The 144179-nt window shown below is 37.4% G+C and overlaps 1 protein-coding gene across 1 annotated transcript; it reads right to left on the bottom strand.

Moving 5' to 3' along the window:
- Positions 1-39906: 39906 nt before the first annotated feature.
- Positions 39907-132459, bottom strand: LOC138327221 (gamma-aminobutyric acid receptor subunit alpha-6-like). The gene is made up of 7 exons (XM_069273201.1): positions 131957-132459; positions 112455-112549; positions 82580-82647; positions 78537-78760; positions 59022-59104; positions 55977-56120; positions 39907-40100 (listed from the first exon to the last, which is right to left on the bottom strand). The coding sequence occupies exons 1-7, from the start codon at positions 132010-132012 to the stop codon at positions 39907-39909; spliced, it is 864 nt and encodes a 287-aa protein (XP_069129302.1). The 5' UTR covers positions 132013-132459.
- Positions 132460-144179: the final 11720 nt, after the last annotated feature.

Here is a 144179-nt window from a genome sequence, read left to right as displayed (position 1 = left end):
GTACGGAACCTACCGAAGCAAATAATGAGTTAGGTCCTAGGTCCCAATTTACCAGGCGGGAAGCTGCCATGTAAGCACATAAACCCGTGTTTCTTAGTATATGTGTACATACATGTATATATGTATTAGATTCCCAAAAAGCTAAGTGGGCTATGCGGAAGCTTATACTATTTGTTTGGAAATAATATGGAAAATAAACTATGATATGATAGTATTGCTAACAATTTCAAATGGTGGAAATGAAACCACGATCCGCGGAGGATTTCCCCCATAATGGTACAAAACACCGTTCTTTGTAGTAAAACGTAGTAAAACAAGTCACGTGAGTATACCTCATTCATGCCATTGGCTGAAATAAATATGGAATTGTATTAGTGGGTAACTAGTGATCACATGATTGTGTGTTTACTTCCAAATAGAGTGATTTCTCTGACCTGGTATTTATACATAATTAGGCCTTTTGAAGAAGATCTTATTTTCTCTGTGTTATATGTATATGTTCTGAACCCTAAAGCAGGTAATAATATATATAAATATAAATTTAGAATTCTACGAATTTAGCCGGGAGTAGCCGATCTTCGCTGATTTTAGATAAGACGGTTAGACCTATTGAATTGGTCAATTCGTATTGTATCATTTATTTCCAAAACGGGAAAATGGCAGTTTTACAACTCATTTCAGTTCATTATTTATAGTAAAACAGTCCATATGTGCAAGTCAAAATGATATGCATGCAATATTAATAGCATTTTGGAGTCTAAATATTTTCAAATAAATCAATTTCCCCGAAGAAATGGCAAGCAAACTATCACCATATTTGGAAGTAAACACAAAATCACGTGATCACTAGTTACCCATAATACAATTGTATATTCCGGCCAATGGCATGAATGTGGTACAAGCACGTGACTTTTTTTTACTACGTTTGACTACAAAGAATGCATGTTTTTACTACGAAAAATAGATGCAGATGTATCGCAAGTTTAAAACCGCGTCCCTGGAGGATTTTTAGCCCAAAGGTTGTATCTGACCATTGAGACCGTAACAAATATTCGTTGTGCCTCTATATAAGTGTATCGAGGGATGTAAATATTTATGTATATTATATATATATGGACAGGCCAGGCTAACAAGTAAAGCTGGTTTCCCAATGTGTATTGTGTACCTGTACTGTGACCTTTATGGCTTTTAAATTACGTAACTTGGTATTTTTCGGGATTCACAAGAAAATACAACATAAAAGAATCTTTTTTTATTATTTTTTTCATTCAATCTTTTAATATAGTATAGTACGGTATGTACTACATGGACTTGGTACGAATGGCAATCAACAAAACACACACACAGCTTTGAAACGAATTTTCAACACACGGTTATATATATTAATAATTCGTTGTACACTTCCTTAGCTCGGGCTAACAGCTACGTACACGCAGGCTACAGTTTCATGGCCGGGATGTGCAGGATCACAATTTTTTTTTTTAATCAAATAAATAAAAACTTTAATTAACAATCAACGTCGATCTCTGCTGTATTGCTTTTGCTGCATATACACAATGCCCTATGAAAGGATGGCCTTTGATTTCCACTTTCAAGACCAGATGTCGACATCTTTTAGTTTAGATGTCGACATCAATAACTGACAAGTCGGTGTCACACCCGAGCATAAACACATTAATCGCCGAGTTACCGACTGTCTACATAAATATCTTGGATTCATTATGTGGGCATGTACATGTGGTAAGTCGACATATTCTTCTGTTTATGTCGACATCTATCGATATGATGTCGACTTAATGCCTTAACGATGTCGACATTATTAAGTCGTAAGTCGGCAAATCGATGGCAGACATATGCCACCATAATTAGGCCTTAGCGGTTCAAGTGACCTTAAAATTAACAGATGACGATTACTGCGTACTAATCAGACGGCGTGACCAGACCATTATTACACGATTATCATATAATAAACAAATTATTGAAATTCATAGTTCAGAGAAAAATACTTTGACAACTCTCGGTAAAGAAATTGCTATCAAATTTCTTCATCTAGGTACAAACACATGCACACAATTATTTTCATTAGCAATCCAATATGGCGAGTGTTATCCATTGTTTGCGCATGTGTAACAGGAAGGCGACAAGTCGACAACTCGACAACACGACAAGTCGACAACACGACAAGGCGACAACACGACAAGTCGACAACTCGACAACACGACAAGTCGACATTTTACCGCGACAACACGAGATTCTGTACGCGCTAATTAGCGTGTTTGAAATGTCGACTTGTCGTACGCGTGTTGTCGACTTGTCGTCTTGTCGTGTTGTCGACTTGTCGCGGTTCGAAAACGCGACTAGTCGACATTTTAACTGTTAAATCTCGGGTTGTCGCAGTTTGAGACCGCGACAACTCGACAAGGCGACAACACGACAAGGCGACAACACAACAACACGAGATGGCCGTAATCAGCCACCATAATTTTAATTTACAATGTAATCCGGTTTAACATCACCCCCCAAAATATCATTATGCGGACCATTTCTGTCATTAAGGGTAGAATAAACAAGTCAAAGAAAGGGGAAGGAAACGCAAAATACAAGTACATATTGTAAAATATAACGTATATAAAGTATAATAAGGGTCATTTTTCGGTAAATTTTGATTATATACATCATTTATTCATGGAGCAACGTTAACCCTAATGCAATCAAATTACAGTGTACATAAGGCTTACAATCGAACAACTTTAAAGCTTGTATGCTTGTGAGATATCTTATAAAATATAACATATAAACCTGTTTTAGTATTATTTTTTTATTTTGATGTAATTTTGAACTCGCAATGCTTCATGAAGAAATGACAACTTGCCGTCCAATCGTCCATATAAATTGTCAGATCAGCACTGCAGAAAAATGTATTCGTGAAAATACAACTGTACGTTAATTATAACAACTATATAACTTAATATTTACTAATTTTCGGACTAACGGGCCTTCGGACTATTGGACCTTCGGACTATTGGACCTTCGGACTAACGGGCCTTCGGACTATTAGGCCGTAGGGATATAAGGGTACATAACACACACCTTATTAGGAAATTATGACTTAAATATCATGTGTATATGGTCAAAACGGCAAAATTCCCATAAAACCAATATTTTGTCAACTACATTCTAGGTGTCTTTGAGTGACAAAAGCTCCAAAACAAGCACACGGATATCTATTTTTTTTCTTGCATTTTCTTTTATGGTATAAACTCCTATTTTTAAAAATCTATATGAGAAAAAAAGTTTGAAACAAGAAAATTTTAACTTCTCAGAGGAGTACATCCTTAAACCGTTGTGATTTTCTCTTCTTTTCATGAACCTGCATCATCTTTTTACATCATTAAACAGTTTTTTTATTGTGGTTTTATGGGAAATATAGGCAAAAAAGCGAATGCCAAAACATTTGAATCGTATTCAGATTCTCACAAAATTAGGATAATAGCGTGTAAAAATGCAACAGAAAATGCATATTTCAGTTCAGTAAGTCCACAAGGTTTAGTCATCAAATGACCATGCCATTATATATGTTTACTAGTGTCTATAGCATGTATTTGTGAGGAACGTTTGTTATCTAATTACGACTCCAATTATTGCCTTTGACAATATGTAACGCTTAACGCAGCGAAAACGATATTCAATTTCACAGTAATATTGAGAGAAATTTTTCAAGTTTTTGAAATGATGTGCGAAATGTGTTTTTGTTGAAATAATCTCCATAAATATAATATAGCTCAGATATTAAGACGCTTTCACTTAAACAAAGCCAAATACAAAATTCGTAATTTGTCCGAAAAGGGATTTTCAATAACGTTTTGTAAATACATGTATAGCGCAGTGTATTATTGAGAACATCCGTGGAACAATGGTAGTGTATTATTGAGTACATCCGTGGTACAAATGGTAGTGTATTATTGAGTACATCCGTGGTACAAATGGTAGTGTAATATTGAGTACATCCGTGGTACAAATGGTAGTGTCCTATTGAGTACATCCGTGGTACAAATGGCAGTGTATTATTGAGTACATTCGTGGTACAAATGGTAGTGTTTTATTGAGTACATTCGTGGTACAAATGGTAGTGTATTATTGAGTACATTCGTGGTACAAATGCTAGTGTATTATTGAGTACATCCGTGGTACAAATGGTAGTGTATTATTGAGTACATTCGTGGTACAAATGCTAGTGTATTATTGAGTACATCCGTGGTACAAATGGTAGTGTATTATTGAGTACATCCTTGGTACAAATGGTAGTGTATTATTGAGTACATCCGTGTTATAAATGCTAGTGGATTAGTGAGTACATCCGTGGTACAAATGGTAGTGTATTATTGAGTACATCCGTGGTACAAATGGTAGTGTATTATTGAGTACATCCGTGGTACAAATGGTAGTGTATTATTGAGTACATCCGTGGTACAAATGGTAGTGTATTATTGAGTACATCCGTGGTACAAATGGTAGTGTATTATTGAGTACATCCGTGGTACAAATGGTAGTGTATTATTGAGTACATCCGTGGTACAAATGGTAGTGTATTATTGAGTACATCCGTGGTACAAATGGTAGTGTATTATTGAGTACATCCGTGGTACAAATGGTAGTGTATTATTGAGTACATCCGTGGTACAAATGGTAGTGTATTATTGAGTACATCCGTGGTACAAATGGTAGTGTATTATTGAGTACATCCGTGGTACAAATGATATTGTATTATTGAGTACATCCGTGGTACAAATGGTAGTGTATTATTGAGTACATCCGTGGTACAAATGGTAGTGTATTATTGAGTACATCCGTGGTACAAATGGTAGTGTATTATTGAGTACATCCGTGGTACAAATGGTAGTGTATTATTGAGTACATCCGTGGTACAAATGGTAGTGTATTATTGAGTACATCCGTGGTATAAATGATATTGTATTATTGAGTACATCCGTGGTACAAATGGTAGTGTATAATTGAGTACATCCGTGGTACAAGTACATCCGTGGTACAAATGGTAGTGTATTATTGAGTACATCCGTGGTACAAATGGTAGTGTATTATTGGGTACATTCGTGGTACAAATGGTAGTGTATTATTGGGTACATCCGTGGTACAAATTGTAGTTTATTATTGAGTACATCCGTGGTACAAATGGCAGTGTATTATTGAGTACATTCGTGGTACAAATGGTACTGTATTAATGAGTACATCCGTGGTACAAAATGTAGTGTATTATTGAGTACATCCGTGGTACAAATTGTAGTGGATTACTGAGTACGTCCGTGGTACAATTGATATTGTATTATTGAGTACATCCGTGGTATAAATGTTAGTGTTTTATTTAAGTACATCCGTGGTATTAATGCTAGTGTATTGTTGAGTACATCCGTGGTACAAATGGTAGTGTATTATTGAGTACATCCGTGGTACAAATGGAATTGTATTATTGAGCATATCTGAGGTATAAATGCTAGTGGATTATTGAGTACATCCGTGGTACAAGTGATATTGTATTATTGAGTACATCCGTGGTACAAATGGTAGTGTATTATTGAGTACATCCGTGATATAAATGATATTGTTTTATTTAGTACATCCGTGGTACAAATGGTAGTGTATAATTGAGTACATCCGTGGTAAAGTACATCCGTGGTACAAATGGTAGTGTATTATTGAGTACATCCGTGGTACAAGTGATATTGTATTATTGAGTACATCCGTGGTACAAATGGTAGTGTATTATTGAGTACATCCGTGGTATAAATGATATTGTATTATTGAGTACATCCGTGGTACAAATGGTAGTGTATAATTGAGTACATCCGTGGTACAAGTACATCCGTGGTACAAATGGTAGTGTATTATTGAGTACATCCGTGGTACAAATGGCAGTGTATTATTGAGTACATTCGTGGTACAAATGGTACTGTATTAATGAGTACATCCGTGGTACAAATTGTAGTGTATTATTGAGTACATCCGTGGTACAAATTGTAGTGGATTACTGAGTACGTCCGTGGTACAATTGATATTGTATTATTGAGTACATCCGTGGTATAAATGTTAGTGTTTTATTAAGGACATCCGTGGTATTAATGCTAGTGTATTGTTGAGTACATCCGTGGTACAAATGGTAGTGTACTATTGAGTACATCCGTGGTACAAATGGTAGTGTATTATTGAGTACATCCGTGGTATAAATGGTAGTGTATTATTGAGTACATCCGTGGTATAAATGATATTGTATTGTTGAGTACATCCGTGGTACAAATGATATTGTATTGTTGAGTACATCCGTGGTACAAATGGTAGTGTATTATTGAGTACATCCGTGGTATAAATGTAATAATTGATATTGTATTATTGAGTACATCCCTGGTACAATTGATATTGTATTATTGAGTACATCCGTGGTATAAATGATATTGTATTATTGAGTACATCCGTGGTACAAATGGTAGTGTATTATTGAGTACATCCGTGGTATAAATGATATTGTATTATTGAGTACATCCGTGGTACAAATGGTAGTGTATAATTGAGTACATCCGTGGTACAAGTACATCCGTGGTACAAATGGTAGTGTATTATTGAGTACATCCGTGGTACAAATGGTAGTGTATTATTGAGTACATCCGCGGTACAAATGGTAGCGTATTATATAGAGTACATCCGTGGTACAAATGGTAGTGGATTATTGAGTACATCTGTTGTACAAATGGTATTGTATTATTGAGTACATTCGTGGTATAAATGTTAGTGTTTTATTGAGTACATCCGTGGTATAAATGCTAGTGTATTGTTGAGTACATCCGTGGTACAAATGGTAGCGTATTATTGAGTACATCCGTGGTACAAATGGTAGCGTATTATATAGAGTACATTCGTGGTACAAATGGTAGTGTATTATTGAGTACATCCGTGGTACAAATGATATTGTATTATTGAGTACATCCGTGGTATAAATGATATTGTACTATTGAGTACATCCGTGGTACAAATGATATTTTATTATTGATTAGATCCGTGTTATAAATGCTAGTGTATTATTGAGTTCATCCGTGGTACAAATGGTAATGTATTATTGAGTACATCCGTGGTACAAATGGTAATGTATTATTGAGTACATCCGTGGTACAAATGGTAGTGTATTATTGAGTACATCCGTGGTACAAATTGTAGTGTATTATTGAGTACATCCGTGGTACAAATGGTAGTGTATTATTTAGTACATCCGTGGTACAAATGATATTGTATTATTGAGTACATCCGTGGTATAAATGATATTGTATTATTGAGTACATCCGTGGTACAAATGATATTGTATTATTGATTAGATCCGTGTTATAAATGCTAGTGTATTATTGAGTTTATCCGTGGTACAAATGGTAGTGTATTATTGAGTACATCCGTGGTACAAATGGTAGTGTATTATTGAGTACATCCGTGGTACAAATGATATTGTATTATTGAGTACATCCGTGGTACAAATGGTAGTGTATTATTGAGTACATCCGTGGTACAAATGGTAGTGTATTATTGAGTACATCCGTGGTACAAATGGTAGTGTATTATTGAGTACATCCGTGGTACAAATGATAGCGTATTATTGAGTACATCCGTGGTACAAATAGTTTTATGATTCCCCATCGATATAACTGTAACGGTGATTGGTTAACAGGGTCACTTGTCCGGGAATCAAATATCCAGTATCTCTCTTGAAACCCCACTTCCACGTATTTTCCCCGTCGTTTATTCCTCTCGGGTGCTATGTTCCATAAAGCCTTGTACGAATAATAATCTGTATAGTTCTAATAATCGCGGGGGTTTAAATTTCGTTAAATTCGCGGAGACATTTCAATTAGTCAAAAATCAATATATCGTCAAATTGCTTTTACATATCAGAGTATGTCAATGGCGATTACAAAGACAATAGACATAATTGACGAAAATAAAACCCCGCGAAAAAGTTCTAAAAAGTAAGTCGCTTAAATGTACCCCTGCCAACAACTATACTTTTCAGTGTGTAAATAAATGATGAAATGCTCAATAATATGATCATGCGTCATACTATTCCATCACTGTCAAACAGAGATATTGCGCCAATTTGTGAGTATACACAACTGGGCCAATCTACTCTAGTACAGCCTTGATAAGTGGGGTGTTATCTGTGTGGTCACTTCTACATCGACCACACATCACTGGTCATTTCTCCACTGACCACACGAAAGTAATAAATATGTTTTTATGGCAAGGCATCCTCGACCGAAAGGTTGGTCAATCAACGAATTGTTTATATATATCATGTTGGGGAATGTCGATAATCTTACAGCGAGGTAATGTACAGAGCCACACAATGACACCACGAGGTAATGTACAGAGACATACAATGACACCACGAGGTAATGTACAGAGACACACAATGACACCGCGAGGTAATGTACAGAGACATACAATGACACCGCGAGGTAATTTTACAGAGACACACAATGACACCGCGAGGTAATGTACAGAGACATACAATGACACCACGAGGTAATGTACAGAGACATACAATGACACCGCGAGGTAATGTACAGAGACATACAATGACACCGCGAGGTAATGTACAGAGACATACAATGACACCGCGAGGTAATGTACAGAGCCACACAATGACACCGCGAGGTAATGTACAGAGACATACAATGACACCACGAGGTAATGTACAGAGACATACAATGACACCGCGAGGTAATGTACAGAGACATACAATGACACCGCGAGGTAATGTACAGAGACATACAATGACACGGCGAGGTATTGTACAGAGACATACAATAACACAAATAGGTAATGTACAGAGATATACAATGACAACGCGAGGTAATGTACAGAGACATACAATGACACCGCGAGGTAATGTACAGAAACATACAATAACACCGCGAGGTAATGTACAGAGACATACAATGACACCGCGAGGTAATGTACAGAGACATACAATGACACCACGAGGTAATGTACAGAGACATACAATGACACCACGAGGTAATGTACAGAGACATACAATGACACCGCGAGGTAATGTACAGAGACATACAATGACACCACGAGGTAATGTACAGAGACATATAATGACACCGCGAGGTAATGTACAGAGCCACACAATGACACCGCGAGGTAATGTACAGAGCCACACAATGACACCACGAGGTAATGTACAGAGACATACAATGACACCGCGAGGTAATGTACAGAGCCACACAATGACACCGCGAGGTAATGTACAGAGACATACAATGACACCACGAGGTAATGTACAGAGACATACAATGACACCGCGAGGTAATGTACAGAGACATACAATGACACCGCGAGGTAATGTACAGAGACATACAATGACACCGCGAGGTAATGTACAGAGACATACAATGACACCGCGAGGTAATGTACAGAGACATACAATGACACCACGAGGTAATGTACAGAGACATACAATGACACCGCGAGGTAATGTAAAGAGACATACAATGACACCGCGAGGTAATATACAGAGACATATAATGACACTGCGAGGTAATGTACAGAGACATACAATGACACCGCGAGGTAATGTACAAAGCCACACAATGACACCGCGAGGTAATGTACAGAGACATACAATGACACCACGAGGTAATGTACAGAGAACATACAATGACACAAATAGGTAATGTACAGAGACATACAATGACACCACGAGGTAATGTACAGAGACATACAATGACACCGCGAGGTAATGTACAGAGACATACAATGACACCGCGAGGTAATGTACAGAGACATACAATGACACCACGAGGTAATGTACAGAGACATACAATGACACCGCGAGGTAATGTACAGAGACATACAATGACACCGCGAGGTAATGTACAGAGACATACAATGACAGCACGAGGTAATGTATAAAGACATTCAATGACACCGCGAGGTAATGTACAGAGACATAAGATGACACCGCGAGGTAATGTACAGAGACATACAATGACACCCCGAGGTAATGTACAGAAACATACAATGACACCGCGAGGTAATGTACAGAGACATACAATGACACCGCGAGGTAATGTACAGAGCCATACAATGACACCGCGAGGTAATGTACAGAGACATACAATGACACTGCGAGGTAATGTACAGAGACATAAAATGACACCGCGAGGTAATGTACAGAGCAATACAATGACACCACGAGGTAATGTACAGAGACATACAATGACATCGCGAGGTAATGTACAGAGACATACAATGACACCACGAGGTAATGTACAGAGACATACAATGACACAAATAGGTAATGTACAGAGAACATACAATGACACTGCGAGTTAATGTACAGAGACATACAATGACACCGCGAGGTAATGTACAGAGACATACAATGACACCGCGAGGTAATGTACAGAGACATACAATGACACCACGAGGTAATGTACAGAGACATACAATGACACCGCGAGGTAATGTACAGAGACATACAATGACACCGCGAGGTAATGTACAGAGACATACAATGACACAAATAGGTAATGTACAGAGACATACAATGACACCGCAAGGTAATGTACAGAGACATACAATGACACCACGAGGTAATGTACAGATACACACAATGACACCGCGAGGTAATGTACAGAGACATACAATGACACAAATAGGTAATGTACAGAGAACATACAATGACACAAATAGGTAATGTACTTAAGGATTGATTGTCAATTTTGTTGCTTGCATTGACTGATGAAGAAAGTTAATCTCGTGCAAATGAAGTGAACTGCGAAGCAGTTCATGTAACATTTGCACGAGATTAACTTTCTTCATCAGTCAATGCAAGCAACAAAATTGATAATCAATCCTTATATTTACGTTAACCAATTTAAATATCCCGCTTTTGAAAAAAGTCAAATTATATGTATTCGGTATAAGATTATTATACAATTTGCAACATTGTACCAGTTATCGTACATGTATGTACAGCTACGGAACAGCCGCCAGTCAGTTCTTTTCGTCACCAAGGCAACATAAAATGTAGTTCCGAAAATAACTTCATTCTTTGCGCGTTGTTACAATTAAAAACGGCGATTTTGAAATATTGTTTTTATGTACAAGAATTAATGGCTTAAATTTTATCATAAAAACATGATCATGTAGCTTCAAATAAAAAAATACTGCGCAGTACTAGCAGTGCAGTCAACGTGTAATCCGGTTGCTCGATTTAGCAGGGGTCCGGTTTTGAAGAAAATGACGATTGTGGTGAAAATGCTGAATAGTTGGTATCTAAACATAATCAAATCTTTTAAAAATCAATTGCGATTGTTGTGGAATGTACCTGAATGTTGTATTTCCGTCTGGCAATTGTTTGTAGCTGGCAGTTAAATGTTTATTAACTAAAAATGTTGTGAAATCCGACCCCTGTGTCTATGGTATGCGATGCAGTCCAAGAACCATGCTTCAGGGGTTCAATAAAACGTGTTAAAATGTGGGATTTAGTCGCAGATCACTGGAAGACTTGTGTGTTATTCTTGAAATGTGATAACTTCTCTGTCAACTGGAGTTTTAGGATTAAAATTCTATATAAAGTAAGTAGAGAAACATTGATTTGAAATGTTGGTGGTTTCCAACGACCCTCGAATGCCGTGGGTTTTGACACTCGAAGAATCGTTTCGTTAGGCTTATGTCACTGAAATCAGCCTGTTTGGTATTTGAGCGTATTTTTATGGAATTTATCGTTTCTAAGCTTACATGTATGTCACCGTTTCACATATAGATCTATATATTGTACACATTATCCTAACTATTTGCGTTCGATTATGCCTACTTCGATGAGTGATGAATATCGCTGCGCTCAGTAGCCTATGTTCAGCATTTTCCGGGGATTGAGCCTAAGTCATCGTTTCTTCAAAATACGTGTAAAATATCTGTAATATCATATTACTAACAATTTCTAATATCACTTTATCAAACATTTCCTTCTGTGTTTCTAAATGTACAGCGATAGGCCACATCCCAGAAAGTTCATTCAAAACTGAAGCGGCGTAAAACTAGGTTAAAATGTAAACAATGTCAAAATGTATTCTCACGCCGGTCAGAGGTCAGCGCGTGACCAAGCATCTTCATTGGGAAATGAAGTGATCGGAGTTTACTAGTTTCATTGAGGCGGAGCGAAGTGAAAATGTAAATATAGAGACATACAATGACACCACGAGGAAATGTACAGAGACATACAATGACACCGCGAGGTAATGTACAGAGACATACAATGACACCGCAAGGTAATGTACAGAGAACATACAATGACACAAATAGGTAATGTACAGAGACATACAATGACACCACGAGGTAATGCACAGAGACATACAATGACACCACGAGGTAATGTACAGATACATACAATGACACCACGAGGTAATGTATAAAGACATTCAATGACACCGCGAGGTAATGTACAGATATATTGACTGTCATTGACAAAAATTGGCAACACACATGTTGCCATGAAAATGAACACTATTTTGTTCACTGGAACTTTATGAAAGTGGAATAAGTTTCACATATTATCACTTATTAAAACCCGACACACTTTGTTAATATCAACGTTTGTATCTAAGACTGTTTACACCTTCAACAGGGTCATATCGACAGGCATCCCCAAACATATCCTCGATACTCCAGAGGCTCCGATCACTTACGATCTCTACATATCCTCGATACTCCAGAGGCTCCGATCACTTACGATCTCTACATATCCTCGATACTCCAGAGGCTCCGATCACTTACGATCTCTACATATCCTCGATACTCCAGAGGCTCCGATCACTTAAGATCTCTACATATCCTCGATACTCCAGAGGTTCCGATCACTTACGATCTCTACATATCCTCGATACTCCAGAGGCTCCGATCACTTAAGATCTCTACATATCCTCGATACTCCAGAGGCTCCGATCACTTACGATCTCGACACATCCTCGATACTCCAGGGGTCCGATCTTTCTCATACATGTAGTAAAACTGGGAGACAACAGAACGGAACAGGTAATTAAGCCTTTTGATGTACATAAAAAAGCCTTATAACGGTACACTGTGGTTGACTGTTTGGCTTTGAAGTTGAGCGTCGCTCTCTCTCTGTAGTCTTCAAAGGAAATTTGTTGGCATGGAATTGGTCAAATGTTTTCCGTTGAGCTGCCTCAAATTTTACTATGTAATGATCGGAACCTCTGAAGTATCGAGGATGTGTAGAGATCGTAAGTGATCGGAACCCCTTAAGCATCGAGGATGTGTAGATATCGTAAGTGATCGGAACCCCTTGAGCATCGAGGATGTGTAGATATCGTAAGTGATCGGAACCCCTGGAATGTCGGGGATGTGTAGAGATCGTAAGTGATCGGAAACCCTTGTGCATCAAGGATGCCTCTACTCCAGCAATGTTAGAGGTATAGCACGACGAGACACTTTTGGAACATTACGTCGTGTCTAACCTCTAACTTCCGATAGGCCATTTACCCGATGCTGAGGGTAACATTTTCAAAGTTTGGATTGTGACAATATAAAACGTTTAAATCATATATAAATCGTCATCAATGTCAAATACCTACCTCTTTTTCATAAATCAACAAGTATTTTGACAAAATCAGCAGTAAAATCCATCTAAAACAAATATTTACATCTCCTAACGTAAACTTTCATGACCCAGACAAAACTTCATGATGAAAGCGATCCGGCCGGTAAATAGAAAAAACGAATTGCAAAGTCCCCAAAACGCTTGATCTGCCTTTACTTTTACTTGCATGCTGCCCGCTTGAATTCACGTTTCGTTTTTTTTAGTAACCAGCCGCCATATTTAAAACTAGGTCAAAATGTTACGGAAGGGATTCATCATATCTAATCTGCTAAAATACTATTTTATGAGGCCCCAAGTTATGGTTTTCCTAGATAAATGGGATAATTAATACATAAACTGTAAGTACACGTCAATGTTATCACTGTTAGAGCAAGAAATAATGATATTATTGCACTTTTCATTCCGCCTTCATCTGACGTCGGAAGCTGCATCAAAGAAATAGGCCTTCGGAAATGAGAGTCGACAGTCAGCAAAGTAACGTCCGATAAAAAAAATGGCTGACCAGTCGACTCTCATGTTATGGGAGTAGGATGCCTCAGACAGTACCGCTGATACAACGCTGATGCGTCGTAGCTTACGTCATTGTTACAGGTATAAACAGTGTGTGGTGAACAAGATAAACATGATCAATAATTACAGTCACGCGTTAGAGACCTTGTGTTTTCCCATAACTCAATTTCTCGTTTACATTCTTGTGAACGTACAGCCATACACTGCGTTATAATGTCTTTCCTTCATAAAATACAATGCCTATATAGAGAGCCAATATTCTCTTGTTTTATATTTTGAATAAGCAACTACCTTACTAGCAGTAAATGCAATAACATCTAAGAGAAAATGCGCTAAGACAAGTAGTCCGAAGTTGAAAGCCAATCAGAATCAAGAGAGGTAGGAGACGAGGAGTTGACCAATCAGAGGCGCCGTTTTACACATTTAGGTGTGTATACATAAATGATAACAAACTGCTATTTGTTAGTGTAGTCTGATGTTTTATTCCCAACAAGAAAATAGAGACACTTATGTCTCACGTAAAGACGTGAGAGACGATGTCAATAATGTACACAATGAACGTTGAAGGAATGGAAAACAATCTGAGATGGTTAATATACAATTACAAAAGGCCCCATTGGCCTTAACGGTCACCTTAGTTCGGATACAGTATGAACTTAAAAAAAAAGATATATAAACACTATATATTGAATTCAGAAGAAGAGTTTTGAAATGTTAGCCATTTTGGCCCCCTTTTGCCCCGCCCCTCTGGCCCCTAGGGTTGGCCAGGACCAATAGGAATATGGTGTTAGAATGCTATTTCAGACTAATAATTTTAAACCAGTTTGACTCATTTCCTATTAAAACTAAGCAAATAATCTTCATAAATATGTTTTTCCTATATAAACTGTAATAAACTTAACCCCCTCCCCAGGAAGAAACTTGAGACCCCAAGGTAATATAATTCACACTTTTCGTAAAGGACCCTAAGACCTTTCCATCTATGTAGAGTATTTGATTTTACCATTTACGGAATTTCAGAAGAATATTTTTGAAGTTTCAGCCATTTTGACCCATTTGGGTCCCGCCCTAAGGCCCCTGGTGCTCAGTCATGGAAAATTTGCTAATAGGAGTCGATGGCCATCTCATATAGATAATTCTGACAACATTTGACCAAATTCCTATATATTACAAATGACTAAATAATGCACAAAAATGTGTTTTCCCTATATAAAAATTAGTAAACTTAAACCCCTCCCCAGGGGAAAACCTGAGACCCCAGGGTCATATAATTCACAAATTTTGTAGAAGGCAGACTTGTCTATCTATTAAGAGTATTTGATTCTACCACATCTGTGAATGGAGAAGACTATTTTTGAAATTTTAGACAATTTTACTCCCTTTGCCCCTTCCACAGCCCCCTGGGGATGGGGACCATATAACCCACAATTTCGATTGGCCTTATGCCTTAGAAGGTTTGTGCAAAATTTTAACTGAAATTGCTTCAGCGGTTTTGGAGAAGAATGAAAATATAAATTGTTTATGACACACGGGACGACGCACGACGACAGACAAAATGCGATTAAAGTAGGTCACTTGAGACTTCGTCTCAGGTGACCTGAAAAGGTATAAAAACGAGGTGTAGTCAAATTAAAAGGGAAAGATATTATCAAATTTTATCAATTATCATCATATCAAATAATGCATGTTGAACACGAAAGCAAATCGTGCAAACATAAAAATGTCGTTCTATTCTTACAATAATCCGATGCTTATTTACGACGTCCTTATATTATGACTGCTGAATTAACGATACAAAACACAGCTGACGAGAAGCAAAACTATGACGGCTTTGAAATATATACGAACAATGACAACGAGTTGAATTGGAAGATTTACGTGCGATTTATATGAGAAACAAGACTACTATCGATTGAAGTAATTAATACTTCTACCAGACAGTGCACACACGCACCACACACAATATATTTATTGCTTCTAAGAGCGGTAATTCTGTGCATATTACAGAGTAATCTGCCCTTGCGGGTAGGTATCTATTGTGACGTCACGTGTTTGCGAGCGTAACGTCATACATTTCGGAGAAAACGACGTGAATTGCGCTCACAAAATAATGACGTAACAATCGATACCTATCCGCAAGGGAGCTAACTCCGTAATATGCAAAGACGGAATAGTAATTAACAATGCATTGCTAAATACGAAAATGCATAATAGTGCATATATCTAATATATTACTAGGGTAGAAAATATATCAAAGTCGGCTGAAGACATAACGTACATTGCGGCTAATATCACAAAAAGCTTGTTATTGCACATATATCTAATATGCTACATAGCATACTTAATGAACATCAGATGATATGGAACTCAAAGTCTCGTTCCTAAATACCAAGACCAGTAGAATATATGAAAAAGTCCGAAAGATCCCGGAAAAACAAGACGTGACGTCAGGTCTATTTTACTGACACTATTCAGGTCACGACCAGACTTTTGGGCACGGTACGATCCCACAATGCACCGCCAGAAATTCACCAGGCAGTGGGTGTGAGTTTTGCTTTTGTAGCTGAAGATATTTGTTGTCACTCGGCCGTTGCCTTGGTGATCAGGTAGGATCAGTCGATGTGGTGTCGTCATCATATCCTGTAATATAAACAATATCAATTGTATTAGACTTAAGGTAGCTATTTAGGCTTGTTTGGTTTTTTTTTGTATCTTTTGTGATTTGTACAGATGGCAAACTGTGCTGGTAAATAAGCGGTCCGGTGACAGCTCACAAACTACACAAGTTATCATCCGAAATTCCACATTGAAGATAATGTCGAAGAATTTACACACTTTAAGAAACACGAGCTACATGCATCTTCTAAACAACAGAGAGTTTGAAAAAAACACCCTTTTATTGCATTCATTACCCCCATTGAACGAGTCACTATAGCCGACACGTTTTGGGAGAGTTAAATACGTTTTTTAAACTCTTTAATAAACCTCGTTTGTATATTGTCTCCTTTATCTCTACGTATACTCTAACATAAGGAAGCTACAGTCACAAACAATCTGTATTTCAAAGTTTCGGATGTGGTCTCCAGGTCTCACCGTAATGTATCATAAAATAAGAGTCAATCTTCATTTCAATTTGCACAATTCGATGTACCGCTGTCTTCAAAGCGACGAAAAAAAAATGAAATTTTGAATGTTTTATTGATTGTGTTTCCAACAGTACATAGCAGTGTAATTAAATAGCATTATCATAGCCAGGTATTGCATACTAACATGAGGCCCATGGGCCTTAACGGTCATCTGACTATAGGTGCAAAACAATAAAGTCACAGTATACAGTAGTGGCTGACAACTAAGGCATTGCAAGGAACCCCTTAGTTGAAGCTGCAAGTTTCCGAAATATTCGATCTTAAAAGTAGGTAAAGGTCATTCACTTGAACAAACTTGGTAGCTCTTCATTAAAAGTAAACTGCAGGCACCATATCAGATCTCTATGACTCTTAATTATTCAGAGAAAATTGCTTAAATAGTTTAGCCTATTTGATCCCTGTGACCTTGAATGAAGGTCACTGTCATTTCCATTTTCCAAAGACTTGAAGATTCATTTCAAATGTCACAGGCTTTATAAGCCCTCTAGGCCCTATAATAATTCACAAGAAATTCGCTTAAAGGTAATTCTAGCTATTTTTGCACGTAGACCTTGAATCAAGGTCATTCGTTTATTCAACGACACTGTGACCTCTAGAATATTTATAAATTTTTAGTCATAATTTTATTTTAATTTCAAGGCCCCGTGGGGGGACTATTGAAAATTTTCGTACATGGCATTATGCCATTAGAAGATTTATACCAAAATTTCGTTGCTTAAGCGGATTTGGAGAGAGATGTCGAAAATGTTTTAAATTGTTTTATGACTGCTTGAGGAGCATTTACGATTCTAATGACGATTAGAGTATAATCTTGAGAACATCGTTATTAAATGAGAAAGATTAATTCAATCTAACGAAAGCAAATTTTCGGGAAGAGAAGATATCAAATTTTATCATGATCATCATAACGAAATTGCATGTTATTCTAGCTCTTTCATCAAAGTGGATACTGCAAATTTCATCTTATCTCTTTGACTCTCTAAGGGGATTCAAAAATAAAAATAGTTTACTGTAGTTTAAATCCATGTGAACCTTGAATGAACCGTAGAAATGTCCATTTGCCAAAACTGTGCCCCTTTATTATCAGGAACAGGCCTCAAAAAATACATTCAGGCCTTTTTAGTTTCATTTACTAATGTATTGTTTAAAGTTACTTCAATAGATGTGATTGATTAACAGATTGCACCCAAATTGGTAATTAGTTCAAGCATGCAAATAATGAAATTCAAGTTTAGGCCTCTTAGTTATGCACAGTGAAGCATCATAAACATATTGTAAAAATTTGTGGATCTCTATATTGTTGAATACTTATCAGGGCATTTCAATACAAAACTCTTGTATGCTTTATATTTAAGTATTAATGGACCACAATAAATAAATTAACATTGTAATTTCTAAAAAAGATTTTTACGACATATGGAATTTCTATCAAGACAGAATTTATGTCTTGTAGTATTCATGTAATGTCTAACCAATAAGCAAGCATTGCAAAACTGAAATTTTTAGCTACCACGGGCAAACACACGTTTAATCAACAGATTCAACAAAAGTTTTTAAGCGCCTATTGCCCAATCAGCCAATTGTAAAATTTGAAATACTACAAAGTAAAAAAGAACAAATACGAAATCTGAAATTAGCTCGAAAATGCAAATTGTCATTGAAATACAGATCCTTATGACCCCACTCCGTTCTAAATAGAGGATCTGTAGTGGAAGCCCCGATTTAGGGTCATTGTTCGGATGACATTTTGTACACGTGGAAGTTTAGAACAAATGCATTTTCTGCACGTTGCTATATCAATTTACAACTCCATTTCGCTCCAACATATATATACGATTATTTTGTTGTGCTCTTTGGGCGAGATGAATTACAAGGAAAACACATTCTAAAGAATTTTCCTAGCAATTTTGACGTGTGACCTGAAATTTCACGGTCACTTTTTTTTTTCCCAGCCAGCGATTATTTGATTGGTCAAAGGTCACACTGGACGATGACCCCTAATGGGATTTTCTCAGATCCTCTTATCCCAACGTAGTGATGAATAAGAATATGTTTTTTTTTAATTTTGGTGCAATGCAGAATACCTGGGCCGTCCTTACTACAAATGCCCCCTGGGGGCGAGGACATAGCTAACAACCCAGACAGTCCGATGGCGAATACGGCTACATTTACATGTGACCGTTATCACAATACCCCCCCCCCCGAATTAAGATTTATGCGTTTCTCTTAAAAACTATCATCTTGTCCGAGACCATTGACTCATTGAAATCTGATATCCCGGTCTCGTGTCTAGCATACACACCTTCCATGAAAACAACTAAACAATGGTAAGTATGTCTATATTTTTATTTTTATTTATTTATTTATTTATTTTGTTTATTTGACATTGTTTTGTCCACAATATTTGAGTTACTTGTTTGCCCAATATTCAATCTAAAAAAAAACCTATGCCTTATTCGGTTAAGGAAGAAAGTCTGAGAACCTGGAGATTACGGAGGCCTCATATAGGATTAGACTGGTTCCCGCCTCAGTTACCTCCCTTGTGTACACTCTGAGCGGAGCGCAGCCTGGCGGAGAGTAGAGAACTAAAGGGAAGAGAACCAGTCTACTATAGGATCACGTTGTGGACATCTGGTGGCCAGTAGCTGAATTTTAGAGACATCATATTGGTATCTTTTGTCTTCGAGTCCGCCTGCTTTTGCTTTTTAACCGGCCCATTTTCTACTTAAGGGTGAAGGTCAAATATTTGCTGGGCATAAATGGAGTTGCAATGTTAAAAATCTTACTATTCAAAAGTGCTTTCTCGGCTCAAATTAATCTATGTTTTTACCGCCTTTTAAACTCTCTCGATCAATACAGTTCTGTACAACTCTCAGTTATTCGTACCGTAAAGTGCTCTCGACTTATTTCTCTATAATTCGAAAGATTTTAGTTTTCCAAATGACAACTCACGCAAATAAACGTTACGACGCCACACAACTAGCGCCATAAGACCCCTGCAGCATAGCTAGAATATGCATTATTTCATGTATAAAAATGAAGTTTTATCTTGGGGAATCTTTAAAATAACAAAACATTACAATTTTGAACGGCTATGTCATGCTCGTAGATAATTTCCTACCTAAAACAGCGCCCCGATCGTCGTCTGCACTGTTGTCTCTAAATTGGCGTGCCCACGATCTTTAATTCAATCAACGTTTTCCGAACGATTTGCAAAGTGGATCGCGGGTTCAGAATCTAATCCAATTTTAAACATAGGAAGGAATAGCAGACTAGCTGAAATCCTGGATTTCGTGCGGATAAGGGCAGTTTTTAAAAGCAGAAAATTAAATTGGTGAACTTTCAAAATGAAGCCAATGTTCAAGACGTAAAAGGAAATGTAACCTTTATTTTATATAATAAGAGCCGAAGAGTGCCGGATGCTTCATATAAGTCACACACTAAGCTATATATATATATTACGCATGATGAACGCCATACAAGAGTGAGAGAAAAACGTTCCCCTTGGGATGCATTACACAAAATTTTGATACAAGTCAACAGTGTCAACTGAGAAAAACCATGAACGGTATGGAACAAATTATTACCTTGTTATGTGGCTAATCAAAAAGATTAGAATGATGAAAACAGATGATCCGAAAATGTGAGATATTTTAAGCTTCACCTGATGATCAACACAGATATTACGTTGGACAACTGATAAGTATAATTGTCATAAATTAGTGATCACCATGAACGGTATTTGGTGGTACACAAATTAAAATTTAAGTCACCTGATGTTTTGATGGCGGAAGATACAGATTTAAGATTAAGTCACCTTTTTGATTGGTTTGGTGGTACACAGATTTAAGATTAAGTCACCTGATGTTTGGTTGTATACAGATTTAAGATTAAGTCTCCTGATGTTTGGTGGTACACAGATTTAAGATTAAGTCACCTGATGTTTGGTTGGTTTAAGAGATGTTTGGAGATACAGAGCTTTAAGATTAAAGTCACCTGATGTTTGGTGGTACACAGATTTAAGATTAAGTCACCTGATGTTTGGTGGTACACAGATTTAAGATTAAGTCACCTGATGTGTTTGGTGGTACACAGATTTTGTAAGATTAAGTCACCTGATGTTTGGTGGTACACAGATTTAAAGATTAAGTCACCTGATGTTTGGTTGTACACAGATATAAGATTAAGTCACCTGATGTTTGTGGTATACAGATTTAAGATATTAAGTCACCTGATGTATTGGTGGTACACAGATATAAGAAAAAAAAATAAGTCACCTGATGTTTGGTGGTTTTGACACCAAATTTAAGATTAAGTCACCTGATGTTTGGTGGTACACAGATTTAAGATTAAGTCTCCTGATGTTTGGTGGTACACAGATTTAAGATTAAGTCACCTGATGTTTGGTGGTACACAGATTTAAGATTAAGTCACCTGATGTTTGGTGGTACACAGATTTAAGATTAAGTCACCTGATGTTTGGTGGTACACAGATTTAAGATTAAGTCACCTGATGTTTGGTGGTACACAGATTTAAGATTAAGTCACCTGATGTTTGGTGGTACACAGATTTAAGATTAAGTCTCCTGATGTTTGGTGGTACACAGATTTAAGATTAAGTCACCTGATGTTTGGTGGTACACATATTTAAGATTAAGTCTTCCTGATGTTTGGTGGTACACAGATTTAAGTTAAGTAAGTTTCACTGATGTTTGGATGAACACATACAAATTTAGATTAAGTCTTCCTGATGATGGTTGGTACACAGATTTAAGATTAAGTCACCTGATGTTTGGTGGGACCACAGATTTAACATTAAAGTCTCCTGATGTTTGGTGGTACAACAGATTTAAGATTAAGTCACCTGATGTTTTGGTGGTGGTACACAGATTTAAGATAAGTCTCCTGATGTTTGGTGGGTACACAGATTTAAGATTAAGTCCACCTGATGTTTGATTGGAGAGATACACAGATTTAAGATTAAAGTCTCACCTGATGTTTGGTGGTACACAGATTTAAGATTAAGTACCTGAATGTTTGTTGGGGTACACAGATATAAGATAATAAGTCCCCTGATGTTGGGTGGTGCACAAAGATTTAAGATTAAGTCAACTGATGTTTTGGTGGGTACACACAGATTATAAGGATTAAGTCAACTGATGTTTGGTTTGTACCACAGATTTAAGATTAAGTCACCTGATGTTTGGTGGTACACAAATTTATAGGATTAAGTCACCTGATGATAATTGGATGTACACAGATTTTAAGATTCTAAGTCTTCACAGATGTTTGTTGGTACACAGATTTAAAGTATATTAAGTCTTCAGATGTTTGGTGGAACAGCAGATACATAACCAGTTTAAGATTAAGTCACCTGATGTTTGATGCGGAGATACAAATTTAAGATTAGGGGGGGGGGGGGGGGGGGGGGTGGGGGTGGGGGGGGGGGGGTGGAGACACCTGATGTTTTGGTGGTAATCACAGATATAAGATTAAATTCACCTGATGTTTGGTGGTACACAGATTTAAGATTAAATCTCCTGATGTTTGGGTGGTACACAGATTTAAGATTAAGTCTCCTGATGTCTTGGTGGTATACAGATTTAAAATAAGATTATATATCAAGTCCTTGATGTTTGGTGGTTTAAGTGAAGACCATTATGTACACAGATTTTAAGATTAAGTCTCCTGATGTTTGGTGGTACACAGATTTAAGATTAAAGTCTCCGCCCAACCAAATGATGTTTGGTGTGTAGAGCGGACAGATTTAAGTATTAAGTCACCTGAAGTTTTGTGTGGTACACAGATTTAAGATTAAGTCTTAAATCTCCTGATGTTATGGTTGTTACACAGATTTAAGATTAAAGTCACCTCAAGAATGTTTGGGGGGTTGCTGGGTGTAATACGCGCGGATGATACAGTTAACTTTAAGATAAAGTCACCCTGATGTAAGTTGGTGGTAATACAGATTTAAGATTAAGTCATCTGATGTTTGGTGGAACAACAGATTTTTTTAAGATTAAGTCATCGACTGATGTTGGTGAATGTTACACAGATTTAAGATTTTAAGTCAACCTGATGTTTGGTGGGTATGACAATTAAAGATGATTGTACACAGATTAAAGATTCGATGTTTGGTGTACACAGATAAGATACACTCTGATGTTTGGTGGTATACACGATTTAAGATTAAGTCTCCTGATGTTTTGGTGGTACACAGATTTAAGATTTAAGTCTCCTTGAATGACACAGATTTTTTAAGTCTCCTTGATGTTTGGTAGTACACAGATTTAAGATTAAGTCTCCTGATGATGTTTGGTGGTACACAAGATTTAAGAGATTAAGTTTCACCTGATGTTTGGTGGTACACAGATTTAAGATTAAGTCACCTGATGTTTGGTTGGTACACAGATTTAAAGATTAAAGTCTCCTGATGTTTGGTTTGTACACAGATTTAAGATTAAGTCACCTGATGTTTGTGTGGTACACAGATTTAAAGATTAAGTCATCCCTGCAGTGTTTGGTGTACACAGATTTAAGATTAAGTCTACTGATGTTTTAAGATTTAAGATTAAGTCACCTGATGTTTGGTGTACACAGATTTTAAGATTAAGTCACCTGATGTTTGGTGGGGTACACAGATTTAAGATTAAGTCACCTGATGTTTGGTGTACACAGATTTAAGATTAAGTCACCTGCCAGTTTGGTGGTACACAGATTTAAGATTAGTAGTCTCCTGATGTTTGGGTGGTACACAGATTTAAGATTAAGTCATCCTGATGTTTGGTGGTAGCTCAGATTTAAGATTAAGTCTCACCTGATGTTCTGGTGGTACACCAGTATTTAAGATTAAGTCTCCTGATGTTTGGTGGTAGTACAGTGATTTAAGATTAAGTCTCCCCTGATGTTTGGTTGCGGTACACAGATTTAAGATTAAGGTCACCTGATGTTTGGTGGTTTAAAGATTTAAGAGTCATCCCTGATGTTTGGTTGGTACACAGATTTAAGATTAAGTCTCCTGATGTTTGTGGTGGTACACAGATTTAAGATTAAGTCTCCTGATGTTTGGTTGGTACACATAGATTTAAGATTAAGTCACCTGATGTTTGTTTGGTACGCACAGATTAAAGATTTAAGTCTCCTGAATGTTTGGTGGTATCACAGAATTTAAGATTAAGTCCCCTCCTGATGTTTGGTTGGTGACCACAAGATTTAAGATAAAGTCCTCCTGATGTTTTGGTTGGTATACAGATTTAAGATTAAGTCACCTGATGATTGTTGGTAATATAGCGAGATTTAAGATCCAAGATTTTAAGATTAAAGTCACCTGAGTGTTTGATGTTTGTGGTACACAGATTTAAGAAGAGTTTAAGTCCACCTGATATGTTTTTGGTGGTACATTGAAAAAACAGATTTAAGATTAAGTCGTCCTGATGTTTGGTGGTACACAGATTTAAGATTAAGGTCACCTGATGTTTGGTGGTACACAGAGGGAATATATAAGATTAAGTCACCTGATGTTTGTTTGGCATGTGGTACTACACAGATTTAAGATTTGCCGAGTCACCTGAAAGTTTGGTGGTATACAGATTTAAGATTAAAGTACCTCCTGATGTTTGGTGGTACACAGATTTAAGATTAATCAATCGCACCACGATTTTTTATAATGTTTTTTAACACTGAAGATGCGATAAGATTAAAGTTCCTGTCTACATGTTTGGTTCCGTTTGTTGCTCAGATTTAAGATTAAAATCACCTGATGTTTTATGTACGGTGTCCAACATTATTTAGAGATTAAGTTCACTGCTGATGTTTGGCGAAGTGGTAAGCATATTTGTCAGCTGTATGATTAAAAAGTCACCTGATGTTTGGTGGTAGAATGAGATTTAAGATTAAAGTCAATCTGATGGGTTTCAGGGTGGTACATACAGTATTCCTGATAAGATTGGTGTCACCAAATTAAATTCAGTTTGGCATCTATAGGTATGGTTATACAGAAGATTTAAGATTAAGTCACTGTGATGTTTGGGTGGTAAACGAGATTAGTTAAGAGTTTAAAGTCACCTGATGTTAAGTGTTACACAGATTTTATAGACTTAAGTCTCCTGATGTTTGGTAGTACACAGATTTAAGATTTAAGTCTCCTGATGTTTTGGTGGTACACAGCATTTAAGATTAAAAGTCTCCTGATGGTTTTGGTGGTACACAGATATTAAATGATTAAGTCTCTGATCTGATGTTTGGTGGTAGCACAGATTTAAGATTAAGTCACCTGAATGTTTGGTTGACACAGATTTAAGATTAAGTCACCTGATGTTTGGTGAGGTACGCTACAGATTTTAATATTAAGTCTCCTGATGTTTGGTGGGTACACAGATTTAAGATTAAGTCACCTGATGTTTATGGTGGGTACAATACAGAGTTTAAGATTAAATTGTCACCTGATGTTTACACAGTTTGTACACAGATTTAAGGGGGTTAAAGTCTCACCTGATGTTTGGTGGTATGGTGGTACCAGATATTTAAGATTAAGTCACCTGATGTTTGGTTGTGTACACAGATTTAAGATTAAAGTCACCTGATGTTGTGGTTGTACACAGATTTAAGATTAAGTCTCCTGATGTTTGGTGGTACTCAGATTTAAGATTAAGTCACCTGATGTTTGGTGGTACACATATTTAAGATTAAGTCTCCTGATGTTTGGTGGTACACAGATTTTAAGATTAAGTCATCCTGATGTTTGGTGGGTACATCAGATTTTAAGATTAAGTCTCCTGATGTTTGTTGGTACACAGATTTAAGATTAAGTCACCTGATGTTTGGTGGGTAACACAGATTTAAGATTAAGTCACCTGATGTTTGGTGGTACACAGATTTAAAGATTAAAGTCTCCTGATTGGTGGTACTTTTGTGTATGGTACACAGATTTAAGATTAAGTTTGCACCTGATGTCTTGGGTGGTACACAGATTTAAGATTAAAGTCTCCTGATGTTTGGTGTGTACACAGATTTAAGATAAAGTCACCTGATGTTTGGTGGTATACAGAATATTAAGATTAAGTCACCTGATGATAGTAAGATACAGATTTAAGATTAAGTAACCCTGATGTTTGGTTGGTACACAGATTTAAGATTAAGTCTCCTGATGTTTGGTTGGTACACAGATTTAATGATTTATAGTCACCTGATGTTTGGTGGTACACAGATTTAAAGATTAAGTCAACCTGATGTTTGTGTGGTACACAGATTTAAGATTAAGTCACCTGATGTTTGGTGGATACACACAGATTTAAGATTAAGTCTCCTGATGTTTGGTGTTGTACACTGATTTAAGATTAAGTCTCCTGATGTTTGGTGTATGTACACAGATTTAGAGATTAAGTTCACCTGATGTTTTGGTGGTCACACGGGCTATATAAGATTAAGTCAGTGGTACTATTTATGTATGGTGGTAACACAGATTTAAGATTAAGTCTCCTGATTGATGGGGTGGGGTAACACAGATTTAAGATTAAGTCTCCTGTGATGTTTGGTGGTACAACAGATTTTAAGATTAAGTCACCTGATGTTTGGGTGGTACACAGATTTTAAGATTAAAGTCACCTGATTTTGGTGGTACCAGATTATAAGATTAAAGTCTCCTGATGTTTGGTGGTACCACAGATTTAAGATTAAGTCTCCTGACACAGATATTGGTTTACAAGATTAAAGTCCCCTGAAGTCTCCTGGATGTTTGGTGGGTGGTACAACAGATTTAAGATTAAGTCTCCTGATTTAAGATTAAGTCACCTGATGTCACCTTGTTTGGTGGTATTACAGCATTTTAAGATTTGAAGATTAAGTCACCTGTTGTTGGGTGGGTACACATGATTTAAGATTAAGTCTCATGATGTTTGGTGGTACTCAGATTTAAGATTAAGTCACCTGATGTTTGGTGGAATATACAGATTTAAGATTAAGTCACCTGATGTTTGGTGGTACACAGATTTAAGATTAAGTCACCTGATGTTTGGTGGTACACAGATTTAAGATTAAGTCACCTGATGTTTGGTGGTACACAGATTTAAGATTAAGTCACCTGATGTTTGGTGGTACACAGATTTAAGATTAAGTCACCTGATGTTTGGTGGTACTCAGATTTAAGATTAAGTCACCTGATGTTTGGTGGTACACAGATTTAAGATTAAGTCACCTGATGTTTGGTGGTACACAGATTTAAGATTAAGTCACCTGATGTTTGGTGGTACACAGATTTAAGATTAAGTCACCTGATGTTTGGTGGTACACAGATTTAAGATTAAGTCACCTGATGTTTGGTGGTACACAGATTTAAGATTAAGTCACCTGATGTTTGGTGGTACACAGATTTAAGATTAAGTCACCTGATGTTTGGTGGTAGATACAGATTTAAGATTAAGTCTCCTGATGTTTGGTGGTACACAGATTTAAGATTAAGTCACCTGATGTTTGGTGGTAGATACAGATTTAAGATTAAGTCACCTGATGTTTGGTGGTACACAGATTTAAGATTAAGTCACCTGATGTTTGGTGGTACACAGATTTAAGATTAAGTCTCCTGATGTTTGGTGGTACACAGATTTAAGATTAAGTCACCTGATGTTTGGTGGTACACATATTTAAGATTAAGTCTCCTGATGTTTGGTGGTACACAGATTTAAGATTAAGTCTCCTGATGTTTGGTGGTACACAGATTTAAGATTAAGTCACCTGATGTTTGGTGGTACACAGATTTAAGATTAAGTCTCCTGAGTGTTTGGTGGTTACACAGATTTAAAGATTAAGTCACCTGATGTTTGGTGGTACATACAGATTTAAGATTAAGTCACCTGATGTTTGGTTGTACACAGATTTAAGATTAAGTCACCTGATGTTTTGTGGATGAGATACAGATTTAAGATTAAGTCACCTGATGTTTGGTGGTACACAGATTTAAGATTAAGTGTCCTGATGTTTGGTAGTGGAGATACAGATTTAAGATAAAGTCTCCTGATGTTTGGTGGGTAGACACCAGATTTAAGAGTTAAGTTCTCCTGATGTTTGGTGGTACACAGATTTAAGATTAAGTACATCTGATGTTTGGTGGTACACAGATTAAGATTAAGTCACCTGATGTTTTAGGTGGGTACACAGATTTAAGATTAAGTCCACCTGATGTTTGGTTGGGTACTACAGATTCATTTAAGATTAAGTCACCTGATGTTTGGTTGGTACATCACAGATTTAAGATTAGTCACCTGATGTTTTGGTGGTACACAGATTTAAGATTAATGTCACCTGATGTTTGTGTGGTACACAGATTTAAGATTAATGTCTCCTGATGTTTGGTGGTACACAGATTTAAGATTAAGTCACCTGATGTTTGGTTGGTACACAGATATTTAAGATTAAGTCACCTGAATGTTTGGTGGTACAACAGATTTAAGATTATAGTCTCCTAATGTGTTGGTTGGTACCACAGATTTAAGATTAACACACTGATGTTTGTTGTTACACAGATTTAAGATTAAGTCACCTGATGTTTGGTGGTACTCAGATTAAGATTTAAGTCTCCTGATGTCATTTGGTGGTACACAGATTTAAGATTAAGTCATTGATGTTTTGGATGGTACACAGATTTAAGATTAAGTCACCTGAATGTTTGGTGGTACACAGATTTAAGATAAAGTCACCTGATGTTTGGTGGTACACAGATTTAAGATTAAGTCACCTGATGTTTGGTGGTACACAGATTTAAGATAAAGTCTCCTGATGTTTGGTGGTACACAGATTTAAGATTAAGTCACCTGATGTTTGGTGGTACACAGATTTAAGATTAAGTCTCCTGATGTTTTGATTTGTACACAGATTTAAGATTAAGTCACCTGATGGTTTGGTGGTATACAACAGATTTAAGATTAAGTCACCTGATGTTTGGTGGTACACAGATTTAAGATTAAGTCCACTCATGATGTTTGGTTGTACACAGATTTAAAGATTAAGTCACCTGATGTTTGGTGGTACACAGATTTAAGATTAAGTCACCTGATGTTTTGGTGGTACACAGATTTAAGATTAAGTCACCTGATGTTTTTGGTTTGTACACAGATTTTAAGATTAAGTCACCTGATGTTTGGTGGTACACAGATTTAAGATTAAGTCTCCTGCTGATGTTTGGTGGTACAAGAGATTTAAGATTAAGTCACCTGATGTTTGGTGGTATTTACACAGATTTAAGATTAAGTCACCATGATGTTTGGTGGTACACAGATTTAAAGATTTAAGTCACGAAATGTTGGGTGTTGGTAGATAAAAGAATTAAAAAATTAAGACACCTTGATGCTGTGTGGTTGAGATACAGACTTAAGATTTTCACCTTGAATATTGACTAACAATCTATGAAATACACCTATCTTTGGTTGTCTACTATAATCAGATGATATGTAATATAATATAATAAACAGACCTGTTCACGTTGAAGTTGTTTTAATTCTGAATCTCTATTAAATGACAAAAACACAATTTGATTTTTACACATTAACAAAGTTTAAGTGGAAATGAGCATCAAAATTAAGTAAATATTTTGAAGCGACTATTTTTCTTGATTAAGATACCTTCCTGATGTTGGATAGAAATCACCTAATTTATTCTTATAAACCCGTACGGGACCTTGGTTATCGAGTGTTTGTTAACTACCCGTGAGTTCTTTCCAGTACACCCTACAATGTTCATAGTAAGACCACAGGATTATAAGGGGTTACCTGATGTTCTTACCTACTCAAATTTACATTGTCACAGTAAGACCTTTAAGATATAAGGGTTCACCTGATGGTTCTTCCTACACAATTTTCAGATGTCTCACAGTAAGATACATCGAAGATTTAAGGGGGGGGTTACCCGTGGTTCTTCCTTCACCTTACAATTGTCAACAGTCCCTAAGACTCCAGGGATTTAAGGGGTTTACCTGTGGTTCTTCCTACACCTTACAATGTCACCTGTAGAATGTTTGTACACTAGGATATAAGGGGTTACCCCCTGTGGTTCTTCCTACACTTGTTTAAAATGTCACAGTAAGACCCAGCGATATAAGGGGGTTACATGTGGTTCTTCAGCTACACCTTACAATGTCACAGTACAGACCTAGGATGTACGGGTCCTGCCTGTGGTTCTTCCTTAACATTAACAATGTCACAGGTGTCAGACCCTCTCAGGATATAAGGTTTTACCTGTGGTTTTCCTACACGCTTACAATGGGTCACAGTCGAGCAGACCCAGGATATTTGGGGGTGTACCTGGTAGGTTCTTCCTACACGCTTACACTGTCACAGTACAGACCTTCAGGATATAAGGGGTTATCTGACTGGTTCTTCCTACACCTTACAGAGATGTCCGACAGTAAGACCTCAGGATATTAAGGGGGTATACCTGTGGTTCTTTCTACACCTTACAATGTCACAGTAAGACCCAGGATATAAGGGGTTTTCCTGTGGATCTTTCTTACACCTTACAAATGTAACAGTAAGAACCTATGGATATTAAGTGGTTACACTGTGCGTTCTTCCTACACCTTTCACATATACACCAGTCAGTGGACAGGATATGAGTGGTTTACTTGTGGTTCGTCCTTCACATTTCATGGTCACAGTAAGGATGAGCAGATATAAGAGGGTTCCTGTGGTTGGTTGTATACACCGATCTAATGTCACAGTCATGACGATGGATATCAGGGGTTTACCTGTTGGATTCTTCCTTACACATTACATGTCTAACAGTAAGACCTAGGATTTAAGTGGTAAGATACATCTGATTTTCCTTCCTACACAGATTACAATTAATTCACTGTAAGACGGTACAGGATTTAAGGGGTTACCTGTGGTTCACTTCCTAGACACCTTAAAATGTCACAGTTCAAGGGACCTATGATATAAGGGGTTAAATGTGGCTTTTTGGGGTACACATTAAGAATGTCACAAGTATTATGGTCCCAAGGATATAAGGTGTTACCTGTAGTTCTTCCTACCACATTACAATGTCACAGTATAGATCACACAGATATAAGGTGTGTTACTGTGGTTCTTCCTACATCCTACAATATCCACATGAGTAAGGTCCAGGATTTAAGTGGGTTACCTGTGGTTCTTCCTACACATTACTTTGTGTAAACAGTAAAGACAACAGGATTAATATGGGGGTTACCTGTGGTTTCTTCCTACACGCTTACAATTAATCACAGTCAGTTACACAGGATTTAAGGGAAGTTACCCCTATGTTCCTTCTACACATTTTCACAAATTAAGTCACAGTAATGTTTTAGGTTATACACAGGGTTTTACCTTTTGACCTTCCTACTCCTTACATAGTTACAGTCAGACCTAGGTATAATGGATTTCTGTGGTTCTTCCTCCACCTTACATGTCACAGTCAGACCTAGGATATAAGGGGGTTACCTGTGGTTCTGACTACACCTTACAGAGTTAATCTCAGTCAGACCTAGGATTTAAGGTGTAACCTTGTGGTTATTGGTCTACACTTTACAATGTCACCTGATGTCAGACCTATAACAGATGATAAGGGGTTAACCTGTGGTTCTTCCTAACACTTACAATGTCTCTTCCAGACCTTGGATATAGGATGGTTACCGATGTTAAGTTCTTCCTACTCCTTACAATTGTTCACAGTAAGATTAATACACCTGAGGGTGGTATAAAGGGGTTACCTGTGGTTCTTCTTACACCTGACATTATTGGGTGTTACAGTAGACCTAGGATATAGGGAGTTACTGTGGTTCATTCCTACACTACCTTAGAGAATATTGGGTCACCTGAAGTCACGGTGTGAATATACAAATTTAAGATAAGTCACCTGATGTTTGTTTGTCCTACACAGATTTAAGAATAAGTCACACCTAATGTTTTAGGATATAAGGCAGGTTTAGACAGATTTAAGATTAAGTCTCCTTCATGTTTGGTTTTGTACACCAGAATTAAGAATAAGTCACCTGATGTTTGTGGAAGACAGATTTAAGATTAAGTCACCTTATGTATGGTGGTACACCAGATTTAATGATTAAGATCACCTGGAAGTTTGGGTGGTATACAAGGATTATTATTTTATTTTTAAGATTAAGTTTCACCTGAATTATTGGGTTGAATACGATCTTAAGATTAAGTCGTCCTGATTTTAGAATGGCATAACAGATTTAAGGAAGATTAAGTCACCTGTGGTTCACACAGATTTAAGATGTCACCTGTAAGTTTGGTTGGACAAGATTTAAGATTAAGTCACCTGATGTTTTCCTACACAGATTTAAGTGTACAATCTAGGGAACAGATTTAAGATTAAGTCACCTGATGTTTTTACACAGATTTAGATTAAGTCACAGGTATTAAGATTAAGTCACCCTGATGTTTTTAAGTAGATTTACCTTAGTCACCTGATGTTTGTTTGACACAGATTTAAGTTAAGTCACAGTTTATGTGTACACAGATTTAAGATTAAGTCACCTGATGTTTGGTGGTACACAGTAAACTACACATGTTTGGTGGTACACAGATTTAAGATTAAGTTACCTGATGTTTTTTGTACACAGATTAAGATTAAGTCACCTGATGTTTGTGGTACCCACATAAAGATTAAGTTGTTTGTTAAGATTAAGTCACCTGATGTTTGGTTGTTCCTATTTACATTAAGTCACCTGATGTTTGGGTGGTACACAGTTTAAGATTAAGTTTGTTACAAGATTCAATCACTGACCCTGGATTAAGTTACCTGTGTTTGGTTTACACAGATTACAATGTCACAGATGTTTGTTGATTATAAGTTACCTGAGGTTCTTCCTAGACTATGATTGATGTCACTGATGTGTGTTTAAGATTAAGTCACCTGATGGTTCTTTGTACAGATTTAAGATTACACACTAGGATATAAGATTGATGTTTGTTCCTACACTGATTTAAATTAAGTCACATGTTTGGATGTTTTGGTTTTCCTACACAGATTTAAGATTAAGTCACAGATGTTTGTGTGGTACACAGATTTAAGATTAAGTCACCTGATGTTTTGGTCCTACACAGATTAAGTCACAGTACTAATGTTTGGTGGTTTTCTACACAGATTAAGAATGTCAAGTCTCCTGGATGTTTGGTGTACAGATTTTACACTTTAAAATGTCAAGTCAGACCTGATTTGTGGTTTACCTGGTACACAGATTTAAGATTAATGTCACCTGAGTTTGGTGTACACAGGAAGATATAAGTTACCTGATGTTTTGGTACACTTCAATTTCACAGATTACATTTCTTAAGTTACCTGATGTTTTCCTTACACATTAAATCACATGTTTGACCTAGATTAAGATTAAGTCTTACCTGATGTTTGGTGGTACACAGATTTAAGATTAAGTCATGATAAAGGTTGTACACAGATTTAAGGTTATTCACACTGATGTTTGGTGGTACACAGATTAAGATTAAGTCACCTGATGTTTGGTCTTCCTACACAGATTTAAGGTTCACTGATGTTTGGTTGAGATATAAGATTTCTAGTTTAAGTTACCTGTGTTTTGGTACACCTTTAATTTACAGTCACCTGATGATTTACCTGTGGTTCTGGTCCTACAGTTAAATGTCAATTGTTAGGAATATTTTACCTGTGGTTCTTTAAGTCTACAATGTTTGGTGGTACAGACAGATTTAAGGATTAAGTCACCTGTTGGTTCTGTCATTGATTTAAGATTAAGTCACCTGATGTTTTGGATTTAAGGGGTACCTGATGTTTCTGTGTACAGATTTAATTTCACATGTTTGGATTACAAAGATTTAAGAATAAGTCACCTGATGTTTTGTGTACACAGATTTAAGAATGTCAATGTGGTACATAAACCATATTTAATTCAAATTACAGTGTTCACATTATATAAGTTAAGTCTCCTGATTAAGTTTGGTTACCTGTTTGATACACAAAAGTTTACACCTTTACATTAAGTCCACTGTGTTTGGTGGTTGACCGACAACCTGATATTTGGTGGTTACCTGTGGTTCTTCCTAACCATTACAATGTTTGGTGTAAGACCAGATATAAGGGGTCACCTGATGTTTGAAACACAGTATAAATCCTTACACCAGGATTTAAGGGGTTACCTGTGGTTTATACTAGTTACAGTTTGTAAGACCAGATTTTAAGGGGTTACCTGGTTTCTTCCTACACCTTACAATGTCCAGTTAAGGGGTTACCTGTGTTCTTCCTACACAGATTTAAATTAAGTCACATTAATGTACCCAGGATATCAAGGGTTAAGATAAGTTCTTCCTGAAAATGGTACAGCGTCACAGTAAGACACCTGATATTTTTTACAACTGTGGTTCTTCCTAGACCTTACAATGTCACAGTAAGACCTGTATAAGATTAATGTAATGTTTGTTTTTATACACCCTTTGAAATTACCTATTAAATGTGACTATAATACTGGTTTTTACACAACAATGTCACACACTTACAATGTTTTGGTGGCCAGATAACATTAAAACACCTTACAAACAGAAGACAGGATATAAAGTTACAGTACTGCTTAAACCGTACGGTAAGACCTTGGATATCAGGGTTACCTGTGGTTCTTCCTACACATTACAATGTCACAGTAAGACCAAAGGATATAGTGGTTACCCCGTGTTCTTCCTATCACCTTACAATGTCGCACAGAAAGACCTTGATATCAGGGGTTACCTGTGGTTCTTCCTACACCATACAATTGTCACAGTAAGAACCTAGGATATAACGGGTTACCTGTTGTTCTTTCCGCTGTACACATTTACAATGCCATTGGTCTCAGACCTAGGATATACAGTGGGTTTTCCTGTGGATCTGCTCTCCTTTCTCAGTCCTCGCGAGGGTTTCGAGCCTGACCCAATAATCTTGGTGTATGAGTTTGACGAGGCACCGCAGCTGCGGTATTGGATCATGCGGCCAGATTGTAGCACAAGACATGACAAATCTAAGTACACTTCAAGGGCAGAGTGTCATACGGCACGCGCGGATGTCCGTCCACGTTGCAAAAATCCCAAAGGCTTGCTTCACCGTGGACAAGATCGTGTTTGTCATTCCTGCAAATGGATGAACAAACGTCTAAAAACAATTTTTTTTTTCTATTCCAGCTAATGAGTATTTTCAGAAAGTAGATAGAGTATCATGTGATATGAAGATCTCTTCTGTTCATTGTTTATGGCCGAAAACTTCAATCAGGTATTAGACGGCACAGAGAACTACTATTGCAATGATAGCAGGAGTATGCCACAGTCTTCTCTAAGAAGTATACTCACCTCACAAAGCGGCATTAGTCAGGGGACTAAACTAAGTCGGGACTAACTTTGAGACTAGACTAAATTTTCGATTAAAATCCGTTTCACTAAATGGAGTAAGTAAGATCCGGCCTAAAGTTAGTCCAAAATCCTAGCCCTGTCTCTTACCAGACGAAGTCTAAAACTATCACCGTAAAAATACAAAAGTGTCAACTATTAATTCTTAAAATCAGATTAAAGATATACCACTTCAAAGCGAACAATTTTTTGATAACTGAATATGATTTACTCATTTGGAAACAACATCAAAAGGCAAAAATCTTTCTTCAAGTACTTGTATACTACAGAGAAATGACTAAATGTATGTACATGTATATGTACTTCTATACCTCTGTAATTTTTTCGTGTACCTATTTGTATGTTATTGACATTTTCTGAGTAAGAACCAATGTTTTGGCAAGGAGATATCAATATGATATTTTATGGATCTGCACTATTAACATGTCAATTTATCATATTTTCGTCAAAATTTGGAATGATCACCATCTTTTTGTCTTCATGGCGGAAATGCATCTTTTTACCTGTCCACAATGGAACCACATTTTATCAAAATCAACCGAAATAATTCTGCATACCACTCATTGATCTTTGATACATAACTGTAATTCATTTTGGCTTGTTAAATGTATTTCTATTGGCATAAAAATTACTTTCAACCCATAAAGGAAATAATGTCGTCGCCGTTTGTAACGTCGCTTCTGATTGGCTGATATAAACAGCGTAATGATTTCATAGAAAAAGTGACAAAACACACAAGAATCTGAGTGTACTCTTATCATATACCACTTTGCGGTTCATTTAAAGTACACTCAGATTTTTGTGTTATATTTCCACAACTAAAAATCTATTCAAGTTAATCCTTTAAATATAGTTGTATTCACGTTTTTATCAAAATATTGTATTATTGCTTTAAATTCTCCATTCAATCTCCAATCTTGTGGTATTCCCCCAGACTCTAACCGTTTTTCCGTTTTGTGATTTCAAATCGAGGCTGACCGAAAAAGCTTTTCATTGGCTGATACATGTAGATAAAAACCCACAATATCTTTCAGAATGCGTTGCGGTCCCCATATTTCACTTGGATTTGGGGACCTCAAATGAACTTTGGGAGAGACAGATACATCCACAAATATGAAGGATACAAATTTTGAAAAAAAATCAACAACGAAAGACGTTGTCAGCCAAACTTAAACAACGAAAGATAGATTTTCAGTTAAAGAAATTACAAATCACCTTTCTTCAGAATGCCGTTTTGCACACAGAGGATTATTGAACTTGTCGTGTCCAGCCGTCTTTATGTTTTTTATCGTTTCAACGCGCCCTCTACCGGTCACAGTATTCAAACACGAATCGGACGAGTCTGGGGAAGCGAGACTAATCTTGATAACGTCAAAACCGGAAGTTCATTTCAGTTTATGTATGTTACATGAACCTATTGACTTCCTAATTGGTAGGTTGTAATAAGGATTCAGAAATCATAGGATCGTTAAGATGTGTTTGTACATGCGTTAAAGTGTATGTGTACATGATTTAAGATGTGTTTGTACATGCGTTAAGATGCGTGTGTAGATGCTTTAAGATGTATTTGTACATTCCTTAAGATGTGTTTGTACATGCGTTAAGATGTGTGTGTACATGCTTTAAGATGTATTTGTACATTCCTTAAGATGTGTTTGTACATGCTTTAAGATGTGTTTGTACATTCCTTAAGATGTGTTTGTACATTCCTTAAGATGTGTTTGTACATTCCTTAAGATGTGTTTGTACATGCTTTAAGATGTGTTTGTACATGCTTTAAGATGTGTTTGTACATTCTTTAAGATGTGTTTGTACATTTTTTTTTTAATATGTGTTTGTACATTCCTTAAGATGTGTTTGTACATGCGTTAAGATGTGTTTGTACATGCTTTAAGATGTGTTTGTACATTCTTTAATATGTGTTTGTACATTCCTTAAGATGTGTTTGTACATGCGTTAAGATGTGTGTGTACATGCTTTAAGATGTATTTGTACATTCCTTAAGATGTGTGTGTACATGCGTTAAGATGTGTGTGTACATGCGTTGAAGTGTATGTGTACATGTATGCCTATATATCACTTTTTAGGTGTACTTGTAGATAACTTAATTCATATAAAATGTCGATGTATCCGTCCTAACCTTACATACCACTGTTGACTATGACAAATGTACATATTTTTGTCGAAGTCCACAGGGTTCAGTACATATTTCTGTCACCAAATAACCATGACATTATATTTACTACTGTTTGACCGGATTCGACTTGATTACACATCGAGTCCTTTTTGACCTTGTCAAGAAAATGGCGGCTGTAGATTATATCTGTGTTAATTGCATATATACGATTTATACAAAACTAAACTCGAAATATTAATCAAATTCACCTTTTAGATACTTGTACTAGACTCTATAGATATCATCGGGAAGTCAGTGGGTTTACGCAAGGAAAATATCCAAACAAACATCATCTTAAACCATTACCCTAAATGTTATATGCTTATTGTATAAGAGGCGATACTCTTATTGCAGAATTGTCCCTTTTCACTTTATTAGTTTATACCAAAAGCCGGAGATTTTTATTGGAAGTGATGTTACAAATCTCGCAAACTCTCGCACTTCCGCTTTCCAGCCCTATTTGAATGACAAAACAAGAGGCCCATAGGCCTTCACGGTCATCTGACTTGGCACAATACAACACTTCAAAGAATATAGTAGTGGCAAACAATTAAGGCAATACAAATAAACTCTCTTAATAGAAGTTCAGGTTCTGATATATTTGATGAATTAGACCATGAATGATGGTCCTTTGATCCTCACCATGCTTCTGCTTCAAGTCCAATATCCATTCTCTAGTCTCTTAGTTATTTACAAGAAGTCGTTAGCAAGATTTTAGCCTATTTGACCCCTGTAACCTTGATTGAAGGTTAGGGTCATTCATTTGAACAAACTGGCTAGTCCTTCACCCTAGCATGCCACAGGCCCAAAATGGGCCTTTCGGTTCTTGAGAAGAAATTGTTTAAAGATTTTAGCCAATTTGATCCCTGTGATCTTGAATAAAAATCAAGGTCATTCATTTGAACAAACTAGTTAGCCCTTCATCCTAGAATGTCACAGGCCAAATATCATGTCTTTAGGCCTCTTAGTTATTCACAAGAGTTTATTAAAAGATTTTAGCCTATTTGACCCCTGTGACATTGAAAGGTGGTCGAGGTCATTCATTTGAACACACTTGGTAGCCCTATATCCCAGCATGACACAGACCCAATATTAGGTCTCTAGGCCTCTTAGTTACATTATGTATTCACAAGAAGTCGTTTACAGATTTTAGCTTATTTTATCCCTGTGGCTTTACATGATAGTCAATGTCATTCATTAAACAAACTTGTTAGCCATTCATCCCAGCATGTCACTGGCCCAATATCAGGTCTCAAGGTCAATTAGTTATTCACAAAAAGTCGTTTAAAGAGATTAGCTATTTGACCCCTGTGACCTTGACCTTGAATGGCGGTCAAGGTCATTCATTTGAACAAACTTGGTAGCCCTTCTTCAAAACATGTCACAGGCCCAATATCAGGTCTCAAGGTCTATCAGTTATTCACAAAAAGTCGTTTAAAGAGATTAGCTATTTGACCCCTGTGACCTTGAATGGCGGTCAAGGTCATTCATTTGAACAAATTAATTTGGTAGCCCTTCTTCAAAACATGTCACAGGCCCAATATCAGGTCTCAAGGTCAATCAGTTATTCACAAAAAGTCGTTTAAAGAGATTAGCTATTTGACCCCTGTGACCTTGAATGGCGGTCAAGGTCATTCATTTGAACAAATTTGGTAGCCCTTCTTCAAAACATGTCACAGGCCCCATATCAGGTCTCAAGGTCTCTTAGTTATTCACAAGAAGTCGTTTAAAGATTTTGGCCTATTTGACCCATGTGACCTAGAATAAAATTCAAGATCATTCGTTTGAACAAACTCGGTAGCCCTTCATTCCAGCATGCCGCAAGCCCGATATTAGTACCCTGGGTCTTTCGGTTTAGGAGAAGAAGTTGTTTGAATGAAAAGTTTACGCACGTGGACGGCGCACGACGACGGAAGATGATGACCTTCGGGTCACATCACCAAAAGATGGAGACGACGTTAATAAACAGAACGGGGGTGTTGCGTAATTCTATCCTCCCCAGTCATCAAATACTACAGCAGTTCAATAGACGATACCATTATAGTGGTGAGGTCTGAGCTTACCCAGCAGGACTCGGGCCGGGGCTGCGTCCCTGTTGATCCAGAACGAGACCCACGACAGACAGACGATCAGTGTGCACGGCAGGTACGTCTGTAGGATGAAAAACCCTAGGTGGCGCTCTAAGTGGAAGTCAACAGCCAGAATTGAAAACTCCCCTGTAACATGACGTCAGAATTACGTAGCATAGATTATAAGGATTATTTCAGGACATTGACCAATTTAGATCAACTTATCCAATACTACATGTATACGAGGACAGATACATTTCACTTTTGTCGTCGCTACGTTCTATGTCGGTTGTTATATATGCCTTAGACGAGTGCTATATGCAATGCAGTACCGAACGGTTTTACGTTTTGAAGTGCATGTACTGAAAAATAACACAATATTAGTACAGACCTCACAGATAATTAGGTACAACTAATACCATTACACAGCTTCACGATTGACGGAATGTGTTGAAACAGCACCCTTAATGATCAATAATCGTCGTTTCGAGGCTTATCACGTATGTCAATGGCGTTTACTGCACGGTCCCTCACAAAAATGTAGTTGTCTAATAGTACAGCATCCCCTGTTTAATCCGCTCATTAAAAGAGGATGTGAGATAATGATTATGAGTCGATTTAATGAGCAGATTTTTTGACAGAAGTTGTGTGTCAGAAGGTAACAGATGTAGGGTAAAAAAACACAGGGATCTGAGAATTAGTTACAGATTATATAATCATGAACCCACCAAAGTGTCATAAGACCATTTTTAGACGTTTTAGAGGTCTAGATAAAAAACGGTAAAACTCATTCTCTACTTAGTACTATCTACGAGAAGGATGGAAAGCTCCTGGAATCAAAATTTCTAACCCGCCTAGCTTTAGCGGCTATAAAACACATTTCTAGCACATCTTCATTACACCGGTTATTACTGTTGGAAAGAGCTATAATTTTCCTGCCAACATCACCCTACATATTTATACAAATGCCGTTACTAAGACAATTCAAGCCCCATTTACAGAAACATTAGTCAAGATTTTTCACAGAATGTTAACATTGTGTGTACCTATGTTGGTGGTGTGTTAACATTGTGTGTACCTATGTTGGTGGTACATGTTAACATTGTGTGTACCTATGTTGGTGGTACATGTTAACATTGTGTGTACCTATGTTGGTGGTACATGTTAACATTGTGTGTACCTATGTTGGTTGTTAACATTGTGTGTACCTATGTTGGTGGTAACATTGTGTGTACCTATGTTGGTGGTACATGTTAACATTGTGTGTACCTATGTTGGTGGTACATGTTAACATTGTGTGTACCTATGTTGGTGGTACATGTTTAACATTGTGTGTACCTATGTTGGTGGTGTGTTAACATTGTGTGTACCTATGTTGGTGGTACCTATGTTGGTGGTACATGTTAACATTGTGTGTACCTATGTTGGTGGTACATGTTAACATTGTGTGTACCTATGTTGGTGGTACATGTTAACATTGTGTGTACCTATGTTGGTGGTACATGTTAACATTGTGTGTACCTATGTTGGTGGTACATGTTAACATTGTGTGTACCTATGTTGGTGGTACATGTTAACATTGTGTGTACCTATGTTGGTGGTACATGTTAACATTGTGTGTACCTATGTTGGTGGTACATGTTAACATTGTGTGTACCTATGTTGGTGGTACATGTTAACATTGTGTGTACCTATGTTGGTGGTACATGTTAACATTGTGTGTACCTATGTTGGTGGTGTGTTAACATTGTGTGTACCTATGTTGGTGGTGTGTTAACATTGTGTGTACCTATGTTGGTGGTACATGTTAACATTGTGTGTACCTATGTTGGTGGTACATGTTAACATTGTGTGTACCTATGTTGGTGGTACATGTTAACATTGTGTGTACCTATGTTGGTGGTACATGTTAACATTGTGTGTGTACCTATGTTGGTGGTACATGTTAACATTGTGTGTACCTATGTTGGTGGTACATGTTAACATTGTGTGTACCTATGTTGGTGGTACATGTTAACATTGTGTGTACCTATGTTGGTGGTACATGTTAACATTGTGTGTACCTATGTTGGTGGTACATGTTAACATTGTGTGTACCTATGTTGGTGGTACATGTTAACATTGTGTGTACCTATGTTGGTGGTGTGTTAACATTGTGTGTACCTATGTTGGTGGTACATGTTAACATTGTGTGTACCTATGTTGGTGGTACATGTTAACATTGTGTGTACCTATGTTGGTGGTGTGTTAACATTGTGTGTACCTATGTTGGTGGTACATGTTAACATTGTGTGTACCTATGTTGGTGGTGTGTTAACATTGTGTGTACCTATGTTGGTGGTACATGTTAACATTGTGTGTACCTATGTTGGTGGTACATGTTAACATTGTGTGTACCTATGTTGGTGGTACATGTTAACTTTGTGTGTACCTATGTTGGTGGTACATGTTAACATTGTGTGTACCTATGTTGGTGGTACATGTTAACATTGTGTGTACCTATGTTGGTGGTACATGTTAACATTGTGTGTACCTATGTGGTTTGTTAACATGTGTGTACCTGTATGTTAACATTGTGTGTACCTATGTTGGTGGTACATGTTAACATTGTGTGTACCTATGTTGGTGGTACATGTTAACATTGTGTGTACCTATGTTGGTGGTACATGTTAACATTGTGTGTACCTATGTTGGTGGTACATGTTAACATTGTGTGTACCTATGTTGGTGGTACATGTTAACATTGTGTGTACCTATGTTGGTGGTACATGTTAACATTGTGTGTACCTATGTTGGTGGTACATGTTAACATTGTGTGTACCTATGTTGGTGGTACATGTTAACATTGTGTGTACCTATGTTGGTGGTACATGTTAACATTGTGTGTACCTATGTTGGTGGTACATGTTAACATTGTGTGTACCTATGTTGGTGGTACATGTTAACATTGTGTGTACCTATGTTGGTGGTACATGTTAACATTGTGTGTACCTATGTTGGTGGTACATGTTAACATTGTGTGTACCTATGTTGGTGGTACATGTTAACATTGTGTGTACCTATGTTGGTGGTGTGTTAACATTGTGTGTACCTATGTTGGTGGTACATGTTAACATTGTGTGTACCTATGTTGGTGGTACATGTTAACATTGTGTGTACCTATGTTGGTGGTGTGTTAACATTGTGTGTACCTATGTTGGTGGTACATGTTAACATTGTGTGTACCTATGTTGGTGGTACATGTTAACATTGTGTGTACCTATGTTGGTGGTACATGTTAACATTGTGTGTACCTATGTTGGTGGTACATGTTAACATTGTGTGTACCTATGTTGGTGGTGTGTGTTAACATTGTGTGTACCTATGTTGGTGGTACATGTTAAAATTGTGTGTACCTTATGTTGTGGTGTGTTAACATTGTGTGTACCTATGTTGGTGGTACATGTTAACATTGTGTGTGTACCTATGTTGGTGGTACATGTTAACATTGTGTGTACCTATGTTGGTGGTACATGTTAACATTGTGTGTACCTATGTTGGTGGTACATGTTAACATTGTGTGTACCTATGTTGGTGGTACATGTTAACATTGTGTGTACCTATGTTGGTGGTACAGTTAACATTGTGTGTACCTATGTTGGTGGTACATGTTAACATTGTGTGTACCTATGTTTGGTGGTACATGTTAACATTGTGTGTACCTATGTTGGTGGTACATGTTAACATTGTGTGTACCTATGTTGGTGGTACATGTTAACATTGTGTGTACCTATGTTGGTGGTACATGTTAACATTGTGTGTACCTATGTTGGTGGTACATGTTAACATTGTGTGTACCTATGTTGGTGGTACATGTTAACATTGTGTGTACCTATGTTGGTGGTGTGTTAACATTGTGTGTACCTATGTTGGTGGTACATGTTAACATTGTGTGTACCTATGTTGGTGGTACATGTTAACATTGTGTGTACCTATGTTGGTGGTACATGTTAACATTGTGTGTACCTATGTTTGTTGGTGGTACATGTGTTAACATTGTGTGTACCTATGTTGGTGGTACATGTTAACATTGTGTGTACCTATGTTGGTGGTACATGTTAACATTGTGTGTACCTATGTTGGTGGTACATGTTAACATTGTGTGTACCTATGTTGGTGGTACATGTTAACATTGTGTGTACCTATGTTGGTGGTATGTTAACATTGTGTGTACCTATGTTGGTGGTACATGTTAACATTGTGTGTACCTATGTTGGTGGTACATGTGTTAACATTGTGTGTACCTATGTTGGTGGTACATGTGTTAACATTGTGTGTACCTATGTTGGTGGTACATGTTAACATTGTGTGTACCTATGTTGGTGGTACATGTTAACATTGTGTGTACCTATGTTGGTGGTGTGTTAACATTGTGTGTACCTATGTTGGTGGTACATGTTAACATTGTGTGTGTACCTATGTTGGTGGTGTTGTTAACATTGTGTGTACCTATGTTGGTGGTACATGTTAACATTGTGTGTACCTATGTTGGTGGTGTACATGTTAACATTGTGTGTACCTATGTTGGTGGTACATGTTAACATTGTGTGTACCTATGTTGGTGGTGTTTAACATTGTGTGTACCTATGTTGGTGTACTGTTAACATTGTGTGTACCTATGTTGGTGGTACATGTTAACATTGTGTGTACCTATGTTGGTGGTACATGTTAACATTGTGTGTACCTATGTTGGTGGTATGTTAACATTGTGTGTACCTATGTTGGTGGTACATGTTAACATTGTGTGTACCTATGTTGGTGGTACATGTTAACATTGTGTGTACCTATGTTGGTGGTACATGTTAACATTGTGTGTACCTATGTTGGTGGTACATGTTAACATTGTGTGTACCTATGTTGGTGGTGTGTTAACATTGTGTGTACCTATGTTGGTGGTACATGTTAACATTGTGTGTACCTATGTTGGTGGTGTGTTAACATTGTGTGTACCTATGTTGGTGGTACATGTTAACATTGTGTGTACCTATGTTGGTGGTGTGTTAACATTGTGTGTACCTATGTTGGTGGTACATGTTAACATTGTGTGTACCTATGTTGGTGGTACATGTTAACATTGTGTGTACCTATGTTGGTGGTACATGTTAACATTGTGTGTACCTATGTTGGTGGTACCATGTTTAACATTGTGTGTACTATGTTGGTGGTACATGTTAACATTGTGTGTATACTATGTTGGTGGTGGTGTTAACATTGTGTGTGTACCTATGTTGGTGGTACATTGTGTGTACCTATGTTGGTGGTACATGTTAACATTGTGTGTACCTATGTTGGTGGTACATGTTAACATTGTGTGTACCTATGTTGGTGGTACATGTTAACATTGTGTGTACCTATGTTGGTGGTACATGTTAACATTGTGTGTACCTATGTTGGTGGTACATGTTAACATTGTGTGTACCTATGTTGGTGGTGTGTTTGTAACATTGTGTGTACCTATGTTGGTGGTGGTGTTAACATTGTGTGTACCTATGTTGGTGGTGTGTTAACATTGTGTGTACCTATGTTGGTGGTACATGTTAACATTGTGTGTACCTATGTTGGTGGTTATGTTAACATTGTGTGTACCTATGTTGGTGGTTACATGTTAACATTGTGTGTACCTATGTTGGTGGTAAAAGTTAACATTGTGTGTACCTATGTTGGTGGTACATGTTAACATGATAGTGTGTTAACTATGTTGTTGGTGGTAACATTTGTGTACCTTATGTTGGTGGTACATGTTAACATTGTGTGTACCTATGTTGGTGGTGTGTTAACATTGTGTGTACCTATGTTGGTGGTGGGTACATGTTAACATTGTGTGTACCTATGTTGGTGGTACAATGTTAACATTGTGTGTACCTATGTTGGTGGTGTGTGTTAACATTGTGTGTACCTATGTTGGTGGTACATGTTAACATTGTGTGTACCTATGTTGGTGGTGTACATGTGTTAACATTGTGTGTACCTATGTTGGGTGGTTGGTACATGTTAACATTGTGTGTACCTATGTTGGTGGTACATGTTAACATTGTGTGTACCTATGTTGGTGGTACATGTTAACATTGTGTGTACCTATGTTGGTGGTATGTTACATTGTGTGTACCTATGTTGTGGTGGTACATTGTTAACATTGTGTTACCTATGTTGGGGGTACATGTTAACATTGTGTGTACCTATGTTGGTGGTACTGTTAACATTGTGTGTACCTATGTTGGTGGTACATGTTAACATTGTGTGTACCTATGTTGGTGGTACATGTTAACATTGTGTGTACCTATGTTGGTGGTACATGTTAACATTGTGTGTACCTATGTTGGTGGTACATGTGTGGTAACATTGTGTGTACCTATGTTGGTGGTACATGTTAACATTGTGTGTACCTATGTTGGTGGTACATGTTAACATTGTGTGTACCTATGTTGGTGGTAACATGTTAACATTGTGTGTACCTATGTTGGTGGTACATGTTAACATTGTGTGTACCTATGTTGGTGGTACATGTTAACATTGTGTGTGTACCTATGTTGGTGGTACATGTTAAACATTGTGTGTACCTAAGTTGGTGGTACATGTTAACATTGTGTGTACTATGCATGGTGGTACAATGTTAACATTGTGTGTACCTATGTTGGTGGTACATGTTAACATTGTGTGTACCTATGTTGGTGGTACATGTTAACATTGTGTGTACCTAACATGTTAACATTGGTTAACTATGGTTGTTGGTGGTTGCGTTAACATTGTGTGTACCTATGATGGTGGTACGTGTTAACATTGTGTTGTACCTATGTTGGTGGTACATGTTAACATTGTAGTGTACCTATATTTGGTGGTGTATGTTAACATTGTGTGTACCTATCGTTGGTGGTACATGTTAACATTGTGTGTACCTATGATGGTGGTACATGTTAACATTGTGGTTTGTACCCTATGTTGGTGGTACATGTTAACATAGTGTGTACCTATGTTGGTGGTGTGGTTACATGTTAACATTGTGTTGTACCTATGTTGGTGGTACATGTTAACATTGTGTGCACCTATTTGTTGGTGGTACAATGTTAACATTGTGTGTACTTATGTTGGTGGTATACATGTTAACATTGTGTGTACCTATGTTGGGTGGTACATGTTAACATTGTGTGTACCTATGTTTGGTGGTACATGGCTACATTGTGTACATGATGTGGTAGGTTGTGTTAACATTGTGTGTACCTATGTTGGGTTTGGTACTGTGTTAACATTGTGTGTACCTTATGTTGGTGGTACATGTTAACATTGTGTGTACCTATGTTGGTGTGTACATGTTAACATTGTGTGTATCTATGTTGGTGGTGTGTTAACATTGTGTGTACTATGTTGGTGGTGTGGTTAGCATTGTGTGGTGACCTATGTGTGGTATTGCTATGTGTGTACATGTTAACATTGTGTGTACCTCAGTCATTCAGTAACATAATAGACTGTAACATTGTGTGTACCTCAGTCATTCAGTAACATAATAGACTGTAACATTGTGTACATGTGTACATTGTGTGTGTAACTTCAGTAACATAATAACATAATAGTACATTGTGTGTACCTCAGTCATTCAGTAACATAATAGACTGTAACATTGTGTGTACCTCAGTCATTCAGTAACATAATAGACTGTAACATTGTGTGTGTACCTCAGTCATTCATGTAAACATTGTGTGTACTAGTAACATGTGTGTACATCAGTCATTCAGTAACATAATAGACTGTAACATTGTGTGTGTACCTCAGTCATTCAGTAACATAATAGACTGTAACATTGTGTGTACCTCAGTCATTCAGTAACATAATAGACTGTAACATTGTGTGTGTACCTCATCATTCAGTAACAGTAACATAATAGACTAACATTGTGTGTACCTCAGTCATTCAGTGTAGACTGTAACATTGTGTGTACCTCAGTACATTCAGTAACATACATGTAACATTGTGTGTACCTCATTCATGTGGTACATAATAGACTGTAACATTTGTGTGTACCTCAGTCATTCAGTAACATGTTAAGACTGTGTGTGTACCTCAGTGTTGTTGTAACATAATAGACTGTAACATTGTGTGTGTACCTATTTCATAATCATTGTGTGTGTACCTATGTTTCAGTGTTGACTACATGTTGTAACATTGTGTGTACCTCAGTCATTCAGTAACATAATAGACTGTAACATTGTGTGTACCTCAGTCATTCAGTAACATAATAGACTGTAACATTGTGTGTGTACCTCAGTCATTCAGTAACATAATAGACTGTAACATTGTGTGTACCTCAGTCATTCAGTAACATAATAGACTGTAACATTGTGTGTGTACCAGTCATTCAGTAACATAATAGACATGTAACATTGTGTGTACCTCATATGTAACATAATAGACAGTTAACATTGTGTGTACCTCAGTCAGTCATTCAGTAACATAATAGACTGTAACATCAGTGTTCAGTAACATAATGTACCTATGTTGTACAGTACACATAATAGACTGTAACATTGTGTGTACCTAACATTGTGTATAGACTGTACCTCAGTCATTCAGTAACATAATAGACTGTAACATTGTGTGTACCTCAGTCATTCAGTAACATAATAGACTGTAACATTGTGTGTACCTCAGTCATTCAGTAACATAATAGACTAGTAACATTGTGTGTGTACCTCAGTCATTCAGTAACATAAATAGACTAGTAACATTGTGTGTACCTCAGTCATTCAGTAACATAATAGACTGTAACATTGTGTGTACCTCAGTCATTCAGTAACATAATAGACATAACATTGTGTGTGTACCTCATGTCATTCAGTGTAACATAATAGACTGTAACATTGTGTGTGTGTGTTCAGTAACATGTGTAACATTGTGTGTACCTATGTCATTCAGTAACACATAATGTAACATTGTGTGTGTACCTCAGTCATTCAGTAACATAATAGACTGTAACATTGTGTGTACCTCAGTCATTCAGTAACATAATAGACTGTAACATTGTGTGTACCTCCTCATTCATTCATGTCAGTAACATAATATGATGTGTGTACATTGTGTGTGGTTAGACTCAGTCATTCAGTAACATAATAGACTGTAACATTGTGTGTGTGTACCTCAGTCATTCAGTAACATAATAGACAATAACATTGTGTGTACCTCAGTCATTCAGTAACATAATAGACTGTAACATTGTGTGTGTACCTCAGTCATTCAGTAACATAATAGACTGTAACATTGTGTGTGTACCTCAGTCATTCAGTAACATAATAGACTGTAACATTGTGTGTGTACCTCAGTCATTCAGTAACATAATAGACTGTAACATTGTGTGTACCTCAGTCATTCAGTAACATAATAGACTGTAACATTGTGTGTGTACCTCAGTCATTCAGTAACATAATAGACTGTAACATTGTGTGTACCTCAGTCATTCAGTAACATAATAGACTGTAACATTGTGTGTGTACCTCAGTCATTCAGTAACATAATAGACTGTAACATTGTGTGTGTACCTCAGTCATTCAGTAACATAATAGACTGTAACATTGTGTGTGTACCTCAGTCATTCAGTAACATAATAGACTGTAACATTGTGTGTGTACCTCAGTACCTCATTGTGTGTAACATAATATGACTGTACATGTAACATTGTGTGTGTACCTCAGTCATTCATAACATAATAGACTGTAACATTGTGTGTGTACCTCAGTCATTCAGTAACATAATAGACTGTAACATTGTGTGTGTACCTCAGTCATTCAGTAACATAATAGACTGTAACATTGTGTGTACCTCAGTCATTCAGTAACATAATAGACTGTAACATTGTGTGTGTACCTCAGTCATTCAGTAACATAATAGACTGTAACATTGTGTGTACCTCAGTCATTCAGTGAACATAATAGACTGTACATTGTGTGTACCTCATTGTGTGTACCTCAGTCATTGTACAGTAACATAATAATAGACTGTAACATTGTGTGTGTACCTCAGTCATTCAGTAACATATAATTGACTGTGTACCTCAGTTTGTGTGTGTAACATTGTGTACACTAGTCATTGTTCATTGTGTGTAACATAATAATACACTAACATTGTGTGTACCTCAGTCATTCAGTAACAATAACTGTAACATTGTGTGTACCTCAGTCATTCATTAACATAATAGACTGTAACATTGTGTGTTGTGTAACATTCAGTCATTACCTAACATAATAGACTGTAACATTGTGTGTGTACCTCAGTCATTGTAACATAATAGACTGTAACATTGTGTGTACTGTACCTCAGTTGTGTGTACAACATATGTTACTGTGTGTAACATTGTGTGTACCTATGTCAGTAACATAATAGACTGTAACATTGTAACCTCAGTCATTCAGTAATAATAGACTGTAACATTGTGTGTACCTCAGTCATTGTAACATAATAGACTGTAACATTGTGTGTGTACCTCATGTATGTCATTCATAACATAATAGACATGTAACATTGTGTGTACCTCATGTCATTCAGTAACATAATAGACTGTAACATTGTGTGTACCCTCACCCATTGTCACCTTCACATAGTTGTATACTGTAAACATTGTGTGTACATTGTGTGGTGTGTGTACAGTTCATTGTACATAAGTAACATAATAGACTGTTAACATTGTTGTGTGTACCTCAGTTGGTTCAGTGTACATGTATATTGTGTAACATTGTGTGTACCTATGTCATATACACATAAGTTACATTGTGTGTACATTGTGTTGTGTGTACCTACATTGTGTGTTATTGTGTGGTAACATTGTACACTGTTAACACATTGTGTGTACCTCAGTTGGTGAGTAACATAATAGACTACAACATTGTGTGTGTACCTCATCATTCAGTAAACTGTACATGTTGAACATTGTGTGTACATTGTGTGTGGTGGTACACATCAGTCATTCAGTGTGTAACTATGTGTGTGTGTGTAACATTGTGTGTGTGTACCTACAGTTGGTACATGTGTACTTTGTGTGAAGTTCATTGACTGTATATACACTCACATTGTGTGTGTACATATGGTTTAACTTTGTGTGAAGGTCACTTGACTGTTTACAATACACACCACCCCATATGGTTACTTTGTGTGAAGTTCAATGACTGTATATACACTCAACCATATGACTACTTTGTGTGAAGTTCATTGACTGTATATACACTCACCCATATGGTTACTTTGTGTGTAAAGTTCATTGACTGTAATATTACACGCACATCATATGGTTACTTTGTGTGTGAAGTTCATTGACTGTATATATACTAACCCATATGACTACTTTGTGTGAAGTTCATTGACTGTATATACACTCACCCATATGTCGTACTTTGTTTGAAGTTCATTGACTGTATATACACTCACGCATATGACTACGTTTTGTGTGAAGTTCATTGGACTGTATATACACTCACCCATTTGAATACATCTGTTGTGTGAAAGTTCAATTGACTGTATATACACTCACCCATATGGTTACTTTGTGTGAAGTTCATTGACTGTATATACACTCAACTCACTATTCTTTGTGTAAGTTCCCTGTATATATACAAAACCATATGGTTTCTTTGTGTGAAGTTCATTGACTGTATATACACAAACCCATATGTTACTTTGTGTGAAGTCATTGACATGTTATATACACTCACCCATATGTCTACTTTGTGTGAAGTTCATTTGACTGTATAATTTACACTTTGACACCACCCATATGACTACTTTGTGTGAAGTTCATTGTCAGTATATACAACACCATAATGACTACTTTGTGTGAAGTTCATTGTCTGTATATTACACTCACCCATATGACTACTTTGTGTGAAGTTTCATTGTCTGTATATACACTCTTACCCATATGTTACTACTTTTGTGTGAAGTTCATTGTGATTGTACTATACACTCACCCATATGGTTACTTTGTGTTGAAGTTCATTGACTGTATATACACTCACCCATATGGTTACTTTGTGTGAAGTTCATTGACAGTATATACACTCACCCAATATGGTACTTTGTGTGAATTGTCATTGACTGTATATAACATATACACCCATATGGTTACTTTGTGGTGAAGTTCATTGACTGTATATACACTCACCCATATGGTTACTTTGTGTGAAGTTTCATTGACTGTATATAACACTCACCCATATGGTTACTTTGTGTGAAGTTCATTGACTGTATATATACACTCACCCATATGGTTACTTTGTGTGAAGTTCATTGACTGTATATATACACTCACCCATATGACTTACTTTGTGTGAAGTTCATTGACTGTATATACACTCACCCATATGACTACTTTGTGTGAAGTTCATTGACTGTATATACACTCACCCATATGGTTACTTTGTGTGAAGTTCATTGACTGTATATACACCTCACCCATATGGTTACTTTGTGTGTGAAGTTCATTGACTGTATATATACACTTATGACTACTTTGTGTGAAGTTCATTGACTGTATATACACTCACCCATATGACTACTTTGTGTGAAGTTCATTGACTGGTATATACACTCACCCATATGGTTACTTTGTGTGAAGTTCATTGACGTTATATACACTCACCCATATGACTTTGTGTGAAGTTCATTGACTGTATATACACTCACCCATATGACTACTTTGTGTGAAGTTCATTGACTGTATATACACTCACCCATATGACTACTTTGTGTGAAGTTCATTGACTGTATATACACTCACCCATATGACTACTTTGTGTGAAGTTCATTGACTGTATATACACTCACCCATATGGTTACTTTGTGTGAAGTTCATTGACTGTATATACACTCACCCATATGGTTACTTTGTGTGAAGTTCATTGACTGTATATACACTCACCCATATGGTTACTTTGTGTGAAGTTCATTGACTGTATATACACTCACCCATATGGTTACTTTGTGTGAAGTTCATTGACTGTATATACACTCACCCATATGGTTACTTTGTGTGAAGTTCATTGACTGTATATACACTCACCCATATGACTAACTTTGTGTGAAGTGTATTGACATTATATATACACTCACCCATATGGTTACTTTGTGTGAAGTTCATCGACTGTATATACACTCACCCATATGACTACTTTGTGTGAAGTTCATTGACTGTATATACACTCACCCATATGGTTACTTTGTGTGAAGTTCATTGACTGTATATACACTCACCCATATGACTACTTTGTGTGAAGTTCATTGACTGTATATACACTCACTCATATGGTTACTTTGTGTGAAGTTCATTGACTGTATATACACTCACCCATATGGTTACTTTGTGTGAAGTTCATTGACTGTATATACACTCACCCATATGGTTACTTTGTGTGTGAAGTTCATTGACTGTATATACACTCACCCATATGGTTACTTTGTGTGAAGTTCATTGACTGTATATACACTCACCCATATGGTTACTTTGTGTGAAGTTCATTGACTGTATATACACTCACCCATATGACTACTTTGTGTGAAGTTCATTGACTGTATATACACTCACCCATATGACTACTTTGTGTGAAGTTCATTGACTGTATATACACTCACCCATATGGTTACTTTGTGTGAAGTTCATTGACTGTATATACACTCACCCATATGGTTACTTTGTGTGAAGTTCATTGACTGTATATACACTCACCCATATGACTACTTTGTGTGAAGTTCATTGACTGTATATACACTCACCCATATGGTTACTTTGTGTGAAGTTCATTGACTGTATATACACTCACCCATATGGTTACTTTGTGTGAAGTTCATTGACTGTATATACACTCACCCATATGGTTACTTTGTGTGAAGTTCATTGACTGTATATACACTCACCCATATGGTTACTTTGTGTGAAGTTCATTGACTGTATATACACTCACCCATATGACTACTTTGTGTGAAGTTCATTGACTGTATATATACACTCACCCATATGGTTACTTTGTGTGAAGTTCATTGACTGTATATACACTCACCCATATGGTTACTTTGTGTGAAGTTCATTGACTGTATATACACTCACCCATATGACTACTTTGTGTGAAGTTCATTGACTGTATATACACTCACCCATATGGTTACTTTGTGTGAAGTTCATTGACTGTATATACACTCACCCATATGGTTACTTTGTGTGAAGTTCATTGACTGTATATACACTCACCCATATGGTTACTTTGTGTGAAGTTCATTGACTGTATATACACTCACCCATATGGTTACTTTGTGTGAAGTTCATTGACTGTATATACACTCACCCATATGGTTACTTTGTGTGAAGTTCATTGACTGTATATACACTCACCCATATGACTACTTTGTGTGAAGTTCATTGACTGTATATACACTCACCCATATGGTTACTTTGTGTGAAGTTCATTGACTGTATATACACTCACCCATATGGTTACTTTGTGTGAAGTTCATTGACTGTATATACACTCTACCCATATGGTTACTTTGTGTGAAGTTCATTGACTGTATATACACTCACCCATATGACTACTTTGTGTGAAGTTCATTGACTGTATATACACTCACCCATATGACTACTTTGTGTGAAGTTCATTGACTGTATATACACTCACCCATATGACTACTTTGTGTGAAGTTCATTGACTGTATTATACACTCACCCATATGGTTACTTTGTGTGAAGTTCATTGACTGTATATACACTCACCCATATGACTACTTTGTGTGAAGTTCATTGACTGTATATACACTCACCCATATGACTACTTTGTGTGAAGTTCATTGACTGTATATACACTCACCCATATGGTTACTTTGTGTGAAGTTCATTGACTGTATATACACTCACCCATATGAATTACTTTGTGTGAAGTTCATTGACTGTATATACACTCACCCATATGGTTACTTTGTGTGAAGTTCATTGACTATATATACACTCACCCATATGGTTACTTTGTGTGAAGTTCATTGACTGTATATACACTCACCCATATGACTACTTTGTGTGAAGTTCATTGACTGTATATACACTCACCCATATGGTTACTTTGTGTGAAGTTCATTGACTGTATATACACTCACCCATATGACTACTTTGTGTGAAGTTCATTGACTGTATATATACACTCACCCATATGACTACTTTGTGTGAAGTTCATTGACTGTATATATACACTTCACCCATATGACTACTTTTGTGTGATTCATTGACTGTATATACACTCACCCATATGACTACTTTGTGTGAAGTTCATTGAAGTGATCTGTATATATACACTCACCCATATGACTACTTTGTGTGAAGTTCATTGACTGTATATACACTCACCCATATGGTTACTTTGTGTGAAGTTCATTGACTGTATATATACACTCACCCATATGGTTACTTTGTGTGAAGTTCATTGACTGTATATACGCTCACCCATATGGTTACTTTGTGTGAAGTTCATTGACTGTATATACATTATACACTCACCACTCACCCATATGACTTACTTTGTGTGAAGTTCATTGTCTGTATTAATCACACCACCCATATGACTACTTTGTGTGAAGTTCATTGACTGTATATACACTCACCGTGTGATATTGACTGTATATACACTCACCGATTGGTTACTTTGCGTGAAGTTCATTGACTGTATATACATTGTACACTCACCCATATTACTACTTTGTGTGAAGTGTATTAGCTGTATATATACACTCACCCATATGACTACTTTGTGTGAAGTTCATTGACTGTATATATACACTCACCCAAATGGTTACTTTGTGTGAAGTTCATTGACTGTATATACACTCACCCATATGGTTACTTTGTGTGAAGTTCATTGTCTGTATATACACTCACTCATATGACTACTTTGTGTGAAGTTCATTGACTGTATATATACACTCACCCATATGACTACTTTGTGTGAAGTGTATTGACTGTATGTATACACTCACCCATATGACTGCTTTGTGTGAAGTTCATTGACTGTATGAAATCCATATCAAACTGAGACATAGTGAGGTCGTTGTAGACTTCTACGGGTGAAGGTCCACTCGACACTTTCCATATATACATAACATCTTTTGTTGTGTAGCCATCTAAAATAGAACGAACGAATCAGTGAAGACAACTGACAACAGTCAACTATGATTATCTCACAAGCCGTAATAAGGAAGTGTAGGGTTTTATACGATGGATAAAAAGACTGAATCTTAAGGCAGAAAAACATACTTTGAATGCACTTTGGTTTGTTTAACATAAATAATTCTTAGTAAAGCATGGAAAAACTACAAGCATCAAACATTAAATGTTTATATATACTGAAATATATATTGTTGAACATTAATGTTTCCTTTCTGTTCATTTATAGACTAGCTTGTACTAGGGTGTATGATGTATGTTTGTAACAGCCTTGTACTAGGGAGTATGGTGATTGTTTATATCAGCCTTGTACTTGGGGGTATGGTGCCTGTTCGTAACAGCCTTGTACTAGGGGTTATGGTTCCTGTTTGTAAAAGCCTTCTACTCGGGGGTATGGTGACTGTTTGTAAAAGCCTTGTAAAAGGGGGTATGGTGACTGTTTGTAACAAGCCTTGTACTAGGGGGTATGGTGACTGTTTGTAACAGCCTTGTACTAGGGGGTATGGTGACTGTTTGTAACAGCCTTGTACTAGGGGGTATGGTGACTGTTTGTAACAGCCTTGTACTAGGGTTATGATGTATGTTTGTAACAGCCTTGTACTAGGGGATATGGTGACTGTTTGTAACAGCCTTGTACTAGGGGGTATGGTGCCTGCTTGTAACAGCCTTGTACTAGGGGGTTTGGTGACTGTTTGTAACAGCCTTGTACTAGGGGGTATGGTGACTGTTTGTAACAGCCTTGTACTAGGGGGTATGGTGCCTGCTTGTAACAGCCTTGTACTAGGGGTTATGGTGACTGTTTGTAACAGCCTTGTACTAGGGGGTATGGTGACTGTTTGTAACAGCCTTGTACTAGGGGGTATGGTGACTGTTTGTAACAGCCTTGTACTAGGGGGTATGGTGACTGTTTGTAACAGCCTTGTACTAGGGGTTATGGTGCCTGCTTGTAACAGCCTTGTACTAGGGGTTTTTGGTGACTGTTTGTAACAGCCTTGTACTAGGGGGTATTGTGACTATTTGTAATAGCCTTATACTAGGGGATATGGTGACTGTTTGTAACAGCCTCGTACTAGTGGTTTTTGTGACTGTTTGTAACAGCCTTGTACTAGGGGGTATGGTGACTGTTTGTAACAGCCTTGTACTAGGGGGTATGGTGACTGTTTGTAACAGCCTTGTACTAGGGGGTATGGTGCCTGTTTGTAACAGCCTTGTACTAGGGGGTATGGTGCCTGTTTGTAACAGCCTTGTACTAGGGGGTATGGTGCCTGTTTGTAACAGCCTTGTACTAGGGGGTATGGTGACTGTTTGTAACAGCCTTGTACTAGGGGGTATGGTGACTGTTTGTAACAGCCTTGTACTAGGGGGTATGGTGACTGTTTGTAACAGCCTTGTACTAGGGGGTATGGTGACTGTTTGTAACAGCCTTGTACTAGGGGGTATGGTGCCTGTTTGTAACAGCCTTGTACTAGGGGGTATGGTGCCTGCTTGTAACAGCCTTGTACTAGGGGATTTTGTGACTGTTTGTAACAGCCTTGTACTAGGGGGTATGGTGACTGTTTGTAACAGCCTTGTACTAGGGGGTATGGTGCCTGCTTGTAACAGCCTTGTACTAGGGGTTTTTGTGACTGTTTGTAACAGCCTTGTACTAGGGGGTATGGTGACTGTTTGTAACAGCCTTGTACTAGGGGGTATGGTGCCTGCTTGTAACAGCCTTGTACTAGGGGATTTTGTGACTGTTTGTGACAACCTTGTACTAGGGGGTATGGTGACTGTTTGTAACAGCCTTGTACTAGAGGATATGGTGCCTGTTTGTGACAGCCTTGTACTAGGGGGTATGGTGACTGTTTGTAACAGTCTTGTACTAGGGGGTATGGTGACTGTTTGTAACAGCCTTGTACTAGGGGGTATGGTGACGGCTTGTAACAGCCTTGTACTAGGGGTTATTGTGACTATTTGTAATAGCCTTATACTAGGGGATATGGTGACTGTTTGTAACAGCCTCGTACTAGTGGTTTTTGTGACTGTTTGTAACAGCCTTGTACTAGGGGGTATTGCGACTGTTTGTGACAGTCCTTGTACTAGGGGTATGGTAAGACTATTTGTAACAGCCTTGTATACTAGGGGGTATGATGACTGTTTGTAACAGCCTTGTACTAGGGGTTATGGTGACTGTTTGTAACAGCCTTGTACTAGGGGGTATGGTGACTGTTTGTGACAGCCTTGTACTAGGGGGTATGGTGACTGTTTGTAACAGCCTTGTACTAGGGGGTATGGTGACTGTTTGTAACAGCCTTGTACTAGGGGGTATGGTGACTGTTTGTGACAACCTTGTACTAGGGGGTATGGTGACTGTTTGTAACAGCCTTGTACTAGGGGGTATGGTGACTGTTTGTACAGCCTTGTACTAGGGAGTATGGTGACTGTTTGTGACAGCCTTGTACTAGGGGGTATGGTGACTGTTTTGACAGCCTTGTACTAGGGGTGATGGTAACTGTTTGTAACAGCCTTGTACTAGGGGTTATGATGACCTGAATCGTGATGGTTTACATTTGTGTAAGGTAATCACAGACGTGATCAATATCGATCCATCTGAAATTATTAACATTGGTGACCGCATTTTGAAAAAAACAGTAGGCATAGGTCTTACTCTCGCCACAGGTGTTCGTTTCTAATATAAGTATAAGTATAATACTGGGTCTTATACTTATATTGGAAACGAACACCTGTGCTCTGACGTGAGAACTTGTCTACACACGCACCACAGATACCACCCAACGAGCGGTACCGGTTCACTGAGCTCAGTATTTGATCCCCAATCTGCAGATTGACATTTTAACTTCCGGGTCATAAATACTCACATCCGCCAATAATTAGAGGGCACACTGGTCGGTCCATAGGGTAGTTCATCAGCTTCATAGGACAACTAGCACGGATGGTAATACTGTAAAATAGACAGCGTTTGCTGTATATCAAATGGTATGGTGAATTGTCAATGTTGAACTATCGATTTATTGTTCTCATTATCGAGACAAAAATAATAACAAAAGGGACAAATTCACGTACCTCGTGATACCCGATAGCGTTTGTGCGAGACTAGTTTCCCCAGTGATGATGGAACGTAACTATTTGTAATGTACAGACAAATTAATCTTAACACACCTTATTCAATTTGTCTACAATCATGGGATAACAAGAAGCCACAAAGCGTGGTATTATCTCCCGCGCCCCGCAGGTGATATAAAAACCCATATACATCAAGGTCAAATTAACAATTATTTGAGTATAACTTTAAATTTATGCGAGTATTTTTATTTTTGGTGTTTTTGACTTAATTTCTATGGTAACGGAAAAAAAATCCCAAAATGGAAGGTCCGCAATAGCAAAAGGCATAACTAGGACACTTGTCTGATAGATTCAGAAAGTTCTTGGAGCTCCGACGGACGGACGGACGGACGGAGCCCAATTTAATATCCCCCGCAAACGTGTTTCGCTGGAGATAATTATAGGACCATAAATCCCCAGGAAGGCAGTTTAATGCTAAAATATACAAATATAAAAGGGATGTATTTAAGCACAGGTTGTCACATTTTTGCTGGCACTGGATTCGTTATTCAACCTGAATCTAAGATCTAAGGTTTTCAAGTCTTGAACAATTTATCGAGGTTTTTTTATTATTATTTTTTTTTTTTTGAGTTTGTGAAGCTATGTTTTGATCTGTTTTTTATGTTTTGAAATTACTATTTATTTATCGATTTTTGAATAACGAATAAAGTGCTGGCACCGGATTCGTTATTCGTATCTCGAATCCTGTGCTAGCTTCACGTTGCCATGTAGGATGGAGTTTCTCCGGACTTGCCACGTCCTTAAATGAGCGTATTTATGAATCAGATCAAGACAATTCGTATTTAACTTCTTTATTTTTTATTTCTGAACTTTATGCGAGATCTCTAAAAAGAGTCTACAAAAACCACCGACCACCTTAGACGCCAGGACAATGTTGTCTTTTATTGCCGTTGGTTTTATCCTGCAACTACCGCACATACGGACGGATGACTACTACATGATAAACTCGTGCTTTATCCGTCAATAAGATCACGTGAATTCGTTCTACATCTGACGGAACTTTTTCTTACTTGACCCCTAACTTTAACCTTCCGGTGAATGAAACGTCATTGAGTCCCTCTAAAACGTGACGGCATATTCACCAGAATGACGATATTTTTACGATATCGAAAATCTCGTATGGCGGTGTCGTCTTTTTCTTGGCTCTTGGCAAAGTTATGTATTATGAAGTAATTCTTTGATGGGTAAATATTGTTTTTTAGTATTTCCGTATTGGTTCAATGATATTACACACTGAATAGATTAACTGGTACTGTTTGCGAATGCGCTTTTATATTTCCCACGGTTGAATTTTTTCTTGTTCATTAAAGAACCGCCTCGGTTCGAGTAAAACCGAGTAAATAACAGGCATTTTTACTTTCGTTTTGAATGTCATGTACAAGGAAATGGTATCAGGCAAAATAGAATACACGGTATGTAACTTCCAATACATCGACAAAGCCTCGTCATCTCGGCCTTCTTAAGTCTCGCACCAAAATGTACATTGTATTGTAAAATACTAACCATGCATTCTGTACATGTCCTATGATGTCGTCACAAACATAAAACAAAGCCGGAAAAACATATCGGGAAGTGACAACATGATTATTATCTATGAAAAAATGTGCTTTATATGCGCGTGGAATGGGACGATTTTGGTGATATTCAGAACAAAATATAAGTCGCAAATATCTAATATCGATTTATCAAAGAAATGGTGGAATTCTTAAAACCATATAATCAATGTTCAAACAGAAGCCATAAGTACATTGTAGGGCTTCCATGGTATCACAGAGAAACCAGAATTACCGATTGCGTGATGAATACATATAATAATCCGTGTGTCTGGACAGAACCTTCCGATCAAGTGTAATCACAGAAGTCAGAAAATCATAGTCCACATCACAAATCATTTCCTTACAATAACCGAACTACGCCAAAACATTGGAATTGCCTTTCTCTACGGACCAGCTTTGTTTTCGGTACACCTAACCAGACTATCAGGTGTCTAGTGTCCGTGTTCTAGATGTTTAAAACAGTGGGACTGTCAGGTGTCTACGTGTTCTCTATAGATGTTTATAAACAGTGGGACTGTCAGGTGTCTACGTGTTCTCTATAGATGTTTATAAACAGTGGGACTGTCAGGTGTCTACGTGTTCTCTATAGATGTTTATAAACAGTGGGACTGTCGGGTGTCTACGTGTTCTCTATAGATGTTTATAAACAGTGGGACTGTCAGGTGTCTACGTGTTCTCTATAGATGTTTATAAACAGTGGGACTGTCAGGTGTCTACGTGTTCTCTATAGATGTTTATAAACAGTGGGACTGTCAGGTGTCTACGTGTTCTCTATAGATGTTTATAAACAGTGGGACTGTCAGGTGTCTACGTGTTCTCTATAGATGTTTATAAACAGTGGGACTGTCAGGTGTCTACGTGTTCTCTATAGATGTTTATAAACAGTGGGACTGTCAGGTGTCTACGTGTTCTCTATAGATGTTTATAAACAGTGGGACTGTCAGGTGTCTACGTGTTCTCTATAGATGTTTATAAACAGTGGGACTGTCAGGTGTCTACGTGTTCTCTATAGATGTTTATAAACAGTGGGACTGTCAGGTGTCTACGTGTTCTCTATAGATGTTTATAAACAGTGGGACTGTCAGGTGTCTACGTGTTCTCTATAGATGTTTATAAACAGTGGGACTGTCAGGTGTCTACGTGTTCTCTATATAGATGTTTATAAACAGTGGGACTGTCAGGTGTCTACGTGTTCTCTATAGATGTTTATAAACAGTGGGACTGTCAGGTGTCTACGTGTTCTCTATAGATGTTTATAAACAGTGGGACTGTCAGGTGTCTACGTGTTCTCTATAGATGTTTATAAACAGTGGGACTGTCAGGTGTCTACGTGTTCTCTATAGATGTTTATAAACAGTGGGACTGTCAGGTGTCTACGTGTTATCTATATAGATGTTTATAAACAGTGGGACTGTCAGGTGTCTACGTGTTCTCTATAGATGTTTATAAACAGTGGGACTGTCAGGTGTCTACGTGTTCTCTATAGATGTTTATAAACAGTGGGACTGTCAGGTGTCTACGTGTTCTCTATAGATGTTTATAAACAGTGGGACTGTCAGGTGTCTACGTGTTCTCTATAGATGTTTATAAACAGTGGGACTGTCAGGTGTCTACGTGTTCTCTATAGATGTTTATAAACAGTGGGACTGTCAGGTGTCTACGTGTTCTCTATAGATGTTTATAAACAGTGGGACTGTCAGGTGTCTACGTGTTCTCTATAGATGTTTATAAACAGTGGGACTGTCAGGTGTCTACGTGTTCTCTATAGATGTTTATAAACAGTGGGACTGTCAGGTGTCTACGTGTTCTCTATAGATGTTTATAAACAGTGGGACTGTCAGGTGTCTACGTGTTCTCTATAGATGTTTATAAACAGTGGGACTGTCAGGTGTCTACGTGTTCTCTATAGATGTTTATAAACAGTGGGACTGTCAGGTGTCTACGTGTTCTCTATAGATGTTTATAAACAGTGGGACTGTCAGGTGTCTACGTGTTCTCTATAGAGATGTTTATAAACAGTGGGACTGTCAGGTGTCTACGTGTTATCTATATAGATGTTTATAAACAGTGGGACTGTCAGGTGTCTACGTGTTCTCTATAGATGTTTATAAACAGTGGGACTGTCAGGTGTCTACGTGTTCTCTATAGATGTTTATAAACAGTGGGACTGTCAGGTGTCTACGTGTTCTCTATAGATGTTTATAAACAGTGGGACTGTCAGGTGTCTACGTGTTCTCTATAGATGTTTATAAACAGTGGGACTGTCAGGTGTCTACGTGTTCTCTATAGATGTTTATAAACAGTGGGACTGTCAGGTGTCTACGTGTTCTCTATAGATGTTTATAAACAGCGGGACTGTCAGGTGTCTACGTGTTATCTATATAGATGTTTATAAACAGTGCGACTGTCAGGTGTCTACGTGTTCTCTATAGATGTTTATAAACAGTGGGACTGTCAGGTGTCTACGTGTTCTCTATAGATGTTTATAAACAGTGGGACTGTCAGGTGTCTACGTGTTCTCTATAGATGTTTATAAACAGCGGGACTGTCAGGTGTCTACGTGTTATCTATATAGATGTTTATAAACAGTGGGACTGTCAGGTGTCTACGTGTTCTCTATAGATGTTTATAAACAGTGGGACTGTCAGGTGTCTACGTGTTCTCTATAGATGTTTATAAACAGTGGGACTGTCAGGTGTCTACGTGTTCTCTATAGATGTTTATAAACAGTGGGACTGTCAGGTGTCTACGTGTTCTCTATAGATGTTTATAAACAGTGGGACTGTCAGGTGTCTACGTGTTCTCTATAGATGTTTATAAACAGTGGGACTGTCAGGTGTCTACGTGTTCTCTATAGATGTTTATAAACAGTGGGACTGTCAGGTGTCTACGTGTTCTCTATAGATGTTTATAAACAGTGGGACTGTCAGGTGTCTACGTGTTCTCTATAGATGTTTATAAACAGTGGGACTGTCAGGTGTCTACGTGTTCTCTATAGATGTTTATAAACAGTGGGACTGTCAGGTGTCTACGTGTTCTCTATAGATGTTTATAAACAGTGGGACTGTCAGGTGTCTACGTGTTCTCTATAGATGTTTATAAACAGTGGGACTGTCAGGTGTCTATACGTGTTCTCTATAGATGTTTATAAACAGTGGGACTGTCAGGTGTCTACGTGTTCTCTACAGATGTTTATAAACAGTGGGACTGTCAGGTGTCTACGTGTTCTCTATAGATGTTTATAAACAGTGGGACTGTCAGGTGTCTACGTGTTCTCTATAGATGTTTATAAACAGTGGGACTGTCAGGTGTCTACGTGTTCTCTATAGATGTTTATAAACAGTGGGACTGTCAGGTGTCTACGTGTTCTCTATAGATGTTTATAAACAGTGGGACTGTCAGGTGTCTACGTGTTCTCTATAGATGTTTATAAACAGTGGGACTGTCAGGTGTCTACGTGTTCTCTATAGATGTTTATAAACAGTGGGACTGTCAGGTGTCTACGTGTTCTCTATAGATGTTTATAAACAGTGGGACTGTCAGGTGTCTACGTGTTCTCTATAGATGTTTATAAACAGTGGGACTGTCAGGTGTCTACGTGTTCTCTATAGATGTTTATAAACAGTGGGACTGTCAGGTGTGTACGTGTTCTCTATAGATGTTTATAAACAGTGGGACTGTCAGGTGTCTACGTGTTATCTATATAGATGTTTATAAACAGTGGGACTGTCAGGTGTCTACGTGTTCTCTATAGATGTTTATAAACAGTGGGACTGTCAGGTGTCTACGTGTTCTCTATAGATGTTTATAAACAGTGGGACTGTCAGGTGTCTACGTGTTCTCTATAGATGTTTATAAACAGTGGGACTGTCAGGTGTCTACGTGTTCTCTATAGATGTTTATAAACAGTGGGACTGTCAGGTGTCTACGTGTTCTCTATAGATGTTTATAAACAGTGGGACTGTCAGGTGTCTACGTGTTATCTATATAGATGTTTATAAACAGTGGGACTGTCAGGTGTCTACGTGTTCTCTATAGATGTTTATAAACAGTGGGACTGTCAGGTGTCTACGTGTTCTCTATAGATGTTTATAAAACAGTGGGACTGTCAGGTGTCTACGTGTTCTCTATAGATGTTTATAAACAGTGGGACTGTCAGGTGTCTACGTGTTCTCTATAGATGTTTATAAACAGTGGGACTGTCAGGTGTCTACGTGTTCTCTATAGATGTTTATAAACAGTGGGACTGTCAGGTGTCTACGTGTTCTCTATAGATGTTTATAAACAGTGGGACTGTCAGGTGTCTACGTGTTCTCTATAGATGTTTATAAACAGTGGGACTGTCAGGTGTCTACGTGTTCTCTATAGATGTTTATAAACAGTGGGACTGTCAGGTGTCTACGTGTTCTCTATAGATGTTTATAAACAGTGGGACTGTCAGGTGTCTACGTGTTCTCTATAGATGTTTATAAACAGTGGGACTGTCAGGTGTCTACGTGTTCTCTATAGATGTTTATAAACAGTGGGACTGTCAGGTGTCTACGTGTTCTCTATAGATGTTTATAAACAGTGGGACTGTCAGGTGTCTACGTGTTCTCTATAGATGTTTATAAACAGTGGGACTGTCAGGTGTCTACGTGTTCTCTATAGATGTTTATAAACAGTGGGACTGTCAGGTGTCTACGTGTTCTCTACAGATGTTTATAAACAGTGGGACTGTCAGGTGTCTACGTGTTCTCTATAGATGTTTATAAACAGTGGGACTGTCAGGTGTCTACGTGTTCTCTATAGATGTTTATAAACAGTGGGACTGTCAGGTGTCTACGTGTTCTCTATAGATGTTTATAAACAGTGGGACTGTCAGGTGTCTACGTGTTCTCTATAGATGTTTATAAACAGTGGGACTGTCAGGTGTCTACGTGTTCTCTATAGATGTTTATAAACAGTGGGACTGTCAGGTGTCTACGTGTTCTCTATAGATGTTTATAAACAGTGGGACTGTCAGGTGTCTACGTGTTCTCTATAGATGTTTATAAACAGTGGGACTGTCAGGTGTCTACGTGTTCTCTATAGATGTTTATAAACAGTGGGACTGTCAGGTGTCTACGTGTTCTCTATAGATGTTTATAAACAGTGGGACTGTCAGGTGTCTACGTGTTCTCTATAGATGTTTATAAACAGTGGGACTGTCAGGTGTCTACGTGTTCTCTATAGATGTTTATAAACAGTGGGACTGTCAGGTGTCTACGTGTTCTCTCTATAGATGTTTATAAACAGTGGGACTGTCAGGTGTCTACGTGTTCTCTATAGATGTTTATAAACAGTGGGACTGTCAGGTGTCTACGTGTTCTCTATAGATGTTTATAAACAGTGGGACTGTCAGGTGTCTACGTGTTCTCTATAGATGTTTATAAACAGTGGGACTGTCAGGTGTCTACGTGTTCTCTATAGATGTTTATAAACAGTGGGACTGTCAGGTGTCTACGTGTTCTCTATAGATGTTTATAAACAGTGGGACTGTCAGGTGTCTACGTGTTCTCTATAGATGTTTATAAACAGTGGGACTGTCAGGTGTCTACGTGTTCTCTATAGATGTTTATAAACAGTGGGACTGTCAGGTGTCTACGTGTTCTCTATAGATGTTTATAAACAGTGGGACTGTCAGGTGTCTACGTGTTCTCTATAGATGTTTATAAACAGTGGGACTGTCAGGTGTCTACGTGTTCTCTATAGATGTTTATAAACAGTGGGACTGTCAGGTGTCTACGTGTTCTCTATAGATGTTTATAAACAGTGGGACTGTCAGGTGTCTACGTGTTATCTATATAGACGTTTATAAACAGCGGGACTGTCAGGGGTCTACGTGTTCTCTATAGATGTTTATAAACAGTGGGACTGTCAGGTGTCTACGTGTTCTCTATAGATGTTTATAAACAGTGGGACTGTCAGGTGTCTACGTGTTCTCTATAGATGTTTATAAACAGTGGGACTGTCAGGTGTCTACGTGTTCTCTATAGATGTTTATAAACAGTGGGACTGTCAGGTGTCTACGTGTTCTCTATAGATGTTTATAAACAGTGGGACTGTCAGGTGTCTACGTGTTCTCTATAGATGTTTATAAACAGTGAGACTGTCAGGTGTGTACGTGTTCTCTATAGATGTTTATAAACAGTGGGACTGTCAGGTGTCTACGTGTTCTCTATAGATGTTTATAAACAGTGGGACTGTCAGGTGTCTACGTGTTCTCTATAGATGTTTATAAACAGTGGGACTGTCAGGTGTCTACGTGTTCTCTATAGATGTTTATAAACAGTGGGACTGTCAGGTGTCTACGTGTTCTCTATAGATGTTTATAAACAGTGGGACTGTCAGGTGTCTACGTGTTCTCTATAGATGTTTATAAACAGTGGGACTGTCAGGTGTCTACGTGTTCTCTATAGATGTTTATAAACAGTGGGACTGTCAGGTGTCTACGTGTTCTCTATAGATGTTTATAAACAGTGGGACTGTCAGGTGTCTACGTGTTCTCTATAGATGTTTATAAACAGTGGGACTGTCAGGTGTCTACGTGTTCTCTATAGATGTTTATAAACAGTGGGTCTGTCAGGTGTGTTTATACGTGTTCTCTATAGATGTTTATAAACAGTGGGACTGTCAGGTGTCTACGTGTTCTCTATAGATGTTTATAAACAGTGGGACTGTCAGGTGTCTACGTGTTCTCTATAGATGTTTATAAACAGTGGGACTGTCAGGTGTCTACGTGTTCTCTATAGATGTTTATAAACAATGTCGGGACTGTCAGGTGTCTACGTGTTCTACGTTCTCTATAGATGTTTATAAACAGTGGGACTGTCAGGTGTCTACGTGTTCTCTATAGATGTTTATAAACAGTGGGACTGTCAGGTGTCTACGTGTTCTCTATAGATGTTTATAAACAGTGGGACTGTCAGGTGTCTACGTGTTCTCTATAGATGTTTATAAACAGTGGGACTGTCAGGTGTCTACGTGTTCTCTATAGATGTTTATAAACAGTGGGACTGTCAGGTGTCTACGTGTTCTCTATAGATGTTTATAAACAGTGGGACTGTCTACGTGTTCTCTATAGATGTTTATAAACAGTGGAACTGTCAGGTGTCTACGTGTTCTCTACAGATGTTTATAAACAGTGGGACTGTCAGGTGTCTACTTGTTCTCTATAGATGTTTATAAACAGTGGGACTGTCAGGTGTCTACGTGTTCTCTATAGATGTTTATAAACAGTGGGACTGTCAGGTGTCTACGTGTTCTCTATAGATGTTTATAAACAGTGGGACTGTCAGGTGTCTACGTGTTCTCTATAGATGTTTATAAACAGTGGGACTGTCAGGTGTCTACGTGTTCTCTATAGATGTTTATAAACAGTGGGACTGTCAGGTGTCTACGTGTTCTCTATAGATGTTTATAAACAGTGGGACTGTCAGGTGTCTACGTGTTCTCTATAGATGTTTATAAAACAGTGGGACTGTCAGGTGTCTACGTGTTCTCTATAGATGTTTATAAACAGTGGGACTGTCAGGTGTCTACGTGTTCTCTATAGATGTTTATAAACAGTGGGACTGTCAGGTGTCTACGTGTTCTCTATAGATGTTTATAAACAGTGGGACTGTCAGGTGTCTACGTGTTCTCTATAGATGTTTATAAAACAGTGGGACTGTCAGGTGTCTACGTGTTCTCTATAGATGTTTATAAACAGTGGGACTGTCAGGTGTCTACGTGTTCTCTATAGATGTTTATAAACAGTGGGACTGTCAGGTGTCTACGTGTTCTCTATAGATGTTTATAAACAGTGGGACTGTCAGGTGTCTACGTGTTCTCTATAGATGTTTATAAACAGTGGGACTGTCAGGTGTCTACGTGTTCTCTATAGATGTTTATAAACAGTGGGACTGTCAGGTGTCTACGTGTTCTCTATAGATGTTTATAAACAGTGGGACTGTCAGGTGTCTACGTGTTCTCTATAGATGTTTATAAACAGTGGGACTGTCAGGTGTCTACGTGTTCTCTATAGATGTTTATAAACAGTGGGACTGTCAGGTGTCTACGTGTTCTCTATAGATGTTTATAAACAGTGGGACTGTCAGGTGTCTACGTGTTCTCTATAGATGTTTATAAACAGTGGGACTGTCAGGTGTCTACGTGTTCTCTATAGATGTTTATAAACAGTGGGACTGTCAGGTGTCTACGTGTTCTCTATAGATGTTTATAAACAGTGGGACTGTCAGGTGTCTACGTGTTCTCTATAGATGTTTATAAACAGTGGGACTGTCAGGTGTCTACGTGTTCTCTATAGATGTTTATAAACAGTGGGACTGTCAGGTGTCTACGTGTTCTCTATAGATGTTTATAAACAGTGGGACTGTCAGGTGTCTACGTGTTCTCTATAGATGTTTATAAACAGTGGGACTGTCAGGTGTCTACGTGTTCTCTATAGATGTTTATAAACAGTGGGACTGTCAGGTGTCTACGTGTTCTCTATAGATGTTTATAAACAGTGGGACTGTCAGGTGTCTACGTGTTCTCTATAGATGTTTATAAACAGTGGGACTGTCAGGTGTCTACGTGTTCTCTATAGATGTTTATAAACAGTGGGACTGTCAGGTGTCTACGTGTTCTCTATAGATGTTTATAAACAGTGGGACTGTCAGGTGTCTACGTGTTCTCTATAGATGTTTATAAACAGTGGGACTGTCAGGTGTCTACGTGTTCTCTATAGATGTTTATAAACAGTGGGACTGTCAGGTGTCTACGTGTTCTCTATAGATGTTTATAAACAGTGGGACTGTCAGGTGTCTACGTGTTCTCTATAGATGTTTATAAACAGTGGGACTGTCAGGTGTCTACGTGTTCTCTATAGATGTTTATAAACAGTGGGACTGTCAGGTGTCTACGTGTTCTCTATAGATGTTTATAAACAGTGGGACTGTCAGGTGTCTACGTGTTCTCTATAGATGTTTATAAACAGTGGGACTGTCAGGTGTCTACGTGTTCTCTATAGATGTTTATAAACAGTGGGACTGTCAGGTGTCTACGTGTTCTCTATAGATGTTTATAAACAGTGGGACTGTCAGGTGTCTACGTGTTCTCTATAGATGTTTATAAACAGTGGGACTGTCAGGTGTCTACGTGTTCTCTATAGATGTTTATAAACAGTGGGACTGTCAGGTGTCTACGTGTTCTCTATATATGTTTATAAACAGTGGGACAGTCAGGTGTCTACGTGTTCTCTATAGATGTTTATAAACAGTGGGACTGTCAGGTGTCTACGTGTTCTCTATAGATGTTTATAAACAGTGGGACTGTCAGGTGTCTACGTGTTCTCTATAGATGTTTATAAACAGTGGGACTGTCAGGTGTCTACGTGTTCTCTATAGATGTTTATAAACAGTGGGACTGTCAGGTGTCTACGTGTTCTCTATAGATGTTTATAAACAGTGGGACTGTCAGGTGTCTACGTGTTCTCTATAGATGTTTATAAACAGTGGGACTGTCAGGTGTCTACGTGTTCTCTATAGATGTTTATAAACAGTGGGACTGTCAGGTGTCTACGTGTTCTCTATAGATGTTTATAAACAGTGGGACTGTCAGGTGTCTACGTGTTCTCTATAGATGTTTATAAACAGTGGGACTGTCAGGTGTCTACGTGTTCTCTATAGATGTTATAAACAGTGGGACTGTCAGGTGTCTACGTGTTCTCTATAGATGTTTATAAACAGTGGGACTGTCAGGTGTCTACGTGTTCTCTACAGATGTTTATAAACAGTGGGACTGTCAGGTGTCTACGTGTTCTCTATAGATGTTTATAAACAGTGGGACTGTCAGGTGTCTACGTGTTCTCTATAGACGTTTATAAACAGCAAGGCTGCATGCAAATGTGTTCCAAAGTATTCAATGAATAATAAATACATTTGATCAACTGCAGCAAAGGTCAGTAAAGTTCCACATATATAGAGATGCTGATGGCTTCTCATCACGGGCCCCATCAGCAGTAATAAGTCACGGAATTAAGATTGATTTGGCTAAATCGCAACATCCGGTCAAGTGTGGTCATTCGATTGGTTGACAATGGACTGGCGAGAAGAAAATTGACGGACACTCGAGTGAAAATCAATTCGGCCATTAGACGTGCCGCCGTGAGAATATATTATGGTATAAAATAACGTTGTGTGATTTATTTAAGGCGTTAGTATCGCCAGATAACTGTCTGCCGAAGGAATCTAGTAGGATCGTACGGAAACCTGCTACCTGTAGAAAATACTATTGTATGAAACGCTGGGAAATTCTCTTAATCCGAACAGAAACACAGGGAAACACTTTGACGTTACGAATTTCGATCAATCCCGCTGTTCTGAACAAGTACCTGTTGCAGGTAATTGAAACATAATTCTGAATGCAGATGTGAACCTGCTTGTATCAAAGTGTTGGAAATAGATGAATTTTTAATGTCATTTGTAAAACAGTTGTTAAATAAAGCTAACAACGCGATCCTCCTTTAGGGAATATTGAATTGACATCATTAGCTCAGTGCCTGGTATAACTATCATCCTTCTAAGTCATAAAATAAACATGAGTTGGTTTTAAGAAACAATTCCAAAATATAATCCAACAAATAATGATTTTCGTATGCATCACGCACCACGAATACGCGTTATAGTAGTTAGGACGGACCACGACTGGTCCAGGTTTTACACATCAGATGTGAGTAAAGTCATTACTGCTCTCGCCGTATTGGAAATTGGCCGAGCCAGTTCGTTAATTCAACGCAAAACATGTATTAAGATGGCGATAGAAATAAATTGGGAGTCGGAAGGTTAATCGGATCTACCCCTCGAAGAAGCCGTAGCGTCGGCTTCAGCTTGGAAGATAAATCAAAGCAATCATTCAGAATCATATACGGTACTAACATTGGGCATTGTCAGATACAGTGAAATACGGCTGTTTGTTTTGATAAGAGCGTATTATAACTTACAAATGAATAAATAGATCAAAGTGAAACATACACTGACCAATCGAAGCATTAAGTTGTATTTACACCAAACGGGCTGTGGAGTAAAGTTGTCTGCTAGATAACAACACTACAGTGCCACGACTCTGTATCGGAAATCATATCCAAGTGTCGATATGTAAAGTCTCGCGTGATCGGAAATTGAACGTTATCCAAGCCTGTCGGTTATCTTGCGTTTACCGGAAGTCAAACAGCATTTCTAACATGCGTATACTACGGGTTAGCGGATATGTCATTAAGAGAAGAACGACTTTCTGTCACTTTAATATGTTGCCATCTCTGCTAGGCTCTTTTACCACCACATGGCTATCGACAGATCTGGCTTTGTAATGTTGCTTTCCACGACGATTTCTGGCTCCATAATCTTGACACAATTTAATTCGTATTTCGAATTAGACCAGATATGGCGTAAATGCCCAAAACTTTTATTAGATGTCATCTGTGATTATCTAAATGTACGACTGTTTTAGACTTGAGAATATTTCATGATCCTGGAATCAGTTTCCCCGCCATCACACGATTTGTTTTATTTGTTAAAGATAGGTTCCCGCGTAACTTGCTCTCATATTCACAATTCGGAAAGGTATACGAAAAATTGTATTTTTAACCCAATGCCTTAAGATATAAACTTTATGTTAATACAAAATAAGTTATTCGAAGTATAAGTAATTAAATTACATATTGTATTTGATTATTAGTAACCAAAAAAACACATTAAAAACCACGGGTACAGAAGTGTCGACGGTTCCGATGGGCTAGCATTCGGAGCTGCGCATGCCATTTTTGCTGTTAACGACAGTGTTTATATTAATCTTTAGATATCTTCCAGTAGTTCCAGTATTCATATTAATCTTCATATATCCTCCAGTACTTCCGGTATTCATATTACTTCTACAAAAAAAATGTAAGATATCATCCTGTAGTTCCAGTATTCATATTAATCTTTAGATATTCTTCAGTAGTTCCAATATTCATATTAATCCTTAGATATCCTCCAGCAGTTCCAGTATTAATATGAATATTTAGATATCTTCTTGTGGTTCCATATTCATATATTAATCTCTAGATATCCTTCAGTAGTTCTAGTATTCATATTAATCTTTAGATATCCTCCAGTAGTTCTAGTATTCATATTAATCTTTAGATATCCTCCAGTAGTTCCAGTATTCATATTAATCTTTAGATATCCTCCAGTAGTTCCAGTATTCATATTAATCTTTAGATATCCTCCAGTAGTTCCAGTATTCATATTAATCTTTAGATATCCTCCAGTAGTTCCAGTATTCATATTAATCTTTAGATATCCTCCAGTAGTTCCAGTATTCATATTAATCTTTAGATATCCTCCAGTAGTTCCAGTATTCATATTAATCTTTAGATATCCTCCAGTAGTTCCAGTATTCATATTAATCCTTAGATATCCTTTAGTAGTTCCAATATTCATATTATTCCTTAGATATTCTCCAGTAGTTCCAGTATTCATATTAATCCTTTAGATATCTCTCCAGTAGTTCCAGTATTCATATTATTCTTAGATATTCTCCAGTAGTTCCAGTATTCATATTAATCTTTAGATACCCTCCAGTAGTTCCAGTATTCATATTAATCCTAAGATATTCTCCAGTAGTTCCAATATTCATATTATCCTTTAGATATTCTTCAGTAGTTCCAGTATTCATATTATTCCTTAGATATCTCCAGTAGTTCCAGTATTCATATTAATCTTAAGATATCCTCCAGTAGTTCCACTATTCATATTAATCTTTAGATATCCTTTAGTAGTTCCAATATTCATATTATTCCTTAGATATTCCCCAGTAGTTCCAGTATTCATATTAATCTTTAGATATCCTCCAGTAGTTCCAGTATTCATATTAATCTTTAGATATTCTCCAGTAGTTCCAGTATTCATATTTATCTTTAGATATCTTCCAGTAGTTCCACTATTCATATCAATCCTTAGATATTCTCCAGTAGTTCCAGTATTCATATTAATCCTTAGATATTCTCCAGTAGTTCCACATATTCATATTAATCTTTAGATATCCTCCAGTAGTTCCAGTATTCATATTAATCTTTAGATATCCTCCAGTAGTTCCAGTATTCATATTAATCCTTAGATATCCTCCAGTAGTTCCAGTATTCATATTAATCCTTTAGATATCCTCCAGTAGTTCCAGTATTCATATTAATCTTTAGATATTCTCCAGTAGTTCCAGTATTCATATTAATCTTTAGATATCTCAGTAGTTCCAGTAGTATCAGTATTCCAGTTTCATATTAATCTTTAGATATTCTCCAGTAGTTCCAGTATTCATATTAATCTTTAGATATCCTCCAGTAGTTCCAGAATTCATATTAATCTTTAGATATCCTCCAGTAGTTCCAGTATTCATATTAATCCTTAGATATCCTCCAGTAGTTCCAATATTCATATTATTCCTTAGATATTCTCCAGTAGTTCCAGTATTCATATTAATCTTTAGATATCCTCCAGTAGTTCCAGTATTCATATTAATCTTTAGATATCCTCCAGTAGTTCCAGTATTCATATTAATCTTTAGATATCATATTTCCTCTCAGTAGTTCCAGTATTCATATTAATCTTTAGATATCCTCCAGTAGTTCCAGTATTCATATTAATCTTTAGATATCCTCCAGTAGTTCCAGTATTCATATTAATCTTTAGATATCCTCCAGTAGTTCCAGTATTCATATTAATCTTTAGATATCCTCCAGTAGTTCCAGTATTCATATTAATCCTTAGATATTCTCCAGTAGTTCCAATATTCATATTAATCCTTAGATATCCTCCAGTAGTTCCAGTATTCATATTAATCTTTAGATATCCTCCAGTAGTTCCAGTATTCATATTATTCCTTTAGATATCCTCCAGTAGTTCCAGTATTCATATTAATCTTTAGATATCCTCCAGTAGTTCCAGTATTCATATTAATCTTTAGATATCCTCAGTAGTTCCAGTATTCATATTAATCTTTAGATATCCTCCAGTAGTTCCAGTATTCATATTAATCTTTAAGATATCCTCCAGTAGTTCCAGTATTCATATTAATCCTTAGATATCCTCCAGTAGTTCCAGTATTCATATTAATCCTTAGATATCCTCCAGTAGTTCCAGTATTCATATTAATCCTTAGATATCCTCCAGTAGTTCCAGTATTCATATTAATCTTTAGATATCCTCCAGTAGTTCCAGTATTCATATTAATCTTTAGATATCCTCCAGTAGTTCCAGTATTCATATTAATCTTTAGATATCCTCCAGTAGTTCCAGTATTCATATTAATCTTTAGATATTCCTCCAGTAGTTCCAGTATTCATATTTATCCTTAGATATCCTCCAGTAGTTCCAGTATTCATATTAATCCTTAGATATCCTCCAGTAGTTCCAGTTTTCATATTTATCTTTAGATATCTTCCAGTAGTTCCAGTATTCATATTAATCCTAAGATATCCTCCAGTAGTTCCAGTATTCATATTAATCTTTAGATATCCTTTAGTAGTTCCAATATTCATATTAATCCTTAGATATTCTCCAGTAGTTCCAGTATTCATATTTATCTTTAGATATCCTCCAGTAGTTCCAGTATTCATATCAATCCTTAGATATTCTCCAGTAGTTCCAGTATTCATATTAATCTTTAGATATCCTCCAGTAGTTCCAATATTCATATTAATCCTTAGATATTCTCCAGTAGTTCCAGTATTCATATTTATCTTTAGATATCCTCCAGTAGTTCCAGTATTCATATTAATCTTTAGATATCCCCCAGTAGTTCCAGAATTCATATTAATCTTTAGATATCCTCCAGTAGTTCCAGTATTCATATTAATCTTTAGATATCCTCCAGTAGTTCCAATATTCATATAATTCCTTAGATATTCTCTTGTAGTTCCAGTATTAATATTAATCTTTAGATATCCTCCAGTAGTTCCAGAATTCATATTAATCTTTAGATATCCTCCAGTAGTTCCAGTATTCATATTAATCTTTAGATATCCTCCAGTAGTTCCAATATTCATATTATTCCTTAGATATTCTCCAGTAGTTCCAGTATTCATATTAATCTTTAGATATTCTCCAGTAGTTCCAGTATTCATATTAATCTTTAGATATCCTCCAGTAGTTCCAATATTCATATTATTCCTTAGATATCCTCCAGTAGTTCCAGTATTCATATTAATCTTTAGATATTCTTCAGTAGTTCTAGTATTCATATTAATCTTTAGATATCCTCCAGTAGTTCCAGTATTCATATTAATCTTTAGATATCCTCCAGTAGTTCTAGTATTCATATTAATCTTTAGATATCCTCCAGTAGTTCCAGTATTCATATTAATCTTTAGATATCCTCCAGTAGTTCCAGTATTCATATTAATCTTTAGATATCCTCCAGTAGTTCCAGTATTCATATTAATCTTTAGATATCCTCCAGTAGTTCCAGTATTCATATTAATCTTTAGATATCCTCCAGTAGTTCTAGTATTTATATCAATCTTTAGATATCCTCCAGTAGTTCCAGTATTTATATCAATCTTTAGATATCCTCCAGTAGTTCCAGTATTTATATCAATCTTTAGATATCCTCCAGTAGTTCCAGTATTTATATCAATCTTTAGATATCCTCCAGTAGTTCTTGTATTTATATCAATCCTTTAGATATCCTCCAGTAGTTCCAGTATTTATATCAATCCTTAGATATTATCCAGTAGTTCCAGTATTTATATCAATCCTTAGATATTATCCAGTAGTTCCAGTATTTATATCAATCCTTAGATATCCTCCAGCAGTTCTAGTATTTATGTCATTTTTTAGATATCCTCCAATAGTTCTAGTATTTAAATCACGATAAAGGATGTATTATTATAACTACGCGGTGGTAAACTATTTTTGCTACTTTTCAGATAAGCACAAAGCCTGTATAGCAAGTGACATTCATTTCTGTTAAAAGACCATAAATTCAAGTTGATGATGAGAATTTATATCCGAACACCTTTGTAATGTGCCGTAGGTGTTGCCTTCAGACGGTTTCGCGCTCTTAACAGGAAACACCTGACATTTAAGCGGAACACAATTTACGTCTGTACTTTTAGAATCGGTGTCGTACAGGCGCTCTAATTATTCTCGGTAATGGCGGAAGTGAAAATAACGACCAGTAAAGAAACACTCGGATAGCTTAACGCTAGCAGGACATTTTTCTCTATGGTGGCGAAAATGTGAATGATTCTTGCCATGCCGGGAATTAGTTAAATGATACTATAGGTTTTGAAATGTACTTTTCGCTTCAAACTGCGAAAAAAATCTTTGGAAAACATTGAGGACAACCCAACGGTACTATTTGGTGAAGAGTCCTTAACGCTGAGAGCAAATAAAAACAATTTAGGAGACTTTAAAAAGATTTGTGTTCATGTGGCGAGACATTGATCGAGCCTAAAATCAAGAAAACGTTTGACGCTATAACGACAATTCCTGGTCGCAGTGACGCTTGCATAGATAAAGCGTTAGTAGAAATTATCATGGATACGTAGACCTGGAAATATCTGTTTTGAAATATTTGAGTAGCCAAGTTTTATGTGCCAAACAGAGACAAGAACATTAAAAAGTCATCCAAATTGACTTCGTCTCCACCTTAATCTACCATACGTAAACAGCAAACGATACAACGGACATATGATAAAGGAGCCAGGAACTCTTATAGCAACAAAATGAATCCTCAAAATTCCTGAGACATTGATTTGATTTAGGATATTTGTCACAACGGAATAATAAAAAGCCAAATAAATAGCATCTGCTCTTCGGTAACCGTTTTAGTAAGATTTATTTCAGCTAGCTGAGTATAGATAAATTGACAGTAAGGTAATCTAAAAATGCGTTTTTCTGGAACTTGTTTTGTGGCTATGCGCAACAGCTGTTTCCCGACGAATCAGAAGAAAGACGAAAATTGAATGTGACATCGTGCATTGCAGCAACACTATGAAGCAATCTACCTATACCGTAGTCATACTATCAACATCGAGGCATCGTTCAATCACACACAGGTGTACAATTAGTGCACTTTTTGATAACTCTATTTTGTCGTATTTATCTGTCAAGTTCGAGAAGGGAATGAAAGTGAAAATGGCTGTTTTGCAAAAAAGAAAACCTGGTAACTTAAAGTGAACAGTCGGGCAAGGATAGCTAAAGTCGGTAAATATGATGTGAGTGTATCCAGTAGAATTTCTTATGAAATAGAAAAATAAAATATCTCGTCAAAATCTGTCTGCGTACGAAGAAATTAATTTAAAGTACAGGAATCCTAAAACGTCCTCCCGGCTGACTAGGTCCGTGGTTACATTTCCAAGCAGCCTTGCTTTCAATGCTTTCAATTTTTCTTTATTTCAATGGTTAGAACTAGAAAACGTAAGCGGAACTTGACTGTCGTTTTAATATGTGAGAACTTTTGGAAGGCCAATGAACGCATTTAGACTGAATTTCTTTGCCCGACTATTCACTTTAATTTGATAAAAAAACAGAAGATGATTTATGTTAAAAGTACTCATTTGGTAAACCACTGAAAAGTTTACTATTTTACTTTATCGGTACAAGAGAGAAGATAGTGCTTTGTCGTGATTATCATGTTGTGACGACTTACCGTCTGGACATGTAGATAGATCCATCCGCGCTGATGCGCACGAATACATTCGGCGTAGTGATATTGTGTTGAGTGGACCGTCTTCCGTTCAGGAAATACGTGTTCGGCTTCCATATATACTTGAGGAAGGCAGTACTGAGCGTGACCTTGGTGATGTTTTCTAAATTGAATTTAAGTCGTTCGTCGTGCCATCTTTGCCGTAAGTAGCACTGCATGGAATAGGACTACGAAATAAAAACAAACATGATACATAAATAACACAGACTTCTTTAGTATTCTTTACACAAGCATTCGTATTTCAATGTATTTGTGATGACAAAAGCTTTTATAAAGCGTGTTCAATTTAAATGCTCTTAATCATAGCTTATTATTCCGAACAGAATTTTATTGATCTTATCATCTGGTCCGGACCACAGACGTACGGATTTTTTTAACTAAAGTTTTTATTATAGATGTCTTGGTAATATTCGCTGAAATCGAGAAATATATATTACCAAGACATGCTGTTAGATTATTTTGTTAGTCTGCAAACGCCCGTGGTTCGGTCCAGCCATACAGTGGAGTCGAACATCGAGGACGATGAACGGAATTAAGATTACCAACATTCCTATTTTTCCTCAGTTCGACACCGATAATGAAACATTAAAATTAGAGAAAGTACACAGTTGGTAGATTTTTCTTAGTAAATACGGCATTCGATGACTAGTTCACATAACTAGAGAAATATTGCCCGTTAACCATCTCGGGCGATAGAATTTCAGTTAGGTCCCATTTGATCCCACACTGTCTGTCATCAAAGGAAATATGTGTATAAAGAACACGTGTGTAAAAGAACCAATGTGTATAAAGAACCGACGTGTGTATAAAGAACCAACCACGTGTGTATAAAGAACCAACGTGTGTATAAAGAACCAACATGTGTAAAATAACGACGTGTGTATAAAGAAACAACATGTGTATAAATAACCGACGTGTGTATAAAGAAACAACATGTGTATAAATAACCGACGTGTGTATAAAGAAACAACATGTGTATAAATAACCGACGTTCGTATAAAGAAACAACATGTGTATAAATAACCAACGTGTGTATAAAGAAACAACATGTGTATAAATAACCGACGTGTGTATAAAGAAACAACATGTGTATAAATAACCGACGTTCGTATAAAGAAACAACATGTGTATAAATAACCAACGTGTGTATAAAGAAACAACATGTGTATAAATAACCGACGTGTGTATAAAGAAACAACATGTGTATAAATAACCGACGTGTGTATAAAGAAACAACATGTGTATAAATAACCGACGTGTGTATAAAGAAACAACATGTGTATAAATAACCGACGTGTGTATAAAGAAACAACATGTGTATAAATAACCGACGTGTGTATAAAGAAACAACATGTGTATAAATAACCGACGTGTGTATAAAGAAACAACATGTGTATAAATAACCAACGTGTGTATAAAGAAACAACATGTGTATAAATAACCGACGTGTGTATAAAGAAACACAACATGTGTATAAAATAACCGACGTGTGTATAAAGAAACAACATGTGTATAAATAACCAACGTGTGTATAAAGAAACAACATGTGTATAAATAACCATGTGTATAAAGAAACAACATGTGTATAAATAACCAACGTGTGTATAAAGAAACAACATGTGTATAAATAACCAACGTGTGTATAAAGAAACAACATGTGTATAAATAACCGACGTGTGTATAAAGAAACAACATGTGTATAAATAACCAACGTGTGTATAAAGAAACAAATGTGTATAAATAACCGACGTGTGTATAAAGAAACAACATGTGTATAAATAACCGACGTGTGTATAAAGAAACAACATGTGTGTATAAATAACCGACGTGTGTATAAAGAAACAACATGTGTATAAATAACCGACGTGTGTATAAAGAAACAACATGTGTATAAATAACCGACGTGTGTATAAAGAAACAACATGTGTATAAATAACCGACGTGTGTATAAAGAAACAACATGTGTATAAATAACCAACGTGTGTATAAAGAAACAACATGTGTATAAATAACCAACGTGTGTATAAAGAAACAACATGTGTATAAATAACCGACGTTCGTATAAAGAAACAACATGTGTATAAATAACCGACGTTCGTATAAAGAAACAACATGTGTATAAATAACCGACGTGTGTATAAAGAAACAACATGTGTATAAATAACCAACGTGTGTATAAAGAAACAACATGTGTATAAATAACCGACGTGTGTATAAAGAAACAACATGTGTATAAATAACCGACGTGTGTATAAAGAAACAACATGTGTATAAATAACCGACGTGTGTATAAAGAAACAACATGTGTATAAATAAACCGACGTGTGTATAAAGAAACAACATGTGTATAAATAACCAACGTGTGTATAAAGAAACAACATGTGTATAAATAACCAACGTGTGTATAAAGAAACAACATGTGTATAAATAACCGACGTGTGTATAAAGAAACAACATGTGTATAAATAACCGACGTGTGTATAAAGAAACAACATGTGTATAAATAACCGACGTGTGTATAAAGAAACAACATGTGTATAAATAACCAACGTGTGTATAAAGAAACAACATGTGTATAAATAACCGACGTGTGTATAAAGAAACAACATGTGTATAAATAACCGACGTGTGTATAAAGAAACAACATGTGTATAAATAACCGACGTGTGTATAAAGAAACAACATGTGTATAAATAACCGACGTGTGTATAAAGAAACAACATGTGTATAAATAACCAACGTGTGTATAAAGAAACAACATGTGTATAAATAACCATACGTGTGAATGCAATGTTATTGCTATCGGCCACACCACCAGTATGAATTTTACTTAGCTGACGTTCAAGGTGTTTGTCATAATGGGGCTTTTTTCGTCTTAATGGCGACACATTGTACAGATATGTAGGATGATTTTGAAAGAAAATTATCGCTCTTTCCAACGGTAATAACCGTTTTTATGACGATGTACTAGAAATGTGTTTTTATAGCCGCTAAAGGTAGGCTGGTTAGAAATTTTGAGTCAGTGAGTTTCCACCCTTCTCGTATGTAGTACCATTTAGAATATGATTTTTATCGGTTTTTTTTTTATCTATACCTCTAAAACGTCTAAAATGGTCTTAGGGCACTCTGGTGGGTCCCATCCTCGATACTCCAGGGCTTCCGATCACTTACGATATCTACACCCCTGGACTATCTCATAGTAAAACTGGAGGCAACAGAATAGAACAGGTAATTTAGTCATTTGATGTACATCAAAAGAGCCGTATAACGGTACACTGTGGTTGACTGTGTGACTTTGATGTTAGGCGTCGCTCTATCTGTAGTCTTCAAAGGAAATCTTTGCTAGCCTGTGATTGGTCAAATGTTTTCCGCTGAGCTGCCTTCAATTTTACTATGAGAAGTGATCGGAAGCCCTGGAGTATCGAGAAGTGGGTCCATGATTATATAATCTGTAACTAATTCTCAGATCCCTGTGATCTAGCCTATACCATCCATAATTTTGTCGTCGGGACCTGAGGGGATTTAAACTCGAAAACATTTTGGTAAAGTCCCGAGGAGATTTAAACTTATAAACACTGTTGGTAAAGGCCCGAGAGAGGATTTAAACTTGTAAACATTGTTGGTAAAGGCCCGAGAGGATTTAAACTTGTAAACATTGTTGGTAAAGGCCCGAGAGAGGATTTAAACTTGTAAACATTGTTGGTAAAGGCCCGAGAGAGGATTTAAACTTGTAAACATTGTTGGTAAAGGCCCGAGTATACATTGTTGGTAAAGGCCCGAGAGGATTTAAACTTGTAAACATTGTTGGTAAAGGCCTGAGAGAGGATTTAAACTTGTATACATTGTTGGTAAAGGCCCGAGAAAGGATTTAAACTTGTAAACATTGTTAGTAAAGGCCTGATTGGGTTTAAAAAACATTGTTGGTAGAGATCATTAGTTCTATTTTTAGAGATTTTTGAAAATTATTGATCTGAACCAATACGTACCATTTCTGTTTCTAGTACAGGTCCCATACTCCTGACCAAAATGTCAGTCTCAATACGTAGTGGATCACCTACAAAGAATCAATAATCTGACATAGATAGTGGATCGCATACATATAATAAAAGATCATACATTGATTGTGGATCACCTAAAAAGAATAAAAAATCAGACATTGGTAGTGGATAACCTACATATAATCAAGGATCTGACATTGATAGTGGTTCACATACATAGAATCAAGGATCTGACATTGATAGTGGATCACCTACATATAATCAAGGATCTGACATAGATAGTGGATCACCTACATATAATCAAGGATCTGACATTGATAGTGGATCACCTACATATAATCAAGGATCTGACATTGATAATGGATCACCTACATAGAATCAAGGATCAGACATTGATAGTGGATCACCTACATAGAATCAAGGATCTGACATTGATAGTGGATCACCTACATATAATCAGAGGATCAGACATAAATACATCTGACATTGTGGATCCACCTACATAGAATCAAGGATCTGACATTGATAGTGGATCACCTACATATAATCAAGGATCTGACATAGATAGTGGATCACCTACATAGAATCAAGGATCTGACATTGATAGTGGATCACCTACATAGAATCAAGGATCTGACATTGATAGTGGATCACCTACATAGAATCAAGGATCTGACATTGATAGTGGATCACCTACATAGAATCAAGGATCTGACATTGATAGTGGATCACCTACATAGAATCAAGGATCTGACATTGATAGTGGATCACCTACATAGAATCAAGGATCAGACATAGATAGTGGATCACCTACATAGAATCAAGGATCTGACATTGATAGTGGATCACCTACATAGAATCAAGGATCAGACATTGATAGTGGATCACCTACATAGAATCAAGGATCTGACATTGACAGTGGATCACCTACATAGAATCAAGGATCAGACATTGATAGTGGTTCATCTACATAGAATCAAGGATCTGACATTGATAGTGGATCACCTACATAGAATCAAGGATCAGACATTGATAGTGGATCACCTACATAGAATCAAGGATCAGACATTGATAGTGGATCACCTACATAGAATCAAGGATCAGACATTGATAGTGGATCACCTACATAGAATCAAGGATCTGACATTGATAGTGGATCACCTACATAGAATCAAGGATCTGACATTGATAGTGGATCACCTACATAGAATCAAGGATCTGACATTGATAGTGGATCACCTACATAGGAAATCAAGGATCTGACATTGACAGTGGATCAACTACAGAGAATCAAGGATCTGAGACAGTGATAGTGGATCACCTACATAGAATCAAGGATTCTGACATTGATAGTGGATCACCTACATAGAATCAAGGATCTGACATTGATAGTGGATCACCTACATAGAATCAAGGATCTACCATTTATAGTGGATCACCTACATAGAATCAAGGATCATGACATTGATAGTGGATCACCTACATAGAATCAAGGATCAGACATAGATAGTGGATCACCCTACATAGAATCAAGGATCTGACATTGATAGTGGATCACCTACATAGAATCAAGGATATCTGACATTGATAGTGGATCACCTACATAGAATCAAGGATCTGACATTGATAGTGGATCACCTACATAGAATCAAGGATCTGACATTGATAGTGGATCACCTACATAGAATCAAGGATCAGACATTGATAGTGGATCACCTACATAGAATCAAGGATCTGACATAGATAGTGGATCACCTACATAGAATCAAGGATCTGACATTTATTAGTGGATCACCTACATAGAATCAAGGATCTGACATTGATAGTGGATCACCTACAAGAATAATGAATCAGACAAGATAGATCATCTACATAGAATCATCTGATATAGTGGATCACCTACATAATCAAGATCTAACATAGATAGTGGATCACCTACATAGAATCAAGGATCAGACATTGATAGTGGATCACCTACATAGAATCAAGATCAGACATAGATAGTGGAATCACCTACATAGAATCAAGGATCTGACATTGATAGTGGTTCACATACATAGAATCAAGGATCTGACATTGATAGTGGATCACCTATATAGAATCAAGGATCTGACATAGATAGTGGATCACCTACATAGAATCAAGGATCAGACATTGATAGTGGATCACCTACATTCATGATACTGGAAAGTACTACTCGCCATTTTATAGTTCGACTCATCAAATTGTATCGTATCAATGTCATTGTACGTGATTACCAATGGTAAATCGAGCTTGTACCATCCATGAAATTTTGTGTTATGTCATATAGCGCTACCACTCTAACAAATCGAGCTTGACCATCAAATTGTGTCTGTCATATAGCGCTACCACTCTAACAAATCGAGCTTGACCATCAAATTGTGTCTGTCATATAGCGCTACCACTCTAACAAATCGAGCTTGACCATCAAATTGTGTCTGAGTCATATAGTGCTACCACTCTAACAAATCGAGCTTGACCATCAAATTGTGTCTGTCATATAGCGCTTCCACTCTAACAAATCGAGCTTGACCATCAAATTGTGTCTGTCATATAGCGCTACCACTCTAACAAATCGAGCTTGACCATCAAATTGTGTCTGTCATATAGCGCTACCACTCTAACAAATCGAGCTTGACCATCAAATTGTGTCTGTCATATAGCGCTACCACTCTAACAAATCGAGCTTGACCATCAAATTGTGTCTGTCATATAGCGCTACCACTCTAACAAATCGAGCTTGACCATCAAATTGTGTCTGTCATATAGCGCTACCACTCTAACAAATCGAGCTTGACCATCAAATTGTGTCTGTCATATAGTGCTACCACTCTAACAAATCGAGCTTGACCATCAAATTGTGTCTGTCATATAGCGCTACCACTCTAACAAATCGAGCTTGACCATCAAATTGTGTCTGTCATATAGTACGCTACCACTCTAACAAATCGAGCTTGACCATCAAATTGTGTCTGTCATATAGCGCTACCACTCTAACAAATCGAGCTTGACCATCAAATTGTGTCTGTCATATAGCGCTACCACTCTAACAAATCGAGCTTGACCATCAAAATTGTGTCTGTCATATAGCGCTACCACTCTAACAAATCGAGCTTGACCATCAAATTGTGTCTGTCATATAGCGCTTACCACTCTAACAAATCGAGCTTGACCATCAAATTGTGTCTGTCATATAGCGCTACCACTCTAACAAATCGAGCTTGACCATCAAATTGTGTCTGTCATATAGCGCTTCCACTCTAACAAATCGAGCTTGACCATCAAATTGTGTCTGTCATATAGCGCTACCACTCTAACAAATCGAGCTTGACCATCAAATTGTGTCTGTCATATAGCGCTACCACTCTAACAAATCGAGTTGACCATCAAATTGTGTCTGTCATATAGCGCTACCACTCTAACAAATCGAGCTTGACCATCAAATTGTGTCTGTCATATAGCGCTACCACTCTAACAAATCGAGCTTGACCATCAATTGTGTCTGTCATATAGCGCTACCACTCTAACAAATCGAGCTTGACCATCAAATTGTGTCTGTCATATAGCGCTACCACTCTAACAAATCGAGCTTGACCATCAAATTGTGTCTGTCATATAGCGCTACCACTCTAACAAATCGAGCTTGACCATCAAATTGTGTCTGTCATATATAGCGCTACCACTCTAACAAATCGAGCTTGACCATCAAATTGTGTCTGTCATATAGCGCTACCACTCTAACAAATCGAGCTTGACCATCAAATTGTGTCTGTCATATAGCGCTACCACTCTAACAAATCGAGCTTGACCATCAAATTGTGTCTGTCATATAGCGCTTCCACTCTAACAAATCGAGCTTGACCATCAAATTGTGTCTATCATATAGCGCTACCACTCTAACAAATCGAGCTTGACCATCAAATTGTGTCTGTCATATAGCGCTACCACTCTAACAAATCGAGCTTGACCATCAAATTGTGTCTGTCATATAGCGCTACCACTCTAACAAATCGAGCTTGACCATCAAATTGTGTCTGTCATATAGCGCTACCACTCTAACAAATCGAGCTTGACCATCAAATTGTGTCTGTCATATAGCGCTACCACTCTAACAAATCGAGCTTGACCATCAAATTGTGTCTGTCATATAGCGCTACCACTCTAACAAATCGAGCTTGACCATCAAATTGTGTCTGTCATAGCTAGCGCTACCACTCTAACAAATCGAGCTGAGTGTCTGTCATATAGCGCTACCACTCTAACAAATCGAGCTTGACCATCAATTGTGTCTGTCATATAGCGCTACCACTCTAACAAATCGAGCTTGACCATCAAATTGTGTCTGTCATATAGCGCTACCACTCTAACAAATCGAGCTTGACCATCAAATTGTGTCTGTCATATAGCGCTACCACTCTAACAAATCGAGCTTGACCATCAAATTGTGTCTGTCATATAGCGCTACCACTCTAACAAATCGAGCTTGACCATCAAATTGTGTCTGTCATATAGTGCTACGTACCACTCTAACAAATCGAGCTTGACCATCAAATTGTGTCTGTCATATAGCGCTACCACTCTAACAAAATCGAGCTTGTTGACCATCAAATTGTGTCTGTCATAGAGCGCTACCACTCTAACAAATCGAGCTTGACCATCAAATTGTGTCTGTCATATAGCGCTACCACTCTAACAAAATCGAGCTTGACCATCAAATTGTGTCTGTCATATAGCGCTACCACTCTAACAAATCGAGCTTGACCATCAAATTGTGTCTGTCATATAGCGCTACCACTCTAACAAATCGAGCTTGACCATCAAATTGTGTCTGTCATATAGCGCTACCAACTCTAACAAATCGAGTTGACCATCAAATTGTGTCTGTCATATAGCGCTACCACTCTAACAAATCGAGCTTGACCATCAAATTGTGTCTGTCATATAGCGCTACCACTCTAACAAATCGAGCTCTGACCATCAAATTGTGTCTGTCATATAGCGCTACCACTCTAACAAATCGAGCTTGACCATCAAATTGTGTCTGTCATTTAAGCGCTATCTTATGAAGCGCAATACCACTCTAATTGTACAAAATCGAGTTCTGTGACCATAAAATACTTATGTCTGGTCATATAGCGCTACCACTCTAACATATTTATGTCGAATTAACACAAAAAATAAATGATGAGATTATTGAATTTGCTTTTGGTGCATTATTCATTCCATATAGGGGTCATAGTGCCACGAAAATATTTCGGGACACATGAGTTATTTTAATTTTTCTATCTTGAAGCATAAACTTAGAGTTCAAATCTTTTCAATGGTGGATTATTGTGTAAGTAGCTCCATTTTTGTAGCTGAAAAAAAATACTAATTCGTTGCTCTTGGTTTTTATTGAGAAAAAACTATTTGTTAGCGGTGTGGAGCATCATAAAGTAAGTAATGTGACAATGTAGTATAGTTATGACTATAAAACCATGGCGCCGTTAGTCTATCCAATCCATACTTCTGCCATCTGTTTCATCTACTTGATCTATTCTGATCGCAAGTCGTATGGAAATTTTTACCCTGAGCGTGTCCAATTACTTGTTTTTGCTTTTATTGTTGACAACTGGGCCTATGTATATCGAATAGAGTCGAGATAATGTTTATCTTACTCTCGCTGTATAAAACCGACGGATAGATTTTTTTTACAGGGACGACCTTGTTTACAGGTGTTTTATTTATGTCTGAATATTTGTCTTTTCAGACAGAAGATAACAGGCTAAGATGGCGAGTACATCAACAGATATTAGATGTAACAGCTAGGTTGTTGGATAATGATGGAAGGGGAATGGTGATCATTTCGGTTTTGTGTAACATCACAGAGCTTGCGCATGTTAATACATTATATAAACAATGTCCGAACATACAATACAATGCTATGGAGGTTACCGAACATAAGTTACAATGTTATGGAGGTCTATTTTAAACCGGAAACATTAGTACAATGTATGGAGGTTTTAAACGAACGATTAGTACAATGTAACCGTAAGGAGGGTACCGAACTATAAGTACAACTTGTATGGAGGTTAAATACCGAACCATTTTTAGTTACATATGTAAGGAGGTTTTTAACCTAGAACATTAGTATGTACAAATGTATGGCGGTCAAAAACGGGGACATTAGTACAATGTAAGGAGGTTTTAAACGTAACATTAGTACATTGTATGAGAGTTTAAACCGAAACATAAGTACAAATGTAAGGAGTTAAACCGAACATTTAAGTAACATGGTAAGGAGGTCTAAAACCGCAATAGTAATTACAATGTATGGAGGTTAATACCGAAACATTTAGTACAATGTATGGAGGTTAAACCGAGACATTAAGTACTATGTATTGGGAGGTTTTAATCCGTACATAAGTACAATGTAATGGAGTGTTTTAACCGAACATTTGTACACTGTAAGGAGGTTTAACCGAAACATTGGAGTTACAATGTATGGAGGCTTTACTTAATACCGAAACATGAAGTACACTTGTTATGGAGGTTTAATCCGTGGCATTCAGTTACAATGTAAGGAGGTTAAAACCGAACATTGAGTACAATGTATTGGAGGTTTAAACCGAAACATTAGTACAACTGTAAGGAGGTTCTAACGAACATTCAGTACAATGTATTGGAGGTTTAAAACCGCAACATTAAGTATGTATTGTATGGAGGTTAATCCGATACATTAGTACAATGTATGGAGGTTTAAACCGAACATTAGTACAATGTATGGAGGTTTTGTTTTAAACCGAACAATTAGTACAAATGTAAGGAGGTTAAAACCGAACTTTAGTACAATGTATGGAGGTTTAAACCGGATCATAAGTTTAAAAAACAAAGTAAGGAGGTTAAAACCGAAACCATTATGTACAAATGTATGGAGGTGTTAAACCGAACAATAAGTATGTAATGTAAGGTCGGTTTTAAACCGACATAGAAGTTACAATGTAAGGAGGCTAAAACCGAACATTAGTACAATTGTAAGGATGTGTAAACCGAACTATAGTACAATGTAAGACGGTTAAACGAACATTAGTACCTATGTAAGGAGGTTTAAACCCGAAACATTAGTACAATGTAAGGAGGTTTTAAACCGAACATAAGTATGTAAGATAAGGAGGGTTTTAACGAACATTAAGTACCATATGTATGGAGGTTTATTATACCGAACATTAGTACGATTGTAAGGAGGTTTTAAACCGATGATTAGTACAATGTATGGAGGTATTTAAAACGAACATTAGTACATAAATGTTGGAGAGTTAAACGATCATTAGATACAATGTATGGAGGTTAAACCAGAAACTATTTGTTCAATGTAAGGAGGTTTAAAACGACACATATACTACAATGTGGAGGTGGTTTTAACGATCATTTGTTCAATGGTATGAGGTTAAACGAACATAAGTATGTACCGTAAGGCGGTTAAACCGACACATAAAAGTACAATGTATGGAGGTTAAACCGAAACATTTAGTACAATGTAATGGAGGTTTTACAAACGAACACATTACAATGTTAGGAGGTAACAGAACATTAGTACAATGTATGGAGGTTTTAAATCCCACGAAAATTTGTATGTAATGGTAAGAAGGTTTAAACCGAACATAAGTACAAATAGTGATGGAGGTTTATTAAAACCGAACATTAGTACAATTGTAAGGAGGGGTTATAACCGCAACATTAGTAATGTATAAGGGAGGTTTAATCGAACATGTAGTACAATGTATGGAGGTCAAAACTCGGACATAAGTTCAATGTAAAGGAGGTTTTAATCCGAACTTAAGTACAATTGTTATGGAGGTTTTTTTTAACCGAACATAAGTACAAATGTATGGAGGTTTTTTTTTTACCGATACATTATTACAATGTATGGTAGCTGTAATCCGAAATTATGTACAAATACATGGAGGATTAATACCGAACATTAGTACAATGTATGGAGGTTTTAAAACCGAACTTTAGTACAATGGTATTGGAGGTTTAAAACGAACATAAGTAAAATGTATGGAGGTTTAAACCGAAACTTTTAGTACTCTCATTGTTGAGGAGGTTCTATACCCGATCACTAAGTACTTTGTATGGAGGTTTTAGTTAAACCGAAAAACATTCTTGTACAATGTCTTTGGAGGTTTTAAAACCGACATAAGTACAATGTATGTAAAAAACAAACCGAACATAGAAAGTACAATAAAGTAACATAGAGTTAGAAACGAACATAAAATGTAACAATAGAAAGTAGGTTAAATCATTAGTAGATGTAAGAAGGTTTCATATAAAATGAAGAACAAGAAGATAGAGTACATGTAAATGTAAGGAACAAGATAAGAATTAGTACAATGTAGTACAATAGATTAAAGTTCATATAAATGAAACATGAGAGATAGAGTACAATGTATGAAAGAGGAAAACAAGAGACATAGAAAGTACATATAAATGAAAAACAAGAGATAGAAAGTACATTATAAATGAACAATGTAAGAAAGTTAAACCGAGACATAGAAAGTACATATAAATGAAGGTTAAACCGATAGAAAGTACATATGTATGAAAACACAGAGAGTTAAACAAGAACATATAAATGTAATGAACAAGAGAGATAGATACATAAAATGAAAGTAACAAGAGAGATAGAAAGTAATATAATGTAACAAGAAGAGATAAAAGTACATATAAATGAAGAACAAAGAGAGGTTAAAATGAAGAACATTAGAACAATACATATAAAACCGAAGAACAAAGAGATAGAAAACATAACATATAAATGAAAAACAAAGAGAGATAGAAAGTACATATAAATGACAATGTAAGGAGGATAGAAAGTACATATAGTACAATGAGAGATAAACCGTACATATACAATGTATGAGAGAGAGATGAAAGTACATATATAATAAATATATAAATGTGTCTGTAGAGAGATAGAAAGTACATATAAATGATAAGAGATGGAGGTTAAAAGAACAAGAGAACAGAAAGTACAATAAATGAAGAACAAGAGATAGAAAGTATAAAAGAACAAGAGAGATAGAAAGTACATATAAATGAAGAACAAGAGAGATAGAAAGTACATATAAAATGAAAATTAAGAGAATATAGAGTAAATACATATAAATGAAGAAAAGAGATAGAGTTAAACCGAACATTAGAACAATAAATGTAGAGGTTAAATGAAAATGAAGTACAAGTAGAGAGATAGAAAGTAGATAGAATGTAATATGAAGACAAGAGATAGAAAGTACATATAGGATGTTAAAAACGAACATAGAAAGTACATATGTAAGGTTTTAGAGAAAGTACATATAAATGAAGAAGAGAGATAAAAACATTAAATGAAGTCAATGTATGGAGGAGATAAAAGTACATATAAATGAAGACAAGTATAGAAATTAATATAATGAACAGAGATAGAAAGTAAATATGTATGGAAAAACCGAAGATAGAAAGTACAATTTAAAGGTTAAAACGAACATCAATATAAATGAAAACAAACTAAGTTATAGCGTTTACATAACATCAAAAACATTCATAAAATGAACATATAACATCGTATGGAGGTTATTATTAAATGTCAATATCGATGTAGAACGTTAGTGAAAAGCGTCGGATGTTCTGAAAAGTTAAATATGCATTCAATAAAACAAGTAAGCGAGATAGATAGGAGGTTAAAACCGAACATAAAGTACAATGTAATGGAGTTTAAACCGAAGAGATTAGTACAATGTATTGTATGGTTAAAACGAACATTATACAATGTAGAGTTTAAACCGAACATTAGTAAATGTAAAAGTCTGAGGTTATAAAAAATACATTATAAATGAAGGATGTTAAAGAACATCAAATGTAAAGTTGGAGGTAGAACATGAGAAGTTTAGTCTTTTAAACGAACTATAGAGTGACACATGTAAAGTCAATTAAGACCGAACATTAGAACAATGTAATGTAACAAAAGTTTAGTAGAAATGATATAGGTTTAAACCGAACATAGAACAATGTGTGAGTTATACTGAAATTATGTACAAGTATAGTCTGAGTATAAAGTTATAAATGAAAACAACGGATCGTAGAATTATAAAGAGTACAATGTTTAATTCTTCCAAATGACGTTAGTAATGTAAACAGAGGTTAGAAAGTAAACATAAATTACAATGTATAGTCAGCGTTGAAATTTGATGTAAATGTAAAAGGTTAAACAATAACATATAAATGAAGACAAGAGAGATAGACGTTATTAAAGTAATCGTGTGACACATCGTTGTATGTACGTTCATCGTTTGATTTCATTCCACGTGTGTCTGTAGCGTTGATATCGTTTTGATGTCATTCACGTGTGTCTGTAGCGTTGATATCGTTTGATGTCATTCCACGTGTGAGTCTGTAGCCGTTATATTGTTTGAATGTCATTCACGTGTGTCTGTAGCGTTGATATCGTTTGTATGTCCATTTCACGTTTGTGTCTGTCAACCGTTTGATATCGTTTGATGTCATTCACGTGTGTCCTGTTAGCGTTGATATCGTTTGATGTCATTCACGTGTGTCTGATCACCGTTGATATCGTTTTGATGTCATTCACGTGTGTCTGTAGCGTTGATATCGTTTGATGTCAATTCACGTGTGTCTGTAACGTTATATCGTTTGATGTCATTCACGTGTGTCTGTAGCGTTGATATCGTTTGATGTCATTCACGTGTGTCTGTAGCGTTGATATCGTTTGATGTCATTCACTTGTGTCTGTAGCGTTGATATCGTTTGATGTCATTCACTGTGTGTCTGTAGCGTTGATATCGTTTGATGTCATTCACGTGTGTCTGTAGCGTTTGATATCGTTTGATGTCATTCACGTGTGTCTGTAGCGTTGATATCGTTTGATGTCATTTCACGTGTGTCTGTAGCGTTGATATCGTTTGATGTCATTCACGTGTGTCTGTAGCGTTGATATCGTTTGATGTCATTCACGTGTGTCTGTAGCGTTTGATATCGTTTGATGTCATTCACGTGTGTCTGTAGCGTTGATATCGTTTGATGTCATTCACGTGTGTCTGTAGCGTTGATATCGTTTTGATGTCATTCACGTGTGTCTGTAGCGTTGATATCGTTTGATGTCATTCACGTGTGTCTGTAGCGTTGATATCGTTTGATGTCATTCACACGTGTGTCTGTAGCGTTGATATCGTTTGATGTCATTCACGTGTGTCTGTAGCGTTGATATCGTTTGATGTCATTCACGTGTGTCTGTAGCGTTGATATCGTTTGATGTCATTCACGTGTGTCTGTAGCGTTGATATCGTTTGATGTCATTCACGTGTGTCTGTAGCGTTGATATCGTTTTGATGTCATTCACGTGTGTCTGTAGCGTTGATATCGTTTGATGTCATTCACGTGTGTCTGTAGCGTTGATATCGTTTGATGTCATTCACGTGTGTCTGTAGCGTTGATATCGTTTGATGTCATTCACACGTGTGTCTGTAGCGTTTGATATTCACGTGTTTGATGATCATTCACATGTGTCTGTAGCGTTGATATCGTTTGATGTCATTCACGTGTGTCTGTAGCGTTGATATCGTTTGATGTCATTCACGTGTGTCTGTAGCGTTGATATCGTTTGATGTCATTCACGTGTGTCTGTAGCGTTGATATCGTTTGATGTCATTCACGTGTGTCTGTAGCGTTGATATCGTTTGATGTCATTCACGTGTGTCTGTAGCGTTGATATCGTTTGATGTCATTCACGTGTGTCTGTAGCGTTGATATCGTTTGATGTCATTCACGTGTGTCTGTAGCGTTGATATCGTTTGATGTCATTCACGTGTGTCTGTAGCGTTGATATCGTTTGATGTCATTCACGTGTGTCTGTAGCGTTGATATCGTTTGATGTCATTCACGTGTGTCTGTAGCGTTGATATCGTTTGATGTCATTCACGTGTGTCTGTAGCGTTGATATCGTTTGATGTCATTCACGTGTGTCTGTAGCGTTGATATCGTTTGATGTCATTCACGTGTGTCTGTAGCGTTGATATCGTTTGATGTCATTCACGTGTGTCTGTAGCGTTGATATCGTTTGATGTCATTCACGTGTGTCTGTAGCGTTGATATCGTTTGATGTCATTCACGTGTGTCTGTAAGCGTTGATATCGTTTGATGTCATTCACGTGTGTCTGTAGCGTTGATATCGTTTGATGTCATTCACGTGTGTCTGTAGCGTTGATATCGTTTGATGTCATTCACGTGTGTCTGTAGCGTTGATATCGTTTGATGTCATTCACGTGTGTCTGTAGCGTTGATATCGTTGAATGTCATTCACGTGTGTCTGTAGCGTTGATATCGTTTGATGTCATTCACGTGTGTCTGTAGCGTTGATATCGTTTGATGTCATTCACGTGTGTCTGTAGCGTTGATATCGTTTGATGTCATTCACGTGTGTCTGTAGCTTGTAGCGTTGATATCGTTTGATGTCATTCACGTGTGTCTGTAGCGTTGATATCGTTTGATGTCATTCACGTGTGTCTGTAGCGTTGATATCGTTTGATGTCATTCACGTGTGTCTGTAGCGTTGATATCGTTTGATGTCATTCACGTGTGTCTGTAGCGTTGATATCGTTTGATGTCATTCACGTGTGTCTGTAGCGTTGATATCGTTTGATGTCATTCACGTGTGTCTGTAGCGTTGATATCGTTTGATGTCATTCACGTGTCTGTAGCGTTGATATCGTTTGATGTCATTCACGTGTGTCTGTAGCGTTGATATCGTTTGATGTCATTCACGTGTGTCTGTAGCGTTGATATCGTTTGATGTCATTCACGTGTGTCTGTAGCGTTGATATCGTTTGATGTCATTCACGTGTGTCTGTAGCGTTGATATCGTTTGATGTCATTCACGTGTGTCTGTAGCGTTGATATCGTTTTGATGTCATTCACGTGTGTCTGTAGCGTTGATATCGTTTGATGTCATTCACGTGTGTCTGTAGCGTTGATATCGTTTGATGTCATTCACGTGTGTCTGTAGCGTTGATATCGTTTGATGTCATTCACGTGTGTCTGTAGCGTTGATATCGTTTGATGTCATTCACGTGTGTCTGTAGCGTTGATATCGTTTGATGTCATTCACGTGTGTCTGTAGCGTTGATATCGTTTGATGTCATTCACGTGTGTCTGTAGCGTTGATATCGTTTGATGTCATTCACGTGTGTCTGTAGCGTTGATATCGTTTGATGTCATTCACGTGTGTCTGTAGCGTTGATATCGTTTGATGTCATTCACGTGTGTCTGTAGCGTTGATATCGTTTGATGTCATTCACGTGTGTCTGTAGCGTTGATATCGTTTGATTTCATTCACGTGTGTCTGTAGCGTTGATATCGTTTGATGTCATTCACGTGTGTCTGTAGCGTTGATATCGTTGAATGTCATTCACGTGTGTCTGTAGCGTTGATATCGTTTGATGTCATTCACGTGTGTCTGTAGCGTTGATATCGTTTGATGTCATTCACGTGTGTCTGTAGCGTTGATATCGTTTGATGTCATTCACGTGTGTCTGTAGCGTTGATATCGTTTGATGTCATTCACGTGTGTCTGTAGCGTTGATATCGTTTGATGTCATTCACGTGTGTCTGTAGCGTTGATATCGTTTGATGTCATTCACGTGTGTCTGTAGCGTTGATATCGTTTGATGTCATTCACGTGTGTCTGTAGCGTTGATATCGTTTGATGTCATTCACGTGTGTCTGTAGCGTTGATATCGTTTGATGTCATTCACGTGTGTCTGTAGCGTTGTATATATCGTTTGATGTCATTCACGTGTGTCTGTAGCGTTGATATCGTTTGATGTCATTCACGTGTGTCTGTAGCGTTGATATCGTTTGATGTCATTCACGTGTGTCTGTAGCGTTGATATCGTTTGATGTCATTCACGTGTGTCTGTAGCGTTGATATCGTTTGATGTCATTCACGTGTGTCTGTAGCGTTGATATCGTTTGATGTCATTCACGTGTGTCTGTAGCGTTGATATCGTTTGATGTCATTCACGTGTGTCTGTAGCGTTGATATCGTTTGATGTCATTCACGTGTGTCTGTAGCGTTGATATCGTTTGATGTCATTCACGTGTGTCTGTAGCGTTGATATCGTTTGATGTCATTCACGTGTGTCTGTAGCGTTGATATCGTTTGATGTCATTCACGTGTGTCTGTAGCGTTGATATCGTTTGATGTCATTCACGTGTGTCTGTAGCGTTGATATCGTTTGATGTCATTCACGTGTGTCTGTAGCGTTGATATCGTTTGATGTCATTCACGTGTGTCTGTAGCGTTGATATCGTTTGATGTCATTCACGTGTGTCTGTAGCGTTGATATCGTTTGATGTCATTCACGTGTGTCTGTAGCGTTGATATCGTTTGATGTCATTCACGTGTGTCTGTAGCGTTGATATCGTTTGATGTCATTCACGTGTGTCTGTAGCGTTGATATCGTTTGATGTCATTCACGTGTGTCTGTAGCGTTGATATCGTTTGATGTCATTCACGTGTGTCTGTAGCGTTGATATCGTTTGATGTCATTCACGTGTGTCTGTAGCGTTGATATCGTTTGATGTCATTCACGTGTGTCTGTAGCGTTGATATCGTTTGATGTCATTCACGTGTGTCTGTAGCGTTGATATCGTTTGATGTCATTCACGTGTGTCTGTAGCGTTGATATCGTTTGATGTCATTCACGTGTGTCTGTAGCGTTGATATCGTTTGATGTCATTCACGTGTGTCTGTAGCGTTGATATCGTTTGATGTCATTCACGTGTGTCTGTAGCGTTGATATCGTTTGATGTCATTCACGTGTGTCTGTAGCGTTGATATCGTTTGATGTCATTCACGTGTGTCTGTAGCGTTGATATCGTTTGATGTCATTCACGTGTGTCTGTAGCGTTGATATCGTTTGATGTCATTCACGTGTGTCTGTAGCGTTGATATCGTTTGATGTCATTCACGTGTGTCTGTAGCGTTGATATCGTTTGATGTCATTCACGTGTGTCTGTAGCGTTGATATCGTTTGATGTCATTCACGTGTGTCTGTAGCGTTGATATCGTTTGATGTCATTCACGTGTGTCTGTAGCGTTGATATCGTTTGATGTCATTCACGTGTGTCTGTAGCGTTGATATCGTTTGATGTCATTCACGTGTGTCTGTAGCGTTGATATCGTTTGATGTCATTCACGTGTGTCTGTAGCGTTTGATATATCGTTTGATGTCATTCACGTGTGTCTGTAGCGTTGATATCGTTTGATGTCATTCACGTGTGTCTGTAGCGTTGATATCGTTTGATGTCATTCACGTGTGTCTGTAGCGTTGATATCGTTTGATGTCATTCACGTGTGTCTGTAGCGTTGATATCGTTTGATGTCATTCACGTGTGTGTCTGTAGCGTTGATATCGTTTGATGTCATTCACGTGTGTCTGTAGCGTTGATATCGTTTGATGTCATTCACGTGTGTCTGTAGCGTTGATATCGTTTGATGTCATTCACGTGTGTCTGTAGCGTTGATATCGTTTGATGTCATTCACGTGTGTCTGTAGCGTTGATATCGTTTGATGTCATTCACGTGTGTCTGTAGCGTTGATATCGTTTGATGTCATTCACGTGTGTCTGTAGCGTTGATATCGTTTGATGTCATTCACGTGTGTCTGTAGCGTTGATATCGTTTGATGTCATTCACGTGTGTCTGTAGCGTTGATATCGTTTGATGTCATTCACGTGTGTCTGTAGCGTTGATATCGTTTGATGTCATTCACGTGTGTCTGTAGCGTTGATATGTGATGTCTTCACGTGTCTGTACGTTGATATCGTTTGATGTCATTCACGTGTGTCTGTAGCGTTGATATCGTTTGATGTCATTCACGTGTGTCTGTAGCGTTGATATCGTTTGATGTCATTCACGTGTGTCTGTAGCGTTGATATCGTTTGATGTCATTCACGTGTGTCTGTAGCGTTGATATCGTTTGATGTCATTCACGTGTGTCTGTAGCGTTGATATCGTTTGATGTCATTCACGTGTGTCTGTAGCGTTGATTATCGTTTGATGTCATTCACGTGTGTCTGTAGCGTTGATATCGTTTGATGTCATTCACGTGTGTCTGTAGCGTTGATATCGTTTGATGTCATTCACGTGTGTCTGTAGCGTTGATATCGTTTGATGTCATTCACGTGTGTCTGTAGCGTTGATATCGTTTGATGTCATTCACGTGTGTCTGTAGCGTTGATATCGTTTGATGTCATTCACGTGTGTCTGTAGCGTTGATATCGTTTGATGTCATTCACGTGTGTCTGTAGCGTTGATATCGTTTGATGTCATTCACGTGTGTCTGTAGCGTTGATATCGTTTGATGTCATTCACGTGTGTCTGTAGCGTTGATATCGTTTGATGTCATTCACGTGTGTCTGTAGCGTTGATATCGTTTGATGTCATTCACGTTGTCTTGTAGCGTTGATTGATATCGTTTGATGTCATTCACGTGTGTCTGTAGCGTTGATATCGTTTGATGTCATTCACGTGTGTCTGTAGCGTTGATATCGTTTGATGTCATTCACGTGTGTCTGTAGCGTTGATATCGTTTGATGTCATTCACGTGTGTCTGTAGCGTTGATATCGTTTGATGTCATTCACGTGTGTCTGTAGCGTTGATATCGTTTGATGTCATTCACGTGTGTCTGTAGCGTTGATATCGTTTGATGTCATTCACGTGTGTCTGTAGCGTTGATATCGTTTGATGTCATTCACGTGTGTCTGTAGCGTTGATATCGTTTGATGTCATTCACGTGTGTCTGTAGCGTTGATATCGTTTGATGTCATTCACGTGTGTCTGTAGCGTTGATATCGTTTGATGTCATTCACGTGTGTCTGTAGCGTTGATATCGTTTGATGTCATTCACGTGTGTCTGTAGCGTTGATATCGTTTGATGTCATTCACGTGTGTCTGTAGCGTTGATATCGTTTGATGTCATTCACGTGTGTCTGTAGCGTTGATATCGTTTGATGTCATTCACGTGTGTCTGTAGCGTTGATATCGTTTGATGTCATTCACGTGTGTCTGTAGCGTTGATATCGTTTGATGTCATTCACGTGTGTCTGTAGCGTTGATATCGTTTGATGTCATTCACGTGTGTCTGTAGCGTTGATATCGTTTGATGTCATTCACGTGTGTCTGTAGCGTTGATATCGTTTGATGTCATTCACGTGTGTCTGTAGCGTTGATATCGTTTGATGTCATTCACGTGTGTCTGTAGCGTTGATATCGTTTGATGTCATTCACGTGTGTCTGTAGCGTTGATATCGTTTGATGTCATTCATATGTGTGTCTGTAGCGTTGATATCGTTTGATGTCATTCACGTGTGTCTGTAGCGTTGATATCGTTTGATGTCATTCACGTGTGTCTGTAGCGTTGATATCGTTTGATGTCATTCACGTGTGTCTGTAGCGTTGATATCGTTTGATGTCATTCACGTGTGTCTGTAGCGTTGATATCGTTTGATGTCATTCACGTGTGTCTGTAGCGTTGATATCGTTTGATGTCATTCACGTGTGTCTGTAGCGTTGATATCGTTTGATGTCATTCACGTGTGTCTGTATCGCGTTGATATCGTTTGATGTCATTCACGTGTGTCTGTAGCGTTGATATCGTTTGATGTCATTCACGTGTGTCTGTAGCGTTGATATCGTTTGATGTCATTCACGTGTGTCTGTAGCGTTGATATCGTTTGATGTCATTCACGTGTGTCTGTAGCGTTGATATCGTTTGATGTCATTCACGTGTGTCTGTAGCGTTGATATCGTTTGATGTCATTCACGTGTGTCTGTAGCGTTGATATCGTTTGATGTCATTCACGTGTGTCTGTAGCGTTGATATCGTTTGATGTCATTCACGTGTGTCTGTAGCGTTGATATCGTTTGATGTCATTCACGTGTGTCTGTAGCGTTGATATCGATGTCATTCACGTGTGTCTGTCGTTGATGTTTGATGTCATTCACGTGTGTCTGTAGCGTTGATATCGTTTGATGTCATTCACGTGTGTCTGTAGCGTTGATATATCGTTTGATGTCATTCACGTGTGTCTGTAGCGTTGATATCGTTTGATGTCATTCACGTGTGTCTGTAGCGTTGATATCGTTTGATGTCATTCACGTGTGTCTGTAGCGTTGATATCGTTTGATGTCATTCACGTGTGTCTGTAGCGTTGATATCGTTTGATGTCATTCACGTGTGTCTGTAGCGTTGATATCGTTTGATGTCATTCACGTGTGTCTGTAGCGTTGATATCGTTTGATGTCATTCACGTGTGTCTGTAGCGTTGATATCGTTTGATGTCATTCACGTGTGTCTGTAGCGTTGATATCGTTTGATGTCATTCACGTGTGTCTGTAGCGTTGATATCGTTTGATGTCATTCACGTGTGTCTGTAGCGTTGATATCGTTTGATGTCATTCACGTGTGTCTGTAGCGTTGATATCGTTTGATGTCATTCACGTGTGTCTGTAGCGTTGATATCGTTTGATGTCATTCACGTGTGTCTGTAGCGTTGATATCGTTTGATGTCATTCACGTGTGTCTGTAGCGTTGATATCGTTTGATGTCATTCACGTGTGTCTGTAGCGTTGATATTGTTTGATGTCATTCACGTGTGTCTGTAGCGTTGATATCGTTTGATGTCATTCACGTGTGTCTGTAGCGTTGATATCGTTTGATGTCATTCACGTGTGTCTGTAGCGTTGATATCGTTTGATGTCATTCACGTGTGTCTGTAGCGTTGATATCGTTTGATGTCATTCACGTGTGTCTGTAGCGTTGATATGTTTGATATCGTTTGATGTCATTCACGTGTGTCTGTAGCGTTGATATCGTTTGATGTCATTCACGTGTGTCTGTAGCGTTGATATCGTTTGATGTCATTCACGTGTGTCTGTAGCGTTGATATCGTTTGATGTCATTCACGTGTGTCTGTAGCGTTGATATCGTTTGATGTCATTCACGTGTGTCTGTAGCGTTGATATCGTTTGATGTCATTCACGTGTGTCTGTAGCGTTGATATCGTTTGATGTCATTCACGTGTGTCTGTAGCGTTGATATCGTTTGATGTCATTCACGTGTGTCTGTAGCGTTGATATCGTTTGATGTCATTCACGTGTGTCTGTAGCGTTGATATCGTTTGATGTCATTCACGTGTCTGTAGCGTTGATATCGTTTGATGTCATTCACGTGTGTCTGTAGCGTTGATATCGTTTGATGTCATTCACGTGTGTCTGTAGCGTTGATATCGTTTAATGTCATACACGTGTGTCTGTAGCGTTGATATCGTTTGAATGTCATTCACGTGTGTCTGTAGCGTTGATATCGTTTGATGTCATTCACGTGTGTCTGTAGCGTTGATATCGTTTGATGTCATTCACGTGTGTCTGTAGCGTTGATATCGTTTGATGTCATTCACGTGTGTCTGTAGCGTTGATATCGTTTGATGTCATTCACGTGTGTCTGTAGCGTTGATATCGTTTGATGTTATTCACGTGTGTCTGTAGCGTTGATATCGTTTGATGTCATTCACGTGTGTCTGTAGCGTTGATATTGTTTGATGTCATTCACGTGTGTCTGTAGCGTTGATATCGTTTGATGTCATTCACGTGTGTCTGTAGCGTTGATATCGTTTGATGTCATTCACGTGTGTCTGTAGCGTTGATATCGTTTGTGTTCATTCAACGGTGTGTCTGTAGCGATGATATCGTTTAATGTCATTCACTGTGTGGTCTGTATACGTTGATAATCGTTTACATATCACACTTGTGTCTGTAGCGTTTGACTATTGTTGATGTCAATCTTCACGTTGTGTCTGTTAGTTGATATCGTTTGCATGTCACGTGTGTCTGTTTGTTGATATCGTTTGATGTCATTCAAAGATGTTGTTACGTTGATATCGTTTGATGTTCAACGTATTCGTGTGTCTGTTGAGCGTTGATATCGTTTGATGTATTCACGTGTGTCTGTAGCGTTGATATCGTTGATGTCATTCCATGTGTCTGTATCGTTGATATCGTTTGATGTCAATCACGTGTCTGTAGTGTTGATATCGTTTGATGTCATTCACGTGTGTCTGTAGCGTTGATATCGTTTGATGTCATTCACGTGTGTCTGTAGTGTTGATATCGTTTGATGTCATTCACGTGTGTCTGTAGCGATGATATCGTTTGATGTCATTCACACGTGTCTGTAGTGTTGATATCGTTTGATGTCATTCACGTGTCTGAACCGTTGTATCGTTTGATATCATTCACGTGTGTCTGTAGCGTTGATATTGTTTGATGTTATTCACGTGTGTCTGTAGCGTTGATATCGTTTGATGTACTATGACACAAGGAAAACAATCGTATAAATAAAGCCTTACATCCTCCGTTAAAAAGTGTTCAAAAACATATAATCAAACCTCCATTGTACCTTCGTTCAGTAGAATGTGTCGATACGCTGCGACGAATGCGGATGGTACTGGGTTCGCCGTGACAAAAAAAAATGAAAAAATTGTCGCTATAAGGGCGTGGATGTCAGTATACTGGGTGACAAAAAACAAATATTACACATTCTAGTATAGCTGATAAGGCCCTCATGAAGTTTTTTTTATTTAGGTTCATGATAATTGACATTTAAAAACCCTATGCAAACGATCTCAGTATGGAAAACGATAAAGAATTGAGAGCAAATGCTGCTGAGCAAATTCCACATGTCTAATGTTTCCTTAACAATGACGCTTTAAATGTCTCACCGTGCGACATGGGGATTTTATTGTGCAGATTGTGAGGTTTAAGTCGGATAGTTTCTCGACGTTGTAGCATTCCCTGATTGACAACACCATAACTAACCCCACACAGGATTGGTTCACCGCCATGGAATTCATCCTCTGACAGATTATATAAAAGTAATTTCGCACAGCTTTGTGTAGCCGAGAATATTCGTTGCTAAGACTTTTCGTTCACATAACGTAGCCCAAGGGATTCAACAGTGAAATCGAAAAGTCAAATGAAAGCTTGCTGATCTCAGTTAAACTTTTGGAGCCATTGTTTTATAATAACACCGAGAGAGGTTTGTAGTCGATGACTTTTAACTATAATCTATCAAATAGATTCTGATGTCAGCGTAATTGGCTACAGAAACGATAATATCATCACGTGATCGCTACGTCTTTGGATAAACGTAATGCTATCCCTTGGTTAGTTTACGAGAAGAAGTCGTTTATATGAAAATAGCCAAACTGACCCTTTAGGTCCCACCTCTCAGGCGCCCGGGAGGTTAGCCCCTCCATTTGGGAGGGCTTAAATTGGTTGCGAGTTCCTAGTTCCTAGTTCCGTTTAATAAACGGAACTAGTAACCAGACCCGATTTCCGTTTAAGCTTATACGGAACTAGGAACCGGACCCGAGTTCCGTTTAACAAAAATACTTGCAAAACGAGCGGAGTTCCGTTTAATAGGATTCCTACCTATATACAGGAATCGAACTTAAAGCTTCCATGAATAACACAGCACAGAATTCATCTCCTTAATGCAAATTTCCTTAAACGGATCTGACACCTAGACTCCAGTTCTATTTAACTTAAACGGAACTAGGAACCAGACCCGAGTTACGTTTAAGCTTATACAGAACTATATGAACTAGGAACTCGAAACCAACTTCAGCCCTCCCTCCTTCATTTGTACAATTTTGAATCACCACCCTATAAGGATGCTACCATTGCATTATGAGTGCTATCACTTGCTTAGTTTCAGAGAAGAAGTCGTTTATGTGAAAATAGTCAAATTGAACCTTTTGGCCCCGCCCCTCAGGCTTCGATAACTCTCGTTTCGTGTTTGGGTTACATCGATTTTAAATTCTTGATAATACAAACTCTCTGACGAGATTAACCTAATAAGTAATTCACAAGCATGTTTCAGAAAAGGGCATTCAACACTTGATAATATATTTATTTTATATGCATTAATATCGATTTATTTATCCTGTACTGTGCATTTATTGACTTCCGCAAAGCTTTTGATTCAGTTTGGCGAATTGGTTTGTGGCGAAAATTATTCAAAAGTAATATTACAGGTAAAATTTTCAAAGTCTTATTTAATATGTATTCAAATACTAAATCATGTGTTAGAAATGGTAATGAAGTAACACCAATGTTCACCTGTAATATCGGGGTAAAACAAGGAGAAAATTGCTCCCCATTTTTGTTTTCATTGCATCTTAACGATCTGGAAGAATTTGTAGCGTCGGAAAAAATCTTGACTGTTTATCTAAACTGAACGAACTGTGCTGGGATACAGTGGAAATTTATGTAAAATGTTTGTTATTTTATATGCTGACGATACAGTCCTAATGTCGGCAATTCCTTAAGGTTTGCAGCTTATGCTTGATAAGTTCCAAGAGTATTGTGAAAATTGGAAATTAACAGTAAATACACACAAAAAAACTAGTAATTTATTCAAAGAGAAAACATAACAATGAAAATAGGTTCACATTATATAATAAGGAGCTTGAGATACAAGAAACATTTTCCTTTTTAGGTATTTTGTTTAATTATAATGGCAACTTTATTGCAGCGAAAAATCGACTGTCAGAACAGGCCCAAAAGGCACTTTATGTTGTATGTCTTAAAATAAGAAATATTGACTTACCAATTGACTTGAAATTTAAATTATTTCATACACTAGTTAATCCTATTTTATTATACCCATGCGAAATATGGGGCTTTGAAAAAACACAAGTTCTTGAAAAGATACATTTATAGTTCTGTAAGATAATACTAGGCCTAAGAAAAAGCACGGCAAACTTTATGGTATATGGAGAATCTGGAAGATACTCACTAGATGTAGATATTAGATTAAATATGGTCAAATTTTGGTATATGTTGGTTTGTAATGAAAATAAATTATCAAGCCGTATGTATAGATTGATGTATTCACTTCATGAAACAGGACAAATGCAATTTAAATGGATCACGTTTATCAAAAATACTTTTAAAAATATCGGTATAAGTAATGTCTGATTATATCAGAAAAGTTGTATACAAAATATAACCTTTTTAAAGAACGAAGTTAAACGAAAATTGAAAGACCAGTTTATACAGCACTGGTTAAGTGATATAGAAAAATCATCTAGAGGAAACGTTTATACCTCTTTTAAACACAATTTTGGTTTAGAAGATTACTTGATACGGGCGAAAAATAAAGATTCAGAACTTTTATGTAAATTTAGAACTTACAATATGAAACTACCGGTAGAAAACGGAAGATGGAGAGGGTTGCAAAGGAATGATAGAATATGTACATTGTGTAACATGGGTATAGGAGATGAATTTCATTATTTGTTTTTATGTAATCATACTAATGTTAAACAACTAAGATTAAAGTTTATTCCATCCTATTATCACAAAAATCCAAGCAAAGTTAAAATGGAAGGAATGTTCAGAAATTTCAATAAGGAGCTTTTAATAAAAACTCGTTCATTTATTCAACAAGGGCCCAATGGGCCCGAATCGCTCACCTACTATCTGGTAATAATGCATGGTTCATACTTAACAAATAGGGATGTGAATAAAAAATTATATCATGGCCAAGCACGTTAGAGGCCCCTTTGCCTCTTGGTTATTAAGAAGAAGTCGTTTAAACATTTTAACCTATATGACCCCAGTGACCTTGAATGAAGGTCATGGTCATTCATTTGAACAAACTTTGTAGCCCTTCATCCCATTATGTCACAGGCGCAATATCAGATCCCTAGGCATGTTGGTTATTAAGAAGTCATTTCAAAATTATTTCCTATTTGACCCCTGTGATCTTGAATGAAAGTCAAGATTATTCATTTGAACAAACTTGATTCCAGCATGTAACAGGCCTAATAGCAGGTCCCTAGGCCTCCTGGTTATGAAAAAGAAGTCGTTTAAATATCTTAGCTTATTTACTGTGACTTGAATGAAGGTCAAGGTCATTCATTTGAAAAAACTTGGTAGCCCTTGATCCCAACATGTCACAGGCCGAATATCAGGTCTTTAGGCCTTTTAGTTATTAAGAAGTCGTTTAAAGATTTTCGCCTATTTGACCTCTGTGACCTGGAACGAGGGTCAAGGTATTTCATTTGAACAAACTTGATAGCCCTCATCCCAGCAAGTAACAAGCCTAATGTCAGGTCCCTAGGCCTCTTGGTTATTAGAAAGAAATCGTTTAAATAGTTAAGCCTATTTGGCCCTGTGACCTTGAATGTAGGTCAAGGTTATTCATTTGAACAAACTTGGTAGACCTTGATCCCAGCATGCCACAGGCCCAATGTCAGGTCCCTATGCCTTTTGGTTATTAAGGAGAAGTCGTTTAAAATTTTAGAGTATTTGACCCCTGTGACCTTGCGTAAAAGTCAAGGTAATTCATTTGAAAATACTTTGTAGCGCTTCGTCCCATCATGTCACAGGCCCAGTATTAGCTCTTTAGGCCTTTTGGTTATTAAGAAGAAATCGTTTAAAGATTTTAGCCTATTTGACCCCTGTGATCTTGAATAAAGGTCAAGGTCATTCATTTGAACAAATTTGTAGCGCTTCATCCCAACATGTCACAGGCCAAATATCAGGTCTCTAGGCCTCCTAGTTATCAAGAAGAAGTCGTTGAAAGATTTAAGCCTATTTGACCCCTGTGATCTTGAATGAAGGCCAAGGTCATTCATTTGAACAAACTTTTTAGCCCTTCATCTCAACATATCACAGGCTCAATATCATGTCCCTAGGCCTCTTGGTTATTAAAAAGAATCTTTTAAATATTTTAGACTATTTGACCCCTGTGACCTTGAATGAAGGTCAAGGTCATTCATTTGAATAACCTTGTTAGCCCTTGATCCAGCATGCAACAGGCCCAATATCAAGTCCCTATGCCTTTTGGTTATTAAGAAGAGGCCGTTTAAAGATTTTAATTTATTTGACCCCTTCGACCTTGAATGAAAGTCATGGTCATTCATTTGAGCAAACTATGTAGCGCATCATCCAATCATGTTACAGGCCCAATATCAGGTCTTTAGGCCTCTTGGTTATTAAAAAGGAGCCAATAAAGTATCTTAGCCTATTTACTGTGACCTTGAATGAAGGTCAATGTCATTAAATTGAACAAACTTGGTATCCCTTTATTCCAGCATGCCGCAGGCCCAATACCAGGTCCCTATGCCTCTTGGTTATTAAGAAATCGTGTAAAGATTTCAGCCTTCTTGACCCCTGTGACCTTGAATGAAGGTCAAGGTCATTCATTTGAACACACTTGGTAGCCCTTCATCCCAGTATGCTACAAGTCAAAGTTCAGGACTCTAGGTCTCCAAGTTTTGTCGAAGAAGTAGTTTTAAATGGAAAGTTGACGCCGGACGACGGACGGACGACGGACGCCGCACCACAGCATAAGCTCACTTGCCCTTCGGTCAGGTGAGCTAAAAATTGTCATTATTCTTATAATAACGCTTGTTACACTGTACTTTTTTCTCTTATAATAAACATGTATAATAATTGCAAAAAATACCATGTTCTATATCGTATATGTGTGTATCTCATGTACTACATTTTTTACATATGTTTTTATCTCTATATACACGTGCCTGTCATGCACTAAAACTGTATTGTAAATTGGACCTCTTGTCCGAGTGCATACATAAATCTTGAAAATCTTGAATCTTGTTTTGTCTATTCTGTACTCTTTTTAGTTTTGATATTTTTAACTCATATTTTTTTAGTTCATGTATATAAATGGAAGTTTTTTAATTGTAAGGAATTTCCGTTTAAATGACAGTATACAGATCAAAATGCGAGCAACAGAAATGTTTTTCCTATGTGAGCGGATGGTGACCATGCTGGCCCAAGTCTGACGGTGTCCAGCCCCAGACACTCTAGTATATGGCTATAACATACAGGTGCAGAAAATCTCGAGACAAGTTCGGATTTCCTATACAGCATCAGTATATGACTGTTTGTCATTTTGTATAATTAGTCCGACGTTGCGCCATTAATTTCAATAGCTCGCATTCCTAAGGAAACTATTGCATTTGAAGTCTCTCATACTACCAAAGGTCAACGTACCTTTAACAATAGATTGTAATTAAAGATGCTCCATCGACGACAGAGCATAAATGATATTCATTATTTGAACAATAATTGGCGTATAATCGTGTATATATATGTCTAATTAAAACAAAAAATAATATAACTGATTTTGCCTTTTGTGCATGCGCAATCAGTACTTCATTCCATATAGGATACAGTGCCATGGAATTTTTTCGGGATACAATATTAATTATTTTTCCTATTTCTAACTTGAAGTAAAATTAGAAGCTCAAACTTTCCAAATGGTATTAAAAGTGTAAAGTATGTAACTTTTGTAACGGAAGAAAAATACTAAATCGTCTGCACCTGTTTTTGATTGTGAAAAAATACCATTTGTCAGAGGTGGAGCATCCTAAATACTTTGTATTCTGGTTTGAAATACAGTTCTTGTTTTGTGGAAACAAAATAATATTTTTGGATCAAAACCATGCTAATAAAAGAACAGAAACCCCCACTGATTTATTTTGTCGTGTGTCTACACGTCAGATAAAGATACTAAAGACCCGAATAATTTGGCACAATAGGATCGGTCACCTTTTATAAATTACTTTTTGGTTGAATTCGCTGATCACGATCGCCGTTATGCAATCCAAACCGTACAGAAAGAGAACATGGGTGGACTTGTCCATGACTGTTTGTTTTCTTGAAGGTCAAGCAGACACCAAGACACCAATAACTCGCTGACACCCATTCCGAAAGTTCAAACAATGAAAAAGACCATCAACTCTGTAAAATAGCACTTGTGTCGGGCAAGGAATAGCTTAACATGTCCGATACAGCAAAACCAATTGGATTAGCCTTTCGTAAATGCCTCAAATAGACCAGAGAGTAATTCACTATTTCTGTATGATTGAAAGCCAATTTGAACCTTACAAAGCTAATGCCGATAGCTGTGCTGTGCCAATATTGCTTCAAAGCTAGCGAAATTGAATTTACTGTAGTTTGTTTGGCAAATGACAAACCAGTCCAGACCAGACTGCATGAACACAGGATCCCGAGAATGCTTGTGATGGATGGGCGCATGCCATACCAGCGTTCTAACGACTACTTGATGGCGTATGTAAATACCATTGGAAACAAATAGATACGTTTTCATTGAAGGTTGAATGATTTGGTAGAAGGAACACAAGCACGAGACAAAGAGTCCCGTTTGTGCAGTATAAAGCACTCTCTCTCTTTAGCCCAGACTTTCAGATAATAGATTATATGAAGTTACAATGAATTTTTAGTGACAACATGGAACATTTCTAAGAGACAGCCATGCATTATTTCCATATTGGAAGTGACACATCATTTTCATTCCCACGAAGCCACCGAACACTAATGCTTGGCACAACAGACAGTTTGGGGTCACTTTTCTGATTACATTACCACGTAATCTTTTACACAATTTAGCGTTTTAGAATGCAAAACCGAGCCACTACAACTAGGTTAGAAAAGGAACGTTATATGACAAGTTCTATATACTGTCATCCTGCATCCCTGGCAAGGTTAGAAATGGAACGTTATATGACAATTTCTATATACTGTCATCCTGCATCCCTGGCCAGGTTAGAAAGGGAACGTTATATGACAATTTCTATATACTGTCATCCAGTATCCCTGGCAAGGTTAGAAAGGGAACGTTATATGACAATTTCTATATACTGTCATCCTGCATCCCTGACAAGGTTAGAAAGGGAACGTTATATGACAATTTCTATATACTGTCATCCTGTATTCGTGGCAAGGTTAGAAAGGGAACGTCAATGCCATGGATACAGGATGACAGTATATAGAAATTGTCATATAAAGTCCACTTTCTAACATTGTCAGGGATACATGATGACAGTATATAGAAATTGTCATATAACGTTCTCTGTTTAACCTTGCCAGACGATACAGATCATATGACAGTATTGAATATATAACGTTCCCTTTCTAACCTTGCCAGGGATACAGGATGACAGTATATAGAAATTGTCATATAACATATAACGTTCCCTTTCTAACCTTGCCAGGGATACAGGATGACAGTATATAGAAATTGTCATATAACGTTCCCTTTCTAACCTTGCCAGGGATACAGGATGACAGTATATAGAAATTGTCACATAACGTTCCCTTTCTAACCTTGCCAGGGATACAGGATGACAGTATATAGAAATTGTCATATAAACGTTCCCTTTCTAACCTTGCCAGGGATACAGGATGACAGTATATAGAAATTGTCATATAACGTTCCCTTTCTAACCTTGCCAGGGATACAGGATGACAGTATATAGAAATTGTCATATAACGTTCCCTTTCTAACCTTGCCAGGGATACAGGATGACAGTATATAGAAATTGTCATATAACGTTCCCTTTCTAAACCTTGCCAGGGATACAGGATGACAGTATATAGAACTTGTCATATAACGTTCCCTTTCTAACCTTGCCAGGGATACAGGATGACAGTATATAGAAATTGTCATATAACGTTCCCTTTCTAACCTTGACAGGGATACAGGATGACTATATATAGAAATTGTCATATAACGTTCTTTGTTTAACCTTGCCAGGGATACAAGATGACAGTATATAAAATTGTCATATAACGTTCCCTTTCTAACCTTGCCAGGGATACAGGATGACAGTATATAGAAATTGTCATATAACGTTCCCTTTCTAACCTTGCCAGGGATACAGGATGACAGTATATAGAAATTGTCATATAACGTTCCCTTTCTAACCTTGCCAGGGATACAGGATGACAGTATATAGAAATTGTCATATAACGTTCCCTTTCTAACCTTGCCAGGGATACAGGATGACAGTATATAGAAATTGTCATATAACGTTCTCTGTTTAACCTGGCCAGGGATACAGGATGACAGTATATAGAAATTGTCATATAACGTTCCCTTTCTAACCTTGCCAGGGATACAGGATGACAGTATATAGAAATTGTCATATAACGTTCTCTGTTTAACCTTGCCAGGGACACAGGATGACAGTATATAGAAAAATTGTCATATAACGTTCCCTTTCTAACCTTGCCAGGGATACAGGATGACAGTATATAGAAATTGTCATATAACGTTCCCTTTCTAACCTTGCCAGGGATACAGGATGACAGTATATAGAAATTGTCATATAACGTTCTCTTTTAACCTTGCCAGGGATACAGGATGACAGTATATAGAAATTGTCATATAACGTTCCCTTTCTAACCTTGCCAGGGATACAGGATGACAGTATATAGAAATTGTCATATAACGTTCCCTTTCTAACCTTGCCAGGGATACAGGATGACAGTATATAGAAATTGTCATATAACGTTCCCTTTCTAACCTTGTTCCTTTTAACTTGGGGATACAGGATGACAGTATATAGAAATTGTCATATAACGTTCCCTTTCTAACCTTGCCAGGGATACAGGATGACAGTATATAGAAATTGTCATATAACGTTCCCTTTCTAACCTTGCCAGGGATACAGGATGACAGTATATAGAAATTGTCATATAACGTTCCCTTTCTAACCTTGCCAGGGATACAGGATGACAGTATATAGAAATTGTCATATAACGTTCCCTTTCTAACCTGGCCAGGGATACAGGATGACAGTATATAGAAATTGTCATATAATGTTCCCTTTCTAACCTTTTCGAGGATACAGGATAACAGTATATAGAAATTGTCATAAAACGAAATCAATGTTACCTACCTCCGAAACCGGGACGGACCTCCTTGTGGTAATTCGTCAACAGCTGATTCAACAATCGTGTGACGTTTTCCATTGGGGAGAGTGACGTCATCACACTAGAACAGAGAATCAGTGTTATATCAGTAATGAAAACAATATTCAAATATGTCTTATTTACAGAAATTGCGGTACGCAGGATAATGACGGATAACTTCTGTCGGATAAACTTTATCCGTTAATACGAAATGCTATCGCGTGAATTTATTCCACATGTGACAAAAAATTTTTTCTATCTTGACCCTGAATTTTGGCCTTCCGGTGAATGAAACGTCATTCAGTCCCACTAAAATGTGGCAAATGTATGTATCGTTAAGTAATTCTTTGACGGGTAATTATATGGGTTTTTTAATGTTTTGGTTTTTGTTTATTTGGTGTTTTTTGTGTTTTTTTTAGTATTTTCATATTGTTTCAGTGATATTACACACTGAACAGAACTACTAAAACTTTTTGAGATGGCGCTCATTTTTCCCACAGCAGTAAAAAGGAGTACACTCTCATTCGGATTAGTGAATACGTATTTTCTCCTTTTTGGAGTGAAACTAAGTAAACATAACCGACAATTTGTTTTCGTTTTGAATGGCATCTGTAAGAACACAGTTGCAGAATAAACAGAACACACTGTTAGTATCTAGCAATACAATATACTCGATACGGAAAGCTGAGATGTCTTGGCAAAGCCTCGTCATCCGATCGGCTTTCGCAAGTCTCGCATCAAACTAAATATTGTTTTGTTGTAAGATATTCACCATATATTTTCTATTTCTACTACTTCTAAAATATACAAAAAATACAACAGTAATTTAATAATGTAATTTCCATTTTTTTTTTATTTTACCGATCGAAGCCCATGGAAATTGTTAATACGCTGTATATGCAGGTCAATTTTCCGAAGCAATTACTACAGTACTGCTTACATTCAGGCTTATACTCCTATACTTCGCCCGTGTTAATGTTTTTTTATGGTTTTATTCACTGCATGTTTTTGTTTGGATTTTCCGCGGGCCCCGCATCATGTAAATCCCAAGGTATATGTAATAGTAAGGCAATAGTTGATTTAACGTAACCTGGCAACAATCGTCAGAATCTAGGAGAACATTGTACTTTTATATTATGTAGAATTAGATTTCTGCTTGAAATAAGGAGTCTTTCTCATTGATCACTTGTTCGGGAAAAAAGGTACGAGCTCAATCTGACATAGAAGTAATAACAACATGCATGCCATTGTCAGTATACTCCTGGAAATCGCCAAACCATGCCTTACATTCACCACATGTCTCGGTTTATTGGTAAACCATTTACTACATGAAAAGCTTATAGACTTAGCCACCAGCTACTGTGTTTGTTCATATCTTTATTCCTCCGTAAACGAAGAGTTATACATGAACATATAAGATTAGAAACAAAATAGGTGTAAGGTACTAAAAAAGGTACTGTTCATTTGTTTTTCGGAACGCTTCTCGATTTTACAGACAAGCACAACACTACATAATTTGCATAATGTAGTCACGATATGTAAAATCGAGAAGCATTCCGAGAGAAAAATGAAAATGGCGGTGATGGTTAAAGTAAGTGAGCTACATGATGTTTAAATGAAGTTTCTACAAAGTACGAGTCATGACACCTCCAAAGGATATTGTGGATGAACACAGTTATGGGTACTGTTTACCACCACAAGCGTAGATTTTGTGATTTTGGCTTGGATTTTTAGGTACCCATTAGAGGCGAGACGACAATTCGACCGGACAGGGAAATGTCTACCTGGCATATTTTTCCTAAATTTCCCGATACATCAAGCCTTAACTTCGTCAATACTTGGCCATTTTTGTTTATCAAGCACTCGATGGAAAGATAAATTATTTCTCCTTAAGGTAAGATATGCGTCAATGGTATATAGAACCCATTTATAAAAATAATCACGGTTTTAAAAAAATAGGTCCGTTTTTCTCGGATGCCGAGTTCATACCCTTGATACTATATAATATATATATGTATACTGTTAGTTAAAAAAAATCGTGCCAGGTCCCTGTGCCCACGGCGATGGTAACGGAATTGGGTAATATATACTGTAAATGTGAGATTATTTACGGATGGCCCTCCCAATTCCTATCCTTTTCTCATTCTCTGCTTGTATCTAAGTTTATCATATTGTACATTCATATTGGTGTAAATTGAGGAATCTTATACCCGTTGTTATGTTTGAACAGTAAAAGTACATTATCAAAGAACATTAAGTAAAATATGGCGACTAAAGTATGGCGCATAACTAGATAGTGCAACCCTCACCATTATTTTAAAGTTTTAGATTTATATTGCCTGCATAATGGATATCCAGAGAACGGTACCGCATGACACTTGGAAATTGAGATATAATGAAAACAAATTGAAATTCTATAAAAGTACACTCTACTATTCTGTTCATTGCCTCATTTGAAAGCTTGGTTTATGTCGCCGTTAGATGAGCTGATCACCTCGAGAGTAATCAAGCGTTATATTTATGGTATTTTGCTGTTTTTGACATCATTACATTTTTACATTCGCCGTGTGTAAACTTTTCATTCATACGACGTCTTCTCAATAACCGAAAGGCTTAGGGTACTGATATTTGGCCTGTAGCATGCTGGGATAAATGGCTACCAAGTTTGTTTAATTGAAAGACCCTGACTGCCATATAAGGTCATAGGTCTCAAATAGGATGAAAATCTTTAAACGACTTTTTGTTAGTAACTAAGAGGCATAGATACCTCATATTTGGCATGTAGAATGCTGGAGTGAAGGTTCAATAACTTTGTTCAAATAAATGACCTTAATCGTCATTCAAGGTCACAGGGGTCAAATAGGCTAAAATTATTTTGTGAGTAATAAAGAGCCCTTTTAGAGGCCACATGTTGAAAACCTGTAGAATGCTTGAATGAAGGGCTACCACTTTTGTCTTACGGGTCAAAAAGGCTAACTTTTTATCAACTTCTATATAGTCAATTTTGGGCCTGTAGCATACAGGGATGAAGGACTATTTGCCAATATGTGTCCCTTTCCTGGGGACGAAACGGTCAGAGTTAACATTCTATCCCTTCCCTAGGGACGATATATTCAGAGTTATTATTCTGTGTCCCTTCCCTGGGGACGATAGAGACAGAAGTGTCATTGTGTCCCTTTTCTGGGGATTTTAATTGAGACAACTGAACCAATTCTTCATTTACTAGTTCGGTGTCTTTTAAGTACATCACCATGCTAAATAATCAAACATCACTTATCGAAATCCAAGGTTATTAAAACCAGCCGCAGAATTCTCCCAATTTGTTTTTATTTGGAACGTGATGTCTGGAATCGTATCGTTATTCCCATTGCTCTTTGGAAAATTAGTTTCTTGTTCAGCCTCATTCATCATATGTCGAATTGAATTTTAAAATCCGTCTTTGTAATGCTATGATTTGATTAAACCTGAAGCTGATTTTCTGATATGGGGAATTACTTCGTCATGTGCGCTGTCGTAGTTGAAATATTGTCTCTCAGTAGAAGCAGCAACACAATATTGAGAAAGAGAGATTATAAAAAAGTACAAATTTTATCTTGTTTCCGTGATACACATCGCTCATAGTTGCTTTTCCGATATTGCGTTTTGTTGCTGATAATTGAAAAGTGAAATTAAAATAACTATCATCCGCCATGACAGTTCGCAAATTGGAAGGTTTCGCTATATTATCGGGACCCCTCGGTATGACAGATGCCATAATGTCGGAACTCCTCGGTATGACAGTTGCACTTTTCACTGATCGTGTAGCATCCCCGAGATGTCTCGCGAGAATTCGTGATAGACGTCACGTAACAGGGCGACTGGTATGATCATATCTAGGCCCAAAAAGCCGAAAGATGTTGGGTGGTTGAAATGCTCTTTCGGTAATTTCATTAGATATTTCTGTACCTTTTAGTCTTACTCTACACACACAACGATAAGTTCATGTAGTTTCGTCTCATATCCTATGTTTCAATATCCTCTATCAGTTTTCGGAATAATTCTAAACTTAGATTTTTGATGTGGGACTGTTACTGGAAAATCCCTGCACATAAAAGTGTTTTTCACATACATGCATCAGAGATCGATTTTCAGATAAAGAAAAATGTGTTATTATTTTGAATTGTAACAGTTTTTCTGGCTATCATAGAACAGAGCAATGTACCACAGAGCCACCGGGTGGGAAATATGGCGAGTTGTGCACCTTATTGTTTTAAGAATTAATATCACTAATATGACTGAAGGCAAGGCCTTAAAGGGCGCAACCAAATGTTTCAGTAACCATTAATTATGCAATGTTAAAAAGTTCAATTTATGGAAATAACGGAGCCAAATTTTCTGTTTAATTTTATTCATAAATCTTTATTTTTATTTCCGTAACAGATATTCTGTTTAGGTAGGCTGATTATATTGAAAGATGGTCTATCACTTGAACGCTTACAAATAAAGAGTCATTGCACTGAGCTTCTACCGGACGAAGATTACGTTCGTCGGATCATAAAAGCGTTTCAACCGCTTGATTATATATTGAGCTGACTTCAAAGCATCGCATTCACACTGATGAGATTTTTTACAGTGAATAAAACTGAAGCTGTCAGTGTGTAGGATTGAATTTTGTAGATTGTGTTTTTTCTTATATTTCCATGTATGCGTTACCTTAGAAGTGCTTCGGACTTCATGCTCTTCGTGCTCTTCGGGCACGAAGGGCTGTGCCCTTATTATTTCATTTTATAGGGGTATGCAAACGGGTTCAACTCAAAGCAGGTTGATATGTAGCTTCAGCCAATCAGAGTAGACTGACTAATCAGGAACAATATTACGTGTATGAAGCATAATATTACAAAATAGTACCAAGGATTGCGCGGATTCACACAGTTTGCAAACAAACTCCTATGAAATAAAAAAGAATAGTGACATCAATGCTTAAATTACAAAAAACGTTAAGATTTTAACAAATGCATGAGATAAGACAAGAAGAATATTTTTATTAAATGCATACTGTAACTGAGTATTCCTTTTTTTACATTGCAATGATTAAAAGCCCTGCAGTATGGAAGCTGATATGTTATTTGCCGACGATGAGTTTCGACTTTCGATAAAATTGGTAAAATATTTTTAAGTAAAATGTTTCAATTGATTGAAGACTAGTTTTGTTTCTAGACTTTTGGTATGATAAGATCAATACTACCTGGCTGCATTAGAGGATGACAGTGCCTAGTTTTACTCTCTAATGCCTAGTATGGCCCTGCAGGTATGGCATTAGAATTGTACCTGCTGCCCCTATTGCATGATCGCAAAAGGCGACTAAATTAAGGATATTATCTTTTATCTTCTTCCTAACTGACTTTTTCTTTCCTAATGCCTCCCTTGGCACCGCCTTACTGTTGGCCTTGAGTTGAGCGTTGGCCCCTGTGAGGAAGGCTAGGGTTCTGTCCCCTGGCCGAGACACACCAAAGTCTATCACAGTGGTAGTTTCTGCTCCTGTTTAGCGCGCAGCATGCAAGGAGTGGGACGACTGGTTCACTCGTTGTCAGTATAATGTGATCGGGTGTGGGTGTTGCTTGGTGTCTTCGGCGGCATGCTTCAGTGATATAGCACTATAACAAGAGGCCCAAAGGGCCTTAACGGTCATTTGACTACCTTGGCAATAGTAAAATTAATTATATATGGTGTCACTATGTCAGGACTATGTCAGGATCATTTTAACAAATTTTATTTCAAATAAGAGGCCCAAGGGCCTTGATATATAGGAAATTAATTAGATATAATGTCATGGTTGCCATTTTCTATTTGGGATCAACCAGAGATGGAGTTTGTTTGTATGAATTAATGTCCAATTATCAACTATGGTCATGTAAGGACGGCCTCCCATGTATGCAGTGTGTTGCGTGTAAGTTGTGCGAGGTGCGTTTTTCGCACCAGTAGAACTTGAGAAGAAGTTCAAAATGTATTTTCAAGATGGCGGCTGTTAGGGCCATCTTGGATTTCCGATCGGCTCGAAAAATAACAACACTTTGTCGGAATCATGTCAGGATCATTTTATGCAAGTTTCAGCTAAATCGCACCGGCCGAACTTGAGAAGAAGTTTAAAATGTGTTTTCAAGATGGCGGCTGTGAGGGCAATCTTAGATTTTAGATCGACCCGAAAAATAACAACACTTTGTCGGGATCATGTCAGGATCATTTCATGCAAGTTTCAGCTAAATCCTAACGGTAGAACTTGAGAAGAAATTCAAAATGTGTTTTTAAGATGGCGGCTGTGAGGGCCATCTTGGATTTCCGATCGGCTCGAAAAATAACAACACTTTGTCGGGACCATGTCAGGATCATTTCATGCAACTTTTCAGCTAAATCGCACCGGCAGAACTTGAGAAGAAGTTCAAAATGTGTTTTCAAGATAGCAGCTGTGGCGGCCATCTTGGATTTTGGATTGACCCTGAAAAATAACAACACTTTGTCGGGACCATATCATGATCATTTCATGCAGGTATCAGCTAGATTGCACCGGCAGAACTTGAGAAGAAATTCAAAATGTCTTTTCAAGATGGAGGCAATGGCGACCATTTTGGATTTCGGATCGACCCGAACAATAACAACACTTGGTCGGGACCATGTCAGGATAATTTCATGTAGTTTTACAATAAACTGGTAGAACTTGAGAATAAGTTCAAAATATGAAAAGTTAACGCACGGCGCACGGCGGATGTCGCACGGCGCACGGCGTACGGCGGACGGCGGACGACGACGGACGAAACATGACGACTATAGGTCATCCTGACCCTTCGGGTCAGATGACCTTAAAAAGGACAACAGTTCCACTATACAAGAAGACACAACATGAATATACCACAGTCTCCAAAAACACGCACCTCGCACAACATACACGCAATACACCGCATACATGGAAGGCCGTCCTTAAGCTTACATGACCATAGCTCGGGTACTATTTGCAATAGGCCTAGTGCCCGGGCAAGCGGGCACTATCGAAGTGGCGCGAAATTGAACGTGAATGTATTGTGACGTCACCATAACATGACGTCATTATAACGTTGCGCTTCGACGAAGACGTCAAGATGGCGGACAGGCTGTTGTGTGCGGGGGTGAAAATAAAAAAGTGTTGCTTTTCTACAGAAGACAGTTCACTCATTGATCTGCAATCTTCATGAAGCTCAAATCCGTTTTATAGAAACAAGATTACTGCGATAATTCATATGTTGTACTTTTAATGTAATATTGTGGTGTGGAAATGGAGATAGCGTTGCGAAGTGTCGCTTGACTTGCTTCTGACACGATGACATTAGAATGGGTCCCACGTGAGGGTGATGTACTAAACCCATTATGGCCTGGTTGAGAGGGCACTATTGCCTCATAGTATTGTCGAGGGATGGGACAGTGCCCTCGCCTTCGGCATAGACATCAGCATATATTGTAGATTCAAGGGGTTGCGGAGGTCGAGTGGTTAAGATGTCCCGACATATTACCACAAGCCCTCCATCTCTCGGATGCGGGTTCGAATCCCATGTTGGGCAATTGCCAGGTACTGACAACTGTTCGGTGGTTTTTCTCCGGGTACTCCGGCTTTCCTCCATCAACAAACCTGGCACGTTCTTACATGACCCTGGCTGTTAATACCAAAACTGTACACTCAATTAGATCAACTACAACGCTAAGAATTACTCCTTGTGATGAAAATCCCAACTTTTTAGTATTCCGACAACACAAGCATTCTTTCAAGGATATTAGACACGTTTCTTTCTTTTTAAAATTGAATGTTTTCGATAAATTCCATATCCCAAGAATTTCACAATTACACATAATTAATTGCTCCATTTCCTGAACAAAGGACACTGTGGTTGAAATGTTACACATGTACGTTTTAGAATTTACACATAATTCCATTAGGTATTGAATAATTTTGATATAAATACTTATATTCCAAGAATAACACAAAGCCTATAATGAACTTTAAAAATGAAGGAGATAGTTCCACATCTCATGAAAGCTTGCTATTGATCACTGCGTCATTGTAGTTTCCTTTAGAATTCACTAAATCTTGATATCCTGGTTTTTAAAAGGACCAATTTCGTGATGCTACACACGTTTCCATGGCGATACGCCAATTCTCGTGAATTCCCGTCCGAGTTATATCCAAGTGAACTGCTTCTAACATTAACAGTGGTTAACTTGAAATATCACAAATTAACTCCCTCTGGATCTGATAATTATTTTTAGAGTTTGACTTCGACTTCATAAAGATCTGATCTGGTAAGAACATTGGTATGGAATTTCATGACAATTCCATGTAATTTATGACCACGTTAGACAAATTAAAATTTTGTTATATCTGTTTATTTTTAGTGTCAAAAGTGAGTAGGCCTTTCCTGTCAGAGTGCCGTGTTTTAAGTAAGAGAAACACATCAACTGTAGATTAGTCAAAATAATGTACAATTCTCGTCCCTCCGAGCTTCAAATTGTCTATTATCTTGACTACGTTGATTAGTAATCTACAATTTTCGGCGTTTCTCGCTTTAAAAAAATGTAATGAGCGTTGCAAATTGCAAAAGAGTACTGATGCTGAAATTTAGAAATTGAAACCTTCCCTTGACGATAAGGACCGTCCTTCTCTCAAAATGTTCACTATCACCACGTATATTATAAAATGTACGTACCGTAGCGGAATGAACCGTTCAATTTATGCAATAAACGTTACGCAAATAACGAAAGAAGACTAATTAAACATTTGCCGAGGACGTAAAGTAGAAGCCATAATCGTAAGTGTTGGCATAAATCACAGATATTGCCTGTTTGGACCGGGATGTGTAATTAGCAAGACTGCCATAATCCCGTCCCCGATATCAGAGTCTTAGAATGAGTGGCAATTATCCGGAAATAACACCGTCCGCTCTCCGCCATTACTGACGTAATGTGTGTGGGCTGTATCCCGGAACGCCTACATTTTAAAAACATATACCAGCAAGTATGTTGTTATAACGGTTGTCTGTATTATAAAGGTAACTTAACGTGTGTGAGATCTACCTGGTTTTTTTTCTGGACATATACTATATTTTGTATTATGGGCAAAAGGTGGTCAGATGGATATTGGAAATAGTATCTAGAGATATACGTTTACTAATATATTTTTTCAGAGGCGAAAAAAAAATCACAAATGAAAACAAAAGATATTTATATATATCACCGATATTTTTGGTCATACGTGTACAGCATTGTATGTCTGTTTCTGGGAACATATTCTTCTCTATCAGTTTCAAACGAATTTCTAATACATTTACTATTATTAAGGTATTAAATAAAACTTAAATAGCATACAATGTACGACTCTTAAAGACGAGCAACATCATATCAGTATATATAATCTCTACACAGGCAATATTTCTTCACGTGAATTTCACGTGAGAAAAAATCCATGTGAAATTCAAGTGAAGGCCTTTTCACGTGAAATTCATGTGAAGGCCTTTTTCACGTGAAATTCATGTGAACATTTTCGAGTGAAATTGACTTTTTTGCCCCGGTTTATGTGAAATTCGCGTGAAGAAATATTGCCTGTGTATTCCGTACAATGATATTTTTTAGAAACAAATATAGAGATTGAGGGCTTTTGTAGCAAGTAAATGTTGAAACAGGTGTTCCCCTTGTCAAACCCCTGATACATAAGAAAGATGATGATTCAATTTTTTTTAAAGAAATCTCGAACATATACGGATTCCCTCCTAAATACGTTCATTTTTTCGCCGATAAATTTCATACTATGTATTTTATCTCATAAAATGGACGAGTCCGACATTTCACACTAATACAGCACCCTGTATGTATCTTAGGTCTCTGTTTGATCTCCGTAAGCGTTTTAATTAGACAAAAATACATGATCATCTCAAATTCAATTTTGCGTGTTAAAACACGTTGTCATTAACAACAAGACCCAGATAATTTGATTGTTTAGGAACGAATCCGCATTTTATACAGCTTATTAGGTTTTCAGATTAACATACCGGGGTGCCATGGAATGAGATGGTGAATGGAGAAGACATAAAGTCCTAATGAGATAGATCCTTGGGGCGCCAATAGCATGTATAGAGTTAGTTATGTTTAAAGAATTCAATCATTGGGAGATAGCTCCTATTGCGTAATTGTGCCTTTCTTTGCTAGATATATTTTCAATGCAATGTGTATACTGATGGAAATGGTAAAATGTGTGTTAACAAATATTAAACAGTAGATTTGTTTGACTCAATCTTAACCTGCAGGCGCAATGCCGTGGTCGAAAGTATTTGGTCGTAAGTCCTTGGTCCTAAGTATTTGATCGTAAGTCCTTGGTCGTAAGTATTTGGTCGAAAGTATTTGGTCGTGAGTCCTTGGTCGTAAGTATTTTGTCGAAAGTATTTGGTCGTGAGTATTTGGTCCTAAGTCCTTGGTCCTTAGTATTTGGTCGTAAGTCCTTGGTCGTAAGTATTTGGTCCTGAGTCCTTAGTCTGAAGCATTTGGTCCTAAGTCCTTTCCTAAGTCTGAAGTATTTGGTCCTAATTATTTGGTCCTAAGTCCTTGATCCTAAGTATTTGAATCCTCTTTGTGTCCACGTTTTAGCGATGGATACTTTCCTGCCAACTTTGTTGTTTAGTCTGTCACATTGTTTGACAGAAAACCGGAATTGCTTTGTTCCTGATATTTAACTCCGTTTATTACATTTTTGTAAGATGTGCGGACGGTGTGCGCACGATGTATTGTGCGGATGATGTGTGCATACAGTTTTAGGTACGTTGTGCGGTCACACAACTGTAGAATATATACATCATTACACACATTGGTAGCGACAGTCAACCGCTGTGGTATCTTATGAAATTCGCAGGTAATTCTAAATTCCGAAAGTTTTGTTGGTCAGCTTGAGAAATACTTGAAAACATAAAACAAAATAAAAAACACCGACCATTAATTATTGTCATATGAAAACTAAATTTAAAACTATATTAGAGATATCTGACAAAGCACCACCAGGTTAGACTATTTACGTCACGTACAATTTGGAGGAGGCAAAGAAAAGCGGTATCTTTTTATCCTTTAGTGTGCTTCGTCAACATTTGAATGTGCAGAAAAATGTCATAACTGTTTTTAAGATAAACGATCAGGAATATGTAGATTTGCCGGCGCCGATATGGCACATGGGTGATGAGCGATCGATACCACTGTATGTCAGATAGACTCTCTGTAGTCATCACACGTAAATGAGTTACCGGTATTAACCTGATCATATGAATCGGCTAAGAGGTGTGACGATTGGTGTCCACAGGGGTCAAAGTTGAAGATTACCAGTCTATTATCCGTGGTAGTCTTGTCTGGTGAAGTTAATTATTCCAACTAGCTACACGTCAGGGAACGCGGTCGAGTATTATGTAAATGTCCTTTACAACACCAAGTGAGAGGAATACGCTTTGATTTCGACATGTTCTATCTGAAACTGCACGACTCCATCTATTGAATGTGTCGTAGATAGAATAAAACTCAAATCATTTCCAAAGGAAATAACTTTGACCTATATCTTCGGTCAATTTCTCCTTTAGACATTGAAGGTGTCTATTGTAGCAGTCAGCGCATAAAGGGAATATTCCGTTAGAAATAGTCTATCATTCACAGGATTACCTCTATCGCGTTAACCCCATGGGATCTTGATTTGATTTACATCTGTGGAGACAAAGGGACCTGTTGGTGAGAGAGCTCACGACTGGCTATCCACCAAGTATTATCGGAGTGTACACTTGTTGGCGCGTTGAGGGTCGCCTTTGTTGAGTACCAAGCTGGCGGAGAGATTGCTATTAAACTACTCTTAGAGACATCTTATCGTTTAAATTACCGCCGGATTGGATGTGCCATACATCTTGTATTTAAAATGCGTCAATTGTTCCGTTGTACATTAGAAGACGTCATCAATTTAAGCCGTGCTGGACCGTAGGTTTTTGTCAGAGAACTGGAAAAAGTGTAGCCTACCACACATCATTATTAACTCAGAACAAAGGGAACACACGGCTAATCAAGATGTTCAAAACAAAAGGAATTCACGGCTAATCGAAGAGATGAGAACAAGGGAACACACGGCTAATCAAGAAGTTCAAAACAAAGGAAACACATGGCTAATCAAGAAGTTCAGAATAAAAGGAACACACGGTTAATCAAGGAAATCAGAATAAAAGGAACACACGGTTAATCTGGGAGATCACAACAAAGGGAACACACGGCGTATCTAGTAGATCAGACCAAAGGGAACACACGGCAAATCAAGGGTATCAGAACAAAAGGAACACACGGCTAATCTAGGAGATCAGAACAAAGGGAACACACTGCTGATCTAGGAGATCAGACCAAAGGGAACACACTGCTAATCTAGGAGATCAGACCAAAGGGAACACGCTGCTATTCTAGGAGATCACAACAAAGGTAACACACGGCGTATCTAGGAGATCAGACCAAAGGGAACACACTGCTGATCTAGGAGACCAGACCAAAGGGAACACACGGCTTATCTAGTAGATCAGACCAAAGGGAACACACGGCTAATCTAGTAGATCAGACCAAAGGGAACACGCTGCTATTCTAGGAGATCACAACAAAGGTAACACACGGCGTATCTAGGAGATCAGACCAAAGGGAACACACGGCTAATCTAGTAGATCAGACCAAAGGGAACACGCTGCTATTCTAGGAGATCACACAAAGGTAACACACGGCGTATCTAGAGATCAGACCAAGGAACACGCTGCTAATCAGAGATCACAAAAATTGACACACGGTAGTAAGCGACTTTTTTCAAAACTTACATGTGACAAGTTTTGATAAATGTATTATTGTAAATGGGATCTTCGACCAAAGGGAACACACGGCAAATCAAGGTATCAGAACAAAAGGAACACACGGCTAATCTAGGAGATCAGATCTAGAGACCAGACCAAAGGGAACACACGGCTAATCTAGGATATCAGAACAAAGGAACACACTGCTATTCTAGTAGATCACAACAAAGGGAACACACTGCTATTCTAGGAGATCACAACAAAGGAACACACTGCTGATCTAGGAGACAGACCAAAGGGAACACACGGCTGAATTAGTAGATCAGACAAGGAAACACACGGCTAATCTAGTAGATCAGACCAAAGGGAACACGCGGCTAATCTAGTAGATCAGACCAAAGGGAACACGCTGCTATTCTAGGAGATCACAACAAAGGTAACACACGGCGTATCTAGGAGATCAGACACAATCAGACCAAAGGGAACACGCTGCTAATCTAGGAGATCACAACAAATGGAACACACGGCTAATCTAGGTGTTCCCTGTGTCATTACTTTAAATTGTAAGCGACTTTTTTTCAAAACTTACATGTGACAAGTTTTGATAAATGTATTATTGTAAATGGGATCTTCGAATGGAAAATTGCATTTAATTTCCTATAAACTTACAAGGAATTCTAACTGAAGAACATGATTATTTCACAGAGTTGGCTGAATTTTTAAGGATACCAATAACTATAAACATGTAATGTGGTAAATGGTTTCACAGATTTTCGGTGAATCGGAGGTGTTGGAACACTCAACACCTACTTTCAAACGTGTAAGGTAGAGAATCTTATTCGTCAACAATTATGATGATTGTGACCAACTTATCAAAATCATTAGTGATTTTCACGAGTAACGTTGATTTTGAAAGCTTGTTTAGGTTATGACTTTGTTAATTTCCATCAGATGCTGTCTCCTATAAATACAGCTACTGGTAGTTTTTTTCACAGAAAATGCTCTTGGTTATAATCAACTGGTTTCATTCTGCTAAGCAGTGATACCGGAAGGTATCAATGGAAAATGTTTCCAAGGACAAACTCAACAGAGGACGCGTGGAAACGCAGTTTCCCAGGGTCAACTCTTATCAGATGTCGAATTCAACCTAAAAATAAAACCTCCAAGTTTTTCAATAGTTTGGGTTTGAGTTTATTAGTTTGACGTCCTATTAACAGTCAGGGTAATGTAAGGATGTGCCAGGTTTGTTCGTGGAGGAAAGCCAGAGAACCCGGCGAAAAACCACCGATCAGCGGTCAGTATCTGGCAACTGCCCGACATGGGATTCAAACCGCATCCCAGAGGTGGAGGTCAGATACCATCAGGTGGAATAAGTAACATCACAGTATACCGTCCCGTGGAACAAGTGACATCACAGGAAACCATCCCGTGGAACAAGTGACGTCACAGGATACCGTCCCGTGGAACAAGTGACATCACAGTATACCTCCCGTGGAACAAGTGACGTCACAGGATACCGTCCCGTGGAACAAGTGACATCACAGTATACCGTCCCGTGAAACAAGTGACATCACAGTATACCTCCCGTGGAACAAGTGAAATCACAGGACACCGTCCCGTGGAACAAGTGACATCACAGTATACCGTCCCGTGGAACAAGTGACATCACAGTATACCTCCCGTGGAACAAGTGACGTCACAGGATACCGTCCCGTGGAACAAGTGACATCACAGTATACCTCCCGTGGAACAAGTGACATCACAGTATACCGTCCCGTGGAACAAGTGACGTCACAGGATACCGTCCCGTGGAACAAGTGACATCACAGGATACCGTCCCGTGGAACAAGTGACATCACAGTATACCTCCCGTGGAACAAGTGAAATCACAGGACACCGTCCCGTGGAACAAGTGACATCACAGTATACCGTCCCGTGGAACAAGTGACATCACAGTATACCTCCCGTGGAACAAATGACGTCACAGGATACCGTCCCGTGGAACAAGTGACATCACAGTATACCGTCCCGTGGAACAAGTAACATCACAGTATACCGTCCCGTGGAACAAGTGACATCACAGTTTACCTCCCGTGGAACAAGTTACGTCACAGGATACCGTCCCGTGGAACAAGTGACATCACAGGATACCGTCCCGTGGAACAAGTGACATCACAGTATACCTCCCGTGGAACAAGTGACGTCACAGGATACCGTCCCGTGGAACAAGTGACATCACAGTATACCGTCCCGTGGAACAAGTGACATCACAGTATACCGTCCCGTGGAACAAGTGACATCACAGTATACCGTCCCGTGGAACAAGTGACATCACAGTATACCTCCCGTGGAACAAGTGACGTCACAGGATACCGTCCCGTGGAACAAGTGACATCACAGTATACCGTCCCGTGGAACAAGTGACATCACAGTATACCTCCCGTGGAACAAGTGAAATCACAGGACACCGTCCCGTGGAACAAGTGACATCACAGGATACCGTCCCGTGGAACAAGTGACATCACAGTATACCTCCCGTGGAACAAGTGACGTCACAGGATACCGTCCCGTGGAACAAGTGACATCACAGGATACCGTCCCGTGGAACAAGTGACGTCACAGGATACCGTCCCGTGGAACAAGTGACGTCACAGGATACCGTCCCGTGGAACAAGTGACATCACAGTATACCTCCCGTGGAACAAGTGACATCACAGTATACCTCCCGTGGAACAAGTGAAATCACAGGACACCGTCCCGTGGAACAAGTGACATCACAGTATACCGTCCCGTGGAACAAGTGACATCACAGTATACCGTCCCGTGGAACAAATGACGTCACAGGATACCGTCCTGTGGAACAAATGACAAGCAGCACGAAATTTGATTGGATAGTCTTTTAATCAATCGAAAGACATTTTACTATGATGGAATCATGATATTGAAAATAAATTGGATAGCTTTATTTCAATTTCAGTAACACCAACTTTGTAGCTATAGAGTGAATGGGGTAGATACATGTTAAGGATATATTCTTCTGAGGTTTCAGTCCCGTTGAAGTCTCGTTTCAACATAGATCAAAGAAGTTATGAGATTTTCAAATATAATTTATCAGTATCTGTAGCAAGTTGCCAAATGCAAATTTTGTCAAAAAATTACATTTCTATTTTTAGTAGATTTTTTTATACGGGGATTTTAAGAAATGGCCCATTTGGCGGCTATTTTGAAATTGTGTCTTTTTTCGCTTCAAGTAGAGTCATAGTTTTACCATTTTTTACTGAAATTGTTTTTACTTAAATCATAACTGCGCAAGCATTTTTAGCTGTATTTAGACAATTTTTGCTGCAAATCGTTACTAGGTTCGTAGCAATCAAAATATTGAGCATTGGTATGTGAAACGATACACTTTTGTGACTTTATTTTTACATTTAATGGTAATTTGGTCACTTTTATTTTTTACTCTAAAATACTGAAAAATAAAAAAAAATAAAATGGGGCAAAAAAGTAAGCACACGGACCCGCAATTTTTCTTCCTGATTTAGAAAGAACAACCGTTTCCCTATTGATATGCAAAATAATAACAAAAGTTTAATACCAGAACTTTTTCTATCAAGGGTTAAATTTGGCAAAAATGGCTGAAAATGGTGCATTTTGTAGCACAAAATTAAGGAGTAGGGGTAGCATATGTTGTTATTCTGAGAAAAAATATTAGTCTAATTGATCAAAACTGGTATATTTTTAAAGAAGACTACTAAAAAATTAATTCTACAAACATTCATTTATATCAAATAGCTCATTAGGAAATTATGGCTTTAATCTCTATCTTATATGGTCAAAACGGCAAAATTCCCATAAAACCCAATATTTTGTCAACTTGGTGTCTTTGAGTGACAAAAGCTCAAAAACGAGTACACGGACATATGTTTTTTCTTCCATTTTCTTTTATGGTATGAACTCCTTTTTCCAAAAATCTATATGAGAAAAAAAGTTTAATACAAGAAAATTTTGACTTACAGAGGTGTACATCCTTAACTGTCAATACTTTAACGTATTATTCAATCAAAATTATAGATTTTATTAAGATTTGCATTTTGATGAGCATTACCCTCAAAACGTATATAAGCTGTAAGTAAAAAAAACTTTGCATGTCACGAAACAATATTGTAAAAACAGTATGCTAGAAAATAGATTGACTCTTCAAAAGCTGTATTTAAAGTCTATAAGTGTCCATTACTGTACAGAATAGTAACTTCCATAAAATATTGATATCGCAATCTTCGTACATTTGTAATCGATATTCGTGAAATTCTTAAAGAAAAACTAGCTCAGTTTGATTTATCTTACATCAGGACACCAAATGTTTATACGGACAACCGACTATAAATTACGATGGCAATATCTTTTTACTGTGAAAAGCATGATTGTTGTTTTTATTGATTGAAATAAAACATTTCTTGCATAGAAATAATGCTACCCTATGATAAATGTATACCCATTTTCTACCCCATCGGACAGAGATATATGCACTTTCGGTGAGGGTAAGATTCATGCACGTGTAGAACATATTCGCGTCACAAACCGGAAGTTGTAAATATATCCAGTCTAATTGGAGAATCCACATAACCTTTGACCTTGTGCTTCACGCACGTACTGAACTTTGACCTAATGATCATCGCAGTCGGAAGTCAACCTGCCTTCACATATTTCGTTGATGTTTGTTTGTTTGTTTGTTTGATTCATTAACATCCTATTAACAGCTATGGTCATGTAAGGACGGCCTCCCATGTATGTGGTGTGGTGCGTGTATGTTGTGTGAGGTGCGTGGTTTGGGAGACTGCGGTACATTCATGTTGTGTCTTCTTGTATAGTGGAACTGTTGCCCTTCTATAGTGCTATATCACCGAAGCGTGCCGCCGAAGACACCAAGCAATATACCCCACCCAGTCACATTATACTGACAACGGGTGAACCAGTCGTCCCGCTCCCTGTATGCTGAGCGCTAAGCAGGAGCAGAAACTACCATTAATATAGACTTTGATATGTCTCGGCCAGGGGAGAGAACCCGGAGCCTTCCTCACAGGGGCGAATACGTTGATGTAATGGTTTGATACAATATATGTTGTATTTATTTGACTTTAACTATTTCAAAATAATTTAGATTCTTGTATGTCAGTTAAGTGAATAAATACCGGCATAGGCCTATGTCTTCGTGGGTTTTTTTTAAATCGTGTAGGTAAATTTTGAAATTACACCTAGAAAGTAGGACACTGAAATCTCTACCCTCGGAGCAGATTCACTCGGCATACCTCGGGTTCAACAAACGTGAATCCCGGGTAGAGATTTCCCTGTCCTATCCTCAATGTTGGGAAAGTTCCTATTAACTTTTGTATGAAAACAATCACCCACGGCAATGATATTAATTGTGTTTATATATTGGTTTAAATCTACATTGTATGTTATAGCTACGAGTTGAAACAATCGGTTTAAGTGTGTACGTTTATTAGAAATGAGAAAATAGATATTTAAATAAGCAGGATATTGGCCCTGCAGGTAGGGCGTTAGAATTGTACCTGCTGCCCCTATTGCATGATCGTAAAAGGCGACTAAATTTAGGATCTTATCTTTTCTATTCTTCCTAACTGACTTTATCCTTCCTAATACCTCCCTTGGCACCGCCTCACTTTTGGCCTTGAGTTGAGCGTTCGCCCCTGTGAGGAAGGCTCTGGGTTCTGTCCCCTGGCCAAGACACACCAAAGTCTGTAAAAGTGGTAGTTTCTGCTCCTGCTTAGCGTTCAGCATACAGGGAGTGGGACGACTGGTTCGCCCGTTGTCAGTATAATGTGACCGGGTGGGGTGTGTTGCTTTGTGTCTTCGGCGGCATGCTTCAGTGATATAGCACTATAAAAAGGGCAACAGTTCCACTATACAAGAAGACACAACACGAACATATAGCAGACTCCCGAAACACGCACCTCGCACAACATACACGCAACACAACGCATACATGGGAGGCCGTCCTTACATGACCATAGCTGTTAATAGGACGTTAATTAATAATGAGAAAATAGATATTTAAATAAGCAGGATACTAATCCCACTCGACATAACAACAGGGCATGTAGCAATATAGAAAATTCATACAGGTGACACCTGGAAACCGGAGCATGGTCATATACACATGTATAGTTAGGGTATTCTTAACAGACCGCACCAAGCTTGGGTATTCTTAATAGAACGCAACAAACTTGGGTATTCTTAATAGAACGCACCAAACTTGGGTATTCTTAATAGAACGCAACAAACTTGGGCATTCTTGATAGAACGCACCAAACTTGGGTATTCTTAATAGAACGCAACAAACTTGGGCATTCTTGATAGAACGCACCAAACTTGGGTATTCTTGATAGAACGCACCAAACTTGGGTATTCTTAATAGTACGCAACAAAATTGGGTATTCTTGATAGAACGCACCAAACTTGGGTATTCTTGATAGAACGCACCAAACTTGGGTATTCTTGATAGAACGCACCAAACTTGGGTATTCTTAATAGGGTATCCTTAATAGAATTGAGAACGGGTGACGGACTGTATTCTTACACAAATTAAAGCCTATCTCACGACACTACGATAATACAGTGACAAGCTATAAGTCACTTACCTGTGGCCACTTAGTAGAATCCACAACCAGGTTTGGACCAGTCGCCATAGCTCCATAGTAGAGGACACTAACCGCCAAAGTCTACATAAACCAACCGTCACATGACATGTTTAATCCAAGGCCTTATACTGGAGAAATATATATTGATTGGAAGGTTCTTTAGTAAAACTAATGTGATAGCAATCAAGTCTCTGCTACTGTTAGTGTCATGTGCTTGGTAAGTGGCTCTCAGATAGGTGAATTGAGTCTTTTACATGTTAAATAAATACTGAACACGCACTTATGGCCCAATAACTGTCTTCCTAGAGGCGTTCACTGTGACAGAGCGCGCCCTCTATATGGCAAGGTAGAGCTTGGATGGCGACGTCTCACAGGCTCGCTTCTTATACCACCACTGACATTCGGCCAGGCGAGTGATGCTGTGATGTCTGTACACGATTGTTTTAGTGTAGTGATTCTAGATTCTAGATATGGAAATATTGGTGACGCTTTAACCACTAATGCATTAAGGTGGAATCACACGGCGACATATTCTGATTGATGGTAGGGGGGACGAGTGGAGGGGGGGGGGGGGGGCAATGATATAGATGATCAAATCAAATCAATATGGCACGCTACGTAGAATCCTGTTAAGCAAATCTAGAAACCATGGGGCTAGGACACATCGTCAGAGAGTGGCATTTCGCCTGGTCAATCAACCCAGTATTAATGGTTTTCTGCTACATTTCAATGATCTAAAAAGCGATAGGGGCTTTTATGACGGTCACATTCATGTCTCATGTGTAATGAGAGTTCGCTGTTCAGCTATATTGACTCCGTGCTTTCCATAAAGTAAACTAACTACTCCGGACGTTTCCTGACCAGCACTTGTAATTCCTTTGCAGGTTTAGGCTTGTCATTCTTCTTGTTTATAGACGATAACTCATCTCCCTGGGGTCGTCTGCCCTTTATCAATATCGTACCACTCCTTGCACTGAGGGAAAAATCTGTCGACAATTACGAATCGGCGTTATGTATGATTATAGCAATCATGGATTCTTGCCGTGATTGAAATAAAAAAAACTGTTTCCGGATAAGATTGGAGTCTCCAGTAGAAAGTGACAGATATTAAGTGAGTCAAATCGGTTTTAGATGGCGGTGTGTTTGTGTTGGTCGGCTGGCGCGTTACTCGTGGCGACGTATGAACGGCCTAATCAAAACAGATAGATACATGTACAATGATGAATGGTAAAGGCCCGTTCACACAGTAGATCAAGGATGATAAACCTTGTTGCATAAAGCAAATATCATTGTGTGAACTAGCTTATTCCTCTGTAGCATAATCCTTCTGCCAGGAAGATAAACCACATTTTAGATTAGAGCATGCTCTATCCTGTAAACCAAGACGTACACACTTTGGCCAGACTGACCAATCAGTGACCAGCTCACAGCTGGCAGGGATAGGGATGGGGCACAGCATCATAAAAACTGATACACATATTAGAAAATTTATTAAGAAAATGGATGCCAGGAGTACAAAAAATGCATTTTCTGGACATAGGAACCTAATTAATCATTACTTATCAAATAAGAATTATATATATGATGGCAGATCAATTGTACTAGAGAGAATAACAAAGTTTTATTAATTACTGTAAGAATATTACAAGAGTAAATGGTCATATTTTATATCAACACATTTTAATAAAGTGAACCTGCACAAGTAAAACTCATTCGTACAGTACATCAATATCATCTTTCTACTTCCATGTTGTCCATCTTGACTGAAATGGTCAGAATGTTGTGTTAACATTAAGTTACGGGAACTCCAGCAGGGGGTATATACAGCTTGAGGTTTATAGTGTGCACATAGAAGGTTTATACATCAAAAGTTTTATAAAACTGGTTGTATGTGTCTTGTTTTACTGTGTGAACGGGCCTTAACACTATCGAGCAAGGATATATGACGATGTTGTTCGATCATATCAATGTTTACTTATATAAATATCCCCAATTTCTTTATCAACAGTACTTATTCATTTAGATTTACGAATACAGTTGCATTTTAGGCTTACTATTAGCGTAACTACAGCAGTGCTATAGCTTAAAAGTGAACCAAAGCTTCTCTTGACAACAAGAATCTTGGACATCGCTGTCCGATCTTTCCGCGAGGGTGCCTCACAGGGCTATGGTTTAGTGATAAAGATTTGGTTTTGTAGGCTCTAACTAAACATTATTTCGTTCGAAGGCAATAATATTTGGTTGAAATAATTTCATTTTTGTCATATCCGTTCTCTGCCACCGTACAGCGCGCTTCTTTTAGCGGAACGTTCCATTTATTCCGGGACGAACCCGACCTTCCGCACTTCTAGGTTCTGTTTACTAAACTGCAGTCATATGAACGCTTGTAACCAGACGCGTTCGATTACGAAATGCGTCATCGGTAAATAGTTTGTGGATAGCATACACGATAAATCACGTGACCATGCATGACCGAAAAATAATCTGTGGATAGCATACAAAATCACGTGACCATGCATGACCGGTAAATAGTCTGTGCACGTGGGTAACATACACGATAAGTCACGTGACCATGCATGACCGGTAAATAGTCTGTTGGTAGCATACGCGATAAATCATGTGACCATGCATGTAAACGGTTCGAAGGAAGCACAATTTTGCAATCTGTCTTTAAGGTTTTAAGACTCTGTTTAAACTAGTGATTTTTTATGCCTATATATCACAAAAATATAGATGTTCATATAGAGAATCATATACCGACATTCTTTGTATAACGTTTTTAGCACACCATCATCAGAAAATTTTCTCATAAAATACTGAAGCGATCTGTCTCAAATTTCATATGTAGGTTCTTCTAGGGCCCTAGATGTGCATATGGCATTTTGAGACCGATCGGTTAACAAGATGGCCGACAGGCCGCCATCTTAGATTTTGATTGTTAAAGTTTGTTACCGCTATTTCTCAGAAAGTACTGAAGAAATTATTCTTAAATTTCACATGTAGGTTCCCCTAGGGCCCTAGTAGTGCACATTGCATTTTGGGACTGGTCGGTCAACAAGATGGCCGACAGGCCGCCATCTTGGATTTTGACAATTGAAGTTTGTTACCACTATATTCTCAGAAAGTACTGAAGCAATCTATCTCAAATTGTATATGTAGGTTCCCCTAGAGTCTTAGTTGTGCATAACACATTTTGGGACTGATCGGTCAACAAGATGGCCGACAGGCCACCATCTTGAATTTTGATAATTGAAGTTACCACTATATTCTCAGAAAGTACTGAAGCAATCTGTCTCAAATTGTATATGTAGGTTCCCCTAGGGTCTTAGTTGTGGGACTGATCGGTCAACAAGATGGCCGACAGGCCACCATCTTGGATTTTGATAATTAAAATTTGTTATTGTTATATATCTCAGACAGTCTTCTTCAAAGATCTTTCTTAAATTCCATATATAGTAATATGTAGTAAAAGTTTGAAAAGCAGAGAAAATATCCCTCTTTCCTTTCTCAGACGTAGATCATTCTTTGGTGGGCGCCAAGATCCCTCTGGGATCACTTGTTTTATAAACTCACCCACCCTTCTGATATGGTACGGGAGATAGGGTAGTACACCTAATTAAGCGAACCACCATGCATGTGACAACCGGATATCCTGGGGGAGCCGCCTTGCTGATCACGGTATCCCCTGTACCAGGTAAGACTGATTTTGTAATCACGTTGTTAGAACTATTTTGCCTTTAGTTTAGACAAAATTAAATATCATCATCATATCTAGATTGATGTACCATTTGTCATTTTTTTAACATTTAGTAAACCCGCCCATAACGATAAATTATTATCTACAACGTACATCCTCTGGTTTACTAATTAGGCCTATATCTTTTATTTTCAAGAAAACCGATTTCGTTCTCGGAGATAATCATCGGTGGTAATATTTTTCTTCAAACCCCAGTTAATGTAGCTCTAAAAATGAAATTCAATTAGAAATACATGTATAGACTACACAATTCAGCTACTTTATAGAGTCATGTAATGTTTTCCTGGTGTTAAATCTCTTTTTTAACATCTAAAATTGAATGTTTAATTATATATTTAATATAAAACATCACTTTAAGGTTTGTGGGGTTATTTTGTTTAAAATGAAATAAGAAAATTATCTCGTTAAAAAACACATCCTTTTCCGCATTTATTTATCACTTTAAACGTGGTCATTAAAACGCTTTAAAATATTAATTAAAAAGGCACATTCCTTATAAATCAAGCGCCTGCATGATACCATAGATTGCCTGCCATTAAACTACCATTTTAATAGCTCCTCAGATATAGCATGCGGCAAGTTAATTATATCTTGGTATATCATTGCAATGCATATTCACTGAGTTATATTTACAAATGCACTTATTCGTCTGAAAATTGTGTTTTTCGTCTCTTAAAAGAGGCACCAAAATATTGTCCCTGGTGTGATACATTTGTATGTTACTGTACAGTTGAGTTGCGTGGTATGTAAACAAGTACTTACTGTATGTATACTGGCTGGACCATGACAGATGCTATATTAAGACATTCGTATTCCTGTAGATTATCACAACATACTGTGTGGATATATTCATTGTCTGTAAGTTTATATGGACATTCGTGTTCCTGTAGATTATTACAACATATTGTGTGGATATATTCATTGTCTGTAAGTTTATATGGACATTCGTATTCCTGTAGATTATCACAACATACTGTGTGGATATATTCATTGTCTGTAAGTTTATATGGACATTCGTGTTCCTGTAGATTATTACAACATATTGTGTGGATATATTCCAAGTCTGTTAGTTTATATGGACATTCGTATTACAACATACTATGTGGATATATTCATTGTCTGTAAGTTTATATGGACATTCGCGTTCCTGTAAATTATTACAACATACAGTGTAGATATATTCATTGTCTGTAAGTTTATATGTACATTCGTGTTCCAGTAGAATATTACAACATATTGTGTAGATATATCATTCGTATTCCTGTAGATCATTACAAAATACTGTGTGGATATATTCATTGTCATTTATATGGACTTTCGCATTCCTTTGTGGATTTGCTAACATTATTATTTCGGAACTATACAAGAAGACACAAAACCAACATACTGCAGTCTCCCAAAACACGCACCTCGCACTTCACACACACCGCATACATGGGAGACCGTCCTTACATGACCCTGGATATTAATAAGACGTTTAAATAATCAAACAAACAATCAAGCAAACTTGGAAGGATTAAGGGTTAGTCAAGCACATTCGTTTACATGTAGTTAATAATTTAAATGTATATATACATTGTTATTGTACCACCCAAAAATTACTTTACGTATTTTAACTATCTCTTTACATTTTTATAAATGTAATTGTGATTTTGAATTAGGTGCTGGTTTCTGTTATTTCCACGTTACACTACTATCATGATCAATTATCCTACATTCATGTCCTCTCTACGTTACTGTGTGTCGACGCCATTAGAAACAGCAGCATCCTCGGCTGGGTATAGAATTTCCTGTACCATACAGATAAGGAGGATTTGTGATTTTCCTAAGAAAGACTATCTTTGGAATTAATTGGAACACATATAGCGACATACTTTGCAATAATTCATTCACGGATTCCAGCGCTGCTGTGTCGCTACACTGGTGATTATAAGGTTATTGTGTAAACTCTTGGAACCAGACAGATTTTATTACATTTCTTGTCATCACTGCCATCTCAAGGTTGATATTGATTTACATAATGGTTCATAACGCAAAGATCAAATGCCTAATACACGTACAGATGTACCAATGACATCTTGATTTCCTGTCATTACAATATTTATCAACTGAAATTGCAAAAAATTGCAGAAAACCTGAAGAGATACCGTCATTTTCATACATTTTAGATACTGATAATTTTGGTGTGATAGAGCAGTCATTTTGGCGGGTACTAAAATGGCATAAAGCCAATATTGGCGGGTGATACAATGACGTGACAGCAGTATTTGCGGGTGATAAAATGACGAAACGCCAAATATTGGCTGCTGATAAAATTACACTGATATCGGAAACGACCGTATGCAAGCAGTATGTAAAATGAAATAATTCACAATATTAACAAAATAAAAAGTTCAATGAAGACACGTAATACGAGCAGAAAATGGGAGAGAAAGGATAATATGGGATTTAATACACCAGTTTATTTTCTGGCAATTTTCGTCAAATGGTTCTATTGCTGAAAGGTGTCTGCTCGTTTTTTCCAAATAAGAATGCCAGACATATTACGGAATTAGTGCCGCGTTATTGATATAATGACATCAGCGAGGTGAGCGATCAGTCACGTCTCTAGTCCCAGTCACCGTCTCATTGTTAAACTAATACATTGCTTCTGTCGTCTTCTTCTTGCGTCGTCAGAGGAAGTTGATTTTTTTTTTGCTAGTTCTTGACATTATTTGTTAGGTGTTGAACTTTGGTTGTAGAATTGTTCTCCATTATCCTAGTATAAGTATGAATAATAGAAATGTATTAGAATACAAACAGTAATATGTTCTAATCAAACAAAACATTGGGATAATATAATTTAAAGAAAAGGAAGAACAAAAAAAGTGATACATAAAAACAGTTTGAAAATACTGTCATTAATCGAATTACATATACAGTACATGTAAAGGAAAGCGTAAGCTGAACTGTTGGCTCCTCTACAGTAAGCACTAAGTATATAAGTATAAACTTACAACAAGTATTAGCTTCTCACGAAGCTTAGAAGCCTACCATACAGCATTATACAGTTGTTTCATGTCTTTTCAGCCAACAATCAAAAATCTTTCCCGAGGTGTTGAGACCAACCCGATGAACATCTTCCCGACGCCGGAGGCCGAGGGAAACAGTTTATAGGGTTGGTCCCAACACCGAGGAAAGAGTTTTGACTGTTGACTGAAAAGGCATTAAACACTTAAACTTATCGCTGAGCTTCTGGTGAGAAATACTTTCGACAAAAGAATACCAGTATTTGGGTCGATCCGGCGCACCAGTGTTTATGATGTCAACAATTAATTATGACGTCAACAATAAACGCATGCAAACGTTCCGCCCGATCAACAGTCAAATTATTGACCGGTCAATAGGCGAAAATACATTTATATAGAGAGTCAGGTAGGTAAGAATATTTATCAGCGAGCATTTATAGGAAAGTTTGACGGACTGTTCTGTACACATAAGCTGACATAGCTATTATGACAATTCATTTTTGAAGAAGTTTGATTCAAATGTTCACAAATGTAATTTGAATGTATAAAATGCTCTTGCTTGGCCGTGTACCATATCAGGTTTTAAAACATGGCTATAATGTCATCTTTTGTTGTCCCTAGTACTTTATTTAGACTATTGTTCAAGTTCTTGTTCTGTCTGTAGATTAGTACACCTTTCACTGTACATTAGTTTACCTGTGGCTGTAGATTAGTTTCAACTAATCTACATTTCCAGGTAAACTAATGTACAATGAAAGGTGTATAAATGTAAAAGAAAACTTCAATAATACATATTTTCTGTTTTATATTTTGATTCGTAGACATCGGCATAAATCCAATCACATCAACCACAACGCATAAAATTACTCTTTGTGTTGAAAATCAAGACTCTTTAGTATTTCGACAGCACAGGCATTCCTACAATGATGTTTTAATTTTAGATAGATATGTGTACTTTCTTTCTTTGAAAATTGAATGAATGCTTTCGGTATATTTCCCAATAATTCCACTGTTAATTCTTTCATTTCTTGAATACATACACGTAACACATAAATCCACGTTTTCCAAATTGAATAATTTCGGTATAATTCCTTATCCAAGAATCACACAAAGCCTACTGAACAAATTTGAAATTTTAAACTTTCTTTTCATCACTTTGCCGTTTTCACTGAATTTCAATGTAGTTTCCTTTAGAATCCACTAAATCTTCATATCATGTTTTAGAACCAATCATATTCTTCATTTCATAACGTAGAGCTGTATATTCAAAATTAATACGTTTCCATGGTAATCCTCATATCTTGTGAATTTCCGACAAGTTATATCCAAATGAATTGTCTGCCTCTGACATAAAGAGCAGTTAAATTAACATATCACAAAATAAACTCTCTTATTGGAAATTTGATAATCATTTTAGATAGTATGACTTCGTAAAGATCTGATCTGCACTGTCTGCCATGTTGCCTCTTGTACTGCTCCACTCAGAATGAAGAGAACTCAAACTCACAAAAACTCATCTGGTTATAACATTAGTATGGAATTTCATGAAAGATACATGCAATGCATGGACGATAGAGTAGACATATTACAACAGATAAGTGCTAACATGTTCATTGTCAAAGATGGTTGAAGGCCTTACCTGTAGCTGCATACACATAACACGTAAATCCATGTTTCCCGAAATTGAACACTTTCAGTGATTGATTGTGTGATTCCTTATGCAAGATTCACATAAAACCTACTGAACAAATTAAAAAAATTAAGCTTTAGTTTCTTTTTATCACTTTGCAGTTTTCACTTAATTCCAATGCAGTTTCCTTTATAATTCACTCAATCTATATATTATGGTTTTTAAAAGGACCAATCATATTCTTTAACTGTTGTTATTGCTTCATTTCATAACGTAGAGCGGTATATTCAAAAGTATTTCCTTTTCATGGTAAGCCTCATTACCTTGTGAATTTCCGAGAAGTTATATCCAAGTGAATTGTCTGCTTTTGACATAAACAGCAATTAAATTAACATTAACAAAATAAACTTCCTTAATGGATATTTAATAATCATTTTAGATAGTTTGACTTCATAAAGATCTGATCTGCACTGTCTGCCATGTTGCCTCTTGTACAGCTCCACTCAGAACGAAGAGAATTCAAACTCACAAAAAATTCTCTGGTAATAACATTGGTATGGAATTTCATGAAAATTTCATGCAATGCATGCATGACCAGAGTAGACATTATACAATTGTTTTGAAATGTTGTGTCAAAGGTGGTTGAATGCCTTACCTGTAGTTGTATATTTGTTACACAAGAGCCATAGTTAGCCATGTAAACCAGAATTCCATGTTTTAAGTAAGAAAAACACCTCAAACTGCAGATTAGTCCATTATCTTGACGAATCTAAAGTTTGAGGTGTTTTCCTATACGTATAATTATTTTCCGATAGACGATGAGAGAGGTGACTTTTGAGCATATAAATGTGCCTTAATATGACACAGAAACAACAAAATGTTTTTACATCAATCTTTTGCAATAAATACTCGCAGAATAAAGGCGATATTCAGACAAAACGTTTGTTAGCTCTATATATAGCTACATTGTATACTCATATGGTCCTGTTTACATCTTCTCGGTTGTATACTCACATGGTCCTGTTTACATCTTCTCGGGTATATACTCACATGGTCCTGTTTACATCTTCTTGGGTATATACTCACATGGTCATGTTTACATCTTCTCGGTTGTATACTCACATGGTCCTGTTTACATCTTCTCGGTTGTATACTCACATGGTCCTGTTTATATCTTCTCGGTTGTATACTCACATGGTCCTGTTTATATCTTCTCGGTTGTATACTCACATGGTCCTGTTTACATCTTCTCGGCTGTATACTCACATGGTCCTGTTTACATCTTCTCGACTGTATACTCACATGGTCCTGTTTACATCTTCTCGACTGTATACTCACATGGTCCTGTTTACATCTTCTCGGCTGTATACTCACATGGTCCTGTTTACATCTCGTTTCAGTGGTTATATAGCTAGCATGTACCATAGTTTAGACCTGTTTGTTTGTTTGTTTAGATTTTAATTTGGTCTTCTAATATACTGTACGATTACATTTCTTTATTTGGATAGGAATATTGAATATATTTGGTCTTGCTTACGTCATGCGTGTGTGTTACTACTAACACGTCATTCACATAGAGAATACATGGTCAGCACGTGTCTTAAAATATAAGCTGTATTTTGGCGAGGGTTAAGGAAAACAAGAGTGGTGAGTCTCCGGCTAGCCACTTTTGTCTTTCTGTTCCTAGCCACAATATCTTTTTTATCCTGCAACATAACAAAAATGAACAATATGATTTTTATATTTAGCAGTGTTAAATTTATTAACATATTGGTTCAACAATATTCAACAAACATTCTTTCAAACAATGGATCAACAAATAGGAGGTTGATGGAATCGGCGCACGTGAAAAAAATACAGCTGTTTTCCGTCAGTGCCGAATACAGCAAAAATATATGTGGTATGTGTATTCCGACAATACCAATGCTGGTCGCAGGAAAAATGACATAGATTATCTAGTCAATATTTTATAACAATGGGATTTTAGGATTATATTTGGTGTAAATATATAATTAATTGAAGGTTACACCATTACCATTACTTTGGCAATCTCCTGCATTCATTCATTACCGCTATTCACACTTTTGGAACTAACAAGACATCAGTACCGGATACAATGAGTACACAATGAGTACACATGGTGACTCTGTGGACGTTTCTGTTATCCTAATGGCAGAACAAAGATGCTCCACCGCTGATAAATAGTTTTTCTCAATAAAAGCAGAAGCAGACGAATTCGTATTTTTTTTTATTTACAAAACTTACTAACTGTGCACCAAAAGTTTGAGCTTCTAATTTTACTTTTTACTTTGACAAAAATAATTGCATCCTGAAAAAAATTCCGAGGTATATGGAATAAAGTACTGATTACGCATGCACCAAAAGCAAAATAAATTGTTTTATATTATTTTTGTTTTAATTAGACATATATATACATGACGAAACACGAACTATTTTGGGAGCATCTTTAAGATATATGAAACATCACATCACAACAATATTCGTTGCTCCATAACATCACGAAAAAGTATTGTGATTTAAAATAATTTTTTACTGCTTTTTTCTCGGATAGCTAATGAAATTAATGTAAATATCATTCCTAAAAGGGAATACATTTAATTTATTGCCATGTGACACATGTTTATATTTTTGTAAAATCAAATACTTTGCTTGCGTACAATGGGATTTTTTAGTCTGGAAAATACACTATAAAATTGTCTTTTATTTATTTTTTGTTTCTTATGTGACACACATTTATACAATTTATTAAAATATAAGATCAAGAGAATAAAGTCATTTATGAATTCATTATACATTAAGGATTTGATATGATCATTGAACCCTTTGTTGAAGAACACTAGTTTATACAAATTTGGTAGTATTTAGATATAATATGAGATATTTACAATTAAAATGATTTATTTCAATATCGCAAATAAATTTCAATTTCCAATGAAAATATTAAAATTCATTGGATACCAAAAAAACACACTTGATCCTGTCACATTATACTTTAACGGACAAACCAGCTGTCCCACTTCTTTATAAAAAATATGTTAAACTGCATTTATTTATTCGAACAATCATCAAAAAGAGCATTTTCTAAAAATTAAAGTATTTGGGAAATGCAATCAAACTTACAAAAGAAAGATTTTTCATGTTCATTATATTGGAATTTGGTCATTTTAGCCGCCAATTTAAAAACGCAGAATGGACATATAAATATTACAATCCAATTTCTTTTTATTTTTGTTAAGGTTAGTTGTGGAAGAAAAACTGCTTCAATATGGACTTTGAAAAATATCAAAATTAGCAAATAAAAATAGCAACACCTTTATCTGGTAACTGTTTTGGAGGTGAATGTATCACCAGTAAAGGTGAGTTCCTAATACTGTTGATATATTAACTGATATCGTCAAATTATATGTTTTAGAGGTGTAAAGAAATATTTTCGTTAACAGGACTGATGTTTAATGGACATTTTGATGGTTCGTCTTTTATCAACAACATCGTTTCATAACATCTTGATGTATCTCAATTATATACAGACTGATTTGGAAACACAGCATTATACAGATATCGACTAGACGTCCCACTCTTTCTGTCGGTCACATTATACTGACATCGATTAGTCGCCCCACTCTCTTTCTGTTGGTCACATTATACAGACATCGACTAGTCGTCCCATCCCTTTCTGTTGGTCACGTTATATTGACATCGACTAGTCGTCTCACTCTCTTTCTGTTGGTCACATTATACAGATATCGATTAGTCGTCCCACTCTCTTTCTGTCGGTCACATTATACAGACATCGACTAGTCGTCCCCT

This window comes from Argopecten irradians, chromosome 7, assembly GCF_041381155.1.
Source record: "Argopecten irradians isolate NY chromosome 7, Ai_NY, whole genome shotgun sequence".
NCBI classification, from domain to species: domain Eukaryota; kingdom Metazoa; phylum Mollusca; class Bivalvia; order Pectinida; family Pectinidae; genus Argopecten; species Argopecten irradians.
This window is presented reverse-complemented; position numbering and strand designations above follow the sequence as displayed.

Excerpts from the sequence above, each read along its gene's own strand:
- LOC138327221 (XM_069273201.1), bottom strand. The coding sequence starts at position 132,012 with ATGGAGCTATGGCGACTGGTCCAAACCTGGTTGTGGATTCTACTAAGT. Across the intron at positions 112,550-131,956 it reads ATTCTACTAAGTGGCCACAG|TGTGATGACGTCACTCTCCC; the intron begins GTAAGTGACTTA and ends TCTCTGTTCTAG. Across the intron at positions 59,105-78,536 it reads TCTATCTACATGTCCAGACG|TATTACCATCCGTGCTAGTT; the intron begins GTAAGTCGTCAC and ends TCTATTTTACAG.